This window comes from Tiliqua scincoides, chromosome 4 (assembly GCF_035046505.1).
Source record: "Tiliqua scincoides isolate rTilSci1 chromosome 4, rTilSci1.hap2, whole genome shotgun sequence".
NCBI classification, from domain to species: Eukaryota; Metazoa; Chordata; class Lepidosauria; order Squamata; family Scincidae; genus Tiliqua; species Tiliqua scincoides.
Genome location: NC_089824.1, coordinates 161,783,107 through 161,925,410, shown reverse-complemented (window position 1 = coordinate 161,925,410; position 142,304 = coordinate 161,783,107). Strand labels below are relative to the sequence as shown.

Here is a 142,304-nt window from a genome sequence, read left to right as displayed (position 1 = left end):
GGGGTTAGGATCCGGCATAAGATCCAACCGTCTCCTGGGCTTGGTCCACCCACAGACCTGCCTGCCGCTCACCCAGCCCCGGAACCCCCCCCCCCGCAATGCCTCCCCCCATTCTCCGCAGACTCCCATGCTGGAGGGACTTGTGCCAACCTCTTTGACTGACCTGTATTTGGGCTGGCATAAGTCCCTTGTGCTGGCCCAGGAGGATCACAAACGTGCCATAAGGCACATTTGTGCCTCCTCAACAGGAAGCCAGGCTGGCGCTCCAAGAAGCACTGGCCTGAGGAGGCTGACATAAGCCTCTGTGCTGGCTTCCTCTTGGATGCTTGCGTTGGCCCAGCTGGGCCGACGCAAGCACAAAAGGTAGGCGGGGGAGGCGGGGAGGAGATGGGAGGGAGGCGTTCCTGGGTGGGGGGAGGGTGGGGGAGGCGGCCCTGGGGGCGGGCAGGCAGGGAGTGGGAGGCAGTTATGCCCCAACCCCTGTTCCCAGGGAGAACAGAGTGGCTTCAAGCCGCTCCACTCTCCTCAGACTTGTGCCACCACAAGAGGTGGCGCAAATCCGAGGAGACCCATAGGGGCCAGCAGCCCTTACGCAGAGGTAAGGGGAAATGTTTCCCCTTACCTCTGGCTGAGCTACTTCTGGCCACTATCTTGCTCTGGATACAGTGCAAGCCTCCCCCCTAATTTTGTTTTTGTTTTTGTTTTGCAGTTTAGATTACATCAACAGTTCTAAGATGTTGCAAGGATATGCCCTTGAATGGCATACTACTGGGTGTTTATGTGTGATGTACAATGTGTTTTTGGACAACAGTTACTATATGTTTTGGGTTTGCGTGTGGCATGTGAATTTGTGTGTGACATGCCAGACACTATGTGGCACACTTGCATGTAACTGCACTGTTTGTGTGCAGCATGTTGCAGTGCCCATTTGCATGTGGCATGTTCTGGTATGCATGTAGCGTATGTTGGGCTGCAGCACCTGTTTGTGTGCAGCATGCGCACAGTTCATGGTGGCAACAGTTGTGACACTCATATGCGCTGGAAGGCAATATGTCATTCCTTGATGAGGAATCGGTTTGAATGCAGGATGTGCCTGTTTAGACCGAAGTTGTTTTACGTGTGTGTTCTGACCTGTTGGCAACAGTGCCTGAGTTGAGGCTACTGGACATTTACTACAGTAGGTGGCATGTGGGGAAAGCACAATGCCTGGCAGAGATGTATCAGACTGAGCATTCATCAAGTGCTTCTCTAGAAAGCGATTGGAAAAGCATCACCTTTTGTATTCCTACCTGGATGAATCCCTCCTCAGCCCAATTTTGAGCTACAAGTATGGGTGCATGGAGCCGAATTTGTAAAGCCAGTATCATATATGAACTGTTCAAAGATTTCACTGCTTACATGGCATGGAATCTAAAGCGACCACCTAATTGCTTGCTCTTTAGTGCACATGAACATTGAAAGCACCTTAAACATTATTTTAGGCCAAAGTTTTGAATAAAGCATTTGTATAATATATGCCACAGGCTACAATAATACGCATATTTACTTGGGAGAAGGCCCAACCGAACTCATTCATATTTTACTCCCAAATAACCATTCATAAGCTCAGGCTGTACGACAAGTTAAATTTAGTTTGAAATTGAATGAGAAAGTGACCCGAATACTTCTTATTGCGATCCCTTTTATTTCTCCAACAAGATCTCAGACCTCCCATCTGCCAAACAGATGCTGTGCAATCTAGAAAAAAAAAGTCGCAACTCACAGGGACACCGCAGTCAATCTGGGAAGAAAGGGTGTGAAATTCTATTGTAACAGAAACTTTCCTAAGCAACATGCAAATGGGCAAAGTAATAACTTCCCTTCTCTCTAGAGCAACCTGCTTTTTTTTTCTCTCAGCAGATGCTAAAATGCAATTGGGAACTATGAATTCATTTTATAGGCTTTTTGAAAAAAAAATTCTATTTTGCAGGAGTTATAGGGCTTGGGAATATCTTCATGGCTGGTAATACTTTATTGAGAAGCCCCACCGTGCAGGAGATGTTCCAATAAACTTGAGTAATATATTATGAATGTGCAGTGTGGAGACTAGAGGGAGAAATTGCAATTGATGGGAAGCTGTTGTGGTGATTGAAACAATTCACTCTGTTTGTTTTCTCCAGCTGTGGACACACCACAAATCTATATATATATATATATATATATATATATATATATATATATATATATATATATATATATATTTAAAGGAATATATAGCTGGGTATGCTTTTCTGTTTTAGCCAAGGACCTGCTACTTCTCTTGTGTTAACAATATTCAGTATTAAAAGCCTCAGTTGTGAGAACTGGTAGCATGTTCTTGAACTTTCTCTCTCATTCTCACTCTCTTCATTCACCAGTCGGTACAGTAGTAATATCTGTCCCATGAGCTCCTGCTAGGTAATCAAATACCTGAGTCCTTGAATACCCGTCTGAGTTGAAAGGGTAGAAATGTTCTGTGGATTAAGAGCCCAATCAGTGAGCTCTGCGCACCAGCCCTTCACCGGCATGGAGTGTCGCAAACTTGCCATAAGGCACGTCTACAATACTCAGCACTGGGTCAATGCTGGCACTGGGTCAGCACCAGTCTGTGTTGAGCCAACACCAGTTGGAAGCCTGCAGAACGCCACCCGGAGCAAGGGATGAACTGCAGGCAGCAGAGAAGTTAGTTGGGGCAGGGGGAGGCATTCCGGGGCAGGGGGAGAGCAAGGGGAAGGCGGGGCAGGGGAAGGGAGCGAGGGTAGAGAGCCGGACACAGAACAGCGCATTGGGCCTACTGGCCTGACACAGGGCCTCTCAACTCTGTGCTTGCAAAATAGCTGCTGCAGATTTGAATAGCCCCATTGCAGGGCTTGAGCCTTTCACTGGGGAAGGAAAATATCCCCTTCCCCTGAGGAGACTCCAGCGACTGCCCAAAGCACATAGGATGCGGCAGTAGCCATTTTGGGGGCACTGCTCCTCTGGGCTCTGGGCAGCTCAGGATTGGGTTGCCCACGTGGACTGCAAAGGATACTTCTTAATATAAGGATGCTAAAAAAGAAAAGAAAAGAAACAGAAAATGTACATAGAAAAGGTATGATGTTAACATAGAAAGTAACACGTTACAGTTTTTGACCCTCTTGCTTAATTCTTATGTCTGTTTTCATGTAATTTCATAAGACAAAAGGAAAAAATTATCTCATGCCTTTGCAGTCTGAAAGATCATTGTAATACTATTCTTCCTGTTTGCTCTCAGTGCCTCATAGTGTGTTCTGAGCAGCACCACAACTGAGTCTGCCTGTGCGCTGTGCGCTTAGATTTGGCTGCTGGAAGAATTCCTTTGCCTTCACATTCCCTCCTTCAACTTTCGTCTGATCATTGCAAATTGACTAGAATTTGGAATGCACTGATCTCCAAAACACCTTGCATTGAAAGCGGCATCTCTCTTGCGCAAGAGTGGAAGAGTCCTAAAAATAGATCTGGGAGATGTGATGAGGAATGGCAGTATGCCAGAGGAAATACCCAAGGTGTGTTATCGACTGTCTCCCTGTCCTGTCTCCTCAGCAGCACTCCACTGAAAGGGCACCTCCAGTCTCATGTCGCACATTAAGGGAGTGAATAACATTTGAAGAAGACAACCTCCTAGACTTCAAGTCTCCATTTTAATAACCTTCTTGCTATCGTTGTCTGCTGGAGCCTTCAGCACCTGAGGTCATCCCACTCAGAGCAGAATGAAGTCACTTTTTCTCCTTTCTTTTTTAATTTCTTCATGTTGACCATTTGAGGGGATGTTTGTGAGATTGTGCTGAGTCACAATTTAGAGACATAACAGAATAATCATGAGTTGCAAATGACGGGCAGCCCAATCCTGAGTTGCCTGGGACATGCTGCTGCAGTGGCGCTGAGAACAGCTGCCGCCGCATCCTGCACACCACAGCCTGCCGCAGGAGATGCCCCGGGAGAAGGGGACTTTTGTCCTCTTCTCCCAGGTAAGTGAAGCAGCCCCACAATGGGGCTACTCACTTTATCGCTGACCAAAAGGTTGGCGTTAAGGTAAAGGCGTTCGTGTAGGGCACCGAGCCCCACATGAACGCCTTGGATCTGGTGGAGCAGAGCTCCACAGGACCCACCTCCCTCCCTCCACCCGGCGTGCCTCCCGCCCGCCCTTTCTCTGCCTCCCACCTCCCCGTCACGCCTCCTCCCCACCTTTTCTCTGCCCTCCGCCTGCCTCCCCCCTTGGAACACCTCCTCCCCGCCCCTGCTTACCGTGCCATAGCCGGGCGGTCTGTGAGACCACCGAGCAGTGGAGGATGGGCGCCCGCCCGGCACTAGCCCAGTGCTGGGATAGTATGGGCACTGACCTGGCGATAAGCCTCACAGACGTGCCTTATGGCACGTTTGCAACAGTGCCCTCCGGCAGAAAGCAATCCTATCCAATTGCTTGGATATTGCTCACTCCTATCCAATTGCTCGCTCCTATCCCATTTTCCAGCACTGATGCAGCCACAGTGCAGCCCCAAGATAGAGGAACAAACATTCCCTTATCTTGAGGAGACCTCCGCGTCTGCCTCCCTACAGCAGAATGCAACATACGCCCCATTGGCATGGATGCACCTGCACTGGAAAGTTGGATAGGATTGGGCCATTAGGCCCAAATCCTATCCAACTTCTCAGCACTGGTGCAGCCACAATGCAACCTCAAGGTAAGGAAACAAACATCCTCTTATCTTGAGGAGACCTCTGCATCTGCCTCCCTACAGCAGAATGCAACATACGCCCCATCGGCATGAATGCACCAGCACTGGAAAATTGAATAGGATTGGGCCCACAGTTGTATAGGATTGACAGCCCAATCCTATGCATGTTTACTCGGAAGTAAGTCCCATTAGAGTCAATGGGGCTTACTCCCAGGAATGTGTGGCTAGGATTGGGCTGTGGCTCTATAATTAGTTTGAAGTAAATCAATGAGAAATTGGGTGTCATGCTTAGCTGGTGACAATTAACTTGAATGTGGTAGTTCTAGTAATTGTTGAAAAGGCAACAGCATGTGAGTCATGCCATCCAGCAAGTGTGTACCCATTATTCAGCTAGTTGGCCTCGACCAGTAGGGGACGTAGGTCCATAGCTTCAGTACTGCTGGGTTGCTCTCCCGCTTTGGCAAAACTTCTGTTTAGCTGCTTCTTTTCCTTGTGTCTGCCTTTGTAATGATACATGCAGTTCTTTTTTTGTCCCAGTAAAACTCTTAACAAAAATCGGTTTGCTGTATGTGGGACTGCTTTAATCCCACTAATGCCATGCCAGGGCCCAAAATCTCAGGGTTTCCCCCATCTACATCCATGTGATGAGAATGTTTGCAGCCCACAAGACAAAATACATAAGTAAAATGCAAACACTTTCTATATTTGGCTGGCACTGAGTTATTTGATCTGCATTGAGAGTTCAGGGTGTCATCGTGAGATAGCCATTGAGATTTCAATACATGCAGACCCTATGGTATTTAATGCTGCTGCCCTATGCAGCACTGTTAATACATATTTTTCCCATACCTGGTCAGCCACTACGGTACTGTGCAGTTGTGTACCCTTTTAGCCAATTAGCATTGCATGCCATATTGCAAATGCTCTCAGCAAATGTGTTGAGGTATAAAGCTGCCAAGGGCCACATTAAGCTCTTTCCACACTGCATGCGGAATTCTCACCTGAACGCTGAACAAAGGATACAGCATGGGGGTAAAGAGATGCTAACTGTAATTTCATTTGTTGAATGCTAAAATTGAGGAGCTGTATTTCTGTACCTGTGTTTCTAATAACTCTGGCAATTCAGCAGGTTTCTTATGCAGGAAAGAAGAAAATCCTCTTGCAATACCCCACACAAAATTGTGGCCTTCTTGTGCCAAACCACCTCTGCCTTTACATTCCTGTCAGATGTGGTTATATTTATTCCTGAGCATAGAATGCAGGAAACGTTATCTCTGAGAAGCCACCTAATCTCAAATCAAATGCCCATGATTGACTGCAACTGGGGGATATGGAAAGCATGTGGTTAAGGGCTGATAAGAAATCTGCCATCTTCTACCTGAGAAGCTTATCTCTAGGATTTAGGCCCCATGAAGAAAAGCATTGAGGGCCTCCTTCAAAACATAGCAAGCAACCCTTCAACTTCCATCAAGAAACAGGTGGGAATTGATGGAGTCTTCTGTTGGATTTGGCTGCCTCATTGCATCATCCATCTGGATGCATAGGAGGCAGCTGACTGTTGTGTTCCCAGCCCCAGGGCTTCTTTTTCAAAAGAGTGGCAAATCACAGGGCATAAGTCTGTAGGGATGTCATGGGCTTTAAGTGTGCAGAAGACAAGCTGCAGGTGGAACGACTTATTCCTAACTTTCAATCCCATCAAAAAAGCCCTGCAGTGCCCTGAGCAAGTTGCAAAAGTTCTTTCTATGACCAGCATTGCGTGTCAATCAGTGTTTGTCTCCAGCAACCACTAGACATTTCTGCCTTTTTGCTGGTTACAATAGATTCCTGCCCTTATGTGATAGCACTTTTAATCAGGGTGACCAGATACAGTGGAGGACAGAGTGCCTGTACCTTTAACCATTGTATAGAAGAGGGAATTTTGGCAGGTACAGCTCAACATGGAAGGGTTTAAGAAGCTGCAGCTGCCAGTATTCCCTCTTCTACACATGATTAAAGGTATAAACACTCTGTCCTTCATTGTATCTGGTCACCCTGTTGTCTTGACCAAAGTGTCCAGATCCAAATATCCAAGTTTTGAGTGGAGATCAAAACTTGATCCAAAATCCAAGTTTTGGATTAAACCTCAAATTTTAATCAAAAGTTCCTGCTACTCATTTATTCCACAAAGTTGCAAATGTCCACAAAGGAAATATCTAAAACTTCTGTGCAACTGACAAATTGTGCTATACTTTGGAGTTGGTGACCAGAGAGAAAAAATCAGCAAAAGTAATAGATACTTGTACAACTAATGAGGTACTTAAACTTTGCCAATAGTTTGTTATTGTTTACCAGTAAGAAAAAAGTGGAGAGTTTCATATTAGCAACAATATCTGATATTGTGCTTACATTACATTATAAGAGTATACGGCTTTTGGGATATGGAGACTGCCAGATAGGTGGGATGTAGCAGGCAAGTTATTCTTCCTCAGATTCATCTCTGTAATGGGAAGAATAGGCCCCTACTTACGGGGTTAACATAAGAACATAAGAACAGCCCCACTGGATCAGGCCACAGGCCCATCTAGTCCAGCTTCCTGTATCTCACAGCGGCCCACCAAATGCCCCAGGGAGCACACCAGATAACAAGAGACCTCATCCTGGTGCCCTCCCCTGCATCTGGCATTCTGACATAACCCATTTCTAAAATCAGGAGGTTGCGCATACACATCATGGCTTGTACCCCATAATGGATTTTTCCTCCAGAAACTTGTCCAATCCCCTTTTAAAGGCGTCTAGGCTAGACGCCATCACCACATCCTGTGACAAGGAGTTCCACAGACCGACCACACGCTGAGTAAAGAAATATTTTCTTCTGTCTGTCCTAACCCGCCCAACACTCAATTTTAGTGGATGTCCCCTGGTTCTGGTATTATGTGAGAGTGTAAAGAGCATCTCCCTATCCACTCTGTCCATCCCCTGCATAATTTTGTATGTCTCAATCATGTCCCCCCTCAAGCGTCTCTTTTCTAGGCTGAAGAGGCCCAAACGCCGTAGCCTTTCCTCATAGGGAAGGTGCCCCAGCCCCGTAATCATCTTAGTCGCTCTCTTTTGCACCTTTTCCATTTCCACTATGTCTTTTTTGAGATGCGGCGACCAGAACTGGACACAATACTCCAGGTGTGGCCTTACCATAGATTTGTACAACGGCATTATAATACTAGCCGTTTTGTTCTCAATACCCTTCCTAATGATCCCAAGCATAGAATTGGCCTTCTTCACTGCCACCGCACGTTGGGTCGACACTTTCATCGACCTGTCCACCACCACCCCAAGATCTCTCTCCTGATCTGTCACAGACAGCTCAGAACCCATCAGCCTATATCTAAAGTTTTGATTTTTTTGCCCCAATGTGCATGACTTTACACTTACTGACATTGAAGCGCATCTGCCATTTTGCTGCCCATTCTGCCAGTCTGGAGAGATCCTTCTGGAGCTCCTCACAATCACTTCTGGTCTTCACCACTCGGAAAAGTTTGGTGTCATCTGCAAACTTAGCCACTTCACTGCTCAACCCTGTCTCCAGGTCATTTATGAAGAGGTTGAAAAGCACCGGTCCCAGGACAGATCCTTGGGGCACACCACTTTTCACCTCTCTCCATTGTGAAAATTGCCCATTGACACCCACTCTCTGCTTCCTGGCCTCCAACCAGTTCTCAATGCACGAGAGGACCTGTCCTCTAATTCCCTGACTGTGGATTTTTTCAGTAGCCTTTGGTGAGGGACCGTGTCAAACGCCTTCTGAAAGTCCAGATAGATAATGTCCACAGGTTCTCCCGCATCCACATGCCTGTTGACCTTTTCAAAGAATTCTATAAGGTTGGTGAGGCAAGACTTACCCTTACAGAAGCCATGCTGACTCTCCCTCAGCAAGCCCTGTTCATCTATGTGTTTTGAGATTCTATCTTTGATGAGGCATTCCACCATCTTACCCGGTATGGATGTTAGGCTGACCGGCCTATAGTTTCCCAGGTCCCCACTCTTTCCCTTTTTAAAAATAGGCGTGACATTTGCTATCCTCCAATCTTCTGGCACCATGGCCGTTTTGAGGGACAAGTTGCATACCTTAGTCAAGAGATCTGCAACTTCATTCTTCAATTCCTTAATAACCCTTGGGTGGATGCCATCAGGGCCCGGTGACTTATTGATCTTTAATTTATCAATGAGGTCTGAAACATCTTCTCTTTTAACCTCTATCTGACTTAACTCCTCGGTTAGGAGGGTTGTTACAAAGGCCAACAAGGAAAAGACTGCAGTGTGAAAAAATATATGTGCTATGCCAACAAAAATACAAGATGCAGGCTGTTGATCATTGTTAATTTCTATGCATGCATGCCATTTTAATTTATTCCAGTTGCTGATATGTTAGCCTCAACCCCCTGAGGAAAGACAAAGAACTGCCTCTTTATTATAACAAACTGATGTTGATTGGGCCACTGTGAGATACAGGAAGCTGGACTAGATGGGTTTTTGGCCTGATCCAGCAGGAGTCTTCTTATGTTCTTATGAAATTGCCTTTCATAAACATTCAGGATTAAGGAATAGTCAGGCAGCATGTTTTCTTCAACATGGGGATGCTTTTGAAGATGAAACCAGTCAGAAAATCACCACAACTTCAGTATAAAGAAATATATTTGTTGCTCTTCTGGTTGACTTAAAACTTTACAGCCCAATCCTATCCCCCACCATGCTATAGCGTGTAACTGTGCCAGAAAGGCATGTGCTGCATGCTATGGGGACGACGACGACCTGAAGGCGAACCAGATGTAAATGCCTTTTTTCTCACCCCCACGTATGCCCTCAGGCTGCCAATGGAACTCCATGGACATAAGCCACCCATTTTGGTGGCGTATGTCCAAGGAAAGAAAAGGGACAGGGAAGTTTTTAAAAGAAGGGATAAGATCCGGTGTGCATGAATACCACCAGATTCACTCCTTTCTCCCCTAGTTTTGCCCCATTCCTCCCCCTCCCTGCTCATGGCCCACTCCTGCCACTGACTTACCAGCACTGGAGGATCTGGGAGGGCCATTGCTGTGGGTCAGCACCACTATTGTGTGGCCAGCACAACTCACTATTTCCGGCAGTGGCCAGGTAATGCGCAACAGTGTGGCACATTTTGTAACTCCCTAAGTCAGAGAATGAAAACTCTACAGTGCAGTCTGATTATAAAATTGGGCTGTTAGTCTCAGGTTGAATTTCTGATCCAAATTATGTCTTCAGTGGCAGTAGCAAACAGGAAATTTCTACTTTCTTCTTTCTCCATCTTCTTTATCATCTGCTAAACAAAGCTTTCATTTTTCATCTCTTTCATCATCAAACTTTCATCTCTTATTTGACCCACTATTGTTCTCTCTGCTTAAAACATATTTTCAGTGGGAGAGAATTAAACATTGATAGGAGTGGGTCATTTATCTTGAGCTAAAGGGGACCCAGTATACAGCTTTATTCCAGCTTCCACTGCTTATGGCAATTTAATGAAAATCTAGCACCTTGAACCTACTTTAAACATATTACACAGGAGAACAAAAGGTGAAATGCTGCTAGAGGGTTCAGGCAGTGTCATCTGTCTATGAGGAGGAAAATATATGAATATGATGAAAAATATGCTGTATGTGAGTAAAATTAGGTAGTGAAACCCAGAACCACATATTTATGTAATTGATTTTAATGGAAGGTTATTCTATGATGCATCTACTTGGGCAGGGGCTGCAGTTCAGTGGCAGAACACGGTAGGACTGGCTGTGGGTGGCAGTTGCCAGTCGGGGACCATACTAAGCTCAATGGATCAATGGCCGGCTCCTTATGTTCATTCACACACAAAAAAAATGGAAATTTTGAACTGAAAAGGTTGAGGCATCATATATTATTTGGCTGCATTTTAGTAGCATGTTAAAAGAAAATGTGTAAGTACTGTGAAACTGTCTTTCCTCCTTGGTGAGATCATCTGCAACACCATAGAGTGAGAATGATGTCAGAAGCCAGAAATAAACTCATTCTGGTTTCTGACATCACTCTCTTAAATCTATAGTATAACAATGATTTTTTTTTTTCCAAGCAGTCCATTGCCTTCACGTATTCTACAGTGCTAGTACAGATAACAGTTGGAACTAGAGCACTGGTTCTTAAACTTTTTAGCGCTGGAACCCACTTTTTAGAATTACAGTCGGGACCCACCGGAAGTGATGTCATTAACTTGGAAGTGACATCGTGGCTGGAAGTGACATAACCAATCAGGGAAATTTTTGATATCGACCATACTACAATCCTATACACACGTTCCTGGGAGTAAGTCCTATAGTAGTTACTTTTGAGTAGGCATGCATAAGATTGCACCTTAACTAAATTAAAAGTCTGCAATAAGTTTAAGTATAAAAATTTATTTACAATAAAGAAGAACCCTCCTAACCCTCCCAATCCGTTGCTGATCTATTTAAAAAAGAATTCCCCAAAGATCCCAAAGGCTGCATGCTATCCACATTTTAAAAATAAAATACACATTTAAAAGAATGGGGACCCACCTGGAATTGGTTTGCAACCCACCCACTCATCCCAGCCCACAGTTTGAGAAAACTGAGCTAGAGCAGGGATGCCCAAGCCCCAGCCCAGGGGCCACTTGCAGACCTCAGGGATTCCCAATCCAGCCCACAAGGAGCCCCCAGTTTCCAATGAACCTCTAGCCCTCTGGTGACTTGCTGGAGCCCATGCTGGCCCAACACCTCTTAGCGTGAGGTTGACTGTTCAACCTCTTGCATGAGCTGTGGGACAAGGACTTCATCCACTGCTTGCTGTTTCACATCTGTGATATAGCAGTGGCAGTGAAGGAAAGGCTGGCCTTGCTTTAGGCAAGGTCTTTTATAGGCCTTAAGCTATTGCAAGACCTTCATTCATTCATGTAAGATTCATTCATGTAAGTTCTATCTCTAATATATTCATTTATGTAAATCTATTCAAATTTGAAATGTAAATGAATTCTTTTTTTCACAGCCCCCAACAGTGCCAGAGAGATTATGTGGACCTCCTGCCAAAAAGTTTGGACACCCCTGAGCTAGAGAGTTGCCAAGGGATGTGGACAACACCAGAACCAGGGGACATCCACTGAAATTGAGTGTTGGGAGAGTTAGAACAGACAAAAGAAAATATTTCTTTACTCAGTATGTGGTTGGTCTGTGGAACTCCTTGCCACAGGATGTGGCAATGGCATCTGGCCTGGATGCCTTTAAAAGGGGATTGGACAAGTTTCTGGAGGAAAAATCCATTAAGGGTTACAAGCCATGATGTGTACATGCAACCACCTGATTTTAGAAATGGGCTATGTCAGAAGGCCAGATGCAAGGTTGGGCACCAGGATGAGGTCTCTTGTTATCTGGTGTGCTCCCTGGGGCATTTGGTGGGCCGCTGTGAGATACAGGAAGCTGGACTAGATAGGCCTATGGCCTGATCCAGTGGGGCTGTTCTTATGTTCTTATGGAAACATTATGATTATGGGAATGCATTATGGCACCTTGGGAGGGGTTTCCAAGGTGGGGCTGGGGCAGAAGCTATAAATATTGATAGGTGAATATTGCAATTACAATATTACATAGATCACTCTGCTGAGGGCCGAACTGGAGAATCAATGGGCACATGGAAATACAACAATTAATAAGAAACCCTCCTCAGTTAGTGCAAATGCAGCTTGAATATTGTGATACCATGTGCCATTCTTTGTGAATTTTTTTTGGTTGAAAAGCAGTGTACAAATATTCTTAATAATTGTATTTCTAACACTTCAAACCCAATGATACCATGAACTCCCTTCCAGCATATAGGCTCGACTCTGATTGCTATATTGTAAGGGGGAGACCAGGTGGTTGAGGGTCAGGGAGTTAAGTACTACTTAACCAGAGAGCAACTAAAGGTGAAACTATACTGCAATATAAGTAATGGTTATTAAAGGCTATTATTGGATTACTTCTGAAGCATCTGTTCATCTGTGGTCTTTGACCACATGCAAATGATAATAATTATCATTATTAGTGGAGGAAATTCTCTTGCACTTTGTGAGTGCAGGCCATTGTAAAGGTTTTTATTCCTCAACGAATTCGTAATTTGAATTCAAATGAATTTATAAAATCAATTTAGGGTTTATAAGTACTTGGCTTAACTGGTTTGTGGATGGCCTAATAATTATAGTTATCTTGAAATCTATGCATCCCTGCATTTATAACCAATAAATAACCATAACCATGGTAGAACAATAACCATGCTCTACCAATACTGGTCTTTGGAATACAGAATATAGGGAACTCTAAGGCAAATTTTTCTCCCACAGATGACAGTCACTTCAAGTCAGCCTGGTGATGTGGTTGAGGGCATCTCTCCAATTATTGTAGCCAGCCATGGAGGTTGGGAGGTTGCAATCATTTCTCCAGTAGGAGGGGAAGCTGAGGAGAGATGCCAGGGTTTTGCCACTACACAGACACTGACATCAGAGTCCAAGTAATTACCAACCATCTTCCAATTTGAAAGGGCCTGAAAGGGTCACTTCTCTGAAGAAATCGTTCTGTCCTGTTTCATAACTTCTTTTTTTTTCTTTTTCATATAATTTAAATTTCCTCTGCCACCTGAACCCTCCTGGGTTTTTCTGCCCCTCCAGCACAAGCAAAACCAGTCACGCTTGTGCTAAAGCAATCTTGAGAAATGGGATTCTTTCCAGTAGCTCACCTGCCTCCCTGTCAGATGAGTGACTTCCCTGATGTGCTCCGTGTGTGTCTTTCGGCTTCATACTGAGGGGCTTCCTCATGACTGAACTAGATGAGAGCATGGAGATGCATGTGACACTGCTGCAATGGCTTTTTTTATTTAAACAGGAAGAGCTGCTTCTGGAGGGGCAAGCAGTAGGTGGAGGGGTGCTTAACTTCACCCATTCCTAGGGATGTGTTCTTTTTGGTGATATTTTTTGCAAAATTTCTTGAATAAAATAGCAAATTGTAGTGTTTTGTGTTTTTATTCCAAAGGTGCATTTTAATAAATTATAATTATAAATTATAATTGCTTTAAAAATGTACTGGGTAGGTGATATAGTGTTGGCAGATGCAGCCACAACATTATTTCTAACTCAAAAAGTAAACTATTTTAATTTCTGGAGAACATTTTAATCACCAAAATGCGGTGTTTTGTGTTATTTATTTGTAAATTTTAATAGCAAAAAGGCAGTGTTTTGTGTTTTTATGAGTTTTTAACACACACACACACACACACACACACACACACACACACACACACACACACACACCTACCCATTCCAAATCACCCAAATTCTCTAGCCCAGTGGTTCCCAAACTGTGGGTCCAGGATCCACCAGTGGGTCATGACTCAATTTTTGATCTGTAGTGAAACTGACAGAGCAGATTAGGCTGAATGCATCAAGGGTTAAACAAGTTGCTACTTGGAGGGGGGGAGCACAATTGCCCAATCACCATTAAAGCCACTCTGCTTTGCATTTATAAATTATTCTATGCCCATTCCATGAAGCCTCTAGGGCCTCTAAAAAGTTTGGGAACCATTGCTGGGTCTAGCAACTACTGCACCAAATGGGTCCTCAAGTTCCACACTCTACTTAGGACTAAGGAAAATGCAAAGACCATGCAATGCCTCTGTTTAGAGGTTTTGTCTAACTTCTACAAATATCTTCAATGGGCTTCCTCACACCATTGGGGGCTCAGTACCTGCCCTACTCTGAAACTGGCTATGTCAAAAATCTGCGGCTCATTTCCGGAGGCTACACCTAGAGCATCCTTCAGGGTTAGGCTGAAGTCTCTCTATGAACAACAATAATAATTTTGGTTTTTTGGCTTCTGTGATGCATTAAGATTGCTATTCTGCCAACTTCTTTGAAAATCAATCAGGCTTTCAAGAGCAAGCTTTGATTAATCACAGGAACAGCGAATAAGCAAATCATTTCAGCCAGTATCTATCTGAGGCCTTTCAAATACAAGGCACAGAGCTATAATTTATTTCTTATATTCCCATTAGGTTTGATTGTTTGAAAGATTAGTCTTAAAGTGCCAGGGTGGAAGTGGCCATGGGAAAAAGAGAGAAGTACAGCCTGTTTAGCAGGCAAAACAAAAGAAAAAACAAGCAAAGAAAGAAAATTCTCAACCCTCACCTTGGTGTTAGCTTGTGGCAATTATACCTCAGTGTTGAATCATTGGACAATTGACCAGAGCCTTTGAGCCACTGAATAAAAAGTCCAAATGTCAAAAAATGGCATGTGTTTGTGTGTATACATTATAAGAACATTCTAAAACTTGCAGTGTGTGCAAAACTTCTTTTCCCTCAATACAAATTCACATAGCATTTACATTACTGTATCCAATTGTCTAGCATTCTACTCCCAAATTCTTAAAGGCCAAATTAGTCATTATAATCATGTCATTGACCCCCTTTTAAAAAAAAAAAATCCCTTCAAATAATATGCCTGGGTGGTGGTGGTGGTTCCAAATCAGGATCATGGTAGGGAATAAGGACCTTTATCCCTAATTCCACTGCAGTTCCAATCCACACTGGGTTCTACTATGTGTGCTGTTTGTCATAGAACAAAACAGCTTCCACTGGCTTTAATAACTGTGGGCCAAAGCCTATTCAACTTTCCATTGCTGATGCAGCCATGCCAATGGGGTATGCACTGCATCCTGGGGTTGGGGGGCAGTCATGGAGGCCTCCTCAAGGTAAAGCCTCCTCAAATTTCCCTTACATTGGGGCTGTATTGCAGCTGCATCAGTGCCAGAAAGTTGGGCCCTAAGTTGTATCGTGTGTCAGTAGGCTGCAGGAACAGCCAGTGGATGGAAACCTAATATTATCCGAGCTTCCAGATACTATCTATCACCAATGTTGCCCCTAACATTGAGCATGTACAGTTACAATCACAACACAGGTATGGTTCAGATGATAGTGCACAAGCTAGCCCACCTACCACATAACTAAAGAACTGCACAGGTACATCCTCCTCCCTCTCCTAGTGTACCTTCCTGGTTCTTCATGTCAACACAGGGTGGGGGTTTGAACATCTTCCTCACATGCGATCTACATACTAGTAATTCCTAGTAATATGAAACACTAGTCAATATTATTTCCATCCACAGAATCACATTTACAGCCCAGTCCTGATGGGGCCAGGCAGCAGTAGAAGACGCATTCTGCTGGCACTGATTGCCATCTTACTTGCTCTGAGCTGCTAAGTAAGCAAGCTAACCCATTCTACATCCTTTGCAAAATTTGCATGGCTCCCAAAAATGATCTGCAGTGCTTTCTTTTTGCATAGGGTTCCTCTGAATATGCTGCTGTCAGATCTCCAAGATGTAAATGCATTTACTATATTCCATGGAGAGGCACATCCTCCTCAAGTTTCACAAGTTTCACAAGAGGAAGAGAGAGGGCAGCAGGAGGGAGGGTCTTTTCCCAATCTGCAGTTTGGTGAAAACACTTGTCCAAGGCAGACTCTCTGGCTATATTTTCTGGAAGTATCTCATGTTGTAGCACACTACTGCCAAAGTGATAGTAATGGACATTGCCATAGGCCAATACCTAAAGCAGGATCATCAGATGGAAGCATCATCATGCCTTTTCTGGTGGCTGTTTGTTGGTGTTCCTTCTGCATCTTTTTAGCTTATGAGCCCTTTTGCGGCAAGGAAGCAATTACTTGTTTGTTTTGCTATGTAAAGTGCTTTGTGAATATTTTTTGCTTAAAATTGCTATCTATAAATACAGGTCCAGCCTATTTATACACGGATTTATACACAGATTTGACTCAACACAAATGGCCACTGCAAATGAGAAGGAACGTGCTGGTCCCTGGAGAAGGGGAAAAATGCATCCCTTTAAAATCAGTTTAAAAAACTGAACAGTCCTTTAACAATAGCCTCCTTAATGAGAGAGAGGGGGGGGGCAGCTGGCTGACAATCCATCAATCCTTCTTTCTCCAGGCCACCCCTCCTTTCCCCCTGAGCATGTGAAAGAAAGGTGATCACTTTGCATTGGTGAAGGGAGGGGCTGAGTGAAGCACCTTTGTAAGTGCTTACAGGAGGACTGATTGATGGATTGTCTTCTTAATGACTCTTATCTTACATCACAAAGGTCAGCAAGGCTGTTTATAAATCACTGGAGCAAACCAACTTTGTTTTTTCAATTGATTTGCTATAGTGCATTTTTTGCCATCCACTTGAGTGCTTGGAATGGAACCCACCCATAATAAGTCTCAACCTGTAGTCTTAGTAATAACAACATGTTTTTGCACAAAGGAAAACAACAAGCATGATCTGCAGCTCTTCTCCCCTTTCTCACAATGTGACCTGATGGAAGAACGAATGGATTACATGAATCCCTTGTGTTTTGTATTTCTTCACATCCCTCTCCTTATCACTCTGCTTGAAGGTTTCTTTGTGGTTCATCATATTTATAGACACTTTGGCAAGAATGTGTCTGAGGTCATGATTTAATGACTGGTGAGTTTATGTTGTCAATTTCCCCTCTGTTATTTTTCTGTCTCCCTCTCCCCTACATCCTAGCTGGAGCTGCCTGTAAGAATCAACCCAAGGAAACAACACAACCAGAGCAGGCCCAAGTGTTGTAATTGATTGCTTCTACATAGAGTACCACAACAGGAAAGAATTTTTGACCCACCCCTACAGTCACATGGGGAGGGAAGTGACATTTGAAGTAGCTCTCATTCTCTCTCAGTAAGATCTTAGTGTGACTGGGTACTGCTTACATTTAGGTGAGTGGATAATGGACAATCTTTGTTTTGAAGTGACAGACTTGTTTTGTTGTAATTACTTCTTCCTGCCCTCTCCTTCTGGAAAGCACACTCTGCCTTCTGATGGACTCCCTGCTGATTGCTTTGAATTCTTTTTCCCTTTTCTTAAGGCTCCATCCCTGGCTGCAGTTAGTTACTGAGGCTGAACCAGCTTCACTTCAGGTAAGATGAATGTCAGCTATTTCAGTGTATGCCCAACATGATTTCATTCATTTAAATCAAGTATTTTACCTACAACAGAATTATTCTTAGGGAACAACTTCCACACTGCTAGGAAATGGTGTCTCATTATTTTCCATTGTCTTCTGGTACTAGGAAGGCAACTTACATGTTAACCTAACTAGAGAGTACATCATTTTAGCATAGCTGTATCACTTGTGTCTAACTGCCACTTCCTATTTATTGCTAGAAACCTCCGTGATTGTCTGAGGATAGTGGATGCAAGGTATATGTTTCATGTGTGTTCTGTTATCACCATAAAAGCATTTTTTTCTCTCTCTCCCCCTAGGGTACAGTTCTGCTAAAATGTAAATTCCAACATGCCACACAAAATCTAAAGTATTACAATAAAAAAATTGCGATAAGAGTGTTTTCGTCTCACTATATCTAGGGAGGTTTTAAAAATAACCTTCACAAAATTAAAGGACTTGGCAACAAGAGAAACCCTATTGTGTTGCTCAAGTCCTTTGCTTATTGATGTCCACAGGTTTCATTCTTGTTTAGGTACAAATGATTCAGAGGACTACTGACAGCAGGTATGCTGTTACTTACCCATGCACGACAGTTCTGCAAAGCTAATGGCAATGTACGAGAAGTTGTACATTGTACAACTCGTAAATGTCACCAGAAGTTCCAAATGAATTCTTGACCTTGCCCAAGCAAGGGCAAACTGGTTCTGTTTTTCTTTTTTTCTTTCCTTTTTTTTTTTTTTTGTTAACAACAATCTCTAATGTAAAGTCATCTTCCCAAATGAAGAGGATATCCTCTTTGAAAAGACTCAAGATATGCTGTGTTGCAGAAGAGGGGGAAAAAACCCATTTGAAAAGATACAGTCCAAAATTGGAAAACTCCCCAAAGCCTTAGATCAGGGATGTCAAACACAAAGCCCCATGGGCCAACCTGTATATCTGGCCCATGTGATAGCGGGACTCTCTCAGCACCACCATCAGCTGCTATCAGCTACTGAGCTGTGCCCATGAGCTGTGCCAACATGTCACTGCTGGAAGGGCTGTGTGATAATTGGGCTCTCCCATATCTTGAAAATATTACCAAGATTTGCAGTTTGACAGGTAGTCTACATAACCTGCCTCTGGCCCCTTTTACTAATTTTTCTGCAACTTGATCCATGCATATCCTGGATGATCCTGTTCATCTCTGGTCCTATGGATTAAAATCCAGTACACTATGGACCTGAAACCTGCCCAGGTAAAGGGGATTGGGCAGCCCAATCCAATGCTTCTTAGTGCCCTGGGCTGCAGCGGTGCTGAAATGGTGACCGCTGCATCCAGTGGGGCTGGGAAGCAGTGCCAGGTCTCCTCAGGGCAAGGGAGCTTATGCTCCCTTACCCCATGTAAGATCCCAACTGCCCAATGGGTCTCCTTGAATCTGCACCTGCTATTGAGCAGGCAGAGAATCAAAGAGACCCATACCAGGTCTCCCAGGCCTGGGAGGCCCAACATCTCCATCCACTCCCACCCCTACCCTTCCTTTCCTTGGCCCTCCACCTGCCCTAGAATGCCTCCCCCCACCCTGACTCACAGTTTCTCCACCTGGTGCTTGCCTGGAGCTCTGGGTGGCATTTGACTGGCCTCCGCTTGTCACTGCTTCAGCCTTGAACTGAGCCCAGCAGTATATATTGCAGGTGTACCTTAGGGCACATTTGTGACACTGAGTGCAGGTGCTGGGCCGGTGTGGGCTTGATAGGATCGGGCCCTAAGCCATCTGTGCGGTCAGCCACACAATATGGCCTGGCATGCAGGTATCAGGCATGGTGAATGAGATTGCTCAAGAACCCTTAAACACTTTGAATGGGCATGCTGTTGAAAATACTCAAAGATTTTGAGTCTTAATTTAAGATTAAGGAGGTTTGCTGTGATGAAGTCAGAACCCCTGATTTGTCTTAAAGCCTACTATGTGAACTGCCACACACCAGGGTTCTCCTTCAGGACTTCCCATTCCTGACCATCTTCAAAGCATGTGCTGTCTTGATAGTCTTTGAAGGTGAGCCTTTTGCCCTATATCACTCCCCTTATTGATTTGTCACATAATTAGCAGATTCATTTCTTTTCTGGAATATCAGCGAAGCATACACAACCCAGTACATCAGCACAGCCTGGGCTAAAGGCAAGAGTTTAATTAGACTGTGTTAATTGTTGCAATGCAATCATGTCTTCCCCTGCTTCCTGGCTGAGTACTGCAGGCAATGATCTGTAGTTGTGTTCAGACTTAATCAGGCCTACTGTGACTGGCAGAGACCTAAAGCTGGGGAATAAATTAAGCCTATAAAGACTGGGAATTTTATGCGTCCTAAGAAGTAGTAAAGCCTAGCTGTAGGTAGCTGAATATATATGCTATGACGGTGACCTTCCTGAGGTCCTGACAAGCACCTTTGCTCAATAATGGAAACAAACTGCCCACTGAACTCAGAATGCATGGAGGCATTTAAAGAAAGAGATATACGTAAATGACTGATCATGTACTTTTGACTCAAGACATTAAATCAGCAAAAGCAAAACAATACAAAATTCAAGATTGCAGTTTTCTAAGAGCAAAGAGAACCTCATGAGTTTCAGAGGACATGTCAAGAGGCAAAGTGCTGGCGTTGTGATCTGTTGCTATAGAACAGTCAGTTGGAACCTGGCAAGGATTTACGAAATACTATTGTTGAACAAAGTGCTCAAATCGGAGTTGTTTTTGTGTCAAAAAACTGTGGTTTCTAAGAGCTGCTTAAGTTTGTCAGTTTGGAAAAAGTAATATATGTTAAAATCAACTGCATCATGTGTCTGATGACTCTTGATTACACTGTTTGTGGTTTGAAAGTTATGCATTAATATTTGCTTCAGTTGTAATTACAAATACATTATTTTATGAATAATAAAAATATTTAACATTTAATCACACATGTTTTGTCCTAGGTGCTTCTTCTATTTGTGAAAGAACCCCTATTTGCAAATGAGGGGAATTTCCTTCAATCTTCCCTTCCCTCTGCAGCCACTGTATTCCCCAGATATCTGCTCCTGTGCATCCCCCAATTCTCAAAAAGAGTTTTTGAGGGGTTTAGGAGTCTGCAGCTAGTGGTCTGCCTGTACTTCACAGGTTCTCCCCCTATTTCTCTCTTTGGTCTGCTGGAACCTTGGAAGCAGACTCGGTAATTTGTCAAAAGTTAAAAAAACAATAAAGTTAACACTGAATTAATTTGATCACTGAATTAGGACTGCAGATAAGCTGGACACTCTGTTTTGTCTTTACGATATGGTCATCCTGACTACTGAATGGAAAGAAATTCCTTCCAGAAAAGGTGGAGCCTTCTACCCTCTCATTGGCATAGCTGATGTCTGTTGGCACTTGTGCTGTCTCTTTTCGCTGCAGGACCCATCAGGCAGGAAGAATAGCACTGTCTAATTCCATCTCCCAGCAAGTTTGCCTCATGATTTGCCAAAGATTATCTCTTTGCGAAAAGGAAGCTGGGCACCTGCTTCTCTGCAGGAGCTACTTAGCTGCCACTCTAATTTGCTTGAGAATCATTTCTGGAATGTAAAGAATTTGAATTCTTTTTTTTAAAAAAAAGAAGAAATCAGATTCTCTCTCTCCCCTCCCCTCCCCGCAGGTGCTGCTAATTTATACTAGTATCTGAAAAGTTTCAAACTTCTCTGAAGTTTCTTGAGACAGAAAGACGGTCATGCATGTGGGTTTAGTTAGTGGATTTGACACACACACACACACACACACACACTATTCACCCAATCAGTTTGTTAGAATCATAGTATTGTAAGTCTGGATGGTACATCATGTAGCCAATCTAAAGAACTAATAATAAATAATAATAAAACTTTATTTTTATCCCGCCCTTCTCCCCAAAGGGACCCAGGTGTACCTTAGGGCACATTGTCTCCCCAAAGGGACAACTGAGGCAAGACTTGGAGAAGAGGGGGTAGCTGTTGTCATGTAAGACTCTGCCACACAGGTGTGGAATTCCCTTCCAAGATAGAAAACTGCTGTATAGCAAGTCAGACAATTGGCTCATCTAGCACCATACCACCTACACCAGGGGTGCTCACTTACTGACAATGGCTCTCTAAAATTTCATGTGGATATTTCCCAGTTCTGCCTACAACTGCCAGGGGCTGACCCTGGGAACTTCTGCATGTGAACTGAGGTGTGGCCCCGCTCTGGTCTGTCTTTAGTTCATAGATGATGGGGCTGCTATCCAGGTAAACAATTCTGGACACCAGGTCTACCTAGGAGAAGAATAGGACAGTAAGAAACTGGGGAAACCCTTGGCAAGATCTTAAGAGATGAAGACAAAAATTCAGAACCAAAAATAAAGCAGGTATTGGAGACAAGAACACAAAAGTTTGCAGAGAGGTCTATCAGACTCTCAAGAAACTGCACCACGGAAGTTAGTAGGATGTGATTGCCATGGTCTCCAATGACTACAGTATATATGAATGCACAGAATGTGGGAAAGAAACAAATGAACCTGACATTCTAATACAGAAAAGAAAATATGATCTGATACATTTTACAGAAACTTGGTGAGATGAGACCCATTAGTAGAGTGTAATACTCAAAGGGAAGATTTTCTTCAAAAGGAACAGACCCCCCAAAAAACCAAAGGGGAGCATTATATGTAAAGAATATATACACCTGCACAGAAATCCAGGAATCTGAGAACAGAAGCCCAGTTGAAAGTGGCTGAGTAAGAAGAGGAAAAGAGTGTTGCCATCACAGTCATCTACTATTGACCACCTGTTCCAACACTTTCCTAAAATAGATTGCCAAACTTTCCAAGTGGATAGCCATTGAGGTAATGAAGGATTTCAACTATACTCACTGGAAGTCTAACTTGTCTAAGAATAGGGGGTCCAGTAAATTCCTAACTGGTCTTGCTGACAGCTTTATCTTTCAGAAGGCAGAGAAAGGAACAAGGGGGTCAACTATCCTGGACCAATCCTAGTCAGTGCAGCCGTGCCACCACCCCCTTGTCCAGGGATAAGCCTCCAATGCCATGATGGGTCTACTAGGACCTGTGCCAACATTTTTGCTAGTGCAAGTCTGAGTGGACCCAGGAAGGCAGATCAAGCCTGGGAAGGAAGATAAAATATCAGTCAATACCACCAGTCAAGGTGGAAGAAAGGGGCCTTTAGCATCTGCAGACTGATCCAGGGTAGTAGCACCTAGTTGTTAGTGTGCTCACTCCCTTACTGCCCCCTGTAATGTCCATGGCGGGAGGAGGCCGCCCCTGGGTGCGTTACCAAGCACGGGGGGCTTACCCTGTCACTGAGCGTTGGTCGGCGGAAAAAAGGACGAGAAGCAGATACAGCTGTTCTACACAGATGGTTTACTTGCGTCAGCCGCTTTACATTCATGGGGCCTATTACATCACAGGTCTGTCACCGTACTTCACGCAGACTCGTGCCGTTGTCGTCTGATAGACTCTGTCCCCGACCCTTCCCGCTCCCTTGCAGTTCCAGGCAGAGCTCTCCGACTGGTGTCGCTTGACCAGGGGTAGGGGTTCTCGAAAGCTGCCACACTGTTGTTCGGGGTCAGACTAGCTGGCCTTAGGATGCACCAGGTATCTCTTTGCTTGCCCTTCGATCGGCTGGCCCCCCTTGGGTCTAGTTGGCTGCTAGTCCTTGTCTCTGTAACCCCAGCTCTCCTGGAGTCACCCCCAGGGCCCGGGCGGGTTCAGGGTCTGGGAGATCCCACTTCCGGCCCCCTCTCTCCAGGGCCGAAGTAAGCACAACCCCTTTGGGGTTCTGACTTTTCCCAATTATGCCGGGGTGGCTATCCCCTTTGGCCTTCCCCTTTGGCCTTACTCCCCTCTGGTGAGCAGTGACCTCTCTCTAGGCTTCCCAGGCTCCTTATGAAGCCAGCCTTGGGTTTGGCCAGCTCTACCCCTTCTGGCCACGTGGCTGCTTGCTGCTCCCAGCTGGCACTAGGCCCTACTCCCAGGTAGGTGTCCTGCCTGGGACTCCAGTCCTGGTAGTACTCAGGCCTTACCCCCCCCAGGAGGCCCCTACCCCTGAGGAGACCCCTGCTCCTGAGGAACTCCTGACCATTGGGGCTGGGCTCCGGTGACACCCCCCCTCCCCTGTTTGGACACACAGTTGAATGAAAAGCCTTGGTAGACTGTATCTGCTGTCACCAGCCCAGGTGATCAGGCCAGAGGGGGAAATCTGGGCAAATCCCCCTCCCAGGAAAATATTCAAATATCTGGGTAGGTTTTCCTACCCAGATAACCTCACAGTAGCGCCTGCAGAGTGAGGTGATGTGACAATCCACTGTACTTCCCATACCATAGACCAGGCAGGCCCAAGGTTGAAATATAGACATTTTATTAAAATTCTAACCAAAAAAGGATAACAAAATGGACAAGAAAGGGAAATAAAAGTAAAGACTAAGGTGTGATATGATAGTATCTGAAGTATCAAAGGGATATTTGAAGTATCAAATATGCAATTATCTGATGGGCTGTCACACAAGAAGGGGAATAGTTATTCTCTTGGTTCCTGAGGACGGGGCTTGCACTGATGGTTTAAGACTACAGGGAAGTGGATTTAAGTGAGATATGAGGAAGAATTTCCTAATTTCCAAATATAGACCTACCTAGCACTGGAATAGTCTCCCTCCGGCATTTGGGGGCTTGGGCTCACTGGATGTTTTCAAGCAGAGGCTAGAAAGCCACTTATCTAGGATGATGTAGCAATTGCCTGCGCTGGACAGGGGTTGCACAAGATATCCTTCAAAGTCCCTCCCAATATATTCTACCATTATATGAAAACAAAGTTGCCAATACTGAATTCACAAGGAGCACAAATTTCCTTTCCTAGGATGTGATAATGTCACAATGCTCAAAGTTTCCTATGAGTATCAGTGATTTCAACCTTGTTAAAGGAAGTTGCTGGGATGTTCCTGTTTAAATGAAGTCTGAATCCATGGTGGGTTCAGGTACATAGACCAAGAAACATGAAATATGAAATGAAACATGTTTGCTCTGAGGGGGAGCAGACTGGACACATTTAAGGTCTATCGAGTTTGACATGGAGTTTCATCTTGGCTTCTGGTTCGAGGCACAAGAAGTAAAGGAAGCAATCAATCAGACGTCCTGTGATTGTTCACTCTCGTTCTGGCATTTCCTTTTGACATTTGCAGTGGCTGACAGTAGCCCTCCAGGTTGCGAAAACCCAACTTCTTTTCTTTCTTCTTTCAGGGTGTACACATGCCAACTTCTGTCGGTTCAGCTTAGATTTCAAAAAGTAGAGTGTAGAGAATGAGGGGTGGGTGGGGCCAAAAGATTTAAGGACCATTTGATTGATCACTGGATTTTAACTAATCGCTCTTGCCAGCAGTTCTACCTTCAAATTCTTTTACTATGCAGAAGCTGCTCCACACACAATTTTTTCCTTACACAGAGGGAATTGCTAATAGAAAAATTATGTACACTGTCATTTGTGAAGTGCTATCCAAGTGTTTATTTTACCATAAGTACCTGGGTGAGCGAAGTGCTGTTAAGTTCCTGATTCATATTCTTGTGGCAAACACATAGCTCTATAAATGTTCTTTGCCTATGCAAAACAACCCATCAGTTTTGAGGAGGCATAGTGTGGAAAGAGTTGAGGAGCCTTGCTGTGGGAAGTGTTGGGCATGTATGAAAGGGCCTTTTTAGGACTAAGCCTGCAAGCCAATGTACACTTACTTAGAAGTCCCTGCTTTTGTATATGTTCCATATATCATGTGTGTCATCATGAGCAAAAGTTGCAAAAATTGTGTGTGATTGTGAGCCTCTTGATGGGTCGAGGAAAGGCATGATATAAGTACATATCAAGACTAGTCTAGGGCTTCTGCTATCTTGGTGTGTGTGAGTTCAGAACAAAGCAAGCAGACAAGCAAGAAATATATCTGCCCAGTCAACCTTGACTAACACTTGACACCCTGGCATTCATGTATTCCTCCTGCTGCTGTCCTTAGGGTGGTGAGCCCAAGTGGGATAAGCAACAGTGTCAGACAGGATATCGATAGAAATCAAGAGGCTCAGGATTTCAGGTGACACACCTGCAAGCAGGTTTCATTTTTGCTGATTGTTTTAGCAAACAGCATCTTGCTTTCTTTGAGGGACTTTAGAAATAAGATTATTGTATTTTAATGTGTTGTTAGCCTTCCTCCTTTTGGAGATGAAAAGGCAGGAGACAAATAAAATATGGTGGTGATGATGATGATATTAATTTATTTCTTAAAATATCATCATCATCATCATACAGTGGAAATGACTCCCCCTTCCAACCGAGATGCAAAAACAGGTGTGTGTTTCTCCTCTTAAGTTTAAAAAGTTCTAATTTGTCTTTGGCAGCTTTGAATGATTTATCTCTGCCTACAAGTGACTTTTAGGGAAAGGGCATTTCCCTAAAACACCTGGACACCTGAACAGTGATGACAGTGACAGTGTCAAAGTGACACCAGTGCTGTGGCATTGCACTTAGATTTCCTCTTGTCATTTGGAAAGGGATTAACTGGTAAGTACATAGGTAATTACTTCGGTACCAGAATATATCCAAGTCCTGCTTGCCCATGAAACAGCTAGCCATAATCTAGCAAGTGAATCTATGCCAAAGGCACCTGGGTCCAATAAAACTAAAATGTATCTTTTGTTTATGTTAACAAAAAGGTTAATATTAAAAAAAGTTTCCTCATTATTTTTCTGATCAGACCAATGATTCATAAAACCCAGCTAATTGTTTCCGATGGTGAGCAAACTTGACGGCTGCCAAGGAAGTATAGCATCTGTAACAGGATGCTAACAGATTAGTGTTGTCATTTTCAGCTTCTGCAGCTTAAAGAGATTGTCAGATGCACCAATGCAATCCTTAGATGGCTCTTTGTATGCAGGCGAAAGGTTCATTGCCATTTCCTCCCAACTTTATCAGAGCAACACAAGACCTTAGTACTGTAGCAGAACTGTGCAATGCAGGCCAGAGCGAGAAGCACTTGTTGAGAAGTTGCCTGTGTTTGTTTCTGTGCTTGCACTGGACTCAGTCCTGGTGCTGGTGCATGGGGAAGAGGCAGCTTTCCCTTTTTTTTTTTTTGCAAGAAGGGGTTTGGAGAATCTGTTTGGCATTCAGGACTCCTGTTTGGGAGAGGTTATCCCAAATGTACTTAACCTCATGCTGTCATAGGTCCAGAAAAGGGGGTTTAGGAAATTCCTTGCACATACATGCTAGGGATGGATATGTATGGAATTTGGGTGATGACAGTATTAGCCTGCATTGATTTCCATGTATTCCATGCTGCATATTGCATGAATCACAGGCTAACAGCCTGGTTCTATGGATGTTTGCTCAGAAGTTATTTATTTATTATTTATTTTTTCACATTTTTATACCACCCTTCCTCCAAAGAGCTCAGCACGGTGTACATCAGCTGCTCCCCTCCTTTTGTCCTCTCAACAACCCTGTGTGGTAGGAGAGGCTGCGAGAAACTGACTGGCGCAAGGGGATTTGAACCTGGCTCTTTCAGGTCTAAGTCTACCTCCCAAACCACTACACCACCCTGAATTCAATTGGATCTATTCCCAGGTAAAGGTGGATCGGATTGCAGCCTCAGGTGGGCAGCAGAGTTTGCAAGGCAGAAATGTCTTGGCTTCAACCAGCACAACATCTGATGTCTTTAGCCATTTTGGTCACACACTAAAGCAGCAATTTCCAACCTTTTTCCTCTCAGGGCACACTGACATGGTGCTAAAATTGTCAAGGCACACCATCAGCTTTTTGATAATTGACAAAGCACACCATGCTGCTAGTGGGCGGCTAATCACCCAATGGCCCTAATAATAAATGACCCTCTCCCAAATCCCATGGCACACCTGCAGACCATTCATGGCACACTGGTTGAAAAATCACTGCACTAAAGCAGTGCACTAAAGTCAGTTGGAGATATAAGAAGCTCCTGTGTGAAGAAGTCTCGGACCCAGCTGCATCCTTCCCCCTCACTAAGCATGAACTTTTAATTCTGATGACATTGTGCTTCTGGGTAGCAGGGAATTAATCCAGTCCCTACTCCACAGACTTTACTGACCTGTCTTTGGGATGAACAGCAGATAGAAGCAATTACCTCCATCCTCTCTCTCCAGGGAGAGAGGAACTATTCATACAATAATTATTCATACCAAGAAAAAAATAGCCAATTATCATCATAAATAACTACTCCGTGCCCACTGAGCCAGCAACAGAAATGGCTAGCATTACTCACTAAGTATAGGAAGCACTTTTAAAGTGGAATGGCAATCATAGTTCAAAATGAAATGAAAGACTGGGCAGGTCATACCCTGGCTCTGTTGAATTCAGTGATTAACACCTTCAGACTTCCACACTATTCCTCTATCTGTTATGAGCTTTCAAAGGCACAGGAGCACCACAAGAACACACAGGTCAACAACCCCATTTCTCTGTGATGCTGTTGAATTCACTTTACAACTGATGTTCAATCAAAACCATGACTGTTTCAGTAGTGTCTCCTTTCTTTTGAAAGTGGGCTGCTGAAGTTTTCCCACTAATGCTTGTTATTCTCAGTATTGGGTGTTGGCCAAACTAACAAGTGAGAATCAAGGGGCAAGAGGCAGAAGATGTGGTCAAGGACAGGTGGGTAGTTAAGCACCAGTTTAGGTTAAGGAGGAGCAGAAGCAGTTGAGAGCAGACTGAGAGATATGTAAGGAAAAAGGCAGGCAAGATGAGAGAGTGTGTGTTGTTGGACAGGTTGCTCAGACTGAGGAGACAGGCCTGGAGCAACTGTTATAGAGAACCACTCAGGTCCCTCTTGCTTGTAATGTCACCTGGGCAGAAGACTTACTGTATCACCTCTGGTTGTTAGATCCGTGGTGCCCCAGTGCTGCAGAGATCTGGCTATTAGCTCTCTCTGGGAGTTGGTGTGGTGGTGGTGGAGAAAGTAAGGGGCCGGACAGCACAATCCTATGCATGTCACTCAGAAGGAAGTCCCATTGTGTTCATTGGAGCTTACTCCCAGGAAAGTGTGTATAGAATTGCAACCTGAGTCTTCCTGCTGGAGTCCCCATTCAAGACCCATGACATGGAACAATATGGGACACATGATATTAAATGAAATTAAATGCAGCTTTTGGCAAACTACTAGGTATACAGTTAGCTGACTGGGATAAAAGGATGATGCAAAATGACACATATCCTGAGGCTGACAGTTGCCAGATGGAGGCCACATAGGCCCTTGGACTGCCTATTCTGATTGGCTATCTCTGGAAGTGTTTGAAAATGGTGTTATTTGCCTTACTCAGAGGAAAGGCCATTATGTTCAGTATGACTTAGTCTGTAATCCTGTCTTACTCACTGGAAACAAACACTTCTTGCTGTCTCACATAACACATTGCTTCTCAGGTGTGCATGTGCTGGTATGTCCCTTCCAGCCCTTTCTTCTGAAAGATTTTATCCAGAGAGAAGTCTGAAGTCTCCAGTATATCTATGTATTCTGCTGAGCAAAAGCTTCCCATAAAACCCCTTCAGTCTTGAACAATATGAATAGATTCATAAGAGAATAGTAGAAGTCATAGCCCCCCAGGATACTGCAAGGACCTCATTATTGATTTTCCTTCCATCACTTCCTGTGTCTGTATGATATGTAGATTGGGAGATCTGAGTTCTAAATCTACTGCCTTTCCCTTTTCCACCCACAGTTATTGTCATTGGTAGCCCCCCTTGTCCTGTGGAGGTCATCTCCTAGGGTTGGAACTTGAACTCACAACCCCTATCTAACCTGGGTAGGATTACCAGTTGTCAGGGAACGTAACTGGACAGCCACAGGCTTACTGAAAGGAGTAGTTCCCAACAGTTAGTGCTCATGCACCCCTTCCCACTCTCTACTTTCCCTTTTTATTGGGTCAGCATGAATGCTCCCATGATCATCAAGGAAATACTATCAGTATTATGAAACAGCATTTTTGTGGGAAATATTGCTCCAAAATAAGTTAGTAAACAGCGTGCTTTGACACTTGCAGGTAGGTGATAATGTCACATGCTTGCCTGGACATGGTAGAAAATTGCCAATCAGGCACACAACAGCAGGAACCAAGAAAGAAAACATACCTCCTTAGAAACAACAGCTGTGGGTCCTTAACTATCTAAAAAGGCACCCCAATGGACATTGTCAGATATAATTACATACAATTAATGAAGCTTCACTGAGCTGCTGTCAATGTTAGGAATCAGGTGTTAAAGGGAAAGAAGTGTGCCATATCAGTGCTTAGGCAAAACCTTCAACATTCCTTCTGCCTGGATTCAAGCTAATTTAATTGGATATACTTGCTTCTTATGCACTGTAATTTGCATTTCAGGTATTTTGGAGTAGAACAAAATATAAGTTTGACTTTGAAAAAGTCATTTACAACTTTATAAAATACAAGCAGAGGCTCTAGATGCAGACTTTGGTGCTAAAAAAAGATCAAACTCTGTGACTAGAAATCAAAAATAAACTAAAATTACATAATAAACCTCATTATGCAAACAGACATAGGATGCAATCCTAACCACTTATGTCAGTGCTTTCCAGCACTGGCATAGTGTTGCCAATGGGACATGTGCTGCATCCAACAGTTGGGTGTCACTCACAGAGACCTCTTCAAAGTAAGGGAATGTTTGTTCCCTTATCTTGGAGGTGCATTGTCCTTAAGTCAGTGCTAGAAAGTACTGACATAAGGGGTTATGATTGCGCTCATAGTTGCATAACTTTATTGTATTCTTCATTTTGATTTCACTGTTGATTGTTTTTTTTTTTTTAAGGGAAAAGTGGCTTGAGGCAAGAACCAGGGTCCCACTGGAGATGAATATCTTTGAGTAACTGAAGCCCAACATCTGGGAATGAGAGGGATGGAAGGTATGTTGATTGCTAAGTGACATAATCTGGCATTTCCCGACAGTACAGCCTATTTATTGCCTGATTTTTACACCTTCAATATCTCCTGCGAAATCAGAATAGTACAAGCTTATGTATGTTTACTCAGAAGTAAATCCTATTGTGCTCAATGGGACTCCCATATAAGAATGGCAGCCCAAGTGTCCAGCTAACCCAGTTACTAGCTTCCAACAGTGGTCAGCTAGGTGCTTCTGGGAAGAACCCTACATGAAAGTATTCACCATTCTCTGCTGCATGTCCCACACAAGCAACTGGTATTGAGAAGTACACTGTAGCACAACATGGAGGTTCAATTTACTACTGCCAGCTGGGAAACCTTAGGTTCTAGTATGAATGACCAAGAGAATATTCTTCTTTGCCTACATATTCTTAATTTTATAAACTGTCTTGTTCAGTGGTTCTCCAAACTGGGAGCTGTGGAAACCAGTCAGGGGGCCACAGAATCCTCACAAAAAACCCATCGCCCTATACAATGTATAGAATTATAGTCCAAATGGAGAGCTGTGGCCAAGGGCCCAGTAGGTCAAGGGAGCCACCAGTTGAAAAATTTTCAGAACCACTGCCTTTGTTTATTGGGAGGGAAAGGCAGGACAGAAACTATTTAAATAAACAAATCTCTATTATATTCCTCCCTAACTACCCTTTTCCTAAACACCCCCCCTGAATGCTTCAGCCTTTCTTGAAAAAAAGGGGATCCAACCCCTTGATATCTTTGGTCCCCCTTTTCTGTTCCATTTCCAGCTGTGTATCAGCCCAAGCCTAGGCAGGTCTACTCAGAAGTAAGTCTCACCATGTTCAATGGGGCCTACTCCCAGGAAGGTGTGCATAGGATTGTAACCTGAAAGTGTAACCATTATAGTCAATGGGACTTACTCCCAGGTAAATGTGGATAGGATTGCAGCCTAAGCCCAAGCCTAGGCATGTCTACTCAGAAGCAAGTCCCAGTATCGTCAATGGGACTTACTCCCAGGTAAGTGTGGACAGGACTGCAGCCTCACAGCCCAATCCTAGACATGTCTACTCAGAGGTAAGTCCCATTATAGTCAATGGGGCTTACTCCTAGGAAAGTGTGGACAGGACTGCAGCCTCACAGCCCACTCCTAGGCATGTCTACTCAGAAGCAAGTCCCAGTATAGTCAATAGGACTTACTCCCAGGTAAGTGTGGATAGGATTGCAGCCGCATGCCCCATTACACCTGCCCCTCTTTTAAGGTGCCTGTTCTGTGCATAGACACCACACACACAGGAGGGCGCACGCGCAAAACTACAGCCACCGCAGCCCGGGCTTTCCCAAGCGCCGGCGCTTCCTTCTGCGGCTCCCGCCTCCCTTTCTGAACTCCTCCGCTTCAGTGCCTGGAAAGAGGAAACTAGAGCTAGTCGATCGACAGCAAGTTTCTCGATCGGTGTGCGATTGGTCGCGCCTGGCGCGTGGAAGGAGCCGCGCGGGAAATCCGAAAGAGGCGCAGCTGCCCCCTCCTTCCTGTTCGCAGCCCTGCTTACTGCGCGTGCCGGCGTTCGAATGCCAGTCGGGGGGCGCAGGCGTTGCTCTTTCCTTAACTGCCTGAGCCCTCCTCGAGTGCCTGGGCTGGCTCTGGCACAGGGCACCCCTGACCACCATCCCCATATAGGAAGCCAGCCCTGCCCCCTCCTCTGTGTTGAACCTGCCCTAGCCAGCCTCTGGCACTGTCCCTGCCCTGCTTCTGGCTTTCCCATCCAGCCCCCCCTGACTCTGACCCGCCTAGTCTCTGCTGCTCCCCCCCATCAGTCCCATTGACCTCAGTGCTGCAGTCCCCCTAATGTCCTGGGACTGACCCACCCTCTGCACCTGTGCCCAGATGGGAAGCAACTCGCCTGGGAGGAAATGGTAAGGGGCGGTGGGCAGGAAGGGGTGCCCTGCGGGGTGGTGGCACTTTCAGCCTTGCTCTTTCTTGCAGAGGAGAAGCCTGGCTCCCAGCCAGCTGGCCAAGAGGAAGCCGGGAGGCGATGGCTCTGAGGAGGATGAGGACTGGCACCCTGAAGCTGTGAGTTGCCGGTCCTTTAACTGGGATCTCTTTATACTGGTGTGATCCGTTGGGTGGGCTGAGATGGCTGTCCTTCTAATCCAGTGGATCCCAAGCTGGAAGCTGTGGGTCCCCAGAAAGCTGTGGAAGACTAGCCACGGGAACTGTGGAATCCTTGCAGAAAGCCTGCAGCCCTATACAGTGTATCGGATTGCAGTCCTAATGGGGAGCTATGGCCCAGTAGATCAAGGGAACCATGATTTGAAAAAGTTCTGATCTAATCTAATGCACCCATCATTTCCTACTTGGACAGTAGAGTGACTATAACTTGTGTAGTGGCTGAGCTGTGAACCAGGAAGACTCCATTTTAAACTTTGACCTCACTAAGTGGCCCTACTTTCCACCCCCATGGAATGCCCCCCCCCCCCGCACAGTAGGTCAGTGATTTTCAATCTTTTTCATCTCATGGCACACTGACAAAGCACTAAAATTGTCAAGGCACACTATCAGTTTTTTTTACAATTGACATGGCACACCTCACTGACAGCAGGGGCTCCCCAGTGGCCCTGCTAACAAATGATCTTCCCCCAAACTCCCATGGCACACGTGCACTCCATGTGTGGCACACCAAATATGCCACAGCACAGTGGTTGAAAGTGGCTGCACTAGGTAAAGAATGTGAAGGGCTTTGAACTCTCTGAAGTACTGTACCAGTATTAATAAGGTAGCAGGTCAGTGGATGTTTCAGTTGCTTATTGGCTAGCGGGCACATTAGATGTATCTTGAGGAACTCATGCTGCAGAGACTAAAAAGTATGTTTACTTACTTCCATTAAGTGTTTGTTCCAGCCATTTTCAACTGGTGTGCCGCAAGTGGTCTACAGGTGTGCCACAGGAATTTGGGGGAAGGTCATTTATTAATAGAGCCAGTGGGAGATGTGAGCCCCCACTGGCAGCATGGTGTGCCTTGTCAGTTGTCAAAAACCTGGTGGTGTGCCTTGTCCATTTTAGTGCCTTGTCAGTATGCCATGAGATGAAAAAGGTTGAAAACCACTAGTTTATACCTTTCCAATCCTTACTGAATAGGATGCTCATGGTGGTTAACAACACTAAATTAATACAAACCAATCAAAATAAAACATTGCAAATAAAATATAGAACAAGGCAACAAAATAACACTTAAGAGCCAGAATCATCATCATATCAATTAAAGGCTTGGGGGGAACAAACACATTTGAACTTTTCTTTGAGCATGAATACAGAAGGGGCAATCCTAATCTTGCTTGGAAATGAATTTCACAGACTGGGTACCACAACAGAGAAGGCCTTGTGAGTCACTATCAACTGCACCTGCAACAGTGTCCCCCCTCCCCTGATGATCTCACAGGAAATGCAGATTCATATGAGGACAGATGGTTTTTCAAGTATTTAGGTCCCAATCTATTAAGGATTTGTAGGTCATCCCCAGCACTGTAAGTTGTGCATGTGCACATGGGGGAAATTGACTGTGTGTACAGGGAGCAAGTGCAGTGACTTGTGGCATAACACAATGAATTGGCATGAAATAAGGACAAATGCAAAGATATAGATGCAACAAGGTATGACTTTTATTGTGGTATGGATATATAACTAAGGAAGGGAACATAAAAAAATGCAGTACATAACTCAACAAAACACACACACCAGCTATTTGGTGGATCAAAGAGAGAGACAAAATCTGCACAAGGAAAAGGGGCACATGGTGGTGGAAAACAGGCATAGAGGAGGAGGAGCTGGACATTAGTGTCTTAGGGAAATTGGGGAGATTACCCAGGGGACCAGGGACAAAAGAACAAGAAGTTGTGTGGTAGTGGGGAAGAGAAGTGGAAGTCTGGGGAAAAGAGTGAGAGAAAGCACCAAAGATCACAAGAGGCTGAGACTGTAGTCATATTCTCTGAAATCTGGAACCAGGATTGCTAGCAAGGTGTGAGCACCTTGGTGAGCTGTAAAGTGTTTCACTCTGTTGCAGAGGGGGTTCTTTTCTTTCTCATTGCTTAACCACTCCTCACCAATGTCCAAGCTTCTGAGAAAACCTCCACTGGTAATCTTCCTTGATCTCAAGTTCTTGATAAATCAGTTAAGTGTTCTACATTTGTATCCCTTCCTTTTTCAAGGAGCTGGCTTGCATGAGATTCTAATTTTGCTTTGATGTACTGCTTCTACTTTAAGTTATAATTTTAATATTGTTCATGCTGCTGATCTTTTTGTTCTGCTTGCCTATGATGTATTTTTATTATGCTTTTATGGTTACTGCTTTTACACTGTATTTTATTGTGTTAAAGATTTTAAAGTTGAGTACCCAATGTTTGAGGAGAGTTAGATATCAGTATTTTAAATAAGTTGGTTTAATAGAGTGACTTGCCCAAAGTTACCCAGTGAGCTTCATGGCTGAGCAGGGATAAGAATATGCACACACTCCCTGTCCCCTTTTCAAACTTTACTTAAGGAAATGAAACAAATTGGGGTATGTTTGCATTTTAATCTATCAAGCTTAGCACTATTTTTGAAAGCCGGGCCAGGGTGTGTGGTACTGACAGTGAAAATCAGTGTCTTTTTTCAGGAAAGAGCTTAGAAGCATAAACTAACTAGATGATTAATATATATGTTTTCTAGACTCCAAAGAGGCAGAAGCATGGCAGCAAGGCTGAGAACAGAGAGTGTTATATGTCACCTTTCCGGAAACCCTTGGCTCAGCTGACCAACCGACCTCACTGTCTTGATGGCAGCAAACATGCAAGTGACTTTTTAAACTTTACAACCATAGGGCTTGGCACTAGAGGTGTTTGAAAACTGTGTTATTTACTCAGAAGTAAGCCCATTGTGTTCAGTAAGACTTGGGCTGTAATCCTATCTTACAAGCACCTCTACTTAGTACAAGTTACTTATGCTTTCTAGGAATGCAAAATCAATTCTACTGATGTTTCTGTTAAATAAGGTTTGCAAGATAGATGATCTCATAGCACCTTTTCCTGCATCCTGTGCCTGAGGTGATAAGCCTATAAAGATAAAAGTCATGATCACCAGTGCAGTGTTTATCCTTAATCTGTTGAGTAAGGCCAAGAACTGTATGAGTGGTAATAAGGATTGAGCTTTCCCTGTCCATATCTAGATGTGGGACCTTAGTGTTTTGGAATTAGGGTTGTGGTGTAGATGATGTCTTTATGGGATTTACTTCTGCCTCAATGTAATAGGACAGAAAGTGCTATCAATTTTATTTTGGAATATGAAATAAGAGAATGATGGCTGTTAAGCTGGAATTTTCTTAGCCCCAGGTCTTGGGATATTCTGTATATTATAAAGAGAGATTTGGGATGATTATGGGTTTTTAAACATTCAGTAAAGACATACCAAGGGCCCCAGATATTAGGTTCCATATAAGTTTATGAATGTCATGTAAATACACTTCCAAGTAAATATGTCCGATTGATTTCAGTACAACTTTCTTTTAAGCATTCTTACTTATTAACTGAATTGATTTTTTAATGTTAAATTAATGATGTTTGATACTTTAATTTCCAGGAGGCCTTTATCCGCAGCATTTTGTCAAAACCTTTCAAAGTACCCATTCCAAACTATACAGGTAAAATAACCCAAGTAATATTCAATTGGTATCAATACTGCTTTGTGGTGAAATAGGTTGAGATTTCTTTAGACATACTTGCAGATAAGACTTAAATTGTGAATTGCAGAAGGCAAAACATATGTTGCATGAGTATACAACTTATAATCACATTTGAGAGGAAAAGGGACTACAGCCGTCAATCCATATGGTAAACTATGATTTTGTTGTCCATTTGTGCAGAAGAATGGACAGGCTGTTTATGCCCACACATTGCTGGCAGTGCCAGTGACAACTTATGCCTTTTCCAGAGAACTTAGCCAGAGAACTGTTAGTTCCATTAAAAAATACCTTGGACAGAATTCTGTCTCATGCTACTGCTAGCTTTATGCTATGCGTAGTTTTATGAAGCTGTCAATAACCTGACAGCAGTGATGCACCAGACTTAATGTAATATCCTGTCCTTCAGTATCTCCCCCTGAAAGATGGTGTGTTGTCACTGAAATCTCATTTTTTTAAAAATTGTTTTTATTTTATGTTTTTAACCTTTGTTGTAAGCTGCTTTGGGTCCCTCTGGGGAGAAAGACAGGGTAAAAATAAAGTTAATAATAATATTTGACAATCCTGCATTTTCTGGGAAGTGAAGAGCTTATTTATTGCTTTCTTTGTGTGATCTTTCAGGCTCCCTTGGTTTTAGGGCCCTGGGTATCAAACATGTAGGGGTAAGACATGCTCTCCATGATCCTTTTGAAGAAGGGGCTCTGGTGCTGTATGAGCCACCGCCTCTAAGTGCTCATGACCAATTGAAAATAGACAAGTGAGTTGTCTCTGTTTTATGATTTTGTCTTCTCTCTCTTTCTCTCATATTTCCACTTCCAACCTTTCTTCAGTTGGGTTCACATTTCTGTTTCCATTTATTTCTTTACCTGTTTTGTGGCTCTGGAGTAGTCTTTGGATTTGAGCCTTAGATCTAAAAACTGACATTCTAATTCATCATAAATTGGGAGTTTTACAACAGAGCTGCTAGGCTTAAACCTGTTTTGTTATGGAGACTCAAGGGAGTGCCGCATGCATGACATTCCTACATTGGTTTGCATTTCATACCAAAGTTCCCCAACTAGATTGTTGACATTGATTCAGAAGACCACAAAGATGCTATAGAAATCGGGTAGGTTGTTGGAAGAGGTGACTTAAGAGTGGAAGTCCTTTGGAAACCCTGAGCTACAACAAAGCTTGTAGAAACTTGCAGAAGTGATGTTTCCTGTTTAATAACAACTTCCTTCCCAGTATTCATCAGGTAGGAAACAGAGCTATTTGTTCTTATTTTCTTAGTTCCAAAATTATGTGCCCCAGTAATGGCTGCCTCTGGATGTAGCCAAAGCATCTTTGAATTTGTATGACCTTAAGCAGGATCAGTGCTGAGGAATAAGTTCTGCATATGAGAATAACCATGATGAGCCTCTCTGTCTTGTGAGGCAGAATGGTACATTAGCATCAGTGTTTCTTGTATCCCTTGGAGAATTTTCTCATAAGACATGGACCAGTGTGTTCACTTGTATCCATTTTCTGTTTGTTTCCTCAAGGGACAAACTACCTGTTCATGTTGTAGTGGACCCTGTTCTTAGTCGTGTTTTACGACCCCATCAGAGAGAGGTGAGTGTTCTAGAAACCAAATGCATAATATAGGTGCTACCACTGTGATTAGTATTTTAAAGAGGGTCTTAATTCCTGAAAAATCTTGAATCTGAAAACCATATTGCCTCAAATTGAATGGGTAGGTTGTCTAAGCTGCAGTAGATTGCATTATTGGAACCATGTGCTATGCTCGGATATATTTTTCTGAGCAAATGTTACCTTTTCAGTGGCTTGTGTAGTTGAGGAAGGTAAGGTAACTCAAAGTTGTGATTAAAATCTTGAATATCTGTAGTATCCTCTACACCCTGCTGAGCAGGTTTTGAGCTATTTTGCTGTAACACCTCTTGAAAGAAATACACTGGTGACATTCTGCCAGCTTAAATATTTAATTTCTGCTGCTTTTGCTTCTTAATGTAAGAATTGTAATGACCTTCAACTATTTGTGGTATTAGATCTGATTCAGGATTTTTAGCACTATACCATGTATACAGCTACAATTCCTATATAGGTGGTGGTGTGACTTTTACACTTTGGGGGTAATTAGCACTGTAACCTGCAAGGTATTTCAGTTTTATGATGCAGCTGATTACCACAGTATAATTTTTTTTAATATTCCATGAGTCTGATCTGAACTATGGAGAACATTTCTTTCATGTAGGGGGTGAAATTCCTGTGGGAGTGTGTGACAAGTCGCCGAATCCCTGGAAGTTATGGCTGCATTATGGCAGATGAGATGGGTCTGGGTAAGACCTTGCAGTGTATCACTTTGATGTGGACACTCTTGCGCCAAAGTCCGGATTGCAAACCTGAAATTGACAAGGCGATCGTGGTCTCGCCCTCCAGCCTGGTGAAAAACTGGTACAATGAAGTGGGTAAATGGCTCGGCGGAAGAATCCAGCCACTAGCTATTGATGGAGGCTCCAAGGAGGACATAGACAATAAACTAGGTATGAAGGCTGCACAATGTTTTTTGAAGCCGTTGTATTGGAACACAGGGACACTGTATTATCTGAATTACTGAAGAACGTCAAAATTAAGACCATGATCACTTTTTACTAGGCTTGATTCATGTTGAGCAATTTGTCTCAAGACCTGTAAAGTTGTGAAGAGAGAGAGAAACAGCAGAGATTGAAAAGGACTATGAGTGAAGAGATGGCTGCAGAGAAAGCCTTAGTAAGCAAAGTTTTGTGGGTGGCTTGTTGGATCTGGGTGGTCTAAGATTGAGTTCCAACTCAGACATGAGTTAGTAAAGTAACTTTGGATTATTGAGATGCAGACATGGTTGTGTAGAAGGTTGCACACCCAAACACTATGTGGCAATATAGTATAAGTATAACACATATTGTGTTGGAGGAAGGAGAAAACTTGATGTGCTTACTGGGGAAATGACTCACTTGGACTCATTTTAACAATGGACACCCAGGCCTGTGAAGTTACCGATCCTTAAAGCTCTGCAGAGAATTATTAAGATCACGTAGCACAGCATCAACCTTCATCTACCAGCTTTGGAGGACATCTATACATCTTGCTGTCTGCAGAAGTCACATAGTATTCTGAGAGACCCCTTCCATCCGGCTCATAAGTTCTTTGAACTGTTGCCTTCGGGTAGACGATACAGAACTATTAGAGCAAGCACCACACGATTCCTGAACAGTTTTTATCCCACAGCCATAATTACGTTGAATAAGGCGATATAGTTATTACCATACACCTGGGCATTATGGTCTGTTATACTGTTTTTATATCATGATGCATGTTATATAGAATGTGTGGGTGAGTGTGTAGAGTGTGATTGTTGGAATTGTAGTATATATTTATGCTTGTATCTCAAAGGTGCATAAATTTCATTGTGCTGTAGCACAATGACAATAAAGTTACTGCTACTACTACTAATCTTTCCTATGGCTTTCAAATACAAATGGCTTTCAGATGTTTTTCCCTATGTACTTTCTCTAATAGTTGGATTTATGAACCAGCGAGGCCTGCGAGTCCCATCCCCTATCCTGATAATTTCCTACGAGACATTCCGTCTTCATGCTGAAGTCCTCCAGAAAAAGAGTGTCGGGCTGGTCATCTGTGATGAGGTACCTTCAATTTCTTATACACATCTGATGCTTCAGGGCATGGAGGGACCTACATTGTTGTTTCTTGCATTCTGAGAACATGAATTGGGATCAGATCCTATTCCAATTCACCCATAATTTTTCCTGAAGGGGGAAAAGAGAACCCTGTTTTGCAGCAACCTGATCTTGTAGTCCTTTTTTGGCACACCTGTCTTATGGCCACATGTTGTCCCTTGCAGTCGTATGTTGAGCACTAGTGGCACCCAGTGGATTGGACCTGATTTAGTAAAGGTTATAACTAAAGAAAGAGGGACATGTATTTGTAAAAGTTCAACTTGATAAGTGACCTAGCACGTTTTGTGAACAGAGACCACATTGCATTTAGTATCTGTTAACTATTGCTGTGGGGTAGTAGTTGTATGCTGGTTCTGTAAAACTAAATATAATAGGCATCAAATTGCTTTGTCCACTCAAATACCATGTAATGTATTCAATAATTTATACTATTTTAGGGCCACAGACTGAAGAACTCAGACAACCAAACATACCAGGCTCTCAACCGTTTGAACACGCCCCGCCGGGTGCTCATCTCAGGAACACCCATTCAGAATGACCTCCTTGAGTACTTCAGTCTAGTACATTTTGTCAACTCGGGTATTCTAGGTGAGGATTGTTATCTAATTCAGAGGTCAGCAAGTGGCAGGTCAGCTTATTCTGCCTGGGCATGTGTGCATTTGGCTGTGTGTTGCCCATTTGAATTTCTATGAAGTTGTCCTACTTGCTCAGTTGCATGCATCCTTGTGGCATTAACTTACTAATTAATGGTCAACAATTTCATTGGACTATCTGGGATGTCAAGGTATCTCTTCTTTGAACTTTAAAAAAATGAGGACTTCATGCAAGTTTATCAGTTTTTTGCTTCCTTTGGGAGCGGTGACAGCATTTCTAACTGTGCCATATTCCAACCTTTGACATTTATTCAGTGATGAAGGTCGTGTGCGGTGGCTAGATGTGTCTTCAAGTCAGAGAAGTGGCTCTTGACATAGTAAGAAGGGCTAGAGTCAAGAGTTTCCAGAACAGTTCAATACACTTCTTTCTAAAAGTTCCTCTCTATATACATGCCTCTCTATTTGGCTCTCACAATAAAAGCTCATGTTTCTTAAACTTCAGAACAGCATGGGATCATCAAGATCCTTGTTAGAAATGCGCTCTTAATATGGCAATTACTTGAAGTATTATGATAAAAATGTTAAGTAAAATATTAACAAAGATGAAACTATAAGTCACATTTTCTTTTCTGCTTTTGGTTTCTGAAACAGGTACAGCTCAGGAGTTTAAAAAACGCTTTGAAATACCAATCCTGAAAGGCAGAGATGCAGAGGCAAGTGAATCAGAGAGGCAGAAAGGAGAGGAGAGACTTAAAGAGCTGATCAGCATTGTCAACAGGTAAAGTCAGCATCCTTCTTGTCTTAAAATACATTTATTTTCCTTGTTTAGCCCTGAAGATCATGTCAGGGCAGAAAGAGTGATTGTGGTGCCCCAGGGTGGGTCCCAGGTACCCCAGGGTCACCAAGGGGTCCACGAGGGGTAGCAGCGGAGCTCCACCGAGGTCAGCCTCTGCCAGGGAGACCCAGCCCACAGGCCTCACTTAGCTTATGGGGCAGGGGCTTGCATCACCCTTTTCCTTCTTCCCAGTTGTGGCTCTCACTCCTGGCTCATGGACTTACTGGCTTCCTCGCCAGCCAGCAGTCTTGTCATGGCAGAACCTCATCATTGGCTGGGCTGAGCTTTATACAGGATAAGCCAGCCCCATCTCTTTTCCCTTCCCAGGCTCTATAAGGCTGGCCTTGGGGCTCCTGCCCCCCCTTCTATCTCCCATTTCCTGAGCCTGTTCCACTCCTGACATCTGCTGCTCAGATGGCCGCTCTCTGAGGCTGGGCCTCTGTCAGCACCACAGCCCCTGCAGCCTCTTCCCTCCGTGCTCTTCTCCCCACCCCAGAGCTGGGAGCTAGAAAGAGTGGCTGGGGCTTGCTGACTTGTACCATCAAGGCTTTCTGGGTTGCTGCAGCAGCCAGAGAAGCCCCAGCCTTCCTCCCCACTTTGGATCTGGGGAAGTTGCAGGCTGTAAGTTGTAGTTCATCACTTGGCTTGTGTCAGTGACTGCAGAGTTGAGAAGAAGGCTGGGGCTTTTCATGCTTACCATAAGTCAGTGGTATACTTGCTTTGGTGAGCAAAATTTGCAACACTGAAAACATATCTGGAATTTAATATGCTTTGATATGCTGCTGGAAGCTGGTAATGAACTTCAGTCTTGTTAACAGTAGTAACTCGTTTTTGCCTGGCTCACAGGTGCACACATTTGGTCCCTGTTGCATATATGCAATGTTGGGCAGAAATGTCTTAACCTTGTTTTTGTTTCTTTCTAGGTGCCTTATAAGAAGGACTTCAGATATTCTGTCTAAATATCTGCCTGTGAAGATTGAGCAAGTAGTATGTTGCAGGTACAAGCTAAGACAACTTGTAAAATAAAGCGCAGATCTTTTTTGTACTGAATCTAGAAGTAATGAATCACAACTGTGCTGAAGTCTTTGACTTTGGATTCTAAATCTAGGGCTAAACAAGTGTCTATTGGGTGTTATGCTGTTTTGGCAACATATTTTAACCTGCCCTTCAGTAATGGCCACTTAACATTCCATCTTAAATTCCAGTGAATAAATTAGTTAGACTTCATTATGCTGACACTTATCTAGTTATTGGAGTTGCTATATGCTATTGGAAAGGTGATGGTTGATGATTGATTATGATATACTAATCATAGTATACAGCACTGGAATGTTGTAACCATTGCCTTCTGAATATAAAGAAAATGAGGTACGTAAAATCTAAGGCAAAAAGTTAGCCACAATGGAACAGCTTGTCTTTCTGTGGAAGAATTGTAATACTCAAGATGTAAGAAGATGCCTTTCATTCAGAATATCACCCAAGCACTCTTTTGCTCTATAACAACATGCAATATAGTTTTGCTTTGCATCTAAACTTATGAAGGTAGATTACCTGTTTTCTGGACATCCAAAATCGGGACATTTGTGCCCAGACTTTTAAAAATTTCTTCCCTTGCACCTGACTGGCGCTACTCACAAGCAGATAACTTGTGTTTGTAGGCAATTGTTGCATGCTCTGCACAACCCAGTGAGGAAGCCAGTAGGGTTTTTTAGGCAATAATGAACTGTATTTTTGTTGTTGTTGTTGTTGGAAACCTTCAGTCTCGAAAGACTATGGTATCGCGCTCTGAATGAACTGTATTATGGGACATGATTCAGTGCTAAGCTGGCCAATTTTGCATAGGCTCAGTGCAGTAAGCCTGTAGGGATTTTTCTGTGACTCTGATGCTGTGACTCCTGGGAGTGCAGAAAGCCGCAAAGTGTGGAGCTGAGCAGGCAGTTCATTGCAGACTGCAGAAGGAGCACTTGTGAAGTGTGAACGCAGTGTGAACAGAAGGAGCACTGGTGAAGTGATTTGTGTAGTGAACTCTAGAACATATTGTACTCATTCCCACGCACAGTGCAGATACAGCCTGTAATTCAGAAAACTGTTGCCTTTACATTCAATGTATGTTAGATGCCAGTTGGCTTTTTCTCTGAGTTTAAAGGCTTTCCTACTCATGTGGCACGCAGAACAGGTTTTGATGAACTACATCCTGTAGTCTTGCGTTCCTGTTCAGTAAGAGCTCCAGAAGCCTCTGCATCTTTCCTTTTCCTCAATCCTGGCTACTAACATTGACAGAAATGTTAGGAAATATGTCAGCTGGGACTGGGACACTGGAAGTAACAGACAACGGAAGGGTTGCTGATGCAGCAAGTTAGTGGTTGCGGTCTTGGTTGCACACCACAGTTTAAGGGTAGTTGGCTTGTAAAAGTAATGCCTTATGTTAGTGAGTTTCAAGCAACACCTTAGTGAGCAAAAATGTTTGCCTTAGCTGTGAAACTGAAAATTGACTTCCTGTCAGGAACAGTGTATCTTATGATAGCCATAGATGCTATCTATGTATAGCAAAGTAGACAAAGGACTACAAAAGTTATGCATACAGAGCATTAAAGAAGAGGCAACTAAAATGATTTGGTCTTTATTTGCTTTTTGGAATGTCCTCTCAGTTTGTTGAGCTGAGAGATTGTGAGAGAAGGAGTTTTCAGAGTCCTTCTTTGTTGGAGCTAGAATGCAGTATTCTAACTCCCATCTCTTGATGTGATTGAACTTGCTGCTAAGGTGAAAAACATAAAAGTAAGCTCTATCAATAGCAACTTGTTGCCTATCTTACTCCTAATTACTTTGGTTTTTAGCAGTGACCTTAGTACTATCTCTTTGAGACTGTCTTTTGATTCTGTTGGGGAAAGGAAGGATTTTTTTAAATGACTTGTGATTTTCAAGACATATGTGAACTGAAAGTAAATCTAATTTCAAAAAGCAGACAGTGGAGGTTAGAGTTCTTAAAGGTTAGTGAATGACTAAGTCAATGAAAGCTGTGTTTTTTATATTCCAAGCATAGTTCTGAATCCAAAACAGTGAACATTGGTAGCTGAAGTAGCTTACCATTTATACTTTAGAAAGTTTGAGTCAATAAGGATTATGTTTCTTTAGGCCTAAATGGGTCCAACATAATTTTGGACTGGTCAGTTCTTTAGTGATCATAGTGTAATTAGTGTCCTGTTTCGCTTCAGGCTGACTCCCCTTCAGACTGAGCTGTACAAACACTTCTTGAAACAAGCAAAACCAGCTGAAGATCTGAAAGAGGGAAAGATAAATGTTTCTTCTCTCTCCTCAATCACATCTCTGAAAAAACTCTGTAACCGTGAGTAATTCTGCCAATTATTTTTTGTTATACTTGTATCCCAAGGACCTGCAACATAAACATTTGTTCCTGAATGCTTTACTGTCTGAAGTTGAATTGTTGATAATTTTGCATGTAGAGTGTTGATCACTAAGAAGGTGTTCCTTTAACACCCTATGGTAAGATCTGCACTTCACAGTAGTGATTCTTCATTGCAGTTCTTAAAATAATGATTCTTTTTATTTTTATATTTATAGCTTGCCTTTCCTCCAAGAAAGGTCTCAAATTAATTCAGGGTTCAAAATTCAGGTCAGAGGTATTCTTGTTGTGAGGAACAATAGGATCATCATCTCTATGTGGTTATTAGAAAATGGCATTGTTGTAGAAGTAAGTTTAGACATCTGTGCAAGTGTAAAAACTGTGGGTTCTGGGAAAGGACTAGAAGGCTTTTTTTCTTTGTTGGTAAAGCAGGCTAAGGGAAAGACACCTGCTGCCCTGTTGGGAACTACCAGGGGTCTAGAACTAAAGCTGTGGAAGAGGAGCCAATAAATATGGAGGAAAAGAGAAAAGCATATGTCTATTTAAAAACAAAATTGTTGGTAATAGGGCTGCTCAGATTCTTTTTCTGTATCTATGTAGTACATGATATTAGAAATATGTTATTTCCATCTTGCTATGACCTATATTAAATGGGAAGTTTAATATACTTTGCTTTGTTAAATGGGAAGTTGTTGCTGCAAGGCACTAGTATCTTGAATTCTGTTTTCCAGACCCTGCCCTGATATATGAGAAGTGTGTAGAAGAAGAAGAAGGATTTGTGGGTGCTTTGCAGTTGTTTCCTCCTGGCTACAGCACAAAATCCCTAGAACCCCAGCTCTCAGGTAAACTTTGCTGCAAAATCACTCTCTGCATTAGTACAGATATTTTAAATTCTTGATTGCTCCTCACTTTTTTGGCATGAATGCACCAGGTGTAATTTTTTTCTCTTCCAGGAAAAATGCTGGTTTTGGATTACATCCTGGCAGTTACTAGGAGTACCAGTAATGATAAAGTAGTCCTAGTCTCTAATTACACTCAGACCCTGGACCTCTTTGAGAAACTCTGCAGAACTAGGAGGTATAATAGTCAATTGTGTGACTCTCTGAAGGTGTGGAATAGAAGCTGTTGTGCTTCATGTTGCTAGGCTGTTCCTATAACTAAGGGGAGATCCTCCTTGGATAGAAATTGTGGACTCTGGTCTGACTTCTGTGTCTTAGTAAAACACTGTGTTACAAAGGTTTAAAAATGCATTCAGTAGCACAATCACTTCTAGAATTATCTTATGTGTGAGGGATTAAATCATGTTCCTAACCTGCGCATGTGGGTGTTTTTGTTCCAGGTATTTATATGTCCGCCTGGATGGCACTATGTCCATTAAAAAGAGAGCAAAGGTAGTGGAGCGTTTCAACAGCCCCTCTGTAAGTGAAACTGCAAGACTTGCATCCTACTATCCTGTAACCGGAAAAATCAATTATAGTATTCAGTTGAAAGGCCGTTTTTGTTGTGTGTTGGGGCCATGTTGCCCAAACTCAATTATAGTAGAAGTTAATGACCTTTGTCTGAAACAGAGATGTTGCATGATAATGCAACTCTTCTTAACAGGAAACCATTTTAATCTGGCGTGTGTAGGATTCATATACAAGAAAGTGAAACATCAATTGCGTCATTTACATAGCCATTCATTTTTGTGTAATTACTTATCCAACTAACAGTCTGTTTTCTCTTCTCTGCATCCCAGATGCTGAACTTCTAAAGTCTATTCTTTGTTCCAGGATTCAAACCCAGTATGATTAGAATCAGAAAGGGGAAGCTGGCAGGGGACTGGCTTTCATGAATCATAGGCTATATCTCTGGTTGGTGTTCACACAACCAAATATCAGTGTTGTTGGGCTGGAAGAAAAAAATTGAATGAATAATAGTGACTTTAGAGTGAAATGTAGGAGCAGTCAACCAACTTGTTATGGCCTTATATAGACCTTCTCTGTGTTTATCCTGCTTACTTAGATTACAGCAAAGCAATTAACTCTGAAGTAAGTTTTTCTGCAGAAGTATTTGACAGCTTCATTGATATTGCCTAGCACTTAATCAGAACTGGTTTTGGCACCACAGAATCCTGAATTCATTTTCATGCTGAGCAGTAAAGCTGGTGGCTGTGGCTTAAACCTGATTGGAGCAAGCAGACTTGTGATGTTTGACCCAGATTGGAATCCAGCCAATGATGAACAAGCCATGGCCCGGGTGTGGAGAGATGGCCAAAAGAAGACTTGTTATATCTATCGATTACTGTCGGTAAGACCTAATCTAGATTTCATAATTCTGTTCTACTGTCCAGGTTATATATGGTGGAGCCTGAATCTACTTCAGGAAGAAACATGTTTGTAGCAGGTGTTTGATTCCTATTGAACAATAGAGGGTGATGTTGTATCATATAAAATTATTAGAAATTATCACAATGAATATTCACAATGAAGGCAGATGGAGCCTTTTTACTCAGTGTTGTACAGTGTTGTACAACAGGCTAAAGCCTTGTTGGGACACCCCAAAGAAAGATTTCCCAAATGAGCTGTGTAACTGTTGCTGAATCCTTGGGAAAAAAGACAGCCTTTAATCATATAGAGATGGGACCATTATTCAGGCAGCAAGGCATCTTCCTCAGCCTTAGTGGTTAGCACTAAGAACTTTGCTGAAAAAAAGAGGCAAAAACTCAGTTGTCAGGTTGCTGCTACTCTTGGATGAAAAGCATGATCTATCTTGGGCTCCTTCTTTTCAACTTAAACTATCTTGTCTCTGGTCCTTTTTTATAATCTAATACAAACTCTGGCCCGGGGGCCACTTGCGGCCCTCGAGGACTCCCAATCCGGCCCACAGGGAGCCCTCACTCTCCAATGAGATTCTGACTCTCCAGAGACTTGCTGGAGCCCGAACTGGCCTGGCACAACTGCTGTTAGCATGAGGGCGACTGTTCAACCTCTCGTGTCAAACAGCTGTGGGACGAGGGCTCCCTCCACTGCTTGTTGTTTCATGTCTATGATGCAGCAGTGGCAGTGCAGGAAAGGCTGGCCTTGCTTTGTGAAATGCCTTTTATAGGCCTTGAGCAATTGCAAGATCTTCATTCAATCATATAAGTTCCATCTCTAATATATTCATTTATGTAAATTTATTCAAATTTGGAATGTAAACTTTTTCCCTGCCTCCGACACAGTGTTAGAGAGATGATGTGGCCCTCCTGCCAAAAAGTTTGGATACCCCTGATCTAATACCTAAAAATGGGTGAAGTTATGGAGTAAATGCAAAGCATTAGACCAGTGTTTCTCAAACTGTGGGTTGCAACCCACTTGGTGGGTCATGGCTAGGCTAGTTGCAAGTTGGGCCTAACTACCCACGCTTGCCTCTGTCTGTCTCCAAATTGAAGCCAAACAGATGCAACTGGAGGCCACTTCCAGGTTGCAACCCACCTCTGGAAGCCACTCCTGCATTGCTCTGGTTGCATCCAGAAGTGTTTCTGAGGCCCATTTTGGATTGTGATGGCAAAGCTGGACACTGAGGTGGGCTGCAGCTCAGGTAAGTTTGAGAACCACTGTGTTAGACAAATACTTTAGCAATCTAACAAGTGACACTGCAGATAAGTATGGCATTTTTGTTAATAGATATTAAGGGTTTGGTTAAATTTAAGAGCCTCCTACTCCTTATAAGCAAAAGAGATTGTGCTGGAATTGTGTTTGAAGGGAGGTTCCAAAAAAGATGCATGATGAAGAATTGTTGGTACTATCACACATCCCTAATCAGGAGCTTCAGTGCATCCACCTTTAGAAATCAATTAGTCTTAAAATCAGTTTATAGCTGAAGAACATGTAATGCAGGGGTGCTCACACTTTTTTGGCTCCAGAGCTACTTTGAAACCCAGCAAGGACCGGAGATCTACCAGAGTTTTTTTACAATGTTCGTGCCATCATAACATATAACATTTATGTGTACAATGTACGTATGTTGGTGTACCTTGCATAACCACATGAGCCAATATTGCACAACACAACATAATTAACTATAAACATTTTTTGTAATTACTTGAGTTTACTTTGATGACTTGCACTGAAGTGAATCAGCCAAGGATGCATAGTTGGACAGTAGCTGCTGACAGCCAGCCTCAAGCACACTTCCAAATGTTCATCAGTCATGGTGGAATGGTACTTGGACTTAATGATCTTCACGTAGGAAAAGGCTGACTCACATAAATAAGTGGAGCACTTCCTGCCTCAGGTGCTCTTATATCCCTGAGGGCCCTATTGCCTTCAAGTGGCTGCAGCTGTGCAGCACACTCTGCTGGATGCCCAGGCTTTACCCTTAAAGGGGCCACTGCTGACACCACATCTACCTCCTCACCAGATCTTCCTCGATTCCAATACAAGTGGGGGGGGGGGGAGCAGATGTTTATACAGACCAGTGCAAAAACATGGGAAAGGTGTGGGGGAGGGAAGATCTCTATATAGACATCACAGCAAGACCAGTGCAAAACCCCTTGCACACAGAACCAACAGATGGAAGTTGGGGGGGGGGGCAGATCCCCATACATACCAGTGCAAAAACAGGGGAAAGGTAAGTCAGCCCCAGTAGAGTCAATGGGGCTCACTCCCAGGGATGTGTGGACAGGAGAGAAGCCTGCCAGCGGCTCCTCTCCAGGTTTACTCACGAGTCAGCCCCAGTAGAGTCAATGGGGCTCACTCCCAGGGATGTGTGGACAGGAGAGAAGCCTGCGATCGACTCATTTTGCCTCGCGATTCACCAGTCAATCGCGATCGACGTATTGAGCACCCCTGATGTAATGCATCCTTGTAAGAATTCCCAGATATTTGCCAAGCTCAAATGTTTACCTTAATTTTTTTCTTGTAGACGGGCACAATTGAAGAAAAGATCTTCCAGCGGCAGACCCACAAGAAAGCACTCAGCAGTTGTGTGGTAGATGAGGAGCAGGATGTGGAAAGACATTTCTCTCTTGGAGAACTGAAGGAGCTTTTCACACTCAATGAGACTACCACAAGTGACACCCATGACAAGTAGGTTTAGGAAGGGCATGGGTTAATGAGTAGTCAGGCTGCATTTTAACACAAGGGTTAGGTTCTGCAGTCCTAAGGTGGAAATTATGCCAATCTGGCCCATTATCAATGGCATCTTGTCCTTTCTAGCATTCACATGTTGGTGTGTAGTCCCCTTTACAAATACTGAGTCCAATATGTGTGTAAGCCCTGACCGTGGGCTGCATCTCAACTTTTTTGGGATACAGAAATTGGATCAGATCAGGTGTGGCTGCGGTTCCACATGTGTAGGCTGCTGTGCAAATATTCAGAATTAACACATCAGTGGGGTGTCTTATCTGCCATTGGCCATACAAAAAGAACATCTTCAGTAGCTCTAGTATAAAATTAAAGCTATTTACTTTGAGCCCTCTTAAATGGAGATCACTATCTTCCTGGATGGTATCATGAAGGTTCTAAGTTTCACATCATGACTTTGTCATACTGTGGGATGTCATCTTCAGTTTATCTAGAAGTAAACAGAAACCTAAATTGTAGAGATGGGGAAAGGGAAAGTAGTTGGACATAGCAGTGACTGCAGCACTGGAAGGATACATACTGGTGTCAACTGAGAAGAGCTGAGATTTTTTTTTTAAACTACCACTGACTGTGAATGTGACCTCTGACATCATGGATGAGTTGCCCATTTCATTTTGTGAAATAGAGCATACTTCTAACCTGTATTACTGCTACCTTGGAGTCTTCAAAATTGCAAATTCTCTAGCATGCAGTGAGTCTGGAATTGTTCGAAGCATCTGGTTCTTGTCATTAAAATGCACTTTTTATTGCAGGATCAAGTGTCGTCGCTGTGTAAATGGCCATCAAGTCAGACCACCTCCAGATGGTTCTGACTGCACCTCTGACTTGTCCCAGTGGAACCACTGTGCTGAAAAACGTGGGCTGCAGGACACAGTCTTGAAGACTGCCTGGGATGCTGCTGTCACTTTCACCTTCCATCATCATTCCCATGAAGAGCAACGGGGGATACCATGATTGCTGGTTTGAGTTGATTTATTTGAAATCCAAGTTATTTTCTCTGGAAAAAGGTGTAATATTTCTGCGTGTTCTCGTGATGGGCAGCACTTGTTTGTTCTGATAGCAGCAAAGAAATTTTGAAGAATTTTCTCTCCTGAACCACCAATATCATTATAAAAAAACTATAGGCCATTTGATCAGACTATGCAACAGAGCACTGGAGAAGCAGAAATTGTGAACTTAGCCTCTTTAGAGGTATTGTTAAATAGGAAAGCTTCTGCTTTTTGGCTTTTATTCTGCATCTTCTACGATTTTGGGCACGGGAAAAGTCAAAAGATGGACACAGCCCTTGATCAGTTTCAGAAGGGCTTCTTAGCATGAAGTTTGACCAAGCAAGATGCTAGACAAATAACTCCTTGTCCACAAATCAATCCTGTTCATGATACTACTTGTACTGAGATTTTGGGGAGGCTAGAGAAGTCTATAATGGACCTGTCACTTAATCACTCTGATAATTATAATCTGGTGATTTTCAACATATTTTGTTGGTGCAGGTCAACATGGCGTCAACTGATTTTAAACCTGTTTTTATATTGATTGCCTTGGATAATCTGCAATTAAGGTTTCTATTATAAACTTGTTTCCTTCTACAATAAAATCATGAATAAACTATTTAGAACCAGATTCTAGCAAGTAGGAAGGATCAGTATTGCCTGTTTGTAATATGATGGGCTGTTTCTTTCCTGGGAAAAGCTTCATTTCTCAAAAATAGAGGCTTTTTGCTTTGTTTGGCTATTCGATTTTCAATTTGTAAGTATGATGGATTAAATTGATTATAAAAACTAACACGAGGAAGACTACAGTGGGGATTGGTTCTTGGTTCTAACAGGGTTGATCCTCTATTGCTTTCTTTTGATTTCATTTTGAATACATTGGCTAAAAAGTTGTGTTTTGAGAACCAGTCATACTGTTACAGAACAATCAGTCAGCACCATCCCTACCAAAGAGATGTTAAAGGGAATGTCCTCCATTTTGTATGTTTAATTATGTCTTAAGACTTGAGACGTACAAAATTATGCATGGGAAGGATAAAGTGGATAGAGGGATGCTCTTTACATTCTCACATAACACCAGAACCAGGGGACATTCACTAAAATTGTGTTGGGAGAGTTAGGACAGACAAAAGAAAATATTTCTTTATTCAGTGTGTGGTTGGTCTGTGGAACTCTTTGCCAGAAGATGTGGTGATGGCATCTGGCCTGGATGCCTTTAAAAGGGGATTGGACAAGTTTCTGGAGGAAAAATCCATTACGGGGTACAAGCCATGATGTGTATGCGCAACCTCCTGATTTTAGAAATGGGCTATGTCAGAATGCCAGATGCAAGGGAGGGCACCAGGATGAGGTCTCTTGTTATCTGGTGTGCTCCCTGGGGCATTTGGTGGGCCGCTGTGAGATACAGGAAGCTGGACTAGATGGGCCTATGGCCTGATCCAGTGGGGCTGTTCTTATGACTTGACCTCTGTGGTAGAACAGTGGGCAAGGATGAAGGAGTTTGGATACTAATATAAGGGTAACTAAAAAGCACTGCCAGCTGAAAGAGGGAAGAGCTCAAACTCTATGGTAACCGAGGTACTTTTGTGCCATATGGAAGCAACAACTATTTTCCCTGACAACTCTCAAGTAAATACAACTACAGCCGGTATTTGAGGTTTTACTATGAAGAATGTACAGTAGGACTTAAGGTGTGTATCTTCCCACCTCATCCCCAAGCTAGCCTGGAATATAAAATGTACACTTGTAAACTGAAGGAAAAATCAAGGTGCCATCTGCTATTTCCAGTTACTACTACAATTGTCTAAATATGCAGTTGCCAAACCACTATGCATGGAAAAAGCAGTCCCTGTTTGGACTGCTATTACTGTCCCGCTGCATTGTTTGGAAGAAGCCTACCCAATAGCTGTAACATGACACTTTAGCAGTGCCTGCATTTCGTGGTAGACACAACTGCCTAGAATGTTATGTTACAACAATTGAATGGGCTTTGTGTGAGCACTGCAGCAGAATGGTAAGCACTGCTCACATGGGTGAGGAATGCAGGCCATGGGCTGTGGTTTGAGTGCTGGTCTAAATAAAAGTAGGAAGCTAATCAAACTAATCAGCTTTATTAAAAAATATTGTCCACTGAATGATCACTACATCACACTGCTGTAGTCGGCAAAGGCCTGAGAGGAGGCCCATGTATCACTGACCACGCTGCACATAGCTTTTAGCCGCTGAAGAGCCTCTTGAGCCATTATAGGGTCGTGGTCCAGCCAGTTTTGAGTGAGGCACAGTTTGGTGAATTTTATCTGTTCTGAACGTTGAATTACATAACTCTCCAGCTTCTTGGCAAACTCTAGGAGTCCATCAGGCTTGATACAGTTGGAACTGGAGGAGTATAAGACAAGACATAGCCATTGTTACTTGCAGCTTAGCTTTTGTTCATTTAAAGTAGTTTTTTTTCCATACCAGTTAATGTTTCTGAGACTAGTAAGAGTTTCTGCACAGTCCTGACAAACAGCAATAATCTGGTATTTGGTTCTAGGGCACATTGTATTGGATTCAAATCAATCAATCAATCAACAGTATTTATATACCGCTTTTCAACTAAAAGTTCACAAAGCGGTTTACAGAGAAAAATCAAATAACTAAAAATCAAATATCAAATGATCTGTTATCATACAAGTGGACTGTTAGATCACATAACTCTCTTCCCAATGGATGCTGCTACTATTTGTCTGAAATACTGTCTCTTTGAATCAACACCTGAAGACAATACAAATGACTGTATAATAGCAGTTGCTATGCAAATAACAGGTATCTAAATCCTCCTATTGTCATGTGTCCCTAAAAAGAACTGGTGCCTTGCAACAGCTATCATTTTTACCCTGCTCATACTTTTAGTTAGGAGGGAATAAGACATGAACCTTTTTGGGTACAGGCAAGCAAAACCACCAACCCTGTATCTTTAAGATACATTGAAAGTAACTTCTACCTTAGAGTTATAAATATGATTTTGTACTAATTGTGGAAATTTTCTGCATAGAAGAAGGGACTCTAAAATTACCCAGATGGTTTGGGTACTTCAATATAAATAGTTCAGGTGCTGCGAATGCTATGATGGGAACTTCCACCATTGTTTGTAAATTGAAACCTTAAAAGAGGACAAAGGAAAATGTTTGAAAATTGAGGGCTCTAAGAAAGCTACTTCACTGCCATTTCCCCCCAAATAGGACTGATGGCGGTGGTGGAGGAACATACCTTACATCTAGATTACAGATGGAAGAGGATGAATCTTCAGAAAAAATGTCAGCCAGTGCAACCAACCTGTGATTTCCTAATGGAAAAATACAATTTAAATGCACACCATAAGCTAGTGTAGGAAAGCAGTGACACCATAGCCAGAGATGAAGGCAGGCCCACTGATGTAAATTTGATAGCAAATTCTAAATGGGGAATGTCACTGTGAAGTGAACTCAGAATTGTTTGTATAATATGGAAAATGTCATCTCTTCCCTTTTCTATGTCATATTAGACTCAAATGTTAAGTAAGCAACATGTCAACTGAATAACTTAAAATTCAGGTGCAAATTCTGGATACCCAGAAAGGAAAATAAATGAGCAGAAGGACAGAGCTGTGGGGCATGAACTCTGGTACGGAGGAGCCAATTTTTTCCCCCAAGGGGAGGCTCAAAGAATTTGCTTGAAGTCATCTCCCTAAGCCAGTTGGGCTTGAAAGAGAAGACCAAGCAACAGCAGTCCTCAAAACATAAATCAGGCCAAAAGTGTCACTACTGCTGCTTACACTTGAGGTTCCAGCCCACAAGAGAAAAGAGACCAAGCCTCCCAAGAAGGCTGCCACATTCGCTTTACGTACCAAGCCTGTTCCCAGGTAGTTTGAGGCTCTTCAAAGAGGAGTTCTTTTTCACAGTATTTATTATTTCAGGCAGAAATTCAGCAGTACTGTTTTCAAACAGTCGACAAAATGAGAAGGTAATTTCTATCACAAGACAAAGACCAAAGCATTATTTTATATGGAGAGAGATAAGATGGATATAGCAGCAAGCAAAGCCATTCATCCATGTAGAATGAGATGGCAGGAACTTTGCCCAAAGGGGCTGCTAATAAACTGCCATAAGAGAGAAAAGAGGAAGACGTGAAGGCATTCCTCTTTACTGGGTATTTCTTGGTGACACTGGTTTCATCAAGAGCATTATAGAACACAAACTATATCTTAAAAAAGAGACCTCCTTAAAAGCTGATACAAATTAATGGCCAATAAATACAGTGTCTCTCCCATTCTAGATCTTGTGTGACCCCCCCCTCCATAAACTGCCACATGCATTGCATAACTTTCCACTCATAAGCAACTAGGCCTCTTTTCTGACCCAACCACCAGTTCCCACCAGAAAAAGAAAGACCAGTGTTAAATGATGAATGGACAACCTACAGTCCATGCAACAGAACTGTTTAGGGCTGGGGCAGTAGTGGGGCAAGTGAATTTGCCAGACCTTGTAGGATGGGGTCCTGTAGCAGAAAGAGTACTTCTTTTGAGTGGCCAGAAAGGTTGACATCATGAAAGCTTAGACTCTTCAGATTTGGGCTATATTCTGCAAGCAAAGAAGATCTGATAAAAAAAAAGTGGAAGTCACTGGCTCTATGGACAAATGGATCTGTTATGCAACATCTTAGTAGGGTGTTCCAGAGCTAAGCTCAGCCTGTAGATTCATGTCATAATGAATCCTTGACACTACACCCTCTAGGTGCTGAAGATACTAATAGTCCCCCAACACAAGTATTGCCATTACTGGCCGGCTGTGCTACATTGTACCTTTGAGTGCTTGCAGGAGAAGCCCAACTTCAGGATGTGAAATTGCAACACTGTCTAAAGAGAGGGACTGGAGAGGCTTTGAGGCTTTCAGCACAGGCAGCAGGAGACTTGTGTGAAGAGGTTCCCTGGGAAACCTCATCTCAAGATGTTCCAGATGGCTCTCTGGGGGGAGGGAGACCAAGGGGAGGAAAGAAAAAGAACTGCTCATTAAGCTAACACTTTGTACTTTCCTTAAATATTATAGAACAGCACATTCAAATGTTCTAACAACCCATCAACCAAATTTGTGAATGTCTGGTCATGTGAAATGCACAATTCAATTCTGATTCTAGAATGATTGCCCTCACAACAGTAAACCCACATATGTGGTTGTGCTACACAAGAAATGTTTGAAGTTCATAAATCTGAGTAGGGGCATGCAAGATAGGATTCTATAATTGTGAGATGAATCAGAAAGAAGACTTTCCAGACTATTTCATGTTGGATCCTAGACAAAGGTGTACAGCTTGCATTCAATTACAGTTGTATATCATTTAACAGTAGTAGCTAAATCTAGTAGCAAATGCTTTGTTTCAGCAGGCTGCTGAGCAGGAATAATTTCCTTCCCTCTACATTGGGACAGTACAGCAATGAAGTACTTTACCACTATGGTTGCTGTCAGAGTAAACTATTGCTGTTTGAATACTGAAAGAAGGTATGAATGCACCTTTAGCTGCTGCTTTTAGCCAATTTCTGCCCAGTCCACAGGTGTGCACACTTGATCCCTATTGTGTATATGCAATGTTGGGCAGAAATGGATACACAACAAATATATATCCAGAAGCAATTAGGAGGCCAACTATCTTCATGGGATTGAGTGATGTTGTGTTTAAATTAAAAATTTAACCAAGCTTCTTGAGCTGAGAAGTACAGGTAGGCAAAATATAGAGTTACACCAAGCTTTGCCACAAGGAGTCTCAAAGGAACACCATTGCCTTCAAGAAAGAATGGGATTAACCTTTCAAACTAAGTGGCACACTGTCTCAAGAGGGGGATTTTTGACAGAAGGCAAGCCAGGTTTTTGACTTCTTTACTGACAGCCATAGCAGTTTAGAAAGCAACGCCTGATTTCTTTCTCAGAAGACCAATTCCCATATAATCATTTGCAATTTCATTCCCAGGATGAGTGCTGTTAAGGGCAATGTTTGAAGCTATGGGAACTAGTCATACTATAAAGCAACCAGGTGCATGACATAACTCCTGTAGATAAGGGGAACCAGAGTGGGACTCTGTTGTCAGAAGCTCCCTCAGTGGTATAAGGAGTCTTACGCAATCCTTGTATGAGTGGAATACTTCTGATCATGGAGGGGGCTTTCGACAACAGAGTTCTGCTCCATAAAACACCAGAATGTTACCCAATATTTCCAATGAACATAGGGAATGTCTTCATATATCTGACACAAATTAACTCACATATATAAGAAGGAAGATCACATATTACAATGTGACGTTAAAACTGGACAACGTCCTACCTGGAATTTCTTCTTCTAAGAATGCTGAGCCCAATATCTCTTCTGGTCTGTTCCCTTCCATTGGGTTGCTGAGATCAAAGTTGACCAAGAGCATCTGAAGCAATGGAACAGTACTCAAAAGAAAATGGACGAGATTCATGCAAGGGACATATGCAAACGTGTCACTGATGCACACCACACGAAGGGAGTAGTTGCGGTGGCGAGACAGAGCTTGGAGCCCAGACAGGATGCTGACGATATTGGGACCTAGGCCTGGAACCAAATTTTAAAAGGCAAAAATGACACATATACATAGCAAAATTATGATGTTTGAAAGAGAACTGCTCTTTATATCATACAAATTTCCAGCAGAGGCACTGACATGTAAGATCTTTAAACCTGCTTTAGTTTAAGGACTAGATAGTAGAACTCTTGGGTCTAAGAAGTTTGTTGAGGTTTTTCAGAGACTAAAAACACTAGTTGTAAACCAACAGTTACGTAGGCAATTCTACAGCTTATGCAGATCTGTGCAACAGTTTAGTGATGGTGGTTGCAATGCTATATGCACCTTCCTGGGAGTAAGTCTCAGTAGACTTCGGAGTAGACTTGCATAAGAATTGTGCTGAAGTCTGAACACTTGTGTTTTAAGTCTCTGAAGTCCTGCATAGAGTGTGTTTGGTTAATCTGAAGTCAATAGCAAATTAGTTTCACAACACTCCCTTTCCAAAGATTAAAACCAATAGCAAAATGTGGTGGAAGTCACATATGGTTTATCACTCACCATTCAAAGTCAGAACAAGCTTTTCTAAAGATACCCAAGAGCTCAACAGGTTACCCAGCATCTGGCACGTATTCTTGGTCAGAGGGACAGAGAACACTTCCAGGGTGGACACACTTCTGAAGTGGCCTATCGATTTCAGAGCCGTAATGCCAGTAAGCTGAGCCTCATCAGGGCCAATCATAGTAGTAGTGCTAGCAGCTTCTGCTGAGAGAGGTGAATCACTAGCAAGATTCTGTCCTTCCTCCCCACTACTCCTCTGGCTAAACAGTGCTTTCTCTCTCTCTTCCCTTGCAACTGCAAAGAGAAAATCATAAAGGTCTTCTGATTCAGTAGTGGCTTTGTTATGCCTCTGACAGCTTCTGTGCTTAGCTCTCAGCCTCTTTTGAGATTTCCCTGAAGAAGGGCCAGCTTGAACCGTTCTTAACGATCCCTCTTTGGCATTACAACTCTCTAAACTGGTGATGTTCTGCATACTGCTTTGGGAAGGACTGCTGCCCGGTCTACAGTTCATTGGGTTTTCAAGGCTCTTGCAGCTGGTTCTGGCATGTTCTACTGCATTTTCAAAGCCTGGAACAGATTCTTGAGACATATTGGGCAACTCTTTCTTATTCCTCACATCTTCATCACTACATGGTCCAGCTGTTGATTTGGGAAACAACTGGCTTGAGCCCAAAAGAGGGTTATGTTTTTGATCTGGTTTTTGGCTCCAGTCAACAGACTTCTCTCTGCACATATGGCAAAGGCTTTCTTGGCTTGTAAGCATTTTCCCTGGGTGCCAAACTCCAGCACTCATTTTCAGAAGGAGGACTAAAAGTTCTGAGTCAGGATCAGGCCACGAGTACATAGACAGGCGATTCACAGCTCCATGATGAATCACACGATGTAGGAATAAACTCAGCTGTTGCCTCGTGGATGGACTGGTTGAGAGGAGGTGATGGAATGTCAAAGATCTGAGTGAGACAGTCAAATTGTCTAGAACTCTATGATTGTGCTTGGCCATAAGCTCCAATACTTCCTCAAGCATGTTGTCAAAGGTAAGATGGGTAACATGTTGTGAAGTGTGTAACAAGGGCAAAAAGCAGGGATCGCTCAAGCGCTGGTCTGAAGACACATCCAAGAACCCACGAAGCACATCTGAGAAGAACGTTTCAAGGAACCTCTTCCTCCAGCACTTGATGCTCTGTAATGCAATTGAACCAAACAACAGTAAATGCCACATGCAGTCCAAGCTTAGTTACATTTAACAGAAGTAAGACCCACTAATGCCTTATATCCAAATAGGCTACAAAGTTACACACATACAGATATATGTCTTTTAATACTGTGAACACGTTCTGGAAAACTGCTGTGTAACATGGCACTGTGGGAGGTAATTATAACATTGTTCAAATGCAGATGTGTTCAAAGGATTGTACTCATCAGGGCATTAGGTCAGAGCCTGCTGTATTGCTGACCTCTGCTGCCATCACTCCTCCTGCATAGCAGTGGAGGAAGATGATGAGAGAAGATATGCTCAGGAGAATGAGCCAAGTTGTGACTCACCCTCTGGAACTGTAGCACTTGTTGAATAAGGCATTTAGGTTAGAATGCCTTGCCCACTATTTCCTCTCTTGAAGCATTTCCTGGTAGCAAATGATTGGTCCAGTGTTAGCTGGAATCACCCTTCTCATTGGTGCAGAATATTCTCACTAGAATATGCAGCTTCCATTGGCTGAAAGCACAGCACTGGTACTTTTCCACACCATTTACTGAAAAATTACACCCAGGACAAAGAGTGCTATAATGAAACAGTGTTATAGTAAGCAGCTTTGTAGGAGGCACTAATATATTTAAAAAATGATGGATACACACTACTACACTTGGGATCACTTAGGTCCAAGGAAAGTCACAGAACAATTGTGCTCCCAGCCAGGAGTAAAAGTACAATGTTCTTAAATAAATTTAAGACCGTATTTATTTATTTAAGACCGTATTTATTTATTTATTATGTATGCCAATAAAGGTTCTCGGAATTAAATAAAAATAAATTGTTTTGTCTACTTCCAATCAATATAATGGCTCTTGCAGTTAAATTAGGGAACAAAGGCTGGGCCTGAGAACATCTTATTAATATAAAGCTCACTGCAAAAGTCTGACTGATTAACTCAAACCAAACCTGTAGTACAGTTTGTGAAATTTTGATGCCTAAAAATGTCATGTGTTCTGAATGCATACATACCACCAAAAGAACATATATTTTAATATATCATTATGGGGAGGTTTAGAAGAATAAATTGAACAAATATAAGTTTTGTTTCTAACTGACCAAGTTATGGAAAATTTTGGAAACTGCCTCTGAAGTGGCAAAAGCCCTGCAGTTAACTCACTGGTCAACTTTTCTAATAGACCTGTATACAGAATAAAGTCTACCATTGAAACAAGTCCAAAAGATTGTGACAGTTGATAAATCAAATAAGCCACAATGATGGGCCACTTTGCCTTTTCAGGTGTGTCCATTTTGTGGGTCACGTTGTTTAACTCACCTCTAATCTAGATGATCTTGGTTTTATAATGTCAAACCAGAGCTTGCACCATATAGGCTGGGTTGAGATTCCTGAGAACACAAATAATATACTTTAAAAATATAAATATATGTATTTTAAAAATGTAGTCTATGCAGTTACTTATGCATACACACTTATACATGGTATATGGTTTGTTATAACAACATATTAAATACACAGAGCAGTGGGCCCAATGCTGTTCAATTTTCCAGTGCTGGTACATACCCCATTGGCAAAGCTGCATCAGTGCTGGAAAGCTGGATAGAATTGGGCCCTTTGTCAGCTAATGGCACCTGTTTTAAGATTAGTACAAGTTACCATGGTAGTACAGATTAGTACAAATTACCATTAGCTTTGGCATCAGGGTTAATAATTATTTGCACTGTTTTCAAAAAAATAATGTAGACACAACTTTTTAGCAAACTTTATAACATATCAGTCTCACAAATCAGTTTATTTTGCTAAAACCTAAGACATATACTCACCTAAGGTTGCAATCCTAACAGAGTACAGACTTCTATGGAAGCAAGTCCCACTGAACTCATTAAGACTTACCTCTGAGTAGACAGGCCTAGCATTGCTATGACAGTCTATCTAGTGAAACCTTAGCCAAGATTTGAACTCAGGTTTTTTGCATCAAAATGATTCACTGTGTAAATGGTGTATCCAATTATTAGGAAGTACAACTTGAAAAGTACTTTTTATAAGTCCCTCAACTGTTCAAAGAGAACTTACTGAAGACGGTAAGCTCTTCAAAAAAAGATGAGCGACTAAAATCACACACTTCACTTTACTTCAAAGGTGGATTGTGCAGTTTGCTGCCAGGGGCCTGGAAGTAACAAAATGCTAGAATGCTATAATTTAGTCTAGTCTAATCCACTAACACCTTCTGAAAAAAATTCCAGTATCCCATTGAAATCTATTTCACAGCAAACTCAAACTATATGTTCATATCCTATTCTCCTTCCTAGGGGCTCAGAGTAGCACTTTAGGCCACAATCCTAAATATACTTTTGTGGGATTAAGTGCTAGTTAGCAAAATGGGACTACTTCTGAGTAAACATGCATAAGGTTGTGCTAAAAATATGTGGATTAGGCTGAGAATGACCTGCACAAGGCTATCCTGTGATCCTAGATTTAAACAGAGATCATTAAATGACTGCCTTTTTAACTATTGTTTATTAGTAGTGGAAAAGAGACCAAGCTGACAATCAAGACTTCTTAGGTTCAGATCTCACCTCTGCCATGAACTCTCTTGGTGGCCTTAGGCAAGCTGCTCCCTTTCAGGTTCAGCTGCAATATGAGGATAATACTACTTACTACTTACTCATCTTATCAGGTTGTTGTGAGGACAACATGAAGATAATCCATGTGAGGTGCTTTCCACACCCAGACAGTGCTTTTTAAATGTTAAAAAATAATACACAGTCCTATGCTCAGAGGTTCTGACAAATTATTTGCTTTATGCAATAGTTTTTACAACAAAGTTAACTATTACGTTGCTAACTTGGGACTTTTCAACCTTTTTTGGCAGTACTACTTTTCCAAGAACCAGTTTTGCAGATCTCTTTAGTACAGTGATTTTCAACCAGTGTGCCACGGAACATTGGAGTGCTAGGAGTGGTCCAAAGGTGTACTATTGGAGTTTTGCAAATATATCTATTTATTAAATAAATGTCATTTAATAATAAGGCCATTGAGGATGTGAACCCCCTACCAGAAGCATGGTGTGCCTTGTCAATTGTCAAAAGACTGATGGTGTGCTTTGACAATTTTAGTGCCTTGAGATGAAAAAGGTTGAAAAATAACTGCTTTAGCAAGTATTCTGTGCTCCTTGAAGGAAGTGCGGTATGAAAATGTGAAAAATAAAAATAAATAAATGCTACTGGTTTGAAAGGACTACCTAACCCTAGTTATTGCTGATCATCCTGTCTCAAATGCAACTGAACTTCAGTAAGCATGGTATCTGAGGTCAACATACTTCCACTGCAGCAAAAATGGAAAACCACTTGACTCAGTTCACTGATGATATGAGGAAACTGAGAAAAATGATTAGCAGGACAGGAACGGTTGAAGTGGATCTGTTGCCTGACATCAGCACTGCTGCCCCATTCCCCAAAAGAAATAAAAATGCAGACACTTAAGGTCCATTTAAGGGACCGCATGAATAAGGAGTGTGGTGAGTGGGTAAGGATTGATGCAGCTGACTGACAGCCCAATCCTAGCCACATTTTCCTAGAAGTAAGCCCCATTGACTCTAATGGGATTTACTTCTGAGTAGACATGCATAGGATTGGGCTGTAATGCAGCTACTAACTGATGCAGCTCTGCCCATGCAGTGCTGGAGGGAGGTGGTGCTGACTCAGGGTGAAGGGCAAGTTTGCTGCTCCCCTGCCATCTACTGCTTAATGTGAGTTGCATTGTCTATCATGGATGCAAGTATGGTTCTTAGTAAAGCTCCTTGTCACAAAAGGGATTGACAAGAAAGAGTCCCTTGTCATTTTAAGATTAACAAATCCATCTCAACAGAAGACTTTGTGGACTACAGTTCACTTCTTCAAAAGCTCCGGGAAAAGGATCACCGCAGACACTCGCCTACAAGTCGATCCCACAGATAAGTCAAGGGCAGGTTTTAAGCCAACAATCATGGAATTTTCTATGACCCTTGGATAAGTCAGGGGTTAAACTTAGGGGGGTGTCTGACTATAGTTTTGTCTGATTTTACTGGAGGCCAGATCCTGAAAAATAATCCACCACTAATTGTTACCTAAGAACTCTAGTCTCTAATTTATTAAAAACATAGTAAAAGATCATAAGATACATTTTTATTCTTTTTAAATTCTGGTCTTCATCACCTTTTCGTAAGTACTATCAGAATAAGTGCACTGTAAACAACATACCAGTAAAACAGTGGTTCCCAGCCTGGTATTCATGTACTCCCAGGGACACTCAACAGGACCTTTAGGGGTACTTGAAAAAGAATGGAATAATGGTAGAAAAAGACAGGTCATGCTCCAGAATGCCTTGCAAGACAGGAATGTCTTGCAAGGACCAGCAAGGCAGGTAGCTAGTTGGCTGTGAAAGCCCCACCAATAGCTAGTTTTTGGTCATCAATTCATGTATGAACCAGCGATTGAAAACCAGCACAGTAAAAAAGCTGAAACATAATATGGAAAGTGATCAATCACCCAGAATTTCTCAGCACACTTCTGGCGCAAAACAGTGCAAAGTCGTCTTCTGTTCTTTGAACAGATAAAAAGAAAAAACATTGTGATAAATACATGAAGTCTGGGCTTTCATATAGAGGAGATGAGGGCTTGTATTATTAATTACAAACATTTTGCTAATATGAAGGGTACAATTTATGGAAATGGGTTGCCAAGGGATATGCAAGTGAAAAAGGTTGGGAACCACTGCAGGAGAACCATGAATCAAATCCACCTTTAAGGTGTCGTGTGTGTTAAGCCAGAAGCTATACGTACAACATACAACCCATAACACATAACTGGGAGTGTGCCATTCAATTCACAGCAGAGAGATGAAGTTGCATATATTTGCAACCCTTTTTACTCAGAAGTAGACCCACTGCTTTCCATGGGTGTTATTCTTAAGTAAGGGTGCATTGAATTGTAGCCTGCTTCAAATAGAAAGGAGGATTCCCATCCTAGTGTTTCAAAAAACAGACCTGCATTGCAAGCATTTGCAAAGCAGAACCAGGCTGCAGCAGAAGGAAGGGGAATAAAAGGTTAACCAATTGCTTCTAAGGAGCTGTGCCTGCCTGCTGCTTGAGAAACTTGTCGCCTGTCTGCCCTTGAGAAACAAAACTTTTCAGAGCTGAAAGGATCTGATTGACCCGGAGATAAGGTGAAGTGATAATTTGAGCTTGATTACTTGGTAAAAATTTCATGTACTATAGGTGAGTATCTATAGTTTGTTTACTATGATAAGCACAAAAGAAGCAATGTTTCAAAATGCATGAAAGCAAAATTAGCCTTCCTTGGACATCAGAAATCACTATTGTAAAACATTATTCTATCCCATCCCTGCCCCTAGTTACAGACCTTTTTTCACAGCTGTCTCTTCAATTCGCTCCAGGTAGTAGATGTTAAGCAGAGGCAAGATGCCCTGGAGAATTGGGCCTGGAAGTGCTTTTAGGAGGAGAAATGGGTACAAAGCATTATTTCATTTGCAGAGAAAGATTAATTTTAGGTGACACAGGGCCTGTTTAGACCTGCTTTGCTTCAGGATTAAACATCAGAGGACTGCACCTCAAGTTATTCTAATCTACTGAAGTCCCCTGATGTTTTCCTTACTGCAATCCTCTTCAATGTTTTTTGTGCCACAATCCCAAATGAAAGAATCCTCACCAAACCCACCCTCCTCCCAGGACCCAATCTGTCCACCACTGTTTCCACCTGTCCCATTTCCCCCTCCCTGTTGTGACTTCACCATAACCCTGTGAGGTAGCAGTCAGATCAGACAGGCCTTAGGAAGCACAGGGCAAGACAGTGAGAAGAGGTTGTGCAAGAATATATCAAGAACTCAGTTTTGAAAAGACAGTACCATTATTGGATTGGATCCAAGTCCTCTCTTGCACAGGTTTTGAAAGGTTGCTACAACCGCCCATATGACGCTTTGTGATCCCATTGGGGTCACGACTCACAGGTTGGAGAACACTGCCTTAGTGCATATTTCTGTAGTATAGGATATGCTGGGAAACCCTAGCTGCATAAAACCTTAGGCTAATTCCCCTGTAGCCTAAGCTTCTTTTTGGTTTGAGAAAGTTATGTTCTACAACGAACCTCACAGTTCAATAGGATGCAAGTCATGCAAGTAAGGCTGTTACTTCTACCCTTCTATACTTGGACTTGATCCACAATAGCACTATATCAGCATTTATCAATGTTTGTCCCCCACCATACAGCCTTGCATGGTCCACCTATTGGAAGTACCACTAGAAGTAACTGGCAATGATGTTGCCAGTTACATTCTAGGTTGGGAGGCCAGGTGTGACATTACAAACACTGGTAAGAGGCTCAGGTTGCAATCCTATCCGCACTTTCCTGGGAGTAAGCCCCATTGAGCACATTGCCTTACTTTTGAGTAAACATGCATATGATTGTCTAGAGCTCTGACTGCCAAGATGAGCCTTCTGTTGCTGTTTGTTGCATTGCATTGCTGGTCTCATTGCCGGGTGATGGGAATCTGGGGTTCTTGTGAGTAACACCACCTCAGTTTGAGAAACACTGCACTATACTGTTGGTGCACATGTGGCTTATAGGATGCACTTACAGGATTCAAAGTATTAAAATGTTCCCTGATGTCAGATAAGAACATAAGAAGAGCCCCGCTGGACTAGATGGACTAGAAGCCCATCTAGTCCAGCCCCCTGCATCTCACAGTGGCCCACCAGATGCCTCAGGGAGCACACAAGACAACAAGAAACCTGCATCCTGCTGCCCTCCCTTGCACCTGGTAACCCACTTCTAAAATCAGGGGGTTACACATACCCATCACAGCTTGTAACCTATGATGGAGTTTTCCTCCAGAAATCTGTCCAATCCCCTCTTAAAGGCATCCAGGACAGATGCCATCACTGCGTCCCATGGCAAGAAGTTCCACAGATTAATTACACTGTCTTCAGGTTATAACAGGGGTGTCCAAAGTTTTTGGCAGGAGGGCCACATCATCTCTCTGACACTGTGTCGGGGGCCATAATGTAAATTATGTAATGTAAAATACTTAAATTAATTTACATTTCAAATTTGAATAAATTTACATAAATGAATAAAGATGAACTTATATGAATGAATGAAGGTCTTGTAATAGCTCAAGGCCTAAAAAAAGACCTTGCACAAAGCAAGTCTGGCCTCTCCTTTGCTGCCGCTACTGCATCACAGACCTGAAACAACAAGCAGTGGAGGGAGCCCTCATCCCACAGCTCACTTGAGAGGCCAAACAGTTGGCTTGGCCTCACGCTGAGAGCTGTTGCGTTGGGCCAGTGTGGGCTCCAACAAATCTCCGGAGGGCCAGAGGCTCACTGGAGACTAGGGGCTCCCTGAGGGCTGCATAGAGAGGCCTTGAGGGCCACAAGTGGCCCCAGGACCGGGGTTTGGGCACCCCTGGGTTATAATATAGGGACATTAAAAAAGCCTGGCAGGATCCGGCCCAAAGCCCACCTAGTCCAGCCTCCTCTATCTCACAGAAGCCTCAGGGAACACACAAGACAACAGGAGACCTGCAACCTGGTGCCCTCCTTGCACAGGCATTCAGAGACAGCCTACTTCTCAAGTCAGAAATTGCACATACGCATCATGGTTGTAACCCGTGGTGGACTTTGCCTCCCAAAATGTGTCCAGTCCCCTCTTAAAGGCATCCAGCCAGGTGCCACCTCCACATCCCGTGGCAGGGTGTTCCACAGGCCAACCGCACGCTGGGCAAAGAAACGTTTTCTCGAGTCCAAGCCCCGCCCGTCGCGATCAGGAGCCTGACGGACCCCTCCAGACAGAAGGAGGGGCAAGTGCAGGCAGCGCTCTCTGGGCAGGCGGTGGTGCTTGCGAAGCCGAACCAGAGGCCTGGCCTTCCTTACCCCAGACCTCCTTCTCCAGCTGCCGCATCGCGGAGCTGACCACCGCCGCGCTCAGCGCAAAGAGGGCGGGGGGCCCGCGCCCGGCGGCTTCCTCCCCGGACTCGGTCTCCATGCTGCCAAGGCCAGGGCTCCGCACAGGCCGCATCACGCCATCTTGGGAAGGTCCTTTGTTGTGGGCGTGTCACGGCAGGCGCCGCCATCTTACGTAAGTCGAGCGTTTCTTCAGGCCCCGACGCCATTCTGGCGGGTCAGGCGGCCATACTGGTAGGGTCACCAAAGTCACGCACGGGAACGCCTACCACGGCGCCACATCCGGTGCATTGTCGCTATTCCCTTTCCGGTCCGTCTCCGGGAGCCAGCCCCAGCGTGGCCCGCGGGTCTCGCTTCCGTGCAGTGCCTGACACGGTTAGGCAGGGGAGCCATCTTAGGAAGGTCGGCTCGGGGGAAGCGCCATCTTGGAACGGAGGCGGGACTTCCGCTGAGCGCGCCGGTGACCCTTGGGCGTCCTTCGGAGGCAGGGAAGCGGAGCCGAGATGGGTCTGGAGGATGAGAGGATGCTGGAAGGCCGCAGTGGGGACCCCGAGGTGAGGGCTGGCCGGTGCGGTGGGAGAAGAGCGGCTTCTCGGGCCTGTGCTTGTCGCGGGTCTCTGCTCTTGTCACCACCCCTCCCCTTTTCTCTCCCCCTCCCCCTCCCCCCCAAGCTGTGCCTGAGTGTCAAACAAGGGCAGCCCACTGTGCCCTGCTTCTGGGAGCTGCCTGTGACTGAAGGCTGAGTCACTGGCTCTCTGTTCCCATCTCTCCTCAAACTGTGGCATCCACACTGTGTCCACTTGCAGAGCCAGGTCTACATGTTGCTTGGCAGTGCCTTCAGTTTCATGTTCCCATTACTTACCCGTGGCTGCTTCCGATGCTGCCTCATGCAAGCTTATTCTACCCGCCTCTGTCACAGCGATGCGCGACCTTTTTCATCTCGCAGCACACTGACAAGGCGCTAAAATTGTCCAAGCGCGCTGTCAGGTTTTTGACCGTTGACAAGGCACATCGTGCTGCCTGTGAGGGTCTCGCATCCCCCTGCTGGCCCTATTTCCCTCAAGTTCCTGTGGCACACCTCTGGACCACTTGCCACACACCAGTGTGCCACAGCAGGTTGAAAATGGCTGCTCTATCATGTCTGCTCCTTGATCTTTCTATACCGCTATTTCTCAACCAGTGGTACTGGTGCCACCAGTGGTACTTGAGGTGGTGGTACTTGTGGGGCCTCTGGACACTCACTGTCTGGCGGCAAGACAGGAACACAACACAGTAAACAGCAACAGGAGGCTTCAAAGCATGTACTCAACACAACAAACAGAGCATCAAAGCATGCGCTTGAAAAGCCCTCACATCCGTCCTGAGCCTCTTACTGGTGTGTGTCACATCTGGCCTCCAAACCTAGAAGTAACGTGATGATGTCATTGCTAGCTACTTCATGTGGTACTTTGAATAGGTAGACCATGTGAAGTAGAATGGTGGTGGACAATGTTGAGAAACACTGTCCTATACCAAGAAATTTCCAGTGAGACCTTCTGGAGCTTAGCCTTGTTGCTTTCTTGGCACTCATCTCTGTGAGGAGCTACCTGCACTACCTAGGAAGGTAGAGGAAGACTTTGCATCATGACTTTGGTTATAGTTAAACCCTGACTGTCCTCTAACAGGAAGAGCTTTGTTGCATAGTAATTCTGTCAAACGATATTATCTCTCTTCTGCCAACTACTTCATAAAGAGACAATGGATATTCTTGTTCTGCAGCACTGTGAAAGGTTTCACCACATGATCTAGGGTAGCCTGTAAAATTTATATCTAATGTTGCTTTGATGATGAATTCTGAATGATTATATGGGAATAAACAAAAATCATACTAAAATACAAAATGCACATTGCAAAAGAAAAGCTATAGAAAGTGGTTAATTTTGCTTTAGCTGAATATGCAAACTAGCAATAAACTTATGAATTTGTTCTTTTCCTGTTTATGTAGGATGAAGAAGAAGAAGAAGATTTAGTGGTATGTAACTTTTGATTATACTGAAAAATGAGAAACCTTCAAAGGTTCCAAAGAGGGCAACAAAACATTTCTTTAAAAAATCCTATTCCATACCATCTTTCTTGAGAAGTTGAAAAACTAGCATTTGTACAAGATTGTGTTTGGATAGAGGCTGTGGTTGAAGACTGGGGATCAGACCTGAAAGTTCATTATTGAAGCGTTAATGCATTTTTTCCTGGGTGGCAAAGCTAGATACAAAAACATAACTGCAGAGCAACTTTTCTTGAGATCACAACATAACTATTCTTGTGGTACTTACTGTGATAATTTGTAAATTATGAATACTTGTGGAATCTTGAGCAGTTTCTACATGACCCTTGGTGACACATCAAGTGGATGTCAACTGCAAAGCTAGATATAGCTTGCTTTTTTTTTTCTTCTTAGACTGATGGGTCAGGACCAAAATCACGGGTTACATTTGATAAGTGGAATGTCTTTTTCAACTCTGGCTTTAAGCTATTTGATATGCTAAAAAACAATACTACTTTGTTGTTGTACTGTACCTTGTATGCATATTGTTCCTAAATTGTGTGATTTGGATACATTTGGAACACTTCAAACTTTGCCTGAAGCTTCCTTTAATATTCCTTGTTAATATTAGAGCAGAAGTTGACATCAACTGGCTTGCAATCTATATGTGGGCTTTGCTTCCCAAGAAAGTTCTATGCAGTTGTTAAGGTCTGTGTTATAATCCTGAAGCTAATTTAGAAAGATTTTTTTAAGCTAAGCTATCCTGGCTATGATGAGAAGGAAATTGATTTTTGAAACAGAATATTAATTGCATTTGGTATTCACAAGCATGTTGGGATTTTTCTGTCTAGGATTGGAAAGCTTATATATTCTAGGTTGTTCTGGTATCATGCGGGGAGATAAGATTGAATCCATTTCTTGGTAATGGGCCATTGTTAGGAGAGAAGTTGAACCCATTTGCATTAACTGGTGTTTCTGTTATGCATTGATTTTTTCTTCTTCTAGGATCCTCTGACTACTATCAGGGAGCAGTGTGAGCAGATAGAGAAATGTGTGAAAGCTCGGGAAATCCTAGAGCAGTGTGATGCCCGAGTGTCATCCAAATCCCATACAGAAGAGCAGTGTACCGAAGAGCTCTTTGATTTCTTGCATGCTAGAGACCACTGTGTAAGTTTGCTTGAGAGTAACTCTTAACTGCAAATATTGGTTTGTGAACTTTTCCTCAAGTTTTGACCCAAAGAACCTAATTTGATATTGATATAGTCTGAATAAGGTGCAACTATAGAATTATGAAAAGTTGAAACACCTGTTTAATATTTTGGGTTTGAAGCCAGAAAGATTATGTCTTTCAAATTTGTCAATCTTTGCTGGTTGTTCAGAAATTCAGTGAAGTAACTGTTCAAAGTTTTGTAGGAATGTTCCTACACAAAGTTTGTGTAGGAATTATGAATGGGCTTGTTGCTCCTAAAATACCAACACATCAGACTGCAATAAGTGAGAGTATGCTATGCAGGAGTGCAGTTAATCCCCAGCAGTAATACAGGGAATTTTAGAAAGACTTGCACCTTTGTTGAAAGCTCCTGAAGTCACATTTAACTTGTTGTATTCTTCTCTTCGATTTTTAGGTGGCTCATAAACTCTTCAGCAAGTTGAAATAAGTGTTCATACAAGCCTTTTTCCACTTCCTGCACCCATAATAAAAACCTGAATATGTTTTCTTTGAGCAAACTTGCTAGTTTATATCTGTGACTTGACAGTGAAAGGAACTAGAGCTGTTGATTCTGTGTGAATTCAAGAATTGCCATCCAGATATGTCAGTCTTCTGTGAAAGATGTGCAGCTATTAACAATTGCTTCTGTAACATACTATATTAAACATATTTCCTGTGAAAGTGTTGTGCTTCTTGTGACAACTAAGTATCCTAGCATGATCTGAGATTAGACACAAAAAAAATTCATGGAATTTAATTACTAATTACATATTCATAATTTCAAAACTAAATTACATACAGGCTTACTTTCTGGCTCAAGTAGGTGATGCAGAATTGGATCTTAATGGGATATACCATCAATATCTTACTTAAAAAATGAAATCTGATTCAGTTTAGTAACTGAAGCTTACCCTAGCCTCTGTCAGGATTTTTACAAGACTGGTGTTAAAGGCACTTAAAGTACTTAATAACAATGTTGATGGACATAGGCCTGAACTCTCTAGCCCAATCCTATCCAGTTTTCCTACTGCTGGTGCAGCTGTGCCAATAGGACATGCACTGCATCCTGTGGTGTAGGGGCAGTGACTGAGGCCTCCACAAGATATGGGAACATGTGTTCCATTACCTCAGGGCTGTATTGCAGCTGCACTTGTGCTGGAAAGTTGGATAGGATTGGGTCCATAATCAGGTCATGTTACCTATCAGAAGAATGATGTACTAAAGATATGGATCTCACCTCTGCAATGGAGGTAATGATATTCAATAAGCTTGAAACTTTGGCCTATTTACAACAAGGAACAAATGTTTCACAGGTGTGTAGAACTAGAGCATGTTTTTTGTCTCCACTGTAGGGATCTTTTGTGATCCATAGAAAAGAGTTTGGCCAAGGAACTTTTGTAATAAGAGTATAATTCATTCTTACTGCCTGTACAAAGTGTGTTTCTCTGAGAATTGCTGGTGAGATATTGGTTATGAGATGTTACAGTGGGTTATGGACAGATAATAGGACTAGAAAAGGAGGACTTGGCTTATTTAAAAATTTTAATCAAAATAACTGCTCTGTAATTACTTTTAAATGAAATTCCTTACTAGATGGACAGAGGTTTGTAGCCCATTTTTATGATTTTTGCAAGCTGCTTTGAATGCCCATTAGGGAGATAAAGTGGGGTAGACATTTGCAAATAAATAAATGTACAACTGCTGTTAGTTCAAAGGCAGTTAACCATGACTAAACTAAAATCAGATTTATTTTTTTTTAGTACTTGACTACCCAGGGTTCAAGACTCCATAGCCTGGGCTGGTATAAAGGGCAGCACAGGCCATTAATAAAGGGAATGGGTGCAAAAAGCAGCAGCATGTGTTAGATGCACTTAGAACAACTTCAAATCTAAAGTACTGTTCTTAAGAGCATGCTTTTATTAAAATCTTCCCAACCAAAATAAGCATTTTCTCAGTTTCATGCAAAATACAGTGGTATATTAAGACATATGAACAATATTTTGAAAATGACACCCACGCAGAACTGAAGTTGTATTAATAAATCTCATTTTCAGCCAAAAGCTATTGGTAACAAACAGCTGCTTTGAATGACTGGTCTTCAGCCATCAAACAAAGCAACACACATAAGAGTCCTGCTGGATCAGGACCAGAGCCTATCTTGTCCTAGCTTCCTGTATCTCCACAGCAGCCCACCAGATGCCTCAGGGAACACACAAGACCACACGATACTTGCATCTCACTGCCAAGCTCTGCATCTGGCATTCTATTTTAACTTGCACATCCCCCCCCCCCCCCATGAAGACAGCAGCCTGCAGCTTAGGTTTAACTTGGTCACTTGTGTTTAATAAAGTGGCCCAATTTTTAAAACATGAAAACCACTGAACACACCGCCCCCCCCCTTGCCAGTTGCATAAAACACATTATGTGGGAGTTAATTTATTTAGCGTATGGCATATAATACATGGACTTGCATATCAATTAGACTAGGTTAAATGTCAATGTCCAGCCATTGGAGGACAGAGTTGCCTTCATTGAAGAAGTCAGGCCATGGACCAGTATACGCCCTCAGTCTGCAGCCAGACACAATATGGTATATGGTTTGGTGGGAGAATCCACAGTCATACTGTGGGGTAGATACAGCCCCATTTAAACACTGAGTCCTGACTAACACAATGTAGGGTACGGATCCTGTTCAAAGTTTTCCAGTGCTGGCGAGGTAAGTCGAAACCTGGTACCTTAAGTGTAGGATGGTCTATGTATCTACCCATTTTGACTGCTCATTTAGCTTTCCATTGGGCATTGATGTTAAAATTGTGCAGATGTTGTGCAAGTGCCAGAGAAGTCTTCCTGGATTTAAGCCTACCAGTTGATAGATGAGGAAGATCAGCATGTATTGGTAAAAGTGGGTTGTTGGTGATTTTTCTATATTCTTTCAGGAAAGCCTCTTGTCTCCGTAGGGCTGTTGGTGCTATGTGGCTCAAGATGGGGAGCTAACAGATAGGAGTGGGTCTTATACAGCCGCTTATATATGGGAGTGATAAAGCAAAGCGAGAACCCCCACATTCTGAAACCTGACTGCAGCAATAAACAGTTTTCCAAAATAGTCAGAGCAACCTAAATCACAGACCCTTTTAGAATAATTGGGGTCCCAATCCTATCCAACTTTCCAGCACCTGCAGCTGCAATGCAGTCCCAGGGTAAGGGAACAAATGTTTCCATACCTTGAGGAGGCCTCTGTGACTGCCTCCCCACTACAGAATGCAGTGCATGCCCCATAAAACTTAATGCAAGTTCAAATTCTGCATGGGTGCCCTCTCCAGAATACTGTTCTCGTGTGCAACACACGCCTGTTTTTTGCATGGTGCTGAGTTCGAAAATGCCTGGTCCAGCTCCTTCCCAAGGGCTTTGGCTGGGAAGGGGTTAACCAGTTCTGCCCAGCCCACAGGTGTACAAATTTGGTCCCTGTTGCGTATATGCAACGTTGGGCAGAAATGGCTTAATAAACGCATGTTCTTGGACTGGATCCGATCCAAAGTATGCTCCTGATGATGTGCCTCTAGCTAGCACATCCTGCTGCCTGTAGCATCGGTCCCCTTCATTAATGGTCCGTTCCTGCTCTTCCACAGCCCCTGCCCCATAGATCCTGAAACAGCGATGGCCCCACGTGGAGGAGGAGAGGAGGAGCTTTTGCAGGGGCTGTCTCTGGTCCCTGTTTCCTGCCCTCGGCGCAGAGCGATGGCCGTGGCTGCTGCTCTCGCTGGGAAGGGACGGCGGCCGCTCCTGCAGTTCCTGCGGACGGAGGCGCTTCTCTTCCCCGGTCCGATCTCCGCCTCGGCTCCCTGCAGGCATCGGCACCAGCAGAAAAAGAAATGGGTGAGCGGCAGGGCAAGGCAGAGCTCCTAAGTGCGCTCGTCCCGTTTCCCCGCCCTCCAAAGGCCATCAAGGGCTGGTGCGCAGAGCATTCCCTCCCCCAAGCAGGGGGTACAAAGCTTGGGCCCCTTCTCAAAGAGGCAGGGGGAGAAACAGAGTGGTGGGTGGCAACGGGGGCCAGCAGAACGGGGGCCAAATAGGTAGGGGGAAAGTGGCAACAGTCAGAATAGTCTTTGGAGCCCAGGTCTACCAGTCTTCCCAATGCAGAGCTCCGGTCTACCTGCCTGCCGGGCATTGGCACCTAGATACAGCAATGCAGAAAACCAAACACACTCCTAAGGCTCTCTAAAGTCTTTCAGATATAGAAAGTCATTGCAGAAGGTTAGGCCCCTTTCTGACCCTGGGCCTGGGTTCTGTCTCTGCACTGAGCAATGCACATCTTTCTTTATGCCTGAAGTGTTCATTCTTTTAAAGGCGACCACCGCTTCTCGCATCTCTGCCACCAGACGTGCTCTGCAGAATTTTGACATGATATATAGTGTACAGTTTGGCAGCCTCTGGCCTTCAATTCGCATTGGACTCCTCTCAGACGGGAAATACGGAGCCCTTTTCAACAATTTCTCTGATGTTGAAAGAGTCAGCCAGGACCTGGGACATCTAAATGTGGTAGATTTCATTTGGGAATCTCAAAAAGCATCACACAATGATGCAGAGCAGAAGGCCAGTGAATCAACTGCATTCCCAGAAGCTAGGACTGAAACTTCTAAGACCCAAACGGAACTCCTTTCTTCTCATTCTGCCTCCTTCAGTCCCAACATCAAGTGTTACACATTCCCCAAAGGAGACATCAGCCTCTTTCCTCCAGCCAGGTGTGTAACTGATAGGTTTTTTAGGAGTGACATTTGTCTGATGAAAATAAGTGTGTTTCTTGTAAAGTATTAAAATAACTGGCTTCTGTCAGAAGTTATAAGTGGAATCCATATCTGACTCTTGTAAGTTTTTAATATGCTTAGTTTTTGCTTCAGTTTCAGTTTTGATCAAATGGATGATGAATGCTGGTGAAGACAGGACAGGTGAAAGAGAAGCAGGATAGTGCTGGCAGGATTTTATAACCTTGCTGTGGTTTCTTTGCTTGAAACCCCACACATACATGAGAACTTGAGCATGTGACAACCAACTCAATGTAGAGCTCCTACATTAAACAATTTCTGACTAACATTGCATGTGCACAACAGAGATCAATTGTGTACGCTTGTGGGCTTGGCAGAAATGGGTTAAGTAGGAACCATTGTAGAGTTTGCACTTTCTGGTTGCATCCTGTCATGCTTCACTGTTTTTATAGGCCAGATGCTTTAGGAATCCTGGGCTATTATCTCCTGGATGCTGCTTCAGTCTTGCCAGTTTTGGCTCTCAACGTCCAACCTGGTGACCTGGTCCTTGACCTTTGTGCAGCACCAGGTGGGAAGACTTTAGCACTTCTTCAGACTGGGTGTTGTCGTAAGTAACATTATTTTCTTGCCTTTGTTCTTCCATTTACAGTTGGTGTAGGCAGGACCAGTTGTTTTTCCTGTTTCTACTTGAAATCCATTGACAAGAGTAACTTACCAGGGGGCAGAGTTGCAGAATAGTATATTCTGAATAGAATATACATCCTTAGTATATTCTTCTTCATCAAACATTATAGGATTTATGGCATTGGGGACATAACTGCACAGTCCTAAACACCTTGGCTTAGAATGCCTTTGGAATCCTGGTCTGGAGGGCTTTCATAATAATTTTTCCAGTTCTTTTATAACAGCAATCTATGGTTTTATTAAAGCAGAAAGTAATGATAGAGAAGGGGATATGGGGCATGCAAATTCAGTGATTGTTCACAGTCCTCCAAACCATGAGTTGTAATATTGTCTGAAACGGCCCACTGTGACTTGGTGGACATGGATTCATTTTTCAGAGGGGAGGGCGCTTTCTTGATGCAGAAGTTGAATGTGGCCACTAGTACTTTGCAGTTCTGTTTTATGAGCATCCCTTTCACTCTTTCCAGTGATAATAAATAGTTAAGCTCAGAATTTTAGCAGAGAGAGAGAGAGAGTCTGTACATGCTGCTTATCAACAATTCCTGAATTTCTCAATTGTGTGCAGCTTTCAGATTGTGATTTGGAAGAATCTGAGAGTTAGGCCATCGGTGGTTTATGCCATTTGTTCTTTTTGTGGCAGGACATCTAGCAGCCAATGATCTATCTACATCTCGCACTGGCCGACTGCGTGAAGTTCTCTGCAGTTATCTTCCCAAAGATCTGCGCAACATAGTGCGGATCTCATCATGGGACGGAAGGAAGTTTGGAGACATGGAGGTGAACACTTATGATAGGGTAAGTCACACCATTGGTGGTGCTGCAGGGAGTGGGGACATCACATCGATGATCATGCAGAACATGGAAACTAGTGTTCTGATTTTTTTGCCCCTCTCAAAGATAATAACACTTGTTCATTCCTTTAGAATTTAAAGTTGCCTTTTCCTTTCGAAAATCAGTTTAACTGGGATGGATATTTTCCACGCAGGTGCTAGTTGATGTGCCGTGCACAACTGATCGGCATTCAGTCATGGAAGAGGAGAACAACATGTTTGTAAACGTAAGAAAGGGGGAGCGCCAGATGTTGCCGATGCTTCAATTGGAGTTGCTTGTGTGAGTGATCCTGACCTTATGTGATGTATGTTAATGGTTTAGCCATGCTAATATTGTGACTGGATTAAATTAATCATGGCTTTGTAAAGAAGCCCACCAAAATCATTAACCTAGAAAAATAACTGTGGTAATCATGCACAGGTGCTGGGCTTGGCCTTAGTATGTGGCAACATAGCAGACACATCTGCTGTGTGTGTGCAAAGCACACTTTGCTAGCCTTGGAAATATGCTGAGCCCCCAAGCCCAGTGCCTGTAAACAATAGGATGTTATGGAGAAGCGCTTTCTATCTATGTTGTGGTTAGCTAGAGCTAGCCGGTTCTCTAGCAGTGTAATCTTTGCAACCTTCAGTAATTCTCTTCGTATTGCACGGTATTGCTTCACATGTTTAAGAATGAATAAAAGTCTGGGTCAGGCTGGCTGGGGGCGGACTTCTCTCTCGATCTTACTCTGTCCTGCTTCTGGCTCAGCTCCCTGCATCAACCCTCTGAATCCATGTCTGCCGTCTCTTTCATTGCTCTGCTCCTTGCTGTTCCAGTTCCCACTCTCAAACCCCTCAGAGTGCTTCTGCTCTTTGCACTCTCCCTCAAGCAACAAGGCCTTAAGCCTTGGGTGCTTCCCAAGTAGCATTGCGCTGCCACAATAACTGTCCTTGTGTTGCCTCTATTAGTTATTTCTGACCTAAAATACAACATTTTGTATTCCTTGCTTGGTCTCCTGAATGTGATTTTCACTTCCTCTGGATAACCAGGGGAATGATTCTTAAAAGCCAGCGGTGCCAGCCAAATTGGAGTCTTTGCATTCATACAACCATCTACAACAGTGATTTTCAACCTTTTGCATCTCATGGCACTCTAACAGGTGCTAAAATTGTCAAGGCACACCATTACTTACTGTGTGCAGGGGACACACATCCCCAAATGGCCCTACTAATACATGACTCTCCTCCAAACTCCCGTGGCACACCTGAAGGTACACCAATGCGCTGTGGTACACAAATGTGCCGCGGCACAGTGATTCAAAATAACTGAACTACAAGTATCCTCATGGCTGACCTGCCAATGGGACCTAGTGGGTCCAAAAGCCAGGCAGCACTTTTGGGAGTAGTCTCTTGTTTGCCTATTTCTTATCACTGCTTCCTCTTCACCTAACTAGATGGCATGGCCTGCTTCTACTGTTTGTGCTACTCCTGTCAGAGCAAGGACTGGCAAAAAGCAAGTAGGGGGAGGAACTGACTCTGTTCACCTAGGATAGGAGGAAGTGACGGCAGTAATAGAAGTGCCATTGTTTCAGGAGCAGGGATGGAGTGGGTGAATGGAGCACCCCTGCCATCTTCTCTGCTGCCTCCATTGTTGGCGTACCTGAGGCCAAAGTCACGCTCTGGTAGCTAGAATGGCCAGCTGTGGCAGTACTGCCACAGGTGAGAGAGGGGTGCTAGGTGGGGGCATGCTTTGTATTTCCAGGAATTAAAGAAAAATTGGGGTGGGTTGCAACAATGGCACTTCAGGGCCTGTCCTCAGGTAGCCAAAGGGCTTGATCTGGATCTCAGTGCTATACTCTTAAGAACATAAGAACAGCCCCACTGGATCAGGCCATAGGCCCATCTAGTCCAGCTTCCTGTATCTCACATCGGCCCACCAAATGCCCCAGGGAGCACACCAGATAACAAGAGACCTCATCCTGGTGCCCTCCCTTGCATCTGGCATTCTGACATAACCCATTTCTAAAATCAGGAGGTTGCGCATACACATCATGGCTTGTACCCCGTAATGGATTTTTCCTCCAGAAACATGTCCAATCCCCTTTTAAAGGTGTCTAGGCTAGACGCCAGCACCACATCCTGTGGCAAGGAGTTCCACAGACCAACCACACGCTGAGTAAAGAAATATTTTCTTTTTTCTGTCCTAACCCGCCCAACACTCAATTTTAGTGGATGTCCCCTGGTTCTGGTATTATGTGAGAGTGTAAAGAGCATCTCCCTATCCATTCTGTCCATCCCCTGCATAATTTTGTATGTCTCAATCATGTCCCCCCTCAAGCGTCTCTTTTCTAGGCTGAAGAGGCCCAAACGCCGTAGCCTTTCCTCATAAGGAAGGTGCCGCAGCCCCATAATCATCTTAGTCATCTTTTGCACCTTTTCCATTTCCACTATGTCTTTTTTGAGATGCGGTGACCAGAACTGGACACAATACTCCAGGTGTGGCCTTACCATAGATTTGTACAACGGCATTATAATACTAGCCGTTTTGTTCTCAATACCCTTCCTAATGATCCCAAGCATAGAATTGGCCTTCTTCACTGCCGCCGCACATTGGGTCGACACTTTCATCGACCTGTCCACCACCACCCCAAGATCTCTCTCCTGATCTGTCGCAGACAGCTCAGAACCCATCAGCCTATATGTGAAGTTTTGATTTTTTGCCCCAATGTGCATGACTTTACACTTACTGACATTGAAGCGCATCTGCCATTTTGCTGCCCATTCTGCCAGTCTGGAGAGATCCTTCTGGAGCTCCTCACAATCACTTCTTGTCTTCACCACTCGGAAAAGTTTGGTGTCGTCTGCAAACTTAGCCACTTCACTGCTCAACCTTGTCTCCAGGTCATTTATGAAGAGGTTGAAAAGCACCGGTCCCAGGACAGATCCTTGGGGCACACCGCTTTTCACCTCTCTCTTATACTGGATTCTTGTAATATATTCTGCAGTTCAGAGTAAAAGTTTGTTAAATGGGGACACCTTTACCTCCATTAGTCCTCTTAAATACCCATGTTAGAAAGCTCCTTCAGTGCTGCCATGGACCATCATCATTCCTAGAATGCACTGGAGCAACAGTATCGAGGGAAGTTTGTGTGGTAGGGGGTTGATGGACTTCTGCTGAATTTGGAAAGTGTCCATTGTTTCAAAAGTCTTACATCAAGGGTTTACTCTCTGATGAACTTTCACTTAATGAGAGGCAGGAGGAGTGTTCTAAGGCATAGAGGAATTCAAACTATTGGGAGCAAAATGACAATCCTGTATGTTTTGGCCAGTTACAGATTTTGAGGACAAAGGGAGATCTCTGGTTCTGTGAATCTGAAGTATTTCCTCTGGGGGCAGAAGGGACGGTGGCTAGTATGATATATGGGTCCATGGTGTAAGGAGTTGCAAAATGCTACCAGACCTGTTATGTGAAAATCCCCTTTTGCCTGTTAGATGTGATTTTCTCTCTATCTGGTTATGTACTATGGACTAAAATATCATGCAGGCCAAACTTCTCGTACAGGCCGCAATCAGGTCAAGTCACAAGCTTACACAACCTCCACCTCCCTGTGGTTAGGCATCTTAAATTCACCTCCCTATGAAGAAGTCTGGCATCTTAAATCATTGTTTAAGTGTCTCCTATTCTTTGTATTGTTTTAACTCAATCACTGCTTAAGTACTGTATGCAAACCTGAACTGCCTTCTTGTGTTGGTATTGTTTAAGTTACCCCAGCTAGGAAGCCAGCCATTAGACCCCATTGAATTTTGTTGATAAGGGACATCCTGACTCCAAACACCCTGCTGGGTGGTAGTAAGCAGCTACCATCCAGCTCATCAGGGTGAAAACCCTTTTTAAGAGAGGGCTTCTGGCCACATGCTCTCTCTCTCTGGGTCTGTCTATCCAAGGACCAACACAACTGTGTTGTGTCAGAGGGTCCTCCTCCCAGGACTCTCCCCCCCCCCATCCAACTGCTCTACAGGACAGGTAACTATCTCGTGTCTGGAACTTTTTCCCTTCTACCCCCCTTTTTTCTCTCCCCTTCTCTCCCCATCTTTAGTCAGCAACTGGGTTTGGCAGACCAGGGACCCCTAAAATCCTTCCCTACAACCTTTCCCTTTTCTAATTTCCTCGGTTGCACCAAATACTCTCCACACGCAACCACCATGAAAGCTAGGTACACTAGATTAAAGTACTAGGACCAAAAAAACATATACTTATCATTTTTCCATGTGCATTATGTTTACCTTTGTGCTTTTGTAATAAAACTATAATCTTTTATTAAAAGTTATCTTTCTCTCAGTCTCTCCTTTAAGCAAAAGGGAATTTCTCTGCATTACGCTGTCTTGTTAACCAGCCTGCGATCCTGAGGTTGCAATACGGGTAGTGTAATAATTCCCCTAAACAAAACAGCCCTTTTGGTAACAGACCAAGGCCTCCATCTCCTCTTTGCACCGCTCCCATAGTACTAAACAAATGTCTCTTTCTTGCCATCAGTCTTTATACTTTTTTTTTTTCCTTCTTTTCCCAGGTCTGGAATCCTTGCTGCCAAGCCAGGAGGGGAGGTGGTGTACTCAACATGTTCCTTGTCTCAGCTCCAGAATGAGTATGTGGTTGAGAGAGCTGTAGAATTGCTAACAATCCAGTATGATGTTGGGGTACAAGTTGAAGACCTGAGTTATTTCCGGAAGATGTTCCAAAACACATTTTCTTTCTTTCCAAACTGCAGAGTTGGGGAACTTGTCCTTCCCCATCTGACAGCCAACTTTGGACCTATGTACTTTTGCAAATTACACAAGTTGGCATAGAATGGGCAGGGCAGAACATTGCATGGACAGAGTGAAAGAATCTATCCAGCTTTATTTTGAAGTCCATTTTCTTTAGGTTGCAATGGAATTTACAAGTAAACATGAATATCTCTGTTGATCCATCTGTGAGCTATATTTGTGTTGCCTATGGTTACCACCAACCCTCCTTCCCTCTACAAGCAATCTTTCTTGAGCAGTAATGTTGATGCTCCTTTACCTCAAGTATTGGTCTAAGTGTGTGACCATTGGTATGTCAGTATCATGTAGCCCAGGGGAAGCTGATGTTGCCTTACTAAGAGGCCAATCTTATCCAACGCAGTTGTGCCAACAGGTCATGTACTGCATCCTGCTGTGGGGTAGCAGTCATGGAAACCTCCTCAACATAAGGGAACATTTATTCCCTTACTTCGGGGCTGCATTGTAGCTGCATCAGTGCTGGAAAGTTGGATTGGGCCCCAGCTCAGAATGCATTAAAAGCATGTAAACATGACTTCTTGCTATGCAGAACACCTGCAGGGAAACTATTTTTTTTAAAGAAATACTTTTTTTATTTTGATTTTTGTCTCCAGTTAGTTAGAAAAAATAATACAGGGTTTTCAGCAACAACCATTGGTTCTGAGTAGTACAATCAGTCCTTAGCTATGTCCCAATCAAAAGCACTCAATAAATAATAATAATAATAATAATAAAACTTTATTTTTATCCCGCCCTTCTCCCTAACGGGACCCAGGGCGGCTAACAACAGATTAAAAAACAATAGAATTTAAAAAACATTAATACAAACAGATAAAAACATTTAAAAACACACTACAGGGCCATAAAAACAGTAGTCAGATTAAAAGAGTAAAAGAGCAGATCACCGAGGAATCAAGCCTGTAAAACTAAAAGATGTATAAAAAGTTAAGAAGGCCAGAAATCAGAAGGCTTGTTTAAACAACAGTGTTTTCAGGCCTCGCCGAAAGCTCTCAAGAGAGGGAGCCATTCTCAAGTCAAGGGGAAGGGAGTTCCATAATGTTGGTGCCACTACCGAGAAGGCCCTATTTCTTGCAGCATATCATAAAGATATGAAAAATTCTTTTCTGTGAACATATAGTATGCTACTGGCTTTTTCCAAGTGCCCTTTTATTAATTTAGGTGAGGTCAGTAGCCTCAGTAGGTGAGGTCAGTAGCTTTTTCTTAATGCTAAGGGCTAATTATCAGAATAGAGTCTGAACTCCATTGCTCCTTTCACAAATCCACTGGACAACAGACATGGAGCTTTACCTCTACAGTATAAAGTTGTCCTTGTTATCAACAGGCCGGGGGGGGCAGGGTAAGTGGCTAGCCTCCGTTCCCACAGGTTTCCATGTCACTGCACAAATGTGGCCAGCTTCTGTGAGCAAGAAGACAGCTGGATCACATCTGTCTAAGTGGGAAGGAAAATGTGCTCAGACTCAAAAACACCATCAAGCTACATCTTGTTGGTGAGACTCTTCTGTGTCCCACACACAAATGAGTTGTTGCTGTGGAAGAGAAGGTGTACACTTTCTGAGGCGGGACTCCCAGTAGAGGAATGGAGAGAGACCCTGGCCCAAGTGAGCAAGCCTCTCTTCTTCCAACCAAACTTCCTCTGACTGCTGTTGAACCTTTCCCATCCAAGATGTTAATAGGGTTGGTTAGGTGAGCATAGAGAGAGGGTATAATGGACACTGGCTTAGCTAGAGGGGGGCGGGGCACTAAGTTTTGCAGGGAGCCTCCCCAGTGTGCAAGTGGCTCCGCTCCGCCCCTTTGGAGCCATTTGGGGGGGGGCAAAACAGGTGAATGGCTCCCAAGGGGAAGGTAAGGCCGCTTGCACGCTGGGGGGAGGCTCCCTGCAAAACCTAAGAACATAAGAAGAGCCCCGCTGGTGCTTGTGGAGAAGGCTGCAAGATTTGATGCCATGTAGTGTCTTCCTTCTGACCAAAGTGGAAAAGAATGGACTGCCTTTGATCCTACAAAAGCAAGGTGCAATTGCCTGCAGAAAGCAATACAGATTGCTGGAGTGGCTAGAACGAGAGCCTTTGGAACCCAGTTTTATGCGGGGGGGGGGGGGCGGCTAAGGGCCCAATGCTATCCAACTTTCCAGCACTGGTGCAACCACAATGCAGCCCGAGGTAAGGGAATAAATGTTCCCATACCTTGAAGGGGCCTCCCCTCCACAGAATGCAGTGCACACGCCCCATTGGCACAGCTGGATTTGGCCCTAAGGCTGCAATCCTGTGCACACTTTCCTGGGAGTAAGCCCCACTGAACTCAGTGGAACTGACTTCTGAGTAGACATGCAAAGAATAGCTGCACGTGTGATGGGTTCTTTTCGGTGGAGTGCGCGTGGCCAGGTGGATGGGGTCATGGGAATCACTGATGAAACGGCACCCCAATGCCACGCAAGCCCTAGAGCTGTGCAAGTCGACGCACGCTCCAGATCTCCGCAGCGTTCTCGCGGTCCTGGGGCAGCTCTCCAGTGCCGGGGAGGAGTCAGTCTGTGACTCGCCCTGCGAGCGCTTACTGGAAAAGCTGGCACGGCTTTGACGAATGCAATGCAGCGCAGGGCGGGGCTTCTGGAGAGCTGTGCATAGAACCACCCAGGAGCTGCGCTCCGATCATTGTGGAACTCCCCAGCGGACAACGCAGGAGGAGCAGCGCGGCGCCCGTGAGTGGCCGGACGACCTGTTTGGCAGAGATCGGCGCGTGCTCGCTCGCTGGCTGGCTGGCTGGCTGCCCGGGCAGGGGAAGGTTCGGCAGGAGCCCGGGAGGGAGATGAGCATGGCTGGCAGCCTCCTGTCCGCGCTCGTGTGCTGCTCCGCGGCCACGCTCGTCCTGCTGAGATGGCTGCGGGGGAGGAAGGGCCGGGGGAAGCTGGAGGAGGCGCAGCGCAGGCGAGAGCGCGCCCTGGAGCGCATGGACCAGGCTGTTGGCAGGTTCAAGGAGAAGGTAGGTGGTGGGCAAGCCGGCAGGCAGGGGGCAGCGGCTGCTACCTTTGGCTGCAAGACTCGGGTGGGGTGCAGTCGGGGCTGGAGCGCGGCAGCCTGCAGGGGCTCTTGGCTCACTGGGAGCTTCAGACCACCCCCAAGGCATGAGGACCTGCTGATCTGCCCCATCCTGTTCAGCGCTTCAGCCTGAGTGCGCTGCCCTGGGCAAAGTCGCCGCGGTGCTGGTCCCCAGGAAACTGAGCACTCCTCTAGCGAGGAGGACTTTGCCCCCGGGTCTTTCCCCTTCACAGTGTGGAGCAATAGCATCACGAGCAGTGTGGTTCTCTGCCCCGCCCCCCCAGAAGTAATCCGCAGTACAAGTAGATTATCCTTTATTCATAAGAAAAGCTGAGCTGGGTCTGGCTAAAAGCCCATCTAGTCCAGCCCCCTGCATCTCACTGTGGCCCATCAGATGCCTCAGGGAGTACACAAGGCAACAGTAGACGTGCATCCTGGTGCGCTCTCTTGCACCTGGTAACCCACTTCTAAAATCAGGGGGTTGCACATACCCATCACAGCTTGTAACCTGTGATGGATTTTTCTCCAGAAATCTGTCCAATCCCCTTTTAAAGCATCCAGGCCAGATGCCATCACTGCATCCTGTGGCAAGGAGTTCCACAGCTTAATTACACACTGCCTTCAGGTTATAATATAAGAACATAAGAAAAATCTGGCTGGATCAGGCCCAACGCCCACCTAGTCCAGGCTCCTACTTCTCACAGTAGCCTCAGGGAGCACACAAGACAACAGGAGATCTGCATCCTGGTGCATCCGGACATCCAAAATCCAGACTGTTCTGAAATCCAGACGTTTTTGTCCAAGACTAGTATTCTGTAGTGTGAACACTAGATTGTGATTGTTCCCAAGTGCCATGCAGGTACTCTGCTTTGTGGTGTGTACCTGTTCAGATGTGGTTGAAAAATGTCAGAGGCCAGCAGATGCCCATCTGGGGAACGGGAAAAGAGCAAGAGGAAGCATTGCTCATTATATGTATGTAGTTATTCCAAAATCCAGGCACCTTTCCATCACAAGCAGTGCAGATGAGGGATAACTGCATTCAGCTCAGTTCAACCCTTGTAAAAGAGTCTTATTGGCTACTTGAAGACTGACAACATGAGTTCATGAAAAGGTACCCTGCCACAAAACTATTAATGGGCCATGAGATTCTGGGTTTGCAAAAGTGGCTGTTTCCTCTACAACTCACTTTCTACTTTAAAGGTGCGCTCCTAGACATGTCAGTTCTATTAAGTTAAATTGGGAATCGCCAAACTTTTCAGCACAAGGGCCACATTGTATATCTGACATGGTGTTGAAGACTGGGGAAAAAATAAATTTAAATAATAAATTAATACATTGGAGATGGAAGAGGGGGGAAAGGATTTTGAAAAAAGATTTGGGAGAGCTGAAGGCAAAATTGATTTGTACAAGAAGAGGTGGGAATGGATTTTGAAAAGGTAAATTAATTTTGGGAGAATTAATTTTTGAAAGGGGGAATATGTAGAGAATCAATATTTTGGAGAGAAAATTTGACAAGGAAGTTTGGAGGAATTGGAGAAAAAATTAATGTGTTGGAGGGATAAAGAGTTGGGGAACAATTGAGTAATGTTGGGAGAAATCTGAGAAATTAACTTGTGAAGACAAAACATGCTTTAAGTATGTGTTGGATAGATGGAACTGATTGGCCAGCAGACTAATCAGGGCACCCATGAGCTAAATGGAACTTACTTCTTGGTGAGTGTGCATAGGATTGCAGCCTAAGTGTATTTAGGAATGCAGCCTTCAACTTGCAGGATTTGTTTTCAGGTCTTTATAGGACAACCCTGGGTGTAGTATTTACAATTGCATCAGAGTCCCTTTCAAAATCAGTAGCAAAGTCTAAAGAACTTCCCTCTATTATTGGAATGTCCTGGGTTTAATGAGAAGGTGGTGACAGTGCTGTTTCCTAATTAGCATATTCCTGGACTATTCTCTACACATGTACTGGTTTTCTAGCAGTTTGGTTTTGTTTCTAAAACAAATATGCCAGTGAGTTAAAGCAACGGCTCCTTAACTGATATAGGCAACTCAACTCTTGATTAACATGTTCTTAATTTGCCTGTTTAATACTTAGCTGCTAATAATGGTTCTTGTGCTTCAAGTCTGTTTCATCATATATATCAAAACTATACATCTGAGCAAGACAGTCTAAACAGCAAGATTTCCATTATAGCTGTAGTCCCATCTCAGTTAAAACCTGTGTATCAGGTTGCATCAGTATCAGGTTGCATCAGTAGGGTGAGGAAAGTGCTTGGTAGGTGTTTTATCTACAGAGCCAGGAAGCTTATTGCAAATTCCTATCATCTTAGCAAATTGTTTAGTGCCAGGAACCAGCTTTCTCCGTTTTTTTAAAAGTGATTAAACTTTGAACTAATATTGAAAATGTGGATTAAACTCTCAACACATCTGGTGAAGCAGAGTGTGGGAATTCATATGACCGTGAAGCCTACAGGCAAAACATGAGAGTTGCAGATGCTTATATTTATTAAAATATTTGTGTACCTCCTCTCTACTCCATTTAAGGTATCATTAAGGCAACTGACCATAATAAAACACCACAATAATAAACAATGAATTGGAGAGAGAAAAAACAAAAATAGAACTTAAGCCATTTTTGCCCAATGTTGCATATATGCAACAGGATCAAATGGGTACGCCTGTAGGCTGGGCAGAAATGGGTTAAGCAAAGGCCAAATGGAACAAAAAAGCTTTCACTGCTTGCTTGAAAGCTAGGTTGCAATCCTTCCCACACTTACCCAGGAGTAATTCCAATTTACTATCATTGTTAAAAGCATATACATAGTATCCTGTTAAAAGTACAGATGTGTAACATTTCCCAAAATGCAGTCACATATCATGGTAACATCAAGACTAATATATTAAAAATATTGAAATGAATGCAGACCCACCTGAAATTGGCTCGCAACCCATCTAGTGGCTCCCAATCCACTGTTTGAGAAACACTGGTCTAAGTTGTTACTAAGGTAGAATGTTATCATGTAATGTGCTAAATTATTGTTATAGTCTTCATCTTGAGCTACTTCGCAGTAGCCTTTGCAAAGAGGCTTCATATTGTTTTAATTTTGGCAATGAGGCACTGAGTTTGAGAGTTGCCCAAAACTACCTCTTTTGCTTGTGCTTGAGGAGGAATTTGCTCCAGGTCCAAGGAAATGTCCATTCCTCTAAACCAGAGCCTTCTAAACCCTGGCTCAGGGGCCAGATCCAGGCTTTAAAGTAACCCTTCCACCTGACCGGAGCTTACTGTTCTGCCGGGTTGCTGCATGCCTGGATGTCCTATTGTGCAGCCTGCTGGGATGTTGGGCAACAGATGTGACTGCCCAGGGCATCCCTGTTCCCTGATCTCAGTAGAAGTCATGTGGCAACTTGGTGGAATAGTAAGCTCTGGTTCAATTGGGGACTGGTTTTTCATAACACAGTTGTCACTAGTTTGGAGGCCACTGCTCTAAACCACACTACTTTGCATGAGGGTGTGTATTTGTGCAGGGTCCCCATCTTTCTGCCTTGCTGAAACATGAGTATGTTCTAGTATGAAGTCAAGTAGTATATGCAGGTAAAGTGAGCAGCAGAGAGTTGACATTCAGGAACAAACAAAGGCATTAATGGTTGTTGAATTTCTCCTTCAGAATCCAGGTCACCAACCAGCACTCATCTTGTCTTACACCCTGTCTGAACTGTGTGGGAAACTTCAGGATGGCTCACTCTCACCTGAGAGTGTTTTCTACACGTACGTGGAGAAGGTAAGGAATTGCCAGTTGAGTGGAAAAGTATCATGATGGTGCATCTTTACTCAGTAACCAAATTCTCAAGCAATCAAAGGGATTCTGAGTCAAGAGTTGCTTGAAAATGGCTAATTGAAACATCTGCAATCAATTATGCTGTCAACTGGCACAGCAGGCCACTCTGCCTGTAGACCAAAATCATAATAATTCCTTGGTGGGAAGATTTTTGCCAAACCTGGTACTCAAGCACTGCACCTTGGGCCCTGTGAATTGTCTGTCTGAACTCCAGACTGCTTTCTGAAGAGCCAACATGGGCTATCCTTGGATTCCAGTGCTAATGCCCCAATCCTATCCAACATTCCTGCAGCCAAAATGCAGACCCAATGTAAGAGAACAAACATTCCCTTACCTTGAGGAGGCCTCAGTAACTCCCCCCCCCCCACTGCAGGATGCAGTGCACACCCTGTTGGCATGGCTGCATCAGCACTAGGAAGTTGAATTGGATTGGTCCCTAAGCCTGGTTGTTTGAAAATAACCTACAGGGACATAAGTAGATCTTGGAAAGCTACCTTATTCTGTGTCCAAGCACATTGCTATCTAGCTTTGTATTTTTGACACTGAATGTCAGCAGCTCTCCAAGGTTTTGGATGGTTTTTGTTTTCCTCTTCTGCCCTGCCTGGAGAAGTCAGGGATTGAACCTGGGACCTTTTGCATGTAAATCAGGTGCTCTTCTGCTGAGCGATGGAAACAAAAAAATAAGTACAAACCAAGAGGAGATGAGATCTTGGATGAGCCCCCTCTTCCCATGTTACATTGTTCAGGCAAGTAGTTCACTCCTAAGAACATTGGTAACCTGCATCCAAGAGAGCAAGTTCAGGATTGCATCCTTTGAGAAGAACCAGTTGTCTCTTTTCCTTTTGCCCTTAAGTTAGCATGCCTCAGATTACTTGTTCAATCCCCACTCAGTCTTCTGGCCTCTGTGAATGCTGGATCCATCAGTAAAAATTCCTAACTGTGGAGTCTGATCTTGTGTGATCCTTGAGCCTCAGTCATTCCACTACCTGGTAACTCTGGTCTGTGGAAAACAAAATAATTTTTGACAGATTAAGCTTCCCATATAAAAGTGAGGGTCTTGAGTTCTGCTTGGACAAAGATACTTTCCAAGCAGGGTTTATTTGGAAGGATGTTTCTGGGTTGAAATGACTGACTTTTCGTATTTTCCACAGTCCTTGAATGTGCATAGAGATGTCAACTGTCTCACTGATTATCTGGAAAATAGTGAATCCCAGCTGCAGCATGTGAAAAAGCAGGTGAAGAAGGGTTTGCTCTACGGAGTTCCCATCAGCATAAAGGACTCTATTGACTGCAAGGTACAGTTAATGTCGGCCATGACCTGGAGTTCTGGGTGTCTGTGTGGTGAACCAGTAACTGGGCATGAAGCTTTCTTTATGGCGTGCATGCTCTCAGCTCATGAAATAAGCCTGTGTTGTGTGTTGAGCCAATTTGGCAGTGGTCTGGTTTCATAAAAAATATTGTTCATTTACAACTAAAACTGTTTAATAAAGCTAATATTTTAGTTTTTTTGCTAAATATGCTAGTGGCAAACTTGTTTAGGGGCCCAATTCTATCCAACTTTTTAGCACTAATGCAGCCATGCTAGTGGGGCACGAGCTGCATCCTGGAATGGTGGAGCAGTCAGGAGGCCTCCACAAGGTAATAATTGTTTTCTTACCTCGGGGCTGCGTCACAGCCGTATCGGCGCTGGAAAGTTGGCTAGGATTGGACCTAAAGGCTGACTCTTCAGTTACTTTTTTCTTGTTTCCTGTCTGTGGTGTTGTATTAAGAGTTTGAGGCAGAGAAGCCAAATACGCTTAGAAGAATTGCTGAAGATAAGCTGCTTTTAATTTTGTGGCAATGGCATTGCACCATGGCATCCTCCACTTCAAGATTAAGAATGAAGAGTGGATGTAGGGTTCAGATCCCATCTGTTATGGTTTGGTCTCCCTAAGGAGGTGGTCTTACCATTGTTTCCTATTGTTCCATGTAGAGACTTCCATTTTTTTCTTTGTCTTTGGAAAAACAAAAAGTACTCACTTATCTTCTTCAAGGCATTTGCTTTTCAATATGACTCTTTTGGTGCTTCACTGAGGTTAATTACGTGGCCTTTTTATATTACGTACTTGCGTACTGGGATCTCTGTTAATTAGTGTGTTGTGATTCTTGAGAATGTGATTTTGACATCTATGAAAGCATTCACGATTGTAATCAAGGACTTGTGTTGGACATTCCTTCTTGACGCAGTCCACTACAGAATACTCCTCTGATCATAGTGAGGTGTGATCTTGACGTAGTTGAATCATTCACAAGGTGAGTTGCCATGGTGATGGCTGTAAAAAACCTCCACAATCACAGGCAATAAGCCACAAAGTTCTAGTTGCTGAGGAACAACATCTGGAGAAGGCTGTTGCTTTCTGAAGATATGTTTGTGGTCTTGCTGGAGACAGCTGGCTGATCTTGGTGGGCTTAAAAAAACAAATTATTTTTTAAAAGCAGTGGCTTCAGTGTGTGGGGCTAGTAGTTGTATGACCAGGCTTTTAATCTTCTGCATACATTTATTCAGAATTTTTATATCCCACCTTTCCATACCTCATTGGAAGTATCCAAGGTGGCTTACTGTATTCCCCAACCCTACCCCACATAGTGGTATATATAGACAAAAGTGTAGCCTGCTACTAGTTTCTATAGATATTCATTGCAGGTTTTTCAGTGAATGAAAATGTGCATAACCTTGGAGAAATTACTAATTGCTTTGTGGTCCGTTTTGCCATTATCAGTGTAGCCCAAACCAGTAATGGAGCTTTCCCACAGAGGAGACTCTGAATGTCATCTCTCAGTTTTGTTCACTTCTGTTTCCAGGGCCATGATTCCACCTTGGGTCTGGTGAAGCGTCTCAACAAACCAGCAGCAGCAGACGCTGTTGTAGTCCAGGTGTTAAAACAGCAAGGAGCAGTTCCATTTGTCAAAACCAATGTTAGTCAAACTTTACTGAAGTAAGTATGCATGGACACAATTGTCTGCTTATTAGCTTTTTTTAAAAGATATTGCAGGACCTAAATTTAGGTCCAGTCAGTGGCGAAGATATTTCACTCCGGTTTTTTGCATTGCATTCTGCTAGAAATTCCGCATCCAACAGTATAGCATGATGGGATTATTCTTAACCTCAGCGATGTTGAGTCATTTGTGGTGTCATCCCCCAAGGCTGGTACCTGGAGCGGACCGCCTCCTCATCCCTCACTAGCTACGCCACTGGATTCAATTTTGCTCTTCTGTTGCAAACTGTGAACCCTTTTATATGGAAGTACTGTATGATGTGTGGAAGTACTTCCTGCCAGCTAAACAGAAAATACATAAGTACTGTTCAGGATAATACTCAGTTGTCCCTAGGGAAAATCGCACTTTTTCAAGTGGGTGCTCCTTTTTTTAGCAGGGGGAGAGTAACTGGCCCACCTCACCCTAGCACTGTCTGTTCTAGTGGCTGTCTGCTGGTGTTCTTTTTGCATCTTTTTAGATTGTGAGCCCTTTTGGGACAGGGAGCCATTTAGTTATTTGATTTTTCTCTGTAAACCGCTTTGTGAACTTTTAGTTGAAAAGCGGTATATAAATACTGTTAATAATAATAATAATAATCTTAAGGATGTCAATCACACACCATAAAACTAGCCCGTAATTTGACCTATAACTGTGCTTCTACAATCTAGAAGCGATGTTGGTGCTATGAGAAAGAATTTAAATAGTGGGCAATGACAATGGGATACAGCAAATAGTTTTGTTTAGCTATGGGGGAGGAGAAACTGTTGCTTGTCCATTAGCCAGCTGATCTCTATTGTACTGACTAGTTATGAAATCTGTCTCTGAATAGCAATAGAGTAGATCTTCCATACCTGCTAGATACTGTTGCAGTATGTATCCGACACCGCAGCTCCAGAGACTCAAGGTCAGGCAGATACTCCTGCTAAATAACGAGGCATAGACACGGCAGTGCTTCACCACCAAATGTCCTTTACTTGAAGATAGGTACAATATTTACAAAGCAAAGGCAGCTCAGCAAGCAAGCAGCACTTTTCTCAATCACCAACTCCAGCGACGTAGCTTCCCACAGACACTCCACATAACATCTCCCACACAACAGCTTGCACACACTGCAATATATATTGGCACTGGCCAATGAGAGGCGAGCTAGGATCTGGTGGTCACATGACTCATTGTCTGGTGACATGGTATTGCAGGGTGTTGCAACAGGGCACAGCAGGGATGATGCATCAGCCAATCCCATGATGCATCAGTGCTACACTGCATGTATGCAGGCCAAGACATCAGGGCCTAGCCTTGCTCTATCCACCCTGTAAATTGACTATAGGCCTGGGGCTTATATCATAACAGATACGGATACATTCACATCTAAAGATTCCCCTTCTCCCAGTGTTTTGTTAGTGGGAGTTTAAATAACTTTTGTGTTTGTGCTTCTTATTTTAAAATGAGAGCTGTCTGACATCAAGAAAGCTGTAGTTCTGGGACTAGCAACTGTCGGTCTTCTAGTTGCTAGTTGTTGTTTCTTTAGTGGTTAAAAGCGAGGTAACCTGCACATGCTCAAGGCCCCATTTTTAATGTCACTTCACATCTTTCAGAACCGAGTGCTATAATTTAAAATGGCTTTCAACCCAAACCACATTCAGTCCAGTCCTCAGACTTCCAGATAGAGCTGTAAGCTGTATGTCGTCCAGCAAAAATGAGATGGTGATTCTCTCCCCAGCACACCTCCGTTAGCAGAAAGAGCCAACTGGAGTATTGCATCTCACCACAAGACATGAGAGACTGGGCAAGGGAACTACCATGGTAGACCGAGCCAGGTCATGGACAGACACCTGATGTGGGGTTGGGGGGGAATGGGACGTGGATATGCAGAGGGTATGGGGCAGCCCTTACTGGTGGTTCTTGTTTCCATTCTCTCTTTTTTCCAGCTTTGACTGCAGCAACCTAATTTTTGGCCAGACAGTGCATCCTCTGGATCACACCAAAAGCCCAGGTGGTTCCTCAGGTGGGGATGCTGCCCTCGTTAAAAGTGGAGGATCCATTCTGGGTATTGGCACAGATGTCGGAGGGAGTATTCGCATCCCAGCTGCTTTCTGTGGAATTTGTGGATTCAAAACCACAGGCAACAGACTTAGGTACTGTATTGTGCAATGTTGAAGTTTCCTAAAGAAGGTGTTTAGCTTAAGTTATTCAGACTAAATGCATGTAAAAATGTTTCTCTGGCACAGTCACATGGGTAGTTCTTCAAGATCCAGACCCCTTGTCTATTAGAGGATCCTGTGGGTGTCAAGTAGCAAAAATCAGCAACTGCATCATTGCATGTTCAAAAGATCAGTGGTGAACTTCCTATATTTATTTGAACAAATGGAAGAGTTAGATGGTTGTCGATGCCCTGCCTTGCGCTGTTCAGTGGGAGATTCAAAGATACTTGAAACATCTGTCTAAGATTCTGGGGCTAGGGTGGCTTCCATAGTCTACTCATTTTTATGGAGTATGCCCATGATCAGATCATGCATCTGATGTGTTCTGTGCACTCCTCTTTCTGTGTTTGTTTTTTCCCCCCAGATTTGATTTATGGGTATGAGTTATTTTTGGAATTGCCCCTTTCATTGGCTGTCTGGAACATGGCAATCTTTTTCCATGAAGGAGAGGTCTCCATTTACAATCAGCTGTCTTTCTAAAATGTTTTTCTAGCTACAAAAAACAAACACTTTAACCAACAGTATATTTAGAGGAAACCATCTTCTTGCAGTAGAAGACATTCAATAACATTATCAGTTACTAATATGCGGCTTCAAACAGGAAGATAAAAGAGAAAACTCATCCTGTCTTTCCAGTTGGAGCATTAGAGAAATGTTAGTGTTAAAACTTGTGGATCCTGCCATTTTTGCTGACTGGTCATTTTGGTGTGTGGTCTTTTCACAGTAAAAAAGGAATTATACCCAGCATCCGTGGACAGAAATCAGGTAAGTGATATCATTTGCTTGAAAAAAAGTAGGATGCCACATCGAAAATAGAGCACCACATTTCCATGTTTTCTGTACATAGCTGAGGTGATCACATACAAAAAGAAACAACCCTTTTCAGCCTTTCATATGTTTGAAAATGAGCTCTTTCAAGCTTAGTTTTGCTCTGCAGTCATGACAGTTAGCACAGCTTTTAAAACTGAAATTATATTGCTGCGAGTGGGACTTCTAAGAAGTCTTCAAAAAGGTGTCTGCTTGTTTGGGCTCCATGTTGCCTTGTGCTTTCCTGGAGTAAGGGAATAGCACATCCGTTTCTTCCATAATTCCCTTTGTGTAGTTAATTTTTGCAGATATCTCACTTCATTAAGGCCTTTTGGTAGCAAGGACCCAATTCTGGGAAAACCAAAATGAGTTTAGGAGTCCTCTCTTTCTGAACTTCCTGCAACCTGCTTTGTAGGGGCAGGGGGAAAGAGCTGTGATATGACTGTGATAAAATGTGCCCTCTCACATTGCTCCCAGATGTATTTTCCAAAAGTGATGATCAAGATGACTATTCTTTCTCTTTTATTCCAGCTATTGCAGGTGCAGGACCAATGGCAAGGGATGTTGACAGCCTAGCTCTCTGCCTAAGAGCTCTACTGTGTGAGGACATGTTTCAGCTGGACCCCACGGTGCCTCCCATTCCCTTCAATGAGCAGGTGAGAGGTTTGAAGGAATAGGACTTTGTGGGAACAAGAGTTATTCCTTGCCCTGCTAATGGGAATTATGGTGGAAGACTGGAAAGTGAATGAAACCTCTGTGTCTCCCATTTCTGTTAGGTAGCTCTTGGTGGGTATCTCTGTGGGTTATCCAGGGATACATTTTAATTTTTGAAAGTACCTCATGTTTTGATTTTGCAAATCCAGAGGTGGCTGACAATGTGTAAAATTAGAAACACTCTGGTAAACTGTAGTGAAAAAAAGTGTGTGACATGACACCTCTGAATGAATTTTCCGTTTCATTCCAATGGTTGGAATAGTACCCCTCTTGTGAGGGGTGGAATGGTACCACTTGTGAGGGGTGGGGAAGCAGTAGCACAATTATTTTTCATGTTAGCCTTATCATTCGATCTTTTAAGAGTTCTGTCCTATTCTTCAACACTTCCTTGCCAGCCTTTACCCATTCCACTTTCTTCATGACAGTTGCTTTCAGAGTTGCTTCTAGAGAGGATTTGATGTCACTGTGATAGATAAAGCTATCCTGAAAAGTGGAAGAGTGGGCTATATGCAGCATAACAATTTTTGTAAACAATTCAGGAATATGTAGTTTTTTCTGGACATGAACACAATGTGTACACAGAAGCATTAAAGCAACTTGATTTGTTAAACAGCATGTCTCTTGACAGGCAGCGCAACCAAGGCAAATGGTACTTGAACAATTGGCACCTCTCCTGTAGGTCTTGTGTTCTCAAGTGGCTGCTTTCCATGAACTTTAACCAAAGAAATGTAGTCAACAACAACAAAAGAACATAGCAATAAATTAATATATTATAGGTAGGGTTGAATAAATGATAAGAAATGTAAAAAATACACATTGGATGTATACAGAGATGCCATTTTTTGTTAACAGAAAACAAGTTGGACTTTTGGAAAACTTTGCTGTTTGAGCATAGGTGGTACTACCTCCATTGTGGTTCTGTATCCTTGTTACGCACCGCAAAAAGTTTTGCAGAGTAGGAGGAAGGTTAAAGGGTACAGAAGGTACTTCACACTCCCTCACCCATCTTGCATGTTCTTACCCCAACCCATCTAAGGAGATGACTTGCTTGCTGCACAAGGAACCGCATTGTAAGCTGAATGCGCTAGCAGAAGTGTATTGAGCTTGGTCTTGTCTCTAGGGGTGAGATACTTGGCTCCTTGAATCCAGTTTGAAGAAAGAAACTGTAGTGCCTCTGGCTAGAGCTTGGAAATACCCTGCTTGAACAGAGGGGGTGTGGTGAATACTGCATGGCAGAAATTGGTCTTAAGGGGAACGTGCATTTCTGAGGGCTACGGTGGGGAAGGAATTTATCGTTGCAGGGTAATGGATCCTTTGGTAGGGGTTGTGTGCTGTGGAGGTGTGTCTGAGCCTAACTCCTGCCCTTTAGCTGCAAATATGTGATTCAGTATTTGCCATGTGTTCAGACATAGTTTTTGCAAAAATTGTTCTCTTCCCTTTTCTTATTCCAGGTGTTCACCAGTTCTCAATCCCTCCGAATAGGATACTATACCAGTGATACTTTCCTTGAGCCAAGTCCTTCCATGGGAAGGGCTGTTCTGGAAACCAAGCAGCTTCTAGAGAAGGCTGGCCACACAGTAGGTATACTCTTTGTCTTATCTGTACTTGTCATGTTCTGACCAGGGATAGAGATGGAATGGCGGTAATGACTAACAGCTCAATCCTATGCCTGTCTACTCAGAAGTAAGTGTTATAGTCAATGGGGCTTACTGCCAAGTAAGTGCCAAGTAAGTGCGGATAGGATTGGGCTCTAAAACATTTCTTAAAAAGGCCTATAAGTTTTTAGGCATAAAAAGGCCTAAGATGATCCAAAACCTAGGGCCTAAAAATGCCTAAAACTTAATGCCTTTAACAATGCCTAAAAGGCCTTAAATTTTATGCCTCTAACATTTTAACACCTTTAATACCAAAAAAGGCCTAAAATGCAAAGCATAAAAAAGCCTAAAACTTTTTTGGGCCTGAAAAGGTCTAAAATTGAAATGCCTTTAACATAAGGTCTAAAACATTTTAGGCCTATAATGTAAAAGCCTTTAACAAGAACTAAAATGGGATAGACCTATAAAATATAGGTCTAAAATTTAAGCATCTTTCACATAAGGCCAAAAAAGGCCTAGAGGGCAAGGCCTAAAACATAAGGCCAAAAAAGGTTTAAAACTTTTTAAGCCTATGAAGGCCTAAAACGTAAATGCCTTTTAACTTAAGATCTAAAACAGTATAGAACATGAGATTTAAAAAAGGCCTAAAATGTAAGGCCAAAAATTTTTAGGCGAAAAAATGCCCGATATGTAAGGCCTAAAATTTGCACAACTTCTTAAGGCCTAAAACACAAGGCCAAAAAGTGCAAAAACATAATGCCTAAAATGTTTTAGGCCCAAAAAGGTTTAAAACATACCTAAAACATAAGGCTTAAAAAGGCCTTTAACTTAAGGCCTTAAATGTAAGGCCTAAAATTAAATTACTCTCTAAAACATAAGGCCTAAAAAGTACTCAAATGTTTATAGCTTAAGGCCTAAAAGGTCTTTAGTGTTAACTTACAAGGCCTAAATTTTAAACAACTTTAACTTAATTAAAAGGCCTTTAACTTAAAGACTATTATTTATTATAAAGGGGGGGAAGCAGCCCAAGAGGAGTGCAGTGGATAGAGATGTGAAATTATCTGAGAAAGGGAAATTTCTCCAGCGCCCCAAACCAAGTGTGCTTGTCTGACTGGGAAGGAGGGTATGTGCTGGTCTTGATTGGAAGGTGCATTTTTATTTCTTCATTCGTGCCACTCCTGAACTTGCCTTCCAGTGTAATAATGGTTTGATGTTGGGAAAAGGAGGTTTGTATAGTGGTGACCACTCCTCCTGAAATGCTAACACAGGTTGAGTCTCTTTCTTTGATTCCATTCCCAAATGTGGCAAAAATCACATTAAAGCAAATCTGTTTAAAAAACAATGTCCCTTTGCTGAACTATTTAAAAACAGCCATGCTGACCTTTGTGAGTCATTAAGTAGACAATCCATCAATCAGTCCAAGCACTTAGAAAGGCTTCACTCCAGCCAGCCAGTAACCCCTCTCTTCACCAATATGAAGTGATTATCTTTCTTTCATGTGCTCAGGGGGAAGGGAGGGGTTGCCTAGAGAGAAAATGATGGATGGATTGATGAATTGTTAGCTGGCTGCCTTCTCTCCCATTAAGGAGGCTATTGTTAAATGATTTTTTTTCCTTTAATTTAAAGGGCCCTTCTCATCATGTTGAAATAGAAAAATCCCTGGATAATTAGGTTATACCTGTAATCGCTTACATGACTGTCTCTTTACAACAGTAAGAAAAGCAGTTTTTTATAACTGTGATTTTAAAGGGATGCATTTTTCCCCTTCTCCAGGGAGCCTCTGGCCCTCCAGAAACTTGCTGGAGCCCGCACTGGCCTGATGCAACTGCTCTCAGCGTGACAGCCAACTGTTCGACCTCTCACATGAGCTGTGGGATGAGGGATTCCTCCACTGCTTGCTCTTTCACATCTGTGATGCAGCAGCAGCAGCGAAGGAAAAGCTGGCCTTGCTTTGTGCAAGGCCTTTTATAGGCCTTGAACTATTGCAAGACCTTCTTTCATTTATATAAGTTCCATCTCTAATATATTCATTTATGTAAATTTATTCAAATTTGAAATGTAAATTAATTCTTTTTTCCCTGGCCCCCAACGCAGTGTCAGAGAAATGATGTGGCCCTTCTGCCAAAAAGTTTGGACACCCGTGGTCTAAAGCAGCAGTTCTCAAACTGTGGGTTGGGACCCAGTTTCTGCAGACCTTCCAATGAAAACACATCTGATGGAAAGATCAGATAACTAATTGCCTCGAGTCCTGAGGCTGTTCAAAAATCAGTTAGCTGCTAACTGCCCTGCAAAGAACTGAACTCCTGAAGTTTGCAAGCTTGTGTAAATATAGGGAGAGAAATGTTTGAGTGTCATTTTTCTGGTGTGTGTGTTTTTGTTTTGTTTTTTTAACCCCAAGTCCATAAGTGATGGGTAGTGGGGGCAGATGAAGGCTGGGTCAAGCCCCTCAAGCCTTGAGGGTATTCATTAGAGCTGCTTCATTACAACAATTGTATTGAGTTTTTTTTGAAAATGCCTTTTATCACTGGAAGAGGGTGGAAATCAGGAAGCATCTTATGTTATGTATCACTGGGCCAGTGCTGGTACTGTGCAAGAGTGTCTTGGCTCCTCTGTTTGAGCAACATTGGCCCAAATCCTAACCACCTTTCCAGCACTGGCATAGCTGTGCCAATAGGGCAAGTGCTGCATCCTGCAGTTGGGTGGCAGTCATGGAGGCCTCCTCAAAGTAAGGCAATGTTTGTCCCCTTGCCTCAGACCTGCATTGCTTTTATGTTGGTGCTGGAAAACAGGTTAGGATTGCGCCCATTGTTTCATTCTCAAGAACTTCCATAGTAACAGCCTCTCTAGTAACAATTGGGAGGAAGGAGGAGAATCTGTTTGCACCCTGCTTACTGAAAGGATGCATGATTTCATGCACATTAAATTTGCTCATAGCATTGCAATATTTTCTCTGTTTCTTTTTAAGCTGGTGCCCTTCAAGCCCATTCGCATGGAGCACTTTATGTTCAACATTTTCAGTAGGGGGATGTTTGCTGATGGTGGTGCCACCTTTTTGGAAAGCTTGTGAGTATGGTCTGAACTGTTGTGTGTTTATGAGAAAAGGCAATTAAGTGCACAGGGTGATGTGCAGAGAGATCTGCCTCTTCCTTTGTTACAACTTATGTTTCTGTCATTTTTGACATATTGTTTGGGAAGTCACTTGGCTCTCAGTCTTCTGATGCTTAAATACCATCTGCCTCTAAATGACAATCCTAAGCCTGTGAATTGACGTAAGCTGTAGGGCAGTGGTTCTCACACATTTAGCACCGGGACCCACCTGGACAGAATGAGAATCTGTTGGGATCCATCAGAAGTGATGTCATGACTGGAAAGGGCATCATCAAGCAGGAAAATTTTTAACTCTCCTAGGCTATAATTCTACCCATACTTACCAAGGGGTAAGTTTCCTTTACTATCAGTGTTAAAAGATTATACATAGTAGTTTGTTAAAAGTACAGGTCTATAACATTTCCCCAAATGCAGTCACATATAATGGTAGCATCAAGTCTAATATATTAAAAATAAAATATTGAAATGAATGGGGGACCCACCTGAAATTGTCTCACGACCCACCTAGTGGGTCCCGACCCAGAGTTTGAGAAACACTGCTGTAGGGCATTATGGTGTAGGGCATATGAAATTCATCACCCAATCTACCCTCCCGTGCCAATGCAGTAGGGCCAGTGCAGGCTGCACTGCATCCTATGGGGGAAGTTGGAGGCTAGTTGTTTCCTTGAGGTAAAGGGACATTAATCCTCTTGCCCAGGTGTAAGCCCCAGCAGCCACAATTGGTCTACTTGAACCTGCATGAACTAAATGTTGGAACCTCAGGCCCAGGATGGGGGATAGGATATGATCTGCGCAGCTGCCCTGATCACAACCCCTTCTGGGCCTGATCTGCCCTGCTTCTGCGCCGCTGGGCTCAGAACTTACTGAATCCAGCATGTACTGGGTCTTCTGCCTGCATGCATGGGCCTGCGTGAGCCTTTGCACCAGTGCTGGCAAGTGCTGCACCGTCACAAAGCTTTGCAGTACTTTTGCAACAGCTAGCACCAATGCAGCACGTGTTGTGCTGGAGTGTGCACTGCTTAGAATTGGGCCAAGAATTATGTGAAACAGTCTCCCTGTTAGTTACAGTTGCCACAGTTTTGTCCAAGCTTTTGCAGCTTTTACAAGCACAGAAGGTCCATAGAATCCAGCCTGAGTGCTCTGGGCACTTGGAAGCTATAAATCTTTAGCAGCCTAAAACAGTGATTTTCAACCTTTTTCATCTCATGGCACACTGAAAAGCCACTAAAATTGTCAAGGTGCACCACGTTGCTGGTGAGGGGCTCAAATCCCCCAATGGCCCTATTAATAATTGTCCCTTCCCCAAACTCCCACGGCACACCTGTAGACCATTCACAGCACACAAATGTGCCACAGCACAGTGCTTGAAAATGGTTGGTCTAAACCACTAAATACAAATTCCACAAGAATTTGGTGCTACCAGCTAAGCAAAGATGCAAGTAAGTCCAAGAAGATGCTAACAAGCAGAATCAAGGAAGCTATAAAAGGAAGTAGGCTTCCTTTAGTTTTAATTAGGCAAGACTTCCACTACCAGAACTGAAAACTCTGGCCAGGCAAGTGTGTGCAGATAACAAGGTAAACCAAAAAGGACGAGAAGCACCAGTAATGTTTGGAAAAACTTACAAGCCCTGGACTGGATAGATCTTTGGTTGGATTCAGCTCAGCTTTTCTTGTGAGGATATCCTGTGGCTTTTCACCAACAACCTACCAATGATGCAGTAGCCTTACTTTTGTAATGCCTTTGTGTTGGTCAGCTGCTTTGTCGCTTGCATTGGTGGTATGATCCTTATGCTGGATTTGGAAATTTTTATTGGATACTAATAGTGCAATCCTATGCATGTCTACTCAGAAGTAAGTTCAATTCTTGTCATTGGGGCTGACTCCCAAGTAGGTTTGCATAGGGTTGCAGCTCTAATTCCTACATAGAAGAGTTAATGGCTATAGGCTGGGAAGAGACATTTCTGAACAAAAGTGGTGGCAGTTGGTATGGGGTGTGTGTGGATGCGCTGAAAAATTGAAGATAAAGAGAATAGAAAATGTGTTGAAAAGCTTTTGAAGTCTGATTGTCTGTCTTGGCCTTTCAGTAAAGGGGAGTCTGAAGATCCCAAAATTAAGGAGATGGTGATGTTAACAAGAATACCTGATTGTCTAAAAAGTGTTCTATCCTGGATCATTGGACCAATAGTAAGACTTCTTTCCCATGAACATCTTTCAATTTGCTAAAGAGAGTGTCGTTGTTCGTAATTGTGGCCATAGCGTTATACTCACTGTATGAGAACAAAGTTGTCTCTGTAAATAGGAAATAGTGTGACCTCCTTGATTATTTCCATCTAATTTCAAAGGAGGTTCTTGCACCTTTGTTGTTTTCAGTAAAAAATAGATGTTGATCTCCAGATATTTACAGATTGCAGAATAAAGAATATGGCTTTCATTTTAACAAATAGAATTCTAGATCAGGGAACTATAACGTGTCTTCCTGTTATGAATATATGCGTCATGTAATAAACTGTCATGGGAAGACTGTATTCCTGTCACTGAGAGCCATTAAAATGTGTTTAAGGGTACAGGTGTGCCTCGGTATCTGTGGGGGATCTGTTGCCCTCTGCGGATACCATGGGGTCTGCAGCTACCACGGATGCCCCCACCCCTGCAGTCCTCCCATGCACCCATTACATCATTTTAAATACTTCACCGGACTCTATTTTTGCCCTGGTAAGTGTTTAAAATGATTTGATGGGTATGCGGTGAGGGAGGAGGGGAGTTCCCTATGTCCACGGTTACCTGAAACTGCAGATATAGGATCCGCAGATATGGGGGCCCCCTATAAATACAGATGGGGATGAAAGAGTTTGCATTGTGCTGTTGGCTTCCTTCTGTCTTGAAATGTGTGAACCCTTATTTGTTTTAAAATGCCCCGACACGTGTCTTTTGTGAATGGTCAGTGTTAAAAATGTGTGGAGCCCAAACCATCTTATGACCCTCTTGTCTAAGGTTAAGAACATAAGAACAGCCCCACTGGATCAGGCCATAGGCCCATCTAGTCCAGCTTCCTGTATCTCACAGCGGCCCACCAAATGCCCCAGGGAGCACACCAGATAACAAGAGACCTGCATCCTGGTGTCCTCCCTTGCATCTGGCCTTCTGACATAGCCCATTTCTAAAATCAGGAGGTTGTACATGCACATCATGGCTTGTAACCCTTAATGGATTTTTCCTCCAGAAACTTGTCCAATCCCCTTTTAAAGGCGTCCAGGCCAGACGCCATCACCACATCCTGTGGCAAGGAGTTCCACAGACCAACCACACGCTAAGTAAAGAAATATTTTCCTTTGTCTGTTCTAACTCTCCCAATACTCAATTTTAGTGGCTGTCCCCTGGTTCTGGTGTTATGTGAGAGTGTAAAGAGCATCTTTCTATCCACTTTATCCTTCCCATGCATAATTTTGTATGTCTCAATCATGTCCCCCCTGAGGCGCCTCTTTTCTAGACTGAAGAGGCCCAAACGCTGTAGCCTTTCCTCATAAGGAAGGTGCCCCAGCCCTGTAATCATCTTAGTCGCTCTCTTTTGCACCTTTTCCATTTCCACTATGTCTTTTTTGAGTTGCAGCGACCAGAACTGGACACAATACTCCAGGTGTGGCCTTACCATCGATTTGTACAACGGCATTATAATATTAGCCGTTTTGTTCTCAATACCCTTCGTAATGATCCCAAGCATAGAATTGGCCTTCTTCACTGCCGCCGCACATTGGGTCGACACTTTCATCGACCTGTCCACCACCACCCCAAGATCTCTCTCCTGATCTGTCACAGACAGCTCAGAACCCATCAGCCTATATGTAAAGTTTTGATTTTTTGCCCCAATGTGCATGACCTTACACTTACTGACATTGAAGCGCATCTGCCATTTTGCTGCCCATTCTGCCAGTCTGGAGAGATCCTTCTGGAGCTCCTCACAATCACTTCTGGTCTTCACCACTTGGAAAAGGTTAATGCAAGAAATGCATCAAATCCAAGAAATTTAAAAAGAACACCCTTTCCCCCCCTGTGCCTTGTCTTATTGCTCCCCTGCTTGAAGATGCCATATGGACATTTTCTGAAGTAAGTGCACTTGTCTGACTGTCAGGCATGGCACAACCTTTGGGGGCATCCAACCACTAGAGTTGAGCAAGGCCCTTTAGGGCCCACAAAAGAACAATAGACCCACACCTCTAGGGTCATCCACCAAATCTTATGCTAATCCAATGTCTTTACTCTTTGGAGTATTAGAGAGCATTAACCAAGCCCCTGTGCATTGTTTTCTTGGTTCTTTTCTGGGAGTCTGTTGGATCTTGTATATCTCTCCTTGAAATTCCTTCCCTATCTCTGGCCTCCAGCTTATCAAAGAAACTGCCTCAGCAAACTAAGGGAGTGTCTTTTCTTGTCCAGTGTATCGTCTTCCTTTTTTTAGATTCCCACATGTGGCACTTTGGTGGTGGGATTTTATTTTAAACTTGAAACCATACAAGGAAATATGTCATGTCAATTCTTCTTTCATTTCCCCAGAGTCCTCGCCTATCAAAAGGTCTGAAAAACATACGCAACAGGTAAGGAGTGATATGCCAAAAAAAAAAAAAACACCTTAAGAAAGGCATTTATAGGATTGCGACCTTCTACATTCATAAAATACCATGATTCAATCCCTTGGTGCACTGGGAGAGAAGGCAGCTTTAGCTCCTCTCTTTTTCATGCTATTCTTGTCTACTTCTTGTTGTCTTCTGATCCCACAACCATTGAAGAAGGCAAATGATAAGACTGGGGAAGGAATGAGTGGGGGAAGCTGTGCATTCTTCTCATTGGATGATATAAAGCAGGGTTCTCCAAACCCTGGCGCAGGGGCCAGACGCGGCCCGCAGCGAGCCTCTATCTGGCCCGCGGCCAGCCTCTTGTCCCCTGAAAGCCTCTGTCCCACTTGACTGAACATGACCAGAGCTGTGCTCTGATTACACCTGGAAGGTGTTCTGAGGGCTAGAGAAGCTGAGTGAATGAGCCCATTCATTCATTTATTCATTCATCTAAGTTCCATCTCTAATTTATTTAAATTTTATATTTAAATTTTTTTCCAGCCCTCAGCACTGCGCCAGATATTTCATGCAGCCCTCTGGTCAAAAAGTTTGGAGACCCCTGATATAAAGCAATGGTTCCCAACCTTCAGGAACCCATGAACCACTGCGGCAAAAATTGAAATCGTTGTGGATCACACGCAAGCCCCCTTCCCACTCCCCTGCACGCAAAAAAATACAATTAAATTTGTTAGTCCAAGGGGATGTGCCAGCTGTGCTTGCATGTGGTTTGTTCAGTGGTCTATGGGACAGTGTCTCCCAAGCAAGTACTCCCCCATGGACTACCAGAGAGGGTGGAGAATAGACTGCCCACAGCTGCAGCTGACACTTCAGTCCTCTCTGGTGGTCCAATGGGGAGTGCTTGCTCAGAGAGATGCTGGACATGATCAAAGGCAATCTTTTTATTTCTTCTGAAACCTCATGGACCACTTCTCAGGGTCTCAAGGACCAGGAACCAGTGATATAAAGGGGTATGTTTAATGACCAGAACAAGAGATGCCTACCCTATGCATTATGTACTGCCAGTCTCCTTTTTTTCTCACTTTCAAGTTGGTTGTTGCTGCCGTTTGCACATTGTAGGGCGCAATCCTATTCTGAGCTGGAGCAGGCAAGCCAAGAGGATAGTGGCCAGAAGTGGCTTAGCCAGAGGCAAGGGGAAGCAAGGGCCCCTATGGGTCTGTTCTCCTTGGAAACGGGTTGAGATCCGGCATAACTGGTGGATCCCAGCCATGCCTCCCACTCCCTGCCCATCTGCTCACGGGGCCGCCCACCCTCCCCCCGCCAAGGAACACCTCCCTCCCACGTCCCCCCACCTACCTTTGCGGCTTGCGTCAGCCCAAGGCCAACGCAAGCCTCAGAGAGGAAGCCAGCGCGGAGGCTTGCATCAGCCTCCACAGGCCGGCGCTTCTTGGAGCACTGGCCTGGCTTCCTCTCGAGGAGGTGCAAACATGCCTTATGGCACGTTTGCAGCCCTCCTAGGCTGGTGCAGAGGACATGCGCTGGCCCAAATCATTTCTAGGATTGTGCCTTTAGTCATGTTGCTGATTTGTATTTTTGCTTTTAAAGAATTTGAGATATTTGGCCTCAGCTTCATTGTGATTGAAGTCGTGGAACACTTGTGGCAGTAACTTAAGCCTTCTGATACTCCATTCTTGGATGATTTTATGTTCACAGCCAGTTTCAGTAACCTACAACTTTACTATGGAAATGGAGGTCTCTATCTCTTTGTTTTCTTGTGTGATGCAAATCTGGAGGTGGCACTTTGAAGGGAAAATTGGTGAAGGATGCTTAACTGTGCCTTCAGGTTTACTGTATTTAACTATTCCTTCTTCCCACACTAAGTTGGGCTCTAAACTGGAAGTAAGTTTAAGGGGAAAACAACCTGGTCTTGGGTGGGACAACATACTTAGGGGGAGATTCTGTTAGCAGGGAAAAGGTAATTGCGCCTTCCTCCCACTGGCAGTACCCACTTGTAGCTCCTCCCACTCTCACCTCCCCTTCAGTGATACACACTTGTCAGGGTATTGTGTGGTTCTGCCCCTAATGTCAACATAAAAGCTGTGGTTTCTTTTTCTCTTTAAAATGAAAGGTCTGTGAAAGAACTCTGGGAACTTCACACCGAAATTGAGGTAAAATCCTTTTTAATATTTAACATTTTTATAAAGATTCTCTTGCAATGTAATGTCTAACAAAACCACTGGCGTTGCTCGGGGGGTGTGGGGGGTGTGGGCCGCACCAGGTGACGCGCTGTGGGGGGTGATGCGCCACGCGCCCCCGCCCCCTGCGACGCCACAGCCGCAAACCTGCAGCCGAGTTCCTGTCCTTCCGAACTCAGCTGCAGTTAGATCTAGCGTTGTGCGTGTGCCTCGCACATTCGCACGACGCTAGAGGCACCTACGGCCGAGTTTGGAGGTGCCCGTGAGCCCTTCCGAACTCGGCTGCAGTTAGATCTAGCGTCGTGCACATGCGTGAGCCTCGTGCATGTGCACGGCACTAGAGGCACCTGCAACTGAGTTTGGAAGGGCTCGCAGGCACCTCCAAACTTGGCTGCAGTTAGATTTAGCATCGTGCACGTGCGTGAGCCTCACACATGTGGACGACGCTAGAGGCACTGCCCACTGCACAAGAGGGGGTGCACTGCACATCATGGGGGTGACGCGCTGGCCTCCCGCACTGGGTGACACAAAGCCTAGTGACGCCACTGAACAAAACTTACATGACCGTCAGCAGCCTCGAGGCACAAATGATAACCCATTTTCTGTCTAAATAAAACTAACGGTTTTATTTATTACTATGACTTGCATCCCACCTTTTCTCCACAGGTGGTTCACAGTTGAGTTGTTTTTATAAATTACTTAATAATGAACATAAATACAATTAAGAGTAATCATGATACTGATAACATATTGTTAAATAGGCTATGGGTAGGGGCAATCTAAAATGGAATTTGTGAAATAACATCGCCATAAAGTGAAAAATGCAATATCCTGCTCAGTAAACGAAATATCACTGCCATGTACCTATTAAAGTGATTGTGGAGCATTTGTGAATCGTGCCGAATGCTTCTGAGTACATTTCTAATCCCCCGACTCCCTCTGAGCTCTGTTGCTTTCACTGGCTGTAGAGTCTTCTGAGCATGCTCAGAAGCTGCAAGAAAAGCTTATATCTATCTAAGACAGTGGGAGGGGGGCTCAGCTTCCCTTACCAGGTTGGTAGGAGTCCCTTTCCAAGGGTTCCAAGCTTTTTGGAGAAGTGCTTGATCCATTCTTAATTGAAACTAAGGACAAGCACAAGGTTTACCCACTGGGAAGAAGAACCCACCAAAATCAAGGCTCGTTCCATCAGCTCTTCTCCTCAGGTCCCTGTGCTGGAGAGTCCTCACAGAGGGGAAGGAACAGGTGGAACAGGACCAGGGGTGTTCCTAGAGGCAGGGGCACTGTCTCCTGCAGCTCACAAACCCCCGGATCTGGTAAAGACGAGAGAAATGCATGATGCCGGGTCTGGAGATGAGTCCATCCCCATCAGTGGCTGTGTTCTGGCATTCGCAGCCCGCCTGCTAGGGTCCACCTCTGATGCATGGGTCCATCAGATGGTGTCACAGGGATTTGCCCTGGATTTTATCAGGGTTGCCTGAGAGTGTTTTTGACCAGTCCTGGTATCAAGGGATCTGATGAAACACCATCAGAAGTTGATGGCCGTCACCTTGACATTAGAACTATCGACATAGTGCCACCCAAGCAGAGGGTCAAGGGGGTATATTTTGTTTTTGGTTTCCATCAGAACAAGGACTTGTAGGCCATCCTGTACCTAAAATGGCTGAACAAGTTCCTGTGCTTTGGCTATGGCAAGTGGCTCTACCAATGCACATTGATGCCACTTGGTTTAACTGCAGCACCTGAGGTCTTCTCCAAGATTCTGGTGGCTCATATGCGCCTTCATGGCATTTCATGGCGTTTCATCCCTTACCTGGATGTCCTCTGGATCAGGTTCCCCACAGAATCTCAGGCCATAGAGCATGTCAGGATCACCCTAGCCTGTCTCTGGGATCATGGCCTTGTGGTAGGTGAGAAGCAGAGCTCGTTTGTCCCCACCCAGTGGTAGAGCACCTAAGTCTCCTGATCAACATGAGGATGTTTCTCGGCTTCTCTGTCTGTAGAGTGCCAACAATTCCTGTCCCAGTTGTTCAACAGGACAAGGAAGGCAAACAAGATGGACCTCATGTCTCTGGCCAGGCTACAGGGGCTCATGGTGTCCTGATAGGCCATCATCTCATGGTCCTGATTCAGATTACAATATCTTTAGGATTACCTCCGTCCTAACCTCCATCAGATAGAGCGCAGGGTGCAGATCCAGGTTAAAATCCCAGAGTACCTGAGGCTGAACTTAGCCTGGTGGCTGGCCTTGGGGAGGCATGCCCAGGGGGCCAACCTGGGGATCCCACCTTGTTTTGTTGTCATCACAGACGCAAGTCTGTGCACATTGGGGTGCATGTATGGATCAGAATGTAGCACGGGGAACCTGGACTGGCAATGAGAACAGGAACAGTATCAACTGGCTGAAACTAAGGGTCATTTGCATGGCCCACAGAGCTTCCAAGCAGTGATAACGGAGTCATGGGCTAATCAGGGCAGACTCAATGGCTGCCAAGGCCTTTGTCAGCCGCCAGGGCAGTACTTGCTCCAGAGAGATCATGGAGGTGACTAGCCAGCTCCTGCTATGAGTAGAGGAACACTTGGCATCTATAAGGGCCAAGCATCTCTCAGGGGTGATAGACGTAGCCACCAAATGACTGAGCAGGCAGCATGTGAGCGAAACACAGTGGCCATTGCATCTCCAGGTCTTCAGGGTAATAGTTTGCAGACAAGGTCTGAAAAATATCAGGGTAGAGCAGGCAGAGGTGATTCTCATCGCCCTGCCCTGGCCCAGAGGCTCATGGGTTTTGGACCTTCTCCAGAAAAAGGTAGAGCGCTGGAGGCTACCTTTAGGTCAGACCTGTTCACACAGGAGGATCTATGGAGCAACCTGGAATAAGTTTAGGAGTTGGTATGTGCAGAGGGAGGTTCTGCCACCAAAGTTAGAACTAAGTGTTTCCTGAAAGGAGTGGCACTTCTCTATCTTTCCAGGGTACATCAATTCCCTAGCTGGGATTTCCATAGGGTCCTCAGCCATGATGGTTTTGCCTGTTGAGCCCATGGCCAAGGTTTCTCTCAACACGTTTCTGCTGCTCTGTTACCTTGGCATGAAGGGTCTCTGAGATTGGAGTGCCCTCGGTGAATGTCAGCCTATGCACCTTCCACAAGGACTGGGTTGTGCTCTGGCTTGACCTGGCCTTTATTCCAAAGGTAAATACCTGGTTCCACAGGACTTGGGAAGTAGTACTTCCTTTTTTCTGCCCCAACCTTACACATGCCAAAGAAGGTATGGCACATGATGGATGTCCATAGAGTGCTCAGTTTCTACATGGAGCACATTGAGACATTATGTACAATGGATGCCCTTGTTTATCAATTTCAGGGGAAAGCAGTGGGGTAGCATGCCTCCAGGACAGCGCTTTCCAGGTGGCTGAAGACAGCCATTGAGGCTTCCCACTGGATTTCAGGAAAGGAACCCCTGGCATTATGGTTCACTCTGTTTGAGAGGCAGCTACCTCGACGGCATTCGAAGGAATAGGCTCCCTGGGGGACATCTGCAGGACTATAACCTGGTCCTCCCCAAGTTCTTTTACTTGGTGCTACAGAGTCAGTGCTGCTGCTTTGGCCACCGCAGAAAGGTCCTGTAGAAGGTGGTGCCATTGTGAGGTCCAGTCCAACTCTGCCCTCCCTTACGTTACTGCTCTTTCACATCCCATCAGTGATGAATGCGCCCCTTTCCTCTTACAGAGGAAAAAGGAATTCCTTACCTGTGAATCTCCTGTTCTGGAAAGAGGGAAGGGGGGCATTCAGCCCACCACTCTATCGTTGGCCTGTCACTGCATCATCAGCACACGCAGGGTGGTAGACTGGACGGCCAGTAATGGGGTAGGCAGCCAGGCCTTCCGCCTGCTACCTGGCACTTTTGATTGCCTGCTTTCTCTAAACAATTTTCTCTTTGAGCATTTGACCGCAGGTTTACTGCGGTACTATAGGAAGCAAAGGAGGATTCCTGGTTTTCCGGCTCAGCTACGCAGACTGAGGACTGGGAAGCCCTCCTCCTGGGAGGAGACCAAATCCATTTTGGCCCTGCCTCTTGCAGTGGGAGGGACTACCCATCAGTGATGAATGCCCCCCTTCCCTCTTTCCAGAACAGGAGATTCATAGGTGAGGAATTCCTTTTTTTATTCCTGTGCCACAGGTATAAAAACATATACTACCTATAAGACAGTGATTACACTTGATAAAATGCTTTAAAATATTAATTTGGAATAAAAACACATAACACTGCTACAACACTGCTTTTAGTTCCCTTTTTAGGATAACACTACCATCCATGAAAAAATAAAACCATTTTAGACTGCCTCTAGCTATGGCTTAATGCCCACTGAAGCAAAACTCTTTACAAGCAGGTAATGATGTGAGCAGGCTTCCTGTTCTTGAATGGCAGTGCCATACATTTTTGGTGTCATGTTTTGCACATAGCATCTTTGTAAATAATTGTGTGTGCGTGCAAGCTGAAAATTTGAAATCAGATTTGAAATACAAACTTACATGCACTATTGGCTGGCACACCCACAGGATGACTGCGAGATGTACTTTTAGTCTCTTGAATCTTAAATAAACTGTGTGACCATTTTGGCAACCAAATGTCTCCAAACTCCCTCATCTCTTCTGGGGTATTACAAATTCTGGAGCATCTATAAATTCACATGGAACATAGAGAAGGTCATCAAGAAACTGGCCCTGTGTGAAGGTACCAGCAGGCTTTTCTTATTTGGTCACTCTTGTCTGCCCCCAAAATTGGAATTGTGTAGCTGAAGAGGACTTGAACTTCAAAAACAGTTAGAAAGCCCCAACAAATTGACCCATTTCACCTATGTTTTGAGAATTGCTGTTTCCAGGATTCCCAAAATCTCTCTTATATGGATTCAGTGGCAGAAGCACCACGCCATTTTGATACATATGCAACTGTTTCAAATTGCTATAAACATAGAATATTATGACCTTACCTCATATTTAAAATGTAACATGAATCTTGTTCTCTTATTCCAGATTCTGTTGTTTCAGAAAGTCTGGCATTTTTGTGCATTTGTCTAATTCAGTGTCTTTGGATCTTTTTACTTTCACTTAGCTGCGTTTGGACCAGAGCCATGGTGGTTGTTCCAATTATATTCCTGTTCCCTGCCAATTCTATGCCATTTTTCTACCTGAAGTATGCCTATATTTTCTTATACCCCTATTTTAGGAATACAGGCAGGAATTCATTGCTGAATGGAAGAAACTAGATCTGGATGTTTTGCTTTGTCCTACTCTGGGGCCGGCTTTTACAATTGGATTTCCAGGAAAAGTATCAGGTACGTACATGCTGCTTGCAAAACATGTCTGAAGTGGACTAGTACTCCTTTAATGACTCCTTTAAAGTACACCTTTCCCAGTTGCAGTTGCTATAAAAAATAACTTATGTGACATGTGCTCTAGGCAAGAACCATAACATTTTGTAAAGGGATTACTGTGTGGATCAACCCAATACCTTGGAAAGTCTCCAGATCATCAGTGTGTCTTCCTGGGAAGCACTAGCATTGAGGCGGCCATGTACAAATGGATCCATATCAAGTGATTGATCTCCATTAACTTATCCCTTCTCTAAAATGGGAAGGGCAGTTATCTGCCTCATAGGACATGTAATGGGAGTTTGGAATTATAAAGCACACCTTGCTCTAAAAGTGTTATAGATTACTAATAATCCTAATATTGCTGGGAGAGAGGTGATTTATATCACAACCCTATGCATGCCTATTCAGAAGTAAATACTATTGTATTCAGTGGTCCTTACTCCCAGGAAAGTGCAGAATTGCAGTCTTAGGGTCCAGTTCTATCCAACTTTTCAGCACTGATGCAGCCAGGCCAATGGGGTGTGCACTGCATCCTGAGGTGGAGAAGCAGTCACAGAGGCCACCTCAAAGTAATTTAACATTTGTCCCCTTTCCTTGGGGCTGCATTGTGCATACATTGGTGCTGGAACATTGGATAGGATTGGAGCCTTAGTCATCTTAGCTGGACTATACTGTAATAACCTGATCCAGTGGAGGCTGTCTTCTATCTCTGCAGTGGCATCCTGTTACACCATGTTGTATAACTACTTGGACTTTCCTGCTGGAGTGGTGCCTGTCACAACAGTGACCAAGGAGGATGAGGAGGACCTGAAAAGTCTGAAAGGGTACTACGGTGATATGTGGGACAGGAACTTTGCAAAGGTATATAGCTGGGCCTTCTCTGCAGCTCTTATGCATGAGGGTGATGGTTGGTCTCAGAGGTGTCCACCCTCCCTATACCCCATTTTGCCCCCCTTCTCCACCCCCCCTGCACACCTGACCCGGAAGTAATTGTGGTGACATCATCATCACCACAATTACGTCCACGCAGCTGCCTCCTCCGTTCCCCCTTTGAAAACAAAGGGGAACGGAGGAGGCAGCTGAGGCCCCCACAGAGCCTTCCGCGCTGCGGGGGTCTCCATGGCAGCGTCTTCTAGTCGCCCCAAACCGCGGCAGTGGAGACCTCCGCCCAGCTTGTAAGCTGTGCAGAAGGCTCCGTGGGGGCCGGGAAGCGGCATGCATCTCCTCCAAAGTCGGAGGAGGTGTGTGCCGCTTTCCCTCCGCCTCTGAGGGACGCCCTCTGAGGCTGAGCAGGGGCGACCTGGGCTGGGAAGTGGCACATGTCTCCTCCAAAGTCGGAGGAGGCGCGCGCCGCTTCCGTTCTGCCTCTGAGGGACGCCCTCAGAGGCCGAGCAGGTGCACCCAGGAGCACTCCTGGGAGGCAGTGGGAAGCTGCCTCTCTGTCAGCATCTCAGCGATGACTGGGCCGCCCCATCTCCCCTCCTCCTTTATAGGAGGAGATGAGACGGGCTCCCTAGAGCGTCAGTGCCTCTCTAGAGTGCCTGTCTCCTATCCTCCTATAAAGGAGGAGGGGAAGGGGGCGGTTCAGTTGGCGCTGAGGCGCTGACAGAGAGGCAGCAAGCTGCCTCTCCGCAGTGCTCCTGGGGGTGGGTGGGAGGTGAGGCTCCAAGAGGGACCCCAGGAGGGTCGGGGCATTTGCCCCATCTGCCCCCCTAGGTACGCCAGTGGTTGGTCTTGCATTGGTGGAAAACCCTCTTACTGTGTCTTGTTTCTGCAGGCAGTGGAAAAAGGGGTGGGACTCCCTGTGGCTGTTCAGTGTGTGGCTTTGCCGTGGCAGGATGAGCTGTGCCTCCGTTTCATGAAGGAAGTGGAAAAGCTGACCCAGGACAAAAAGAGGACTGTGAATGTCTTCTGAAGAAAACAAGATGATAACAAACTTCTGCCAAGTCTGACAGTCCCATAAGAACAGACTGTTGGCATCTGTTTTGATTAAATAATTAAAGTGCTTCCTGTTTGGTAGTAACTACAGGAGTTGCTGTAAAAAAAAAATGGTTACGGGGCGGAGCCAACACTCCTCGAAGTAGCAACGAACCTCGCGGGGCTCCTGGGGAGATTGCTAAATAGATGTGTTTTTCATGTGCCTCAACAACTAAGGCACTCTTCGGTGCCAGGAAGAAGGTACGAAGAGCTGATAGCTTGAACAGGGGAGTCCTTTGAAACAGGCAATTTCAAGGATTTTTCTCCGTTTGCTTTGTGCTGAATCACATCTATCCCGCTCGCCGTTTTGGAGATATGGAAAGCCGAGAACTTCCCCCCCACGACCTAGATACAACAACATAGCAGTGAAAAAAGCTTTAAACTGTGAGTAAACTTGCCTTTATTTAGAAGGCTTTAATGAGAACTGTAATCAAGACATCAGAAGGAGGAAGAGATAATTTTAAGATTATTTATGTTGGCCGGTAGCCGCCCAGAGGGGAAACAAGTGAATTTGGATTTCCCCTGCTGGAGTAACACGAGTATTTTGATGGTATGCACTGAAGAGAAATAAATAAGAGGAAAAGAAATGACTAATATTCATCGGCTCAAAAGGGAAAAAAAGAAAAAAGGAAAACACCTTTACTTTCACTTTCCCAGCAACAGGCTTGAAATCTGTCCTGCTGTCCTGCTCACTTAAAGGCATACTAACCTATTTTGACTCTGTTATTGTTTTGGATTATTGATATACCCTTTTTGGAAGAAGGCAGCCAAGATAAAGATTTGGATAACTCTTTAATGTTTTGACTGATTTGACATTGATATTGATTGGATTTGGAATATTGACTTATATTTTTTGGATACAAAAATTGGAAAGTAGCCCTATAACAAGCGGCTGGACTTGATGCTGACAAAAATGGCATTTCAAAATCTAAAGGATGTTGGTAACAGCCAGAACTTATTAAGGGATTTCTTGATGAATTTTAGAAGAGAAATGGAACAACAGGTCAGAAAATTATCTGAACAAATCAAGCGAACAAGCTCCTCTCTTATAAGCACGCAGGAGGGTGAAATTAAAGAAGTGGACTATTTTTAAATCAGACAGGAGACGGAAGAAGTAATTGTTATTATAACAATTAAGCGTCTTAAGGAAGGAAAAAGAGGGAACGTGCAGGGAGCAAGCTGTCTCAAGAAGAGGAAGAATTTATGGATCAAAAACAGAATTAACAACAGAATGAAGAAGAAGAAAGAAAAACAGAGAGGAGCCAAGAAATTTGAGAGATTCAGGAAGAAAAAGAAGTGGAAGAAACAGTGGGAGGAATAAAAAGGAGCACTGATAAGACAGAGAACAAAGCAAGCAAGATAGAAAGTTAAAATGGCTGAACAATAAGTAAAAAATTTTTTTATTCGTATTAAGTCAAAATAGATGTAAATGAAAATTTGAAATATAAATTTGGTGAAAATTGTGGTATTTAGATAAGGGGTATTTTTTTTTAAAAAAAAAGAGTTGTAGACAGAGAACAAAGTAAGCACTAAGACAGAAAGTTAAAATGGCTAAACAATAAGTAGGAATTTTTTTTAAACCATATTAAGTCAAAATAGATGTAATTGGAAATATAAATATTGTGAAAATTAAGTGGTATTAAGATAAATAAGGGATATTTTTTGAAAAAGAATTGTAATTGGAGATATTTTTTTTTAGATGTGATGTTAGAAACTAAGAATTAGATAAGAGATCTTATTTTAGATGTTAGTTTAGTGATAAGAGGAGTTTATAAGTGAAATTTTGAAGCTTTTTTATGATTGGATAGATATGGAAAATGATATATAATATGTTATAAGAGACATTGAAGTGTGTAATACCATGGTAATTGAAGGTATTCCTTTTAGATGCGATATTAGATATTAAGAATTGGATAAAGATTTTATTTTAGAGATTAGGTCAGTGGTAAGAAGTTTGTATAAGTAAAAATTTGAAGCCTTTTTATGATGAGTTAGATAAGGTTAGAGGAAAAATATTGATTGTTTAATTAAACTATTAATCAGTAGATTAATTAATATGATGATTTTTGTATTGATGGATAATTTCGTTTGGATTAATGTATGTTATAATCGATGACCACCACCTTATGTGTAACCTATGTAGTCCTAACCCTAAGTCTATCCAATTTTCTTTACCTGTATCTGTAAGAAATAAATAAAACATTATATTAAAAAAAATGGTTACATTGCTTTCATGAAGGATTCTTGCCTTCAGAAGTACAACCCATTTAGTTATCACTTTTGCAGGTCTTCGTGCATGCACACTGTTCTCAAAGTTTGAGGCAGAGAACTTTTGCTACTGGAGAAATGGAAAGATGAAAAACTGGTTGAAAAAGTTTTTGGGGCCTTGGTTCACACTGGGGAGGAAAGCTGCTTACATTCCCATCCACCGTGGTGTTGTCATGTCACCCCAGAATTAATGTAATAACTGGAGCAGGGTCCTGTGTATTAATATGCACTGAGCCAGGAACAAAGGTGCATTAATAAATACAGTGCATAGTATTCAGCAACATGTAAACTAATATTGCAAGTAACCTTAATTTTGGAAATGAGTAACTTGTTGGCCTCAGTTAAGATGGGCCCAAGTCCACCTCTTCCTTTACCTCCTTGGGCAGTTTTTCAAGCTTCTAAGTCTTTCCTACAAACAAAGTTTGCTGTTATGCAACTTTATTTCCCTACCTCCTCCTACGTATTTAACTGAAAATATAACTTTGTTTTTGTAATATGACATGACCTTCAGTCTGTTGGTCAATATTTGATTATATCTTAATTTTAATCCACTGATAACATTTAGGGGAGCAACTATTACAGCCTTGAGTTTCAGCTACAAAACTGTCAGTATCTTTGTAACACAATCCCATACTACTTAGGGTAGCACAGCAACACAGTATGCACAATCCTCAATTTTATTAGGGGATCAACTTTGGACGCAATCCCAACCCCTATCCCTTGCACTGACCTGCAAGTGTTGCAAAAGTGCCGTAAGGCACTTCAAGGGGAGATTTTAGAATGTGAGCCCTTTTGGGAACGGAGCCATTAGTTATTTGATTTTTTTCTGCAAACCGCTTTGTGAACTTTTAGTTGAAAAGCAGTATATAAATACAGTACTGTTAATAATAGGCCAGTGTATGGACGTGCGCCGGCCTCCCTGTGCCAACGTGGGCCCAAGAGGAAAGGTGAGTTGCGCCGGCTGATGTAGGGGCCTGGGGGTGTGTGTGGGGAGGGAGACGTTCAGGGATGGGGGGAGGATGGATGGCTGCCATTCCCAGGGGTGGGCTGGAGAGGAGTAGGAGGCAGGGCCAGGATCCAGCGGTTATGCCAAATCCTGACCCCATTCCTGAGCAGCACAGCGTGGCTCTGGGCTGCTCAGATTTGTGTCACCTCATCATGTGGCACAGATCCAAGTAGACCCATTGGGGCAGCCGCAGCATGACACAGGGTAAGGGGAAGCGATTTTCCTTGCCTCAAGCTTTACTGCTTTAGGTCCCAACTTTGTGCTGCATAAGTGCAGGTCCAGTGGCCTGCCTGTTTGCAGTGCAGGTTAGGGTTGGGCTGTAGGTAGATTACAGTAACTTTTTTGCCAGGACCAGTTGCTACACAGTTTTTATATTGTACATAGTGCTTTATGCTTCTTGTGTTGCCACAGCTGGGTAAGATGAGTAGATTAATGGGTGGAATCTTTACTCTGTGGGACAATTGGAGCCGTTGGTTGTACAGATGAAGGGGTGGGGGCTTTGCAGTTGCAGGCTGACTGCATTCTCAGTGAATTCTGTCGGACTGATAGTGCAATCCTGTGCATGTCCACTCAGAAGTCCCATTGCATTCAGTGGGGCTTACTCCCTGGAAAGTGTGGGTAAGATTGTATCCCAGGTATGCAAACTGTATTTCACAATGGCAAAATCAACCTTAGCTGTCAGTTATTGGATGCAGAGAGCAAATTGGCTTTTGCCACTACAAAACTGTCCCTACATACATACCTTTACCTTTTTCCCCATAGGAGTTAAAGATAAGCCCTGCACAGGCATTCATTTTCCTATGGGACAGGAATGGGCAAGGGCCTTCCTATGACTGCTGCAGCTCTGCCCCCCTTCTCTGATGACACTATACATTAGCCTTGCCAGAGTCATTAATTTATATGGGAGAAAGTAAAGTGTTGCACTGGAGAACCTTGACCTTGGGAATACCAAAGGGTTTGGGTGTTCCTAATGGAATTTTTGACTAATCTCCTTACCGGCACTACTCTACATTATAATATATAGAGTGACTATCTCCATTTTGAATGTGAGCCACAGGGCACAATCCTAACCAGGTCTACTCAAAAGTAAGTCCTATTTTGTTCAATGGGGCTCACTCTCAGGAAAGTGTGGTTAGGAATAGCAGAGTGGTCTGTATGTTGTAACACAGCCTTGGGTTCCTCACCTTTTGAATAACAGTTTAGGCTTGTTACTGTGGACCAAAGTACCTCAAAAGTGGTGAAGAAAAAAGGGGGGATCCCCCATTCCTAACCTCCTTTGGAGAAAAAGTGATATATGAACATGAGCAAGGAACAAATGAAGTTTCACAAGAAGTTTACCATGTGGGTGGAAGCTGCAAAAGCTCCCAGCAGCATACCGAAGGAGTTGTGCATCTCCTTTGGAGCCCCGACAGCGTTCATAGAAGGTGGGCAAACTTGCCAATGCCTGCCTTGATACAGATACAATGGGCACACTCTTGTGTCTTTCATCCCTGCCCTTTTGGAATACCCAAAATGTGTATGTGAGAGAAATCTATTGCATGTGCAAGGACTGAGTGCTAACTGCCAATGGCATGGCTCAGCATTTTATAAAGAGGAAGGTGAGGGTAAGGTGTAACAACAAAACTTTATTGTAGGGATAATAATACAAGTGGACAGAAGGAATCAAATAAGCAGCAGAGTGTTCCTTAGCTGCCATTATGATTAGGTCCTAAACATGAACAATTAGACAAAAGGAAGAGGAGAAAGTCTTCACAAAGGAAAAGTGGTGTGTGTTAAGACAAGCAAGGGGGCGAGAAGGATGTAGGCAGGTCAGGAGGGTTACCCAGGGGGTATGGTCTGGAAAACAGGTTTTTGCAGTAGTGGGAAGAGGGGGAGAAAGGAGAAAACAGTGAGGAGCCCACAGTTTGGACCATGGCTAAAGACTGACTGAGTTGTGGTTCACTGTAACCTAACCAAGGACTTTGGACTAGGAGTAAGCCTCTTGGCTGGCTTTGAAATCACTTCCCTGACTTGGGGCAGGAGGGGTAGTCTTTCCCATTGTGCTTTATATTTTGGTTAAAGTGAATGATTTGCTGGAAGTTACTCTCAGACCTCCCCCTGAAACAGTTAAAAATAAACTAAGGGCGCAATCCTAAAGTGCCTTTGGGCCGGTGCAAGTCCCTTGCACGTCGGCCCAGGAGGCTTGCAAACGTGCTGTAAACCACGTTTGTGCCTCCTCAGGAGCAAGTTGCGCTGGAACACAGAGGCTGCATCCAGGCTCCGTGGCGGCTTGTCCCAGGCAGGTTGCATCAGCCGAGTTCAGCTGATGCAGGGGTCTGGGGAGGGCGGGCAGAAGGGAGGTGTTCCAGGGAGGGTGGGTGGAGGGCAATCCCAGGGGTGGGCGTGGAGTGGGAGGCTGACCTGGGACTCTGTAGCTATGCCGGATCCTAGCCTCTGTTCCCGAGCAGTGCAGAGCAGCTGCAAGCGGCTCTGTTCTCCTCGGACTTATACCAGCTCATGAGGTATAAGCTCATGAGGAGCTTCAGTGGGTTACCTGGGGGTAAGAGGAAGAGTTTCCCCTTGCCTTCGCCTGAGCTACTTTGGGCCACTATCTTGTATCTTGCTGGATACAGCGCAAGATAGGACTTGGGCAGCACAATCCTAACATCTGTCACTGTCTTTTATGTGCAGTGCATTCAGAACTTTTGGGACTGTGTTGCCAAGACCAACTGGTCTGTTTTAAAAGCTGGGTATGCAGGTGGAAAGGGTGTGAAAAGCAAACATAGGGGCTAGGCTGTAGCAGTAGCTTGCTGTAGAGAAGAGAATTGAAGTTGCTTTCTTGGGAGAAGGGGCTCATTGTGATAAGGCCCAGAAAATGATAAGGTGCCCCAGCACACACTGGTGCAGCAGCTTTATGCCCAGAAAGCGTGCCTGCTCAGTGGGCACTGAAGCAGGAGTTTCAAAGTTGTGCTAGAGCAGGGGTGTCCAAACATTTTGGCAGGAGGACCACATCATCTCTCTGACACTGTCGGGGGGCCGGGGAAAAAAGAATTAATTTACATTTCAAATTTGAATAAATTTACATAAATGAATACATTAGAGATGGAACTTATATGAATGAATGAAGGTCTTGCAGTAGCTCAAGGCCTATAAAAGACCTTGCACAAAGCAAGGCCAGCCTCTCCTTTGCTGCCACTGCTGCATCACAGACGTGCAACAGCAAGTCATGGAGGGAGCTCTCATCCCACAGCTCTGGTGAGAGGTTGAACAGTCGTCCTCACGCTGAGAGCAGTTGCGTCGGGCCAGCATGGGCTCCAGCAAGTCTGCGGAGGGCCAGAGGCTCAATGGAGACTGGGGGCTCCCCAAGGGCCAGATTGGGAGCACCCAAGGGCCACAAGTGGCCCCTGGGCCAGGGTTTGGTCACCCCTGTGCTAGAGGAAAGGAAAAAAAGTTGAAAAGGAGAAGGGTGCAAGTGGCTACCAGTCCTGGGTTCTGACTTGGCACTGTGGTTCTTAGGTAGTGGCTGGAAAGGGGATGCCTCATGCAGCATTGGCAGGTCAATGAATGACAACACCCAATGCAACGCGGAGGACCAAAGGCACTGGGCTACTGTGGCCCAGCTTTTTACACCTTTTCTTTAGCCATAGAACTGTATGGGATCACACCCAATGCAATGCGGAGGACCAAAGGCACTGGGCTACTGTGGCCCAGCTTTTTACACCTTTTCTTTAGCCATAGAACTGTATGGGATCTTTCCTGAGGTGAGATCATCAAGGAACCCTCTTTTGCAACTTGATGTCCTTAGATTCTCAGCTCTAAATGGATGCTTCTGTTGGCTTTGCACCCTAGTAAGGTGCTCAACCAGCACTAGTGGCTCAATTAGCATGAAGACTGAATTCAGTCATGGAGTTGGTGAAGGCAGCTATATTGGGGATTCTACTTTACTCATGTTAATTTTTTTTTTTTTACTCTCCAAGTCAAGAAGCTCATAGGATGCGGCTTTTGTTCACAGGTTCAAATATGCAGTGAAAAGAAAGGTGTGGTGACACATGGAATTTTCAAAGTAACAAAAACCATGTTAGGCTTCTTCGAACTGAGCCTGCTAGAGTAAGGAGGGGGGAGAGAGAGAGAGAGAGAGAGAGATTGTTCTGACAAATTAAGCATGGCTTTGCTTTGGGCCTGTAGGGTCTGGTCTGAGGCTTCTTACCATTGGTTCAGCTCAAGTTACATATGTTACTGGCTTGGGTTGTGTTCCCCTGGCAGGCACCTAACACCATGCACATATGTATATAAATACATTATGCATCATGTATTTGCAGTGGTGTCACTAGGAGGTGCAGAGGGTATGGACCATACCAGGTGACACCCTTGGTGGGGGTGACACCATTACTGGGCAAAATTGTGAAAATCTTGAATAATACCATCATGTCATTCAATGGGTAATTGAAACTGTTGAAACATCTGTATTCTTTCAAAAGCTATAGTCAAATAACCAGAAAAGAAGAACACTAATGCCTCACGTAACAAAAACTGATTTCCTTAACTCAAAATCGACCAATGTTCCAAGAGCCAATAAGTTGTTATTGTGACACAATAGGGAACCAGTAAGGTGTTAGTATGAGTCTGCTCTCATTTCCTTATATCGGAGCGAATACTAGAACTTTTATTCAGTTGTGTGAGTGTGATCACGTTGGCCACTGGTTTTTTGGTTACTGATTAGTTTGGTGACCTGTACTGTTCTATAGTAAAATACAGGTTGAACCTCATTATTCGCGTGGGTTCCGTTCCAAGCACTCACATGGATGTCAAAAAACGCACTATAGCAAATCAATTTAAAGAACAAAGTTTCTTTGCTCCAGTGATTTAAAAACAGCCTTGATGACCTTTTGACTCTAAGATAAGAATCATTAAGAAGACCATCCATCAGTCCTCCTCCAAGCGCTTCACTCAGTCCTTCCCTTCACCAATGCAAACGTGCTCAGGGGGAAGGAAGGGGTTGCCTGGAGAGAAAAGGACTGATGGATTGTCAGCCAGCTGCCCCCCTCTCATTAATGAGGCTATTGTTAAAGGACTGTTCAGTTTTTAAAACTGATTTTAAAGGGATGCATTTTTTTCCCCTTCTCCAGGGGTCAGCAGGTTCCTTCTCATTTGCAGTGGCCATTCTTGTTGAGTCATATCTGTGTTTAAAAAATCCGTATATAAATAGGTTGAACCTGTAAATACAATAGTGATGCCTCTGAGTAAACAAGATACAAAAAAGTTTCCAGGCAACACCATGTATGAATTTTTAATGACATCCTGCTCCCTGACCATGATAAAGATGGATATTTTGCTAGTAAACAATAAAAGACTAATCAGTGATCTGTCAGGTGCTTGTGTTCTAGTGAACATTAAGTTCCAAAGAACTTAGTCTAAAGATCAGTTTTTGAGATGCTTTGGGAGGAGTTTAGGCCTGAGTTTGAAAGCTCTCCCCTGCTTGGGAAAAGCTCCCAAGCTTTTAAATAACTGAGCTGCAAGTGTTTAAATAGCACTGATAGCTTTAAATAGCAAGTTTAAATAGCAAGTGTTTAAATAACACTGATAGCTTAAATAGCACCAGCTCCTGCCTGTTTCAGAGACAGCTCAGGAGGAAAGGAAGAGAGGCCATGATCCAGGAGAAGTTGGGAGAGATACTGCCCAAAGATGGAATAAATCCCCCAGTTGTTCTTGCCCTTGCCTGCAGCTCAGCTGCAGCAATTGTCATATGGAAATGGATGACGCACAAAGGTATCCAGAGGAAGATGGACGAGGCCCGACAGTGGCGAGATGACAGCCTGGAGCAAATGGAAAAAGTCATTTGGAAGTTTAAGCAGAAGGTGAGTGGGTGTGGGGGAAGAGAAGTCTCTTCTGTGTTGTTCCTCACTATTCCTTGACATGCATCTTTTTATGAGCTAGCAGTGAGTCAGCTTGTGTCCAAGTCAATCACTAGGACATAGCCATGGCAGCTATATTCTGTTCAGTGGCATTTGGGAATCTGATGCGATGAAGTGGTGTGCCTCTGACAATACACAGGATCTTTCAACATTGAGTAGCCGCAGGCCATTTATACACTAGTAGTGCATGTCTGTGTGTTTCCAGATCAGTGTGTATACTTTTCAGGCAAACTTGAGTCTAAGCACCTCTACAGCATTAAGTTTAGTAATACCAAGAGTTGAACAAAGTATTTTGGAATGAGCGCTGGAAACCATGAAAATGTATAGAGGGCTTTAAGTAGAGAGACTGCAGATTTCAGGTCTAAATGTTGCAGTTAAAATTGGGCAATTTTAACAGGAAAGTTTTTACACTGTCATTGGGATATGAGGTTTACAGCCCAATTCTAACTTGTGCTGGAAGCTGGCAGGCCTGCCCTGTATCCAATGAGAGGCTGGGGCCAAATGCGGCTCGTCCTGGGGCAAAGGGAATCATTGCCCCTTACCCCAGATAAAGCCTCAGCAATGGGGCTACTTGGATCTGTGCCACCTCAAGAAGTGGTGCAGATCCAAGCAGCCCAGAGCTGCCCCAGGCTGCCTGGGAACGGTGTAAGAATCTGGCACAAGTGCTGGATCCTGGGCCCTTCCACTGCCCGCCCTCCCCTGAAATGCCTCCCTCCTGCCCTCCAGATGCCTATGCTGGCCTGGAAAGGCCGGCACAGACTTACTGGTCCTGGGGCTTGCTCCGGCATGTGTCCCTCAGGTCAGCCTCCCTGACTCACAAGCTTTTGCAGATGTGCCTTATGGCACATTTGTGACAATACAGGGCAATATTTGCGCAACATTTGTGCAATACAAAGCAAGGGACTTGTGCCAGGCCAAGGAGCGCTTAGGATTGCACTCTTGGACTTTTTTTGGTAGACTTGTCCAGGATAATTTAATAATTCACCAAGAAATTCTTGATTGTCGTGGATGTTGGGTTGAAGTTTAACAAATTGGGTAGACCAAGTTTGCTTCTGTCATAAACGGATTTGTTTTTCAAGGTCTCTTCAAGAATGGGCAAGATAAGTTTTCAGATACAATTCCCATACCTTGGAGCCTGTGCTTGAGCAGGAGTTCTGTTGTACTGCTAGTAACAAGATCCTTTTCTTAATAGGGATCACTTTGTGCCTATAAAAGTGTGACTGAGCATTTCAGTCAAATACTTGTAGCATGGCAAGGGCAGCTAAGAAAGGGCCCATCTTATTCCGGTGACTGAACAAACCATGGTTTTAAAAGTTATGAATGAGACTACTATGCCCGTGTGCTTCCTCCTCCTCCTCCTCCTCCTCCACTCCCCTCACTGCCTCTGTCCTGGCATGAAACTGTGGCTTTAAACATCTTGGTTCGTAGCTCCAAGTATCTTCGAAACGCAGTCATTGGCTCCAAGTATCCTCTGAACCCAGGAGGAGTGGTTTGCAAACCACAATAGCAACACAGAGCATAATTGTGATTGAGTGGTTGGGGACTGAGGCTTTTAGGCTGCCACCATGCATGTATTTAAGCTTCTTGTTTGTTTATGCATAAATATGATTTCCTGTTTCCAAAAGAAATACAATCAAGTGACTCCTAAACACTTGGATGGAACTTTAATGCTGACTGGCTTGTGTGTGTGGAGTTTCACTCCAGCTTCAAAATATAGAATTTCATTTTAGTATACATATTTAAAATGTGTCCCAGATGTTTCCAAGACTTGAAATCTTATTTCCTCTGGATTCTAATTATGACTAGTTTGGTTTCTTTGTCTCCTGAACCTAAAATCTTGCCAAATGTGTCAGAACTAGGGAGGGTGAAAAGAACTGTCTGGAACTGCACTTTACTCTCTAGCCTTAGCTGGCTTGTGGTATCCTTGCAACTTAAGAATATAGTTTAGTGTTTAACGTACTTGGTTAATATCCCAGCATTGCTTGAGGTGCCTAAAAGTTGCCCCTTCTTCAAACATGCTCTCATTTGAGCAAGTCCCAGGTTTTAGAAAAATTCAAGACAAGAGGCAAGATGCCTTTTGGACAGTATCAATGGGACTTAAGAACATAAGAACAGCCCCACTGGATCAGGCCATAGGCCCATCTAGTCCAGCTTCCTGTATCTCACAGCGGCCCACCAAATGCCCCAGGGAGCACCAGATAACAAGAGACCTCATCCTGGTGCTCTCCCCTACATCTGGCATTCTGACTTAACCCATTCCTAAAATCAGGAGGTTGCGCATACACATCATGGCTTGTACCCCATAATGGATTTTTCCTCCAGAAACTCGTCCAATCCCCTTTTAAAGGCGTCTAGGCTAGACGCCAGCACCACATCCTGTGGCAAGGAGTTCCACAGACCGACCACGCGCTGAGTAAAGAAATATTTTCTTTTGTCTGTCCTAACCCGCCCAACACTCAATTTTAGTGGATGTCCCCTGGTTCTGGTATTATGTGAGAGTGTAAAGAGCATCTCCCTATCCACTCTGTCCATCCCCTGCATAATTTTGTATGTCTCAATCATGTCCCCCCTCAAGCGTCTCTTTTCTAGGCTGAAGAGGCCCAAACGCCGTAGCCTTTCCTCATAAGGAAGGTGCCCCAGCCCCGTAATCATCTTAGTCGCTCTCTTTTGCACCTTTTCCATTTCCACTATGTCTTTTTTGAGATGCGGCGACCAGAACTGGACACAATACTCCAGGTGTGGCCTTACCATCGATTTGTACAACGGCATTATAATACTAACCGTTTTGTTCTCAATACCCTTCCTAATGATCCCAAGCATAGAATTGGCCTTCTTCACTGCCGCCGCACATTGGGTCGACACTTTCATCGACCTGTCCACCACCACCCCAAGATCTCTCTCCTGATCTGTCACAGACAGCTCAGACCCCATCAGCCTATATCTAAAGTTTTGATTTTTTGCCCCAATGTGCATGACTTTACACTTACTGACATTGAAGCGCATCTGCCATTTTGCTGCCCATTCTGCCAGTCTGGAGAGATCCTTCTGGAGCTCCTCACAATCACTTCTGGTCTTTACCACTCGGAAAAGTTTGGTGTCGTCTGCAAACTTAGCCACTTCACTGCTCAACCCTGTCTCCAGGTCATTTATGAAGAGGTTGAAAAGCACCGGTCCCAGGACAGATCCTTGGGGCACACCGCTTTTCACCTCTCTCCATTGTGAAAATTGCCCATTGACACCCACTCTCTGCTTCCTGGCCTCCAACCAGTTCTCAATCCACGAGAGGACCTGTCCTCTAATTCCCTGACTGTGGAGTTTTTTCAGTAGCCTTTGGTGAGGGACCGTGTCAAACGCCTTCTGAAAGTCCAGATATATAATGTCCACGGGTTCTCCCGCATCCACATGCCTGTTGACCTTTTTAAAGAATTCTATAAGGTTCGTGAGGCAAGACTTACCCTTACAGAAGCCATGCTGACTCTCCCTCATTGCATTGTGACAATTAAGACCATTATTGGTGCTGGAGGGTTTAATTTTTTTAACATCCCAATCCTAAGCTTGTCTACTCAGGAGAAAGACCCATTGGGTTCAATGCAGCCTACTCTCAGGAAGGTATGGATATTAAAGCACCCTAAGTAAATGGTAGTTGGAGTGGCCCTTCTGTGAATCAGAACCATGGTGTGGGGTAGAAGATTGTTGCTCCTCTTATGATCCAAGTCAGGATCAGGCCCCTGCAGTTGCTATTTGTCCAGGATGAAATGCTTTCACAGAAGTCAATGGGAGCTTCCATTGGGGTAAACAGCAGCCGTGGGGGTCTGATCTGGATTGGAGCCCAAGTGAGAACAGAGAGTTAAAAAAAAAACATAAATAAACAAAATCCTTTCCCCCAAACCATGATCCTGATTCAACTGCTTATTTGCTGAGGAAAGTCCAGCCTGTCTCCCCATAATGGTAATGTTCACTTTGGCCCTTATCTACTGCAGTTCAAAGTGGAGCTTATTTACTAATTCAGTGCCCCACAGGAAAGCTCACATCCTAATGGGACTGTATGAGGATTTCTTGCAAAAGGCAAGTTCTATAAGAGTGTCTGTGTGTGAAGCTGTGCTTTTGTCTCCTTTTCCCTCAAAATCCCATCATGAAGAAGGACTGTGCAAGACAAATGAATAATGTCCAATGGAATTCTTCTGAGTTTTCATCCTGGCTTCATAAGTTTGACCTTGTAACCTAAACTCTGCAATACCTTTACGATTCCATGCAGGGGGCAGGGGAAGCACTCCTAATGTCTGAAGAAATCCTCTGCTTCCTTTTATGCAGAACCCTGAAGTCCAGTCTGAATTTATCCTTTCCTTGCCACTAGTGGAACTGGCAGAGAAACTGAAGGAGGAATCCCTTTCACCAGAGAGTGTCCTGTTTACCTACATAAGCAGAGTGAGTGCATTGGGGTTCCCAAACTCCTTCAATAGGCAGCCACCTCCTGTATGTCTTTTGAACTCCAGTAACTTGCTTATACTTTTTTCTGCATTGTCCTCATCAGTCCCATCAGTCGGATCCATGTGTCAAAATAGGTTTGTGTGACACAGGAAGGGAAACCTAATACAGTATGTGACAAATTTTGTAATCATCCAGAAGCGTTGATAAATGTTGGTCTCTTGAGAGCACAGGGGGATTCTCAATTTTTTTAAATATTTGCTGTTCTTCTGCAACCTCCATTTTTTTCTGTTACTCTTTTCTCCCTGATGTTGCCTCTTCTCTGTGGCAAGGCTCTGCAAGTGACCCGGGAGGTGAACTGTGTGACGGATTTTATTCATGGATGTGAGCAGCAGCTCCAGGAAGTGAAGAAGCAGAAGGAGAAAGGCTTGCTGTATGGGATTCCTGTTAGCATTAAGGACCACATTGGATGCAAAGTAATTGTCCCTTTACCTTTACATGCTTGTAGTAGCCACTTGCCTTGTAGTGATCTGTGAGTGTGTGAGACAGGTGGTGTTAGTTAAAGAGGGAGTGTAATCTAACAATAGGTATCTTGCAGGTTCAGCTAAACCATAAGGTGTTTGCTGTCCAGCTCAGGACATTGAGAGAAGCTGTTCTAGAACATCTCCAGGGAGCATTCTAGACATCTCCAGGAGGTTTGTGGTGGGAGGAAGTACATTAATCTCTTGTCAGGAAAAGTAGGGGAGAGAGTGTGCACATACAGTTGACCAGACAACCATCAAGGGTGGGGAAATTACTCACTGTTCCATAAGGCATGGATAGCAAAAAAATTAGCTCTTTGCTGACACACCATATGCTGTCTTTGAAGAAGGGTAAATGGATGTTCCAGTGGTAATTTCATTTCTTGCAGGTTCCTTAGGTCAGGAATGATTTTCATACTATTTTACCAACACAATTTAATTGTTTTGCTCTTCCTTGGCAAAGCTAATAGCTCTAGACTTATTCATCCCATGTTATCTAACCAGTTGTGTGTGTTCTCTCTGAAAGGGTCACATCTCCACAGGCGGTCTGGTGCAGTTTCTCAACAAAGTGGAAGAGGACGACAGTGTGATTGTGAAGGTTTTGAAGAAACAGGGGGCAATCCCATTTGTGAAAACCAACGTACCCCAAAGCATGATAAAGTATTCTGATTCTCTTTGCAAATCACTCTTACTTACTCTCTTTATCAATGTGAGGATCATAGGGCTGAAGAAAAGCTTGAGAAATTGAGACTGTTTAATTAGGAGATGAAAGAGGACAGAATGAAAGTTGATACAATTATGAACCATTCAGAGAAAGAGACTTGAGAAATTATTTTCTCAAAGTTCAAGAATTTGGTGTCCTCCAGTGAAAGTGGCAAAGGGTTTCTGACAGTTTAATTTTGGAAATTTACAATCACAAAATGTCATAGCAATCTAATTTAGAACCCTCAGAAGGGAACATGCGCATTTATGAAAAGCATGTTTATCAATGGCCATTGGCTGAGAGAGAGAGAGAGAGAGAGAGAGAGGTGTCAACAGGGCAGTTGCGTCTTGTCTTAGAATATAGGAACCTGCTTTACCTAGTCAGATCATTGGCCTAGCTCAGCATTGTCTACGTTGATTGGAAATGGCTTCAGGTCTTCCTACATGGGTCTTTTACAGGTCCACCTGGAGACACCAGGGATGATTTGGGACTTAGTGCATGCACAGCATGTGCTCTTCCACTAAGCTGTAGCCCCAACTGTTGCATTGTTCTATGTGACCCCAATCATGCAAATTTTAATTTTGTGTTACTGTTTTCTCAGTTGCCCTTTAAACTCCACATCTCCCGATACTATTTCCATGCAGTTTCTCTTTGACTGATGGCTTAATGTTTTGTTATGGTGTAAGTCAAAATACTGATACAAAACATTAAAGAGTCTGCCTACTTTCCCACTCATTTAGCTATGACTGCAGCAACTTAATCTTTGGGCAGACCGTGAACCCCCTGAACCACAAGAAAAGCCCTGGTGGTTCCTCTGGAGGGGAAGGGGCACTTATCGCAGGAGGAGGATCCATCTTGGGCTTTGGAACAGATGTTGCCGGGAGCATCCGCCTGCCTTCCAGCTTCTGTGGGCTTTGTGGACTCAAACCAACAGGTGGTCGGCTGAGGTAAGTTATGCAATCTTCACTGGACTGCCAAGTAGATAAATAACTGAGCAACTAAAATGTATTGCAATAGGAACAGTGGGATAGGCTTGAGCTGGGAAAAATTGCATTGTAAATTTGCAAACCAAACGTAAGTAGTATGTTTCAGTCTGTGAAGTATCCAACAATTTGTACTTGGATCTTTAGGTAATAAATTTTATTTTAATTCATTTGTTGTTATGTTTGTACAAATTTCTATATTCATCACTGCAGAATGATCAACATTTTATATTCAACTCTTTCCTTTTCCTCTTTCAATCAAGTCAGCATCTTTGCAATTCTGAAAAACAAAAGACATTTCCAAGTTGCTTCTAAGTTGAAATGGCACCTTTTGCTTGATCTGGATGCATGAATATGATATGTATGTGAGGGATAACTGTTTTCTTCCATTATGGTGTTGGCTACAATTCTCTTTCCCTCTCTTGTTTGCATATTTCACAGCTTTGTTGGCCTTGAGAGCCCTATAGCAGGCATGAAATCAGGTGAGTAATTAGTATCCATCCAAACAGGCAAGGAAACCCATAATCATGACAAGATGTGCTTTTCTTGTGTTACAGGAATTTGCTGTATATTCTAAATATCAGGAGAGCATTTCTTTGAGGTCACTTTACTGACTTTTATTTGAAGTGTATGTTAGATTGGGCAGGAGGTCTGGTCTAGAGGGTTGAGCCTCCATTTGCCTGAAGATAACATCCGAAGGTCGCCAGTTCGAGGCCACCGGCACCATGCGACCTTCAAGCAGCTGACAAGCTGAGCTGAGCTACTCCATCTGCTCTGAGCGTGGGAAGATGGAAGCCAGAATGTGCGGCCAGATCATGAAAGAAACATCTTGAAATTTGTGGTTTCTTGAAAGATAGAAACCTTCTTTCAAATTGTAAAAATCCCTACGGGGATTTAAATTGCCTGCCTGTGTAAACCGCCTTGAATAAAGTCTAAGGAGAAATCTGAGGACCAAGAAAGGCGGTATAGAAATACCTGTATTATTATTGTATTATTATTAGATTCTTTTAAAGCAACGGAACTATTAGCCTGGGTTCAAGTGATCCCACAGAATTGACTGATAGCACAAGATGTTGTGACATTGTTAAAACAAAACCATTCTTGACCGGTTAATGTTTGGATGACAGGCTGCCTAAGTTACTATGTAGTTGCCCATGCTTCTTAATTGAAAAGCATGACAGATACAAAAAATTAAACTTCATTAATCTGGTCTTCTGGTGACCAAGGTATTTATTTATTTATTTATTAGACTTATATCTGCCTTTCTCCCCGAAGGGCACCCAAGGCGACTAACGATCAAGATTAAAATACAATACAAAGTAAAATACAAATAAACATTAAAAACAAAAAACTATTAAAAACGATTAAAACAAGATAAAATACACATCAGTCAGCAAATAAAAATATAATCCAAGGTATGGATTATAGTTTATTCTCATCAGTCTTAATTTCAGTGGGTGTTACATACCTGCCTCTGTTACAGACAGCTTGGGGCTATTAAGAATAAGTTTTCTTGCCTATGGGAGAACCAACCAGCTAATAGAAATCCTTCCTTTCCTGTGCAGTTACAACAGCAATCGGCCCAATGGCTAAAGATGTGGACAGCCTGGCTCTGTGCATGAAGGCACTTCTATGTGATGAGTTGTTCCACTTGGACCATTCAGTGCCTCCCATGCCATTCAAGGAGGAGGTAAGTGGGGCCACCAAGAGTTTCCATCCTTAGTTGGGGCTGCATTCTTAAACATACTTACTAGGTAGTAAGCCCCATTGAACACAGTGAGGCTTGCTCCATTTTCAGTGCCTTCTTATAATTTTAATCTTGCACCACTCAACAGACATGCAAAAAGAAATTTCTGTCTTAATTTCCTTCTCTAGCAAATAAACTATTCTAGATAGTTTATTTGCTAGAGAAGGAAATTAAGACAGAAATTTCTTTTTGCATGTCTGTTGAGTGGTGCAAGATTAAAATTATAAGAAGGCACTGAAAACACTTTGGGGCCAAATTTAAATCTATATTCTGTCATTTTATAAATGTATTGACCTATACAGCAGAAGCCATTACACTGAAACAAGCTATAAACATAGTTTATATAAATGGCAGGAAGCACCTTTACTGCTTCAATGACTATCAGTAAATCTCCTTCCTTATTCCAGGTTTACACCAGTACAAAACCTCTGAGGATTGGATACTATGAAGATGATGGATATTTCCAGCCATCGCCCAGCATGAGAAGGGCTGTTCAGGAAACCAAAAATCTTCTGCAGGCAGCAGGGCATACAGTATGTTTAAAAACATTCTTTGCCCAAGATTTAGCTTAGAATTCTGTTCCCATCATTGACATTTGTGCCCCAATCACCAGCCCACAAAGACTTTTCCTATTTGGAGTTCAGAAAATATGCTTTTTATGCGCACATAAAAAGCCTAGCCTTCTCTGCTATGTATTCATGTGAGCAAATATAATGTGTGAATTGGGCAATCATGGACATGGTGCAGATTGCAGGAAAGATATAAATTTGGGTAGTAGTGGTGGCACAAAGATTTGCCAAGTTCAGCCATTGGGCAGCACAACTCTAACTTGCGTTGGAACAGGCAGGCCGGCTGGCCTGTGCTGTATCTAGCATACTTCAAGCAACTTGGCCCAGGGCAAGGGGAAATGCTTTCCCTTACCCCGGAGAGAACTGCTGCAGCCCCAATGGGTCTACTTGGATCTGCGCTACCTAAAAAGGTGGTGCAGATCTGAGCAGCCTGGAGCCACATTGCTCTGCCTGGGAGTGGGGTCAGGATCTGGTACAAGTGCCTGATCCTGCTCCCACCCTCCTGCCACCTGTCCATGGGCCTGCCCGTTGCCCACCTTCCCTCTGCCCTGAAATATCTCCTCTCTGCTCTCCCCATGCCCCCCAAGAACTCCACCCCAGCTGAGCCTGACCAGCTCAGACTTACCCATTGTCGGTGCAGGGAGACTAAATGCAGCTTCTGCAGGGCAGTGTACCTTCTTGCGCTGGCCCATCTGATTCCTATGAAGGCACAAACGTGCTTTATGGCATGTTTGCAACCTTCCCAGGCCAGCGCAAGGGACTTATGCTGTTTGGATTGCGCTCTAAGAGTCATTACATACATGACAACTGTCCTACATGGGTACATCATAGGAAGCTTCCTTATGCTGAGACTATTTGTTCACTGGGGTCAGTATTGTTGACACAGAGCAACTCTCCAGGATTTCAGAGAGAAATTTTTCTCAGCCTCAGCTGGAGCTGCCAGAGATTGAACCTTTCTGTACTGAAACGGTCTCTTTTGTCAGAAGACTTTAAGATAGCTTTCTAAATGATTGAGAACAGAATCACTGTACACAATCCCTTTAGATAGCACGTATACCGTCTACCCTCTCAAATAAAAATAGCTATCTCTTTCACACAGCTCATCGCCTTTGTTCCTCCTCGACTTAATTACGTAGTAGATGAACTCTTCACCAGAGGCCTCTTTTCTGATGGAGCAGCAACTTTGGTGGACAAGTTGTAAGTAGCCTTCCTAGGTATGACTGGGATGTGATAGTTCTGCTTAAGGAGTTGCTGTTTGTGGTGTTGCAGAGCTTGATGTTTGGGATGGATTTTGAGACGTAAGTCGGCATGTTACTAAAATTAAGCATTAATTCACTAAAAGGTAATTGAAAAAAAAATGGAGAGTTCTGCAAACAAACAAAAAACACACACATACACATTCAGATGGAGTTAAGAAGATGATGAACCAACAGTGGTTTCAGGAAAATTAGAAGCTGCCTAATGATGCACCAGGGATCAGGTCAGTGGTCTATTTTGCTTCGGCTGGCTATTCTGACTGCAGCAGCCCTCCAAGGCCTCAGACAAAGGTCTTGCCCAACCCAGCTGAGAGAACCGAGAACGATTTCACTAGAGATGCCATAATCTGTACCTTGGACCTTTTTGCATTTGGAGCACATACTCCTCTGCCGTATAACCCAGGAGACTGAGGATTCATTGACCAAGTATGAACTTATCTGGGACCTCTAAAACACAATGTATACTTCTCAAGAACCTGCGTTCTGTGCCTGGTAGTGCACTTAGCTGAGTGGTGCAACCTTAAAGAAAATGCACAGATCTATGTACTGGAGTTGGGTAACTGCACCCAAATGGCTCCTCCCCTGTTTTGTTTTGATGAATTCAGCCCACACGACTCTCGATAGTCTTTGTCTTTTGGCCAATGGTTAGCATACGTATTTGGTATTCCTGAATGGTTGATCCTAAACATGCAGTGGCGTCACTGGGAGCATGTGGGCTGCACTGGGTGACAAGCATGGGGGGGGGGGATGACAGGCACAGGGGGTGACATCACTACTGGCCAAAATTTTTAAAATCTGGGTATTATTCAAAAATAATACCACCATATATCAATTCAAACAATAATACCATCCTGTTATATATCAATCAATGCGTAATTTAAGGCAGAATGTAATGGAACAAACTGCATTGAAATATCTCTATCAATAGTTGTAGCAAAAAAAAAAATAGAAGGGGTGGGGCAATAGTTCATTGCCACGCCCAGTCTGGAGCATTGTCCCACTCACTGCACGGGAAAAAGTTCATCATAGGGGTGACGTGCTGGCCTCCCGCACTGGGTGACACAAACCCTAATGACTCCTCTGTAAACATGGACTTGTTTTTCTCTTTCTTCCTTCATTTCCCAGCAAAGGCGATATTGTGGATCCAAATTTGAAATCCCAGGTTAATTGTTACAGTATTCCAATTCTGCTGAAGAGGATTTTGGCATTTGTTCTAAAACCTGTGGTGAGTAATATATATTGCTCATTTGTTTAATTACAATGGCAGACACTGAAAGATTCTGACGAGCATTGTGTCGGGCTGATTAGGGAGAGGCCACTGGATTGCAGAATGAACTGTAGCTGAGAATGTGTTATAGAAGTGATTAGTCAAAGCAGGGCATGTATGCTCATGGGTAAGCTCAATGAAGTTGGCTGTACTTACAAGTGAGTACAATACGTACATATGATTGTTGGATTCACAACTGAAACCAATGAACTTGTGTTTCTGTCTCCTAGTATCCTCGGATTGCCAGAGATCTCAATGCATTATGTGGAGTTGGGTAAGAGATGACTGATTTTAAAAATGAATGCCATGGTGGCAGTTCTGTAGAATGTAAACAATGCCTTCATGGCACAGAAAGGACAAAAATCATGTCTATCAAGAAGTGTATGCTGGCAGCAAATGACTTTAACAGCTTCAAGTCATGGTCCAAAGACTTATCTATTCAGAGATCTGGGTGCTTTCACATGCTGTTTATCCCTGTAAGAAACTAACTTTGCGTTAATATAGAATGTATATAGTTTTATGGCTATTCTGCTATCCTTTGCACATGGCAGTGTGCTTCTTGGAAAATATCTGGAAGCTTGCAGAGACTGTGAGGCACAGATGCACAGTGTGAGAAGGCCTGGTTCCACATCATTCCAAATGCTGTGTAGCAATCCATTCAATTCTGGTGCTATCTTCTGTTACCATATATAGCCAAACAGGGCCTAGGAGAGGGGGGTAAAGGGGGTAATCTGACTCCTGGGCCCAGGGTCAGAAAGGGGGCCTAGGAGCCAAAGGAGGGGGCCCAGAAATTTCCTGGGATCTGACATTTTCCTATCTAGTCAGACTTGTTGCCCATACGGAGTGCTGGAGACATTACTGATGCCACATGGGTGGGTAGACCTGGGCTCCAAAGACTTTTCCAGCTCTCTACACTCCCCTCACCCTGCTTCACCCCTCCCTGCCCCTATTCCGCTCACTCATCACTACCCTCCCCTGCTTTGTTTCCCACCCCCCCCCCTTTGCAAAGGGGCCCAAAAGAAATTCTGTACCCCCGATAAAATTCCTCTCAGAGGCCCTGTAGCCAAAGAACACTCAGGCTCAAATCCTAACCAACTTTCCAGCACTGGCATAGCTGTCCAAATGAAATGTATGCTGAATCCAGCAGTTGGGTGGCACTCATGGAGGCCTCCTCAAAGGCCTACCTTGGAGCTGCATTGTCCTTATGTTGGTCCTGGAAAGTGGGTTAGGGTTGCGCCCTCAGTAGCACAGTGCTGGTGGTATCATTTGTTTGCATCTTAAAAGCTGATGCACTATGCAACTGATCCATGAATTTTTATTCACGCTGACATACTTGAATTGTTCTCTGCTTTGCTGGGTGGATGTCGGCTCACTGATTCTGTTCATGTTGCAGGTCAGCGCAAAACTTGTGGAAGCATCATATGGCAATAGAAGTGAGTTTCCTATCCTCCATAAAGTACCAGTGGACTTCTGAGGCTTCATTTTATAATTGGGTTGTGGTCCAATCTTTCAGACAAGTGTTATCTATGCTGCTATCATCTTTGTTGAATGTGAGATGAATTTTAATTCAAGAATCCCTAACACACAAAGCAACTCTAAAACGTTGCTTCTGATAGCTCTCTTGTACTTGGTAATAAGTGTATTGCCCAAGTATGAAGGACACAGAGTGTATGTTCTGGTTTTCATTTTGAACAATATTATTTGAATAAAATCTTCATACTCTGGGCCGGTGGTTCTCACACATTTAGCAACGGGACCTACTTTTTAGAATGAGAATCTGTCAGGACCCACTGGATGTGATGTCACAACCAGAAGTGACATTATCAAGCAGGAAAATTTTTAACAATCTTAGGCTGCAATCCTTACCCAGCAGTAAGTCTCATTTACTATCATTGTTGAAAGAATATACATAGTAGCTTGTTAAAAGTACAGGTCTGTAACATTTCCCCAAAGGCAGTCACATACCACGGTAGCATCAAGTCTAATATATTAAAAATAAAATATTGAAATGAATGGGGACCCACCTGAAATTGGTTCACAACCCACCTGGTGGGTCCCGACCCACAGTTTGAGAAACACTTCTCTGGACAAAGTGTAAGTTTTGTACATTGGTATCCATCGGTGTGGGTGTGTAGGCACACAAATACAGGAGAAGTAGTGGTGGGGCTGGTTGTGTGAAACTATAAAATAGAGCTTGTTTCAGAATTGGCCACTAGGTGGCAATGCAACCATACAAATTAAAAAGAGCATGCTAGAGTTTGGAAGGCAAATCAGATGGTACTAAATAATTTCATTTACGAAAACTTATTCTAGATTTATGGTCAAGAATTCCTTGCTGAATGGAGGAAACTGAAGCTGGATGTTGTCCTCTGTCCTGTTTTGGGTCCTGCTTTTAATGAAGGCTACCCTGGAAAATTGTTTGGTACTATCCTAGTAACGCTTACAATCTAATGTGGTTATACTGTGTTCTGTCTGTCTGTCTGTCTGTCTGTCTGTCTGTCTGTCTGTCTGTCAATATAATATTTACATTAGTGGCAGAAACGTTGGTTATCCTCTTTCTCAAATTATAATAGAACCTGAACCACTTTGGAACCTTTCACATATCAAAGGAAATAGGTTTTCCATTTGATTATAAGTAACGCATTATAAGTAACCTGCAGAGCCTGATGGCAAAGGTCTAGAAATATATAGCCTTGTGGCCTTATACACAGTGACTTGACAGTAACTCCCACTGAACTCAATGGGGCTTATTTCTGAGTAGACATACATAGTATGTCACTTTTAACTGGCACACTTTGGGAAATAAAGGAATTTTAATGGAAATGTTTTTGTGAGATTGAGCAGTTCAAGCTTATCACCTGTCAGTAGTTTGCTCTTCTTTTGGGTTTTCCACCCTCTTTATTAGCTTTTTATTTTATGCTATAAATGGAGTAAGTTAATTAAACAGTCAAGAGTAGCATTTCCAAAGGAATCATGAGATTAATTGGAAAAACCCAATTAACGTGTTATGGATCAAGGAAAAAGGACCATAAAAGTCCAAAATCTGTATGGAGTTGGCCATAACTTTTCCTCTGGTTCACATAGCCCTGTTTTCCCACCATGTCATGATTTACCTTTAGGCTGACCAATCTGAGGGAAAAGAGGCTGGATGAATTTTCCAGGGGGTCACAAGGCTTTTTGATCATCACACTTAGAGTTTCTCTGCATTTGCAGCTGCAACATCGTACACCAACTTGTACAATGTCCTGAACTTTCCTGCTGGGGTTGTGCCAGTCACCACTGTTACACGGGCTGATGAAGAAGAGCTGAAGCATTACAGAGGGCACTACCGTGACCCTTGGGACAAGCGCTTGAAAGAGGTGAGTGTGCGATGACCAAAAGCGTCTGCATGTCTTTGCCTGTGCTGCTGTTACCTGAGGATCCCTTGTGACTTTGAAATGTTTTCTTCTTCTCTGTTGCAGGCCGTGGAAGGTGCTGTTGGGCTCCCAGTGGCTGTCCAGTGTGTGGCTTTATCTTGGCAGGAGGAGATGTGCCTTCGGCTCATGAAGGAGGTGGAGATTGTTGTGCACAGGAGAACAACTGCCTAATCTGTCGCACTGGGCTGCAGCAACCGTACAGAGAGAACAATGTAAATTGAGCCTGTGGCAATTAGAGCATCTTGTATGTCTCCATTTCTAAAATATGTTATTGCAGCTTAGGTGATAGTAGTTCAATACCTCATACCCAGTGGGAAGCTGTTTGTAAGACTTGGGCCTTAGTCATAAACAGCAGGTGTAGTGGTAAACATGTGTCTGGACAGTACCACTTCAGACCATCAGTAGAGACTTGCACAACAGAATGCTTCTCCACGTATAAAACTAGATGTGAAAGATAAATGCAGGGATGTCCTCTCGTAAGGCAAAGCATTCAGTCATGTGAGTTCCCACCTGCCCTCTGAAGTAGTACAGTTTAAACACAAGTTTGCCATCTTGGTGGCTTGTGTGTGTGTGTGTGTGTGTGTGTGTGTGTGTGAGAGAGAGAGAGAGAGAGAGAGAGACCTGAGCCCAAAGGTTCTCACAGATGAAATTGCTAAAGGGAAGATGGCAAGAGACCTGCTGCATGGTTTTCCGCAATGAAACAGTTAAATTTTTTAATAACAGAGATATTTGTACAGCGAATGAACAAAACTTGGGATCTGAAGGAATTCTAGCACAGAATTCTGTGCACTCCAGCACAGAATTTCACTTGGTGTGGGGATGGGAACATATGAAATGGACAATGGAACTGTAGATAATGTTAGTGAGTAGAATATAGGAGCAGAACATTGAAAACAAGAGGGGCAAGAAAGGTAGAATGGAGGTAGCCCAAAATTGTGGAATCGAACTCCTAAATTGGGTTGATGGAAAGCAGATGCTGTTGATGATGGCTGGAATGAAATGGGATTTCTCTCAACTGGGGAAAGAAACAGAATCCATGATAGGGTGGTGGGTAGAATTTTTTGCCTGCCAGGAAGAAGAGATAGAATAAAACATGGGTTCAGATGAGAAGGACACCTTGTACACCAATTTACTTCCATAATGCATATGCATTCATAAATAAATCTTCTGCAAGTCATCCCTAAGAAGCATCATTTCACTACATTTCTCACCTATCATGATTTCAATAAGCATTGAAGCACTTCTTGAGAATGAAGGTTTTTGAACCAGGGCTTGGGGAGATATTCTGTGGAGGTTTGCAAAAGAGTACAAATTGGGCAGAAGTTGCTTTTCTGACAAGACAAATCTTGTCCCCACAAATTGCCAACAGCATAGCACAAACACACAGCCAAAAAAACTCAAACTTTGTGGTAGAGGTGGCATAAAGATGCTCTCAACATGTGTGTGGTCCATGGAAAAAAGTTCCCTGCCTTCTGGTGGCAGATTAAAATGAAAGGCTTTTAGGATTATGGTTGAAACAAGGGGACTCCCTCAGTTTATTCAAGAACAGTTTATTTAACCCATTTCTGCCCAGTCTACTGGTGTACACGCTTGATCATAAGAACATAAGAACAGCCCCACTGGATCAGGCCACAGGCCCATCTAGTCCAGCTTCCTGTATCTCACAGGGGCCCACCAAATGCCCCAGGGAGCACACCAGATAACAAGAGACCTCATCCTGGTGCCCTCCCTTGCATCTGGCATTCTGACATAACCCATTTCTAAAATCAGGAGATTCCGCATACACATCATGGCTTGTACCCCATAACGGATTTTTCCTCCAGAAACTTGTCCAATCCCTTTTTAAAGGCGTCTAGCCTAGACGCCAGCACCACATCCTGTGGCAAGGAGTTCCACAGACCGACCACACGCTGAGTAAAGAAATATTTTCTTCTGTCTGTCCTAACCCGCCCAACACTCAATTTTAGTGGATGTCCCCTGGTTCTGGTGTTATGTGAGAGTGTAAAGAGCATCTCCCTATCCACTCTGTCCATCCCCTGCATAATTTTGTATGTCTCAATCATGTCCCCCCTCAGGCGTCTCTTTTCTAGGCTGAAGAGGCCCAAACGCCATAGCCTTTCCTCATAAGGAAGGTGCCCCAGCCCCGTAATCATCTTAGTCGCTCTCTTTTGCACCTTTTCCATTTCCACTATGTCTTTTTTGAGATGCGGCGACCAGAACTGGACACAATACTCCAGGTGTGGCCTTACCATAGATTTGTACAACGGCATTATAATACTAGCCGTTTTGTTCTCAATACCCTTCCTAATGATCCCAAGCATAGAATTGGCCTTCTTCAATGCCGCCGCACACTGGGTCGACACTTTCATCTACTTGTCCACCACCACCCCAAGATCTCTCTTCTGATCTGTCACAGACAGCTCAGAACCCATCAGCCTATATCTAAAGTTTTGATTTTTTGCCCCAATGTGCACGACTTTACACTTACTGACATTGAAGCGCATCTGCCATTTTGCTGCCCATTCTGCCAGTCTGGAGAGATCCTTCTGGAGCTCCTCACAATCACTTCTGGTCTTTACCACTCGGAAAAGTTTGGTGTCGTCTGCAAACTTAGCCACTTCACTGCTCAACCCTGTCTCCAGGTCATTTATGAAGAGGTTGAAAAGCACCGGTCCCAGGACAGACCCTTGGGGCACACCGCTTTTCACCTCTCTCCATTGTGAAAATTGCCCATTGACACCCGCTCTCTGCTTCCTGGCCTCCAACCAGTTCTCAATCCACGAGAGGACCTATCCTCTAATTCCCTGACTGTGGAGTTTTTTCAGTAGCCTTTGGTGAGGGACCGTGTCAAACGCCTTCTGAAAGTCCAGATATATAATGTCCACAGGTTCTCCCGCATCCACATGCCTGTTGACCTTTTCAAAGAATTCTATAAGGTTGGTGAGGCAAGACTTACCCTTACAGAAACCATGCTGACTCTCCCTCAGCAAGGCCTGTTGCATATATGCAATGTTGGGCAGAAGCACACTGACGAACTTGGGGCGCAATCCTAACCCCTTATGTCAGTGCTTTCCAGCACTGACATAAGGGCAATGCAGCTCTGAGGCAAGGGAACAAACATTCCCTTACTTTGAGGAGGCCTCCATGCATGACACCCAACTGCAGGATGCAGCACATGTCCCATTGGTACCGCTATGCCAGTGCTGGAAAGCACTGACATCAGGGGTTAGGATTGCACCCTTAGTTGGCAAAGCACAAAAACATTTAGCTTCATCATTTAGCCAAGTCACTGCCTATGTCTACTTCACTATATACAGGTTGTATTCAATCTAAAGTGATTTCAGTCATTAAATATACGAACTGGAAAAAAAATGGCATGAGGTAGTGCTAAAAAATAAATATAGTCAATGATTGCTAATCATCTCAGTGCTTTTGCGTTTACTGGCCCCCAGAGCACAGAGAATGGGGGTAAAGTTACTCCTGGAAAAGGGTGCTAATTGTTTCCATGACTGATGATGGCAAATGCTACTTTCCCTGCTGCTGCTGGGTCAAAGAGCCTGACACGCAGATCTATCTTCTGCTGTGAGCAACATCTGTTCATCCAAAATATGCCTGGGCTGTGAGGCCACTACAGAAAAATTAAACAAATGGCATCTGTCTCCCTCCCCCCTCTGCACACACCACCTCTCCAGTCTCTTTGCATTCTATATCAGTTTCCAGCTCAAGTTCCTGTAGCCTGGCTACAATCTCAACAAATAGCAGTGTGTGCCTTTGAGCATCTGCAGAAGACTGCATAAAATTGCAGTTTACCCACAATACACCTCTTCCTTTCCCTCTGCTTTTCATGTTGGTGGATGGAACAGGGCTTCTAGGATAGGCACGGTTGAACTCTGACCATCTCTCATCAAGCCCTGGCAGGCACAATAACATTCAGATGGAAAAATGTAATGAACAATACCTCCTTTCATTTCCCCCATTCCCAGGCTGCTGGCTTGACAAATTTCCCATTGTGCCACTGAGCATAAGCAGAGTGCCTTGCCAAGTGCAGCCTACCGCTCCACTAGCATTACATTTGTCAGACTGAAAGTTTGCACCAAATGTAACCTGCTGCTCTCGGAATTGCTCTGGCCAGCTTTTACTTATTAGCCTTATCCTCTAGCACTTGCAATTGCAAAAGGCCACCCTTCATGCTGAAAAGCTGAGAAGGTATTTTTGGTGGAATACAGAGAGGAACAGGTGGAACCTCTCGTACTGCTAAGACTTACTGGCTATAAAACATGTTGGAATGTTAGGGAGGATTCATGGATGATAGGAAGACAACATAGTGTCTGCCAATCACAACTGC

General features: G+C 43.7%; 6 protein-coding genes across 8 annotated transcripts; 5 read left to right on the top strand and 1 right to left on the bottom strand.

Moving 5' to 3' along the window:
- Nucleotides 1-32,470: 32,470 nt before the first annotated feature.
- Nucleotides 32,471-51,497, top strand: RAD54L (RAD54 like). Its single transcript, XM_066625381.1, has 18 exons — nt 32,471-32,554; nt 32,625-32,711; nt 35,342-35,461; nt 36,248-36,308; nt 36,969-37,104; nt 37,871-37,940; nt 38,581-38,869; nt 39,882-40,006; nt 40,498-40,648; nt 41,305-41,431; nt 42,412-42,486; nt 44,701-44,831; nt 45,581-45,691; nt 45,803-45,926; nt 46,189-46,267; nt 46,959-47,138; nt 49,737-49,900; nt 50,710-51,497. Exons 1-18 carry the CDS (start codon nt 32,552-32,554, stop codon nt 50,909-50,911), a joined length of 2,235 nt encoding a protein of 744 aa, XP_066481478.1. The 5' UTR covers nt 32,471-32,551; the 3' UTR covers nt 50,912-51,497.
- Nucleotides 51,498-53,059: 1,562 nt separating this feature from the next.
- LRRC41 (leucine rich repeat containing 41) lies at nt 53,060-67,395 on the bottom strand. 3 transcript variants are annotated; one of them, XM_066624881.1, is made up of 10 exons: nt 67,169-67,395; nt 64,641-64,727; nt 60,559-60,629; nt 58,037-59,216; nt 57,277-57,528; nt 55,766-55,927; nt 55,446-55,544; nt 54,812-54,934; nt 54,196-54,271; nt 53,060-53,322 (listed from the first exon to the last, which is right to left on the bottom strand). In XM_066624881.1, exons 1-10 carry the CDS (start codon nt 67,311-67,313, stop codon nt 53,088-53,090), a joined length of 2,430 nt encoding a protein of 809 aa, XP_066480978.1. In that variant the 5' UTR covers nt 67,314-67,395; the 3' UTR covers nt 53,060-53,087. The 3 variants fall into 3 exon arrangements, with proteins under 3 accessions (XP_066480978.1, XP_066480979.1, XP_066480980.1); XM_066624882.1 differs by having other exon boundaries at nt 66,889-67,183; XM_066624883.1 differs by lacking the exons at nt 64,641-64,727; nt 67,169-67,395 and adding an exon at nt 61,818-61,868.
- Nucleotides 67,396-67,634: 239 nt separating this feature from the next.
- On the top strand, nt 67,635-71,109 carry UQCRH (ubiquinol-cytochrome c reductase hinge protein). Its single transcript, XM_066624884.1, has 4 exons — nt 67,635-67,752; nt 69,183-69,209; nt 70,224-70,385; nt 70,844-71,109. Exons 1-4 carry the CDS (start codon nt 67,702-67,704, stop codon nt 70,874-70,876), a joined length of 273 nt encoding a protein of 90 aa, XP_066480981.1. The 5' UTR covers nt 67,635-67,701; the 3' UTR covers nt 70,877-71,109.
- Nucleotides 71,110-74,103: 2,994 nt separating this feature from the next.
- NSUN4 (NOP2/Sun RNA methyltransferase 4) lies at nt 74,104-81,644 on the top strand. Its single transcript, XM_066625027.1, has 6 exons — nt 74,104-74,301; nt 74,773-75,167; nt 75,641-75,795; nt 76,513-76,667; nt 76,858-76,982; nt 81,250-81,644. The coding sequence occupies exons 1-6, from the start codon at nt 74,164-74,166 to the stop codon at nt 81,524-81,526; spliced, it is 1,245 nt and encodes a 414-aa protein (XP_066481124.1). The 5' UTR covers nt 74,104-74,163; the 3' UTR covers nt 81,527-81,644.
- A 2,525-nt stretch (nt 81,645-84,169) lies between these two features.
- On the top strand, nt 84,170-116,087 carry LOC136647910 (vitamin D3 hydroxylase-associated protein-like). The gene is made up of 15 exons (XM_066623787.1): nt 84,170-84,475; nt 88,194-88,307; nt 89,516-89,659; nt 91,206-91,339; nt 93,308-93,514; nt 94,305-94,345; nt 94,919-95,043; nt 96,553-96,678; nt 99,662-99,759; nt 101,889-101,988; nt 104,350-104,390; nt 106,495-106,534; nt 111,783-111,891; nt 112,646-112,791; nt 113,708-116,087. Exons 1-15 carry the CDS (start codon nt 84,302-84,304, stop codon nt 113,843-113,845), a joined length of 1,737 nt encoding a protein of 578 aa, XP_066479884.1. The 5' UTR covers nt 84,170-84,301; the 3' UTR covers nt 113,846-116,087.
- Nucleotides 116,088-122,735: 6,648 nt separating this feature from the next.
- LOC136648025 (vitamin D3 hydroxylase-associated protein-like) lies at nt 122,736-139,136 on the top strand. The gene is made up of 15 exons (XM_066623976.1): nt 122,736-123,015; nt 127,384-127,497; nt 127,830-127,973; nt 128,545-128,678; nt 129,462-129,668; nt 130,146-130,186; nt 131,270-131,394; nt 131,859-131,984; nt 133,120-133,217; nt 134,402-134,501; nt 134,774-134,817; nt 135,937-135,976; nt 136,857-136,965; nt 137,757-137,902; nt 138,005-139,136. The coding sequence occupies exons 1-15, from the start codon at nt 122,806-122,808 to the stop codon at nt 138,128-138,130; spliced, it is 1,764 nt and encodes a 587-aa protein (XP_066480073.1). The 5' UTR covers nt 122,736-122,805; the 3' UTR covers nt 138,131-139,136.
- Nucleotides 139,137-142,304: the final 3,168 nt, after the last annotated feature.

Bases quoted from the DNA above. Each gene is read 5' to 3' on its own strand.
- RAD54L (XM_066625381.1), top strand. The intron at 37,941-38,580 runs GTGAGTGTTCTA...TCTTTCATGTAG, and splicing joins TACGACCCCATCAGAGAGAG to GGGGTGAAATTCCTGTGGGA. The intron at 47,139-49,736 runs GTAAGACCTAAT...TTTTTCTTGTAG, and splicing joins ATATCTATCGATTACTGTCG to ACGGGCACAATTGAAGAAAA.
- LRRC41 (XM_066624881.1), bottom strand. From the start codon at position 67,313: ATGCGGCCTGTGCGGAGCCCTGGCCTTGGCAGCATGGAGACCGAGTCC. The intron at 64,728-67,168 runs GTAAGGAAGGCC...TCCTCCTAAAAG, and splicing joins GCTGGAGAAGGAGGTCTGGG to CACTTCCAGGCCCAATTCTC. The intron at 60,630-64,640 runs GTCTGTAACTAG...TTGTGTTCTCAG, and splicing joins AGAGACAGCTGTGAAAAAAG to GAATCTCAACCCAGCCTATA.
- UQCRH (XM_066624884.1), top strand. From the start codon at position 67,702: ATGGGTCTGGAGGATGAGAGGATGCTGGAAGGCCGCAGTGGGGACCCC. The intron at 67,753-69,182 runs GTGAGGGCTGGC...CTGTTTATGTAG, and splicing joins GCCGCAGTGGGGACCCCGAG to GATGAAGAAGAAGAAGAAGA. The intron at 70,386-70,843 runs GTAAGTTTGCTT...TTCGATTTTTAG, and splicing joins TGCATGCTAGAGACCACTGT to GTGGCTCATAAACTCTTCAG.
- NSUN4 (XM_066625027.1), top strand. From the start codon at position 74,164: ATGGCCGTGGCTGCTGCTCTCGCTGGGAAGGGACGGCGGCCGCTCCTG. The intron at 75,796-76,512 runs GTAAGTAACATT...TTTTTGTGGCAG, and splicing joins TCTTCAGACTGGGTGTTGTC to GACATCTAGCAGCCAATGAT. The intron at 76,983-81,249 runs GTGAGTGATCCT...TTCTTTTCCCAG, and splicing joins CTTCAATTGGAGTTGCTTGT to GTCTGGAATCCTTGCTGCCA.
- LOC136647910 (XM_066623787.1), top strand. From the start codon at position 84,302: ATGAGCATGGCTGGCAGCCTCCTGTCCGCGCTCGTGTGCTGCTCCGCG. The intron at 94,346-94,918 runs GTAAGTGATATC...CTTTTATTCCAG, and splicing joins CATCCGTGGACAGAAATCAG to CTATTGCAGGTGCAGGACCA. The intron at 95,044-96,552 runs GTGAGAGGTTTG...TTCTTATTCCAG, and splicing joins CCATTCCCTTCAATGAGCAG to GTGTTCACCAGTTCTCAATC.
- LOC136648025 (XM_066623976.1), top strand. From the start codon at position 122,806: ATGATCCAGGAGAAGTTGGGAGAGATACTGCCCAAAGATGGAATAAAT. The intron at 123,016-127,383 runs GTGAGTGGGTGT...CCTTTTATGCAG, and splicing joins TTTGGAAGTTTAAGCAGAAG to AACCCTGAAGTCCAGTCTGA. The intron at 137,903-138,004 runs GTGAGTGTGCGA...TCTCTGTTGCAG, and splicing joins GGGACAAGCGCTTGAAAGAG to GCCGTGGAAGGTGCTGTTGG.